The sequence below is a fragment of the Equus quagga genome, chromosome 2, assembly GCF_021613505.1.
Source record: "Equus quagga isolate Etosha38 chromosome 2, UCLA_HA_Equagga_1.0, whole genome shotgun sequence".
Classification (NCBI taxonomy): domain Eukaryota; kingdom Metazoa; phylum Chordata; class Mammalia; order Perissodactyla; family Equidae; genus Equus; species Equus quagga.
This window is the reverse complement of record NC_060268.1, coordinates 52,536,017-52,680,195: the sequence shown is the minus strand read 5'-3', so window position 1 is coordinate 52,680,195 and position 144,179 is coordinate 52,536,017. Positions and strand designations below refer to the sequence as shown.

The 144,179-nt window shown below is 40.8% G+C and overlaps 1 protein-coding gene across 3 annotated transcripts; it reads left to right on the top strand.

The window, feature by feature from the left end:
• The first annotated feature begins 35,129 nt into the window (after positions 1-35,129).
• Positions 35,130-126,505, top strand: ALDH1A2 (aldehyde dehydrogenase 1 family member A2). Of its 3 annotated transcripts, none has more exons than XM_046649985.1 (14): positions 35,130-35,723; positions 35,803-36,001; positions 73,130-73,234; positions 73,413-73,553; positions 76,438-76,567; positions 88,358-88,419; positions 90,422-90,550; positions 90,677-90,790; positions 112,797-112,899; positions 114,606-114,790; positions 116,199-116,363; positions 117,065-117,222; positions 117,546-117,620; positions 124,666-126,505. In XM_046649985.1, the coding sequence occupies exons 2-14, from the start codon at positions 35,885-35,887 to the stop codon at positions 124,736-124,738; spliced, it is 1,557 nt and encodes a 518-aa protein (XP_046505941.1). In that variant the 5' UTR covers positions 35,130-35,723; positions 35,803-35,884; the 3' UTR covers positions 124,739-126,505. The 3 variants fall into 3 exon arrangements, with proteins under 3 accessions (XP_046505941.1, XP_046505948.1, XP_046505958.1); XM_046649992.1 differs by having other exon boundaries at positions 35,379-35,512; XM_046650002.1 differs by lacking the exons at positions 35,130-35,723; positions 35,803-36,001 and adding an exon at positions 36,077-36,543.
• Positions 126,506-144,179: the final 17,674 nt, after the last annotated feature.

The following is a 144,179-nucleotide window of genomic DNA, read 5'->3' as shown; positions in this document are numbered from 1 at the left end:
TTTTTCTATGGAAAAAACATTCAGCTGGACAGCTAAGTACATAAATTGTCCCTTTGCCTTTCTGTTTAGTTTTGAACCTTGTATTTCTGGTAATGCTACTTGCATGGTGAATATTGGCAGGATTTATTTAGGCTTTGATTTATTTTGCACAGCACCTAGATAAGATGTCAGGGTGCCTTAGGAGTTTTTCAAAATTTCCTATTCAATTTTGCTGTGATTAATCTGAAGCCCTATTACAAGCATGGAGGAGGTTCGTTTTTTAAAGAATCTACTGATATATTAACTGTGGATCACTAATAAGAAAAAAGCAAATGAAACCAGTTTTTCAATTTAGGGAAAGAAATACAAAGCATTCAATTAGCCATCAACAAAAACTTGTTCAACAATATAGCCAAAAACCTAATTTTATTATCTTCCATTTTATATTTAATTCAGAGGATGAATTAATAAATAAAAATGTATTTCTTTAAAGTTATAGTCAATCTATTGCTTCCATTAGCAATCAGTCCAGTAACTCACACTTAAAGTCTTCTCAGTGCCTTCTAATTTGTCCCTAAACCTCAAGGGCTTACTTAATCCACAAAAGAGTCAGTTTACCTCCATACTCTCAGTAGAAAGAACAAATTCTATCACTCTTTTAGCCCTGTTGTTTCCATCATTATCAAGTAATGGCATCCATTCATTCATTCGATATTAAGTGAGCATTTACTATGTGCCAGGAACTAGACACTGCGGCACAGCAATGATCATAATAGAAAAGCGTTCTGCTCTGAAGGAGAACAGATTGTTAGGAGACATGAGCAGGTGACAAGACAAGTAAAGAAGCTATTGCAGATAGTTCTCCTCTCCTTCCCTTTCCTTCCTTCTTGTTTTCTCCCTTTTCATGGAAGGGAAAATGTCAGTCCTAAAGCCATTAGATGATGCCAGGCAAGATGTTGGAGCCTGATCAGGATAAGGAGGGCATCCAGGCAGGGCATAGGGTGGTAGCCTATGTGGGGTGAGGAAGGCATCTGTGAAGAAAGGTGACCTGGTGTAGGGTTTTCAAGCTCAAGCAGAGTGAGGAGTGTTTCGCCTAGGAAGGAGATCTAGCATGGGACCTGAGAGCTTGACTGGGTTGAGGAAGGCGTTGATGCAAAAGGGCATCCAGAACAAAGATTGGAGCCTGATCAAGCCAAGGATGGCACCCACATGGGGGTGGGGTGAGGGCAGCAACGGGAAGTTGGTTACATACAGGGGGATTGACCAAATAAGTAAGTAAATTAGAGATAATAAGAGATAGATTTTTCACTGATAGATGAAGTTACAAATTGGAAATGGCAGAAAACTAGAATGAACTTTGTGGTGTTAGATTGGAATTGGACATATTGGTAAAGATACACATGAAAATATAGATTTAAATGTATGTATATGCATGCACGTGTGTGTGTGTGTGTGTGTGTACACTTGAGTGTTCCCCCACTCAGTTCACTGAGAATGCCCTAGAGCAGCAACACCCCAGTACCAATGAGCACTTCTAGTGCCCAGATCTTGGTTTCTAAATACCATTCTCCACTAATAGGAACTAGGCTCCTTTAAGAAACAGCTGATTCCAGGGTTGGGACAGGGAAAGTACAAGAGGAAGAATAATTAAATAATTTGAGGTAAAGGACTTAAAGCAATGCCCAGAACATGGTAAGTCCTGGGTACCTACTAGCTATTTATTATTACCTTCTGCAGCCACACAGAGTATATAGTGTATAATCTTGATAATTCCCCTGTCAGAATTAAAGTAGCACTCAGGACAGCTGGCCTTCTAATGCATTCCTTTCTGAGACTTACTGCAGAGAAGGCCTGTGGAAGACAAGGAGGAATCTCCATTCCAAGGTACCATGCTAGGAAGTCACTACAGATTTTTGCATGGAGGTGAAGTCAGGAATTTATTATTATTGACTTGGACAATGTCTTAAACTCAATCATTTTGCTAATGGCTCCCTAATGCTGCCTAATTATTTTAAGAAGCCTATTACTAATAGATGCCAAATCTGGTTATTGTAGAAAGTATTCATTCTGGCTAAACGAATATGAGGTATGCAAAAGTGGTCCCCTTTGGGGACCTAAGAGAGAAGGATATCTTTGTGTGCAGACAAAAGAGAATCGTACCAGCCTTTTCAATAAAAAAAAGTGTCTAAACTTATTATTGGGCTCAACCTTTTCAGGTTGATGTGTGTTGAGAATTTTGATTAGCATTCTAATAAACTTTTTAAAAAATCAGTTTACTTCCAAAATATTCCTGCCAATTTTACAACTTTGAAAAATGCCTATTGTTCCAAGAAGAACTTGCCAGCACATGCTTTTGAGTCTCTCATACCATACTTTTGAATTATCTTAAAGAAGGTAAACCATTCACATTTCTAGCCCTCCACTTCAAGTCTTTGGCTTCTTCTTTAATTCTTGAGACTGAATAAACGAGTATGCCAGAATACCAATAGATCAGAGGATTAGGAGACACACAATACTTCTGGGAAAAAAACCCATCCATTTTAAATTTCAAATAAAGAAGAGTAGGTTCATGCCAATTTAATGCAGGCACAAATTCTTATTTTTGACCAAGATCCATGTTCTTACACCTTAGAGGAAATTCCACCTCTGACCCAAGAAACAAGTTTCTAAACTGTTTGCATCGATCCCCCTTAAGTAGCCACCCAAATATCATCAACATAGAGAGAGACAATTAATTGAATTGAGTAGAGCTTATGTCAAGGTCCCAAAACACTTAGATTTATAGCATAAATAAATAATAAAACAAATAGACAAACTCTTAAAATTGAACCATGTTTGGAGACTAAACTGAAGGCCGGCAATATCTCTCCAGCATGAACTCAAAGAGAAGAGGAATTGAACTAGGGATTGGAAAAATTAAAGTGCCTGCAGAGGATGGTGACCTGGAGAGGAGAAAGAGTTCAAGAAACTGCCCAGCTTTATTCTGGAGAAAAGAATGGAGTGGGACATGATAATTATCTTTGAATATTTAAAGGGTCTTGATGCGGAAGACAAAGTAGATGCATTTTGTACTGCTCCAAAGGCAGGACTAAGATCAAGGTGTGGAATTAATAAGGAGGCATAGTTAAGCTCATTTATTTGTCTATACCATGCCTGCTTGGGTATAATGACAAAGATATGTGACCCCACCCACTTTGGGAGACTGAGAGCTCTCTGCCTCTATCCTCCAGTGGGTGTGGAGGTAGCTTCATCCTCTTGTCCTCATCACTACTTCCCCCACTGGCACTGTGTGTGCTTTAAAGCCCTGTCTCCATGCTGCTGACACTGTTGTCAATTTAGGCACTTACTTGCCATCACTTCCTTGGGGACTCTGCTTCTCCTGACCTAGAGTAGAATTCTCCCCCAAGAGAGATTACAACTCTTTTGATCAATTTTACACTGTCAAATCTTTGAGTTACCTGAGGGCTCACTGCTGATTTACATCAGGAAAGCCAAAGTTTGACCTTTGCTTAATCCAGTACCATTTAAACTACGACTACTAGAAATTCCTCTACAATATCTAGTATTTTGGGGGGGGGGGGTGAGGAAGATTGGCCCTTCCTTTTTTTGTTAATAATTGCTTTATATATTTCGATGCTCCTATGTTGGTTGCATAGATATTTACAAGTGTTATATTTTCTTGTTGGATTGTTCCCTTTATCATTATGTAGTGCCCATCTTTGTGTCTTGTTACAGTTTTTGTTTTAAAGTTTATTTTGTCTGATATAAGTATTGCTACCCCCGCTTTCTTTTCTTTGCCATTTGCATGGAATATCTTTTCCCATGTTTTCACTTTCAGTTTGTGAGTGTCTTTAGGTCTGAAGTGTGTCTCTTGTATGCAGCATATACATGGGTCTTGTTTTTTTATCCAATTGGCCACCCTATGGCATTTGATCGGAGCATTTAGTCCATTGATGTTTAAAGTAGCTATTGATAAATATGTGTTTATTGCCATTTTGTCACTTTTTTTCCTGAGTGTTTCAGTAGTTCTTCTCTGTTCCTTTCTTTTTCTCTTGCTCTCTTCCCTTGTGGTTTGATGGCTTTCTTTAGTAATATGTTTGATTTCTTTTGTCTTACTTTTTTGCTTACTTATTATAGGTTTCTGATTTCTGATTACCATGAGGATCATATTTAATATTCTATGTATATAACAGTCTATATCGAGTTGATAGACTCTTTAGCTTGACTTCTTTCTAAAAGCTCTACTTTTTCACTCCCTTCCTCCCACATTTTATGTTTTTGAAACCATATATAGTCTCTTGTTTAGTGTGTGTCTATCCATTACCCTCTTATCACTGAAATAGGTGATTTTAGTACATTCGTCTTTAACCTTCATATTACCTTCACAGGTAGTTGATCTTCAACCTTTACTATATTTTTACCTTTACAAGTGATTTTATTGACTGTTTTTGGTTTTTTTCTTTTTGATAATTTTTTTAATCTCTATGTGTGGTCATCGCTTTCCCACTTAAATAAGTCCCTTCAGCATTTCTTGTAGAACTGGTTTCTTAGTGATAAACTCCTTTAATTTTTGCTCGTCTGGAAAGCTCTTTATCTCTCCTTCCATTCTGAATGACAACCTTGATGGATAGAGTATTCTCGGCTGTAGGTTTTTTCCTTCTGGCACTTTAAATACATTGTGCCATTCTTTTCTCGCCTGTGGGGTCTCGGCTGAGAAGTCTGCTGATAGCCTTATGGGCTTTCCTTTGTACGTCTCTTGCGGCCTTTCTCTTGCTGCTTTTAGGAATTTCTCTTTATCTTTAATTTTAGACATTTTAATTATAATGTGTCTTGGTGTGGGCCTCTTTGGACATATCTTGTTTGGAGCTCTCTGTGCTTCCTGTACTTGGATGTCAGTTTCCTTCCTTAGGTTAGGAAAATTTTCATCTATTATTTCTTCAAATAAATTTTCTGCTCCTTTTTCTCTCTCTTCTTCTTCTGGGACACCTACAATCCAAATGTTAGGATGCTTGATATTGTCCCAGAGTTCCCTTAGACTGTTCTCATTCTGTCTAATTCTTTTTTCTTTTTTCTGTTCAGCTTGGGTGATTTCCACTAGTCTTTCGTCTAGCTTGCTGATCCGTTCTGCATCCTCTACTCAGCTATTGAGTCCCTCTAGTGAATTTTTCATTTCCACTATTGTATTCTTCATTTCTGATTGGTTCTTTTTTATAGCACCAGGTCTTTGCTGATGAGCTCACTGTGTTCATCCAGTCTTCTCCCAATATCTGTAAGCATCCTTATGATATTTTGTTCAAACTCTTTGTTGAGTAAGTTGCTTGTTTCTGTTTCATTTAGTCCTTTTTCTGGGGTTTTATCCTGTTCCCTTGCTTAGAAAAAGTATTCCTTTGTCTCCTCATTATGCCTCTTTCTCTGTGCTTATTTCTATGTATTAGGTGAGTCTGCTATGTCTCCTGATCTTGGAGAAGTGGCCTTACATATGAGATGCCTTATGAGGCCCAGCAGTGTGCTTCCCTGTCATCACCAGCCCAAATGATCCAGGAGTGACCCTTTTGTGGGCTACTTGTGTCTTTCTGCTGTGGCACGGTTGCTCTTACTGCAGGTACCCAGGGAGTCTAGTCTTTCCTTCCCTGACCAGCTGTTTGTAAATCCGGTTTGGGGAGCCTCAGCACCATTGGCTACAAAGTCTATCAGGAGACTCCTATTGCAGTTTTCCTCTTAATTGGGTTGGTACCCAGTGTAGCTGGTTGCTAGGCTCAGGGGCTTACAGTTGCTATAGGCCTCAGGCCTACAAGGCTGTTGTCAGTTCTCTTAGGAGTGCAGCTGAGTGGGGCTGGCCCTAGGCACAGAAGGACTCAATTGTTTCAGGCTTTGGAAGGTGGGGCTGATCCTTTTTATGGCTATTTGTGAAGCACAGGTCTTCTGCCCACTGATAATCCTCACCCTCCACAGGACAACACACACCGTCAACACAATCCTGGTCCGTGCACACTTCTCAACCCCCTGGAGCACACCCCGATGCCGCACTGCAGATGCCCCCACCTCTCCACCAATGCCCCTCACAGTTCACCTGGTCCTCACACAGGCCCTGCCCCACAGAGGCAGACACACTTGGCTGCCTGTAAAGGATCAAGGCACCAAGTCAATTCAGGCTGAAAAGTAGCCTGAGGGCTTGATGTTAGGTGGGGCCGGTCCCTACAGTGGGCTGCCTGCCCTGGCTGAACTGGATTAAATCTGTGCTCCAGTGGGTGTGGCAGACCCCTGGGCTAAGAGGCCTAGGGACGAACCTCAATGGTGCCCACTAGGGTCTGTGTCAGCGCACCTGGACCAGATCAGAACAATGGCCCCTCACCAAAGTCTCAGTCTCCGGAGAGGTCCCTCCTCTCACCAAGATGCCCCCAGAGCCCACCAGGTGAGTCTTGTTTCACCAAAGGACTGTTGGCCTTCTCTCTGGTGATTTTAGGTTGCTGCAATGAGTGAGTTTGTGTGTGGGCCCTTTAAGACCCGGGACTTTTCAGTTTTTGGTCAATAGCTTTTCTGGGGGTATCCTAACTGCAGTTAATCGCCGGCAAAGCCAGACAGTAAGACCCCCGTCTCAGCTGGGCTGAGTCTGAAGGATGCTTATAGCAGTTTCACCCCCGCTCCGGACCTCACTCCTCCAGGAAGGGCTATATCCGGACCTCACTCCTCCAGGAAGGGCTATATACCTTAGGGTGGCTCCTGCCTGGTCAGCTGAGAAGCTCTGCTGCTCCCAAAGGTGGCTTTTTTCCTCTCCAGCAGGAATTTCTGTCTCTTCCGCCTTAGTCAGGAGCGTCCCTTGTTGTGGGGGTTCTTTTGATCCAGTTTTCAGTTTTCCATCCAGGGCAATTTTTCCAAAAATAGTTGTAACCTGTTTGTGTTCGTGGGAGGAGATGAGTTCAGAGTCTGCTTGCGCTGCCATCTTGATGAGATCTCCCAATATCTAGTATTTGAATGTCACCCTTTACAAATTTCTAGAGCTGACTCAGATTTATTTTTTGATGTTTATAGCCCATTGACCAATCACCATCAAGGATCTAGTCACCATCTTCCAGGAGCTCATTTTACTAATCTTTGTGTTCCTTTGGTCCAGCATAAAGCCAGGCTCTTAGGCTTACAAATGTTGAAGGAAGGAAGGAAAGAAGTCCATAAGCACATCTAATGTGCTAACAGGAAAAGAAGAAATGAAAGCTATTGTGGGTACTCACTTTTCATTGTTTTTCATTATTTCATGGTCCTATTTTTGCGGCAAATGCACTCAATCTTAAAGGTGCAAGCTTTTTTATGACAGAGAACTTCTAAGTTTCTCAAAAAGATAAATCACTAGACTGAAAAGGACACTTTGATGGAAATCCATAAAATGGTCACTCAGCGGTGAGGACTGGAGGTGAGGGTGTGTCATGAATCAGCTGGGGGAACAGAAAGATAGTCTAGCTTCTGCTTAGAGGAAGCACCCGGAGGAAGTGGGTGGCAGCACTTTTTCTTAACTCACCCTCCAAACAGAGGCCCTGGCCTGGTTAACTCTTGGCTGCCATAGCAAAGCTTTCTTCTGAAGTGCACCAGGCACCAGCTCTCTTCCTACCTTCCCCAGGCTGCTCTCTATTTAGAATAATAAAGAGAAGCTATGAAAATTTAAAAATCTTTATTCTTCTTTCTCTGGGCCTTGAACATTTGCTTCGGGACTTACATCAATTTCTGTCCAACATATCACATCTTAAAAGGTTGGACAAATAAAGGTGTCTTTAAGGAAAGGAAATAGAAAACAGTCAGAATAAAATTACCCAACGTATGAAAAGAACCACTTTACATAATAGGAGTAAATGTTCCCTCTTTTTTTTTAAGATTGGCACCTGAGCTAACAGCTGTTGTCAATCTTCTTTCTTCCCCTTCTTCTTCTTCTTCTCCCCAAAGCCCCCCAGTACATCATTATATTCTAGTTGTAGCTCCTCTGGTTTGCTACGTGGGACCACCTCAGCATGGCTTGATGAGCGGTGCCATGTGTGCACCCAGGATCTGAACCAGTGAAACCCCAGCCTCTGAAGCAGAGCATGCCAACTTAACCACCAGGCCAGGGGGCCGGCCTCCTGGAGCAAATGTTTCTTATGAAAAACATTTACTTCTTATTTTAAAAAAAGATAATTTTGGATTTATGATTTCAAGATGACACAAAACCAAAGAAGGAATTATCTGAGATCAAGAAAAAAATGTGTGGAGATGAAAACCAATTAAAAATTATAATGGAAGACTTCTGGGTAAACATGCAGATTGAAGCAAAATAACTGATTTTTCCTCCTCCAATTCCTCTGGAAATTAACTAACAGTAGAGAAAGGAGGGTCAAAGATTCATGAACAGCAACCAATCAAGAACAAGGAGGCAACCTTCAAGAAATGGCAATGAAGAAAACATGGAGATTGGAGTCTGAGGCAGTCCAGGACGGCCCCTAGCTGTTCCCCACCTTTTAGAGGCCTACTGAAGGGAGGCGGTAAACCCAGTCCTGAGGATTCTCATAAACACTCTCGAATTTTTTAGAAATATACTGTAGCAGCAAGTCAGCAGCCTTGGTAAAAGCTAAGCAAAAGCCTTAGAAGCAGATGTTCTGCGTTGTCACCATGGAACCTTAGCAGAGGCTGGAAGGACTGTAGGACTCGTCATCTTCCAGGGCATGTTGCTGCACTGGGGGAATCCGCTGGCTTCCACAGGAGTCATGCTCACCCCTGGCCAGGAGGATGGGCCTGATGAGGGAGGTATGTATTCATCTCCCCTGGCTGCTACAACCAATTACCACAAACTTTGTGGCTTAAAACAACACAAATTCATTATATTACCGTTATGGAGCTCAGAAGTCTAAAATGTGTCTTGGCTAAAATCAAGGTGTCTGCAGAACTGCATTCTGTTAAAAGATAAACTGAGGCATATTAAAATTTAAAAAATTTATTTGAGGGGGCTGGCCTCATGGCCGAGTTGTTAAGTTTGCGCGCTCCGCTGCAGGTGGCCCAGTGTTTTGTTGGTTCGAATCCTGGGCGCGGACATGGCACTGCTCATCAAACCACGCTGAGGCAGCGTCCCACATGCCACAACTAGAAGGACCCACAACGAAGAATATACAACTATGTACCGGGGGGCTTTGGGGAGGAAAAGGAAAAAAATAAAATCTTTAAAAAATGTATTTGAGCAAAAAGCTATTTGAATGGGCAGCTCCAAATCGGAAGTGGTTAGAAACACTTCAACAAAAGGAGCTAGGAAAAAACTTTATAGAAAAAAGGTGGAAGCAAAGTAAGGAAATTATTTGATTGCCTATAGCTTAAAACCTGGTTGGCTGTTTGTGATTGGTTGTCCTTAGGTTTCAATTTTTTAACCTTGGGGCATCTACAGGCTTAGATTTTGATTAGCTTATGTAGGCCACCAGGGCATTAGAGCCACCTCAGTCTAACGGCCTCCTGGTTGAATTAATTTCAGTTTCTTCTGGAGTCTCCAGTGGAGAATCTGTTTCCTTGTCTTTTCCAGCTTCTAGGCGCCCCCTGCAGTCCTTAGCTCCTGGCCCCTTCCTCCATCTTCAAAGCACGTCACCTCCAGTTCCTTTGCCTCATGTTTCCATGAAGGATTGTTTGCTTGAGGACCATCTCCCCATCTCCACACTCACTCCTTCCTGAATGAGAAAAGACATCTTACTGGTGAGTCTGGGAGAAAGAGCTATGTGGCAAATCCCCTTCTGGAGTCTCTTTCAGATCAGATTAAATATGGAACGGGGCCCCTTGGTCCATTTTCATGTGATGAGCTCAGGGGGATGGACCCTGTCCCAGAAAAGGGGAGGCCTTTAGTTGGGGACCATTCATGTCAGAGGGGACATATTAGGACATCTTTATGGCTGCAAATTCAAACCATATTCCTCAGTTCATCAAAAAGCTAAATTTTTAAAATTTCTGTCTATTAAACTCCTGTGTCTTATTTCTCAATTAGTTCTGGACATGGCCTCCTAAAATCTCTGGTTTTCAGCTTTGCTGGAAGTCTTAAATAATAGACAAGGACTGACACTACGAAGTCTAAAATATCACGTCCCAGTTGAGGCTTCTGGGGCCCCTGTAAGACACGTTAGGACTTCCATGTTTGAGGTTTAGTGTTTGAGGTCACATGGTTTTTACCTTTCGCAGCTTGAGGGAATTTATAGGTTGGCAAGTTTTTATAGCTGCATGGCTGTTTATAACTGGAGAGGGCCCGCACAGCCTTAATGAGCATCTGTCCTATGTGGTCTGTTATGGTGGACCTTGAAAGAATCTAGGTAGGCACAACTTTGGCCTAAACAGATTCGGTTTAGCTTCAGCCTGGCTGAAGCAAGGATTAAATTATTGGGAAATATGTCTTCTGGCCCCAGGGAAATTTTACCTCAAAATAGGCAGAGCTTCAAAACACAGGTGTTTTAGGAATTGATTTGCAGAACAATTTTAATTGCCTTTGCTTGGTTTATCGGCAAGGTTAGTAACCAAGGCCTTAAACTGTAAAGACAGCTAGGTCAGTTCTCCTTGAGCCACAAAGTCCTAATATGTGAGTTTCTTGCCAGGTCTAGGAAGGAATAGCCAGATAAGCCCCTTTGTGTTTGAGCTGTTACTAGGGCTCAGAGGAGTAGTGGTGGATGGGCCAGCCTCGTGGAATCACATAGTTTGTGCAGAGGCTCCCATTATTAGTGTATCAGAGCACCCATTGATCTACATCCTCACCAATACTTGGTACAGTCTTTTTCATTTTAACTGTTTTGATGGGTATGCAGTAGTTTCTAATTGTGGTCTTAGTCTGCATTTCCCTGATTATTAATGAGATTGTTCCTTTTCCATTACGTCCATTAGCTATTTGGATTTCCTCTTTTGTGAAGTATCTCTACAGGTCTTTAATCTAGTTTTTGTTGAGTGGCTATCTTTTCAAACTTATTTGTGTATTTCTTTATATATCTGAATATGAGCCCTTACCCAGTTATATAAGTTATAAGTAACTTTGTTCCATTCTATGGCTGCCAATGCATTTTCTTCATGGTGTCTCTTGATGAAAAATTCGTGACATTAATGTAGTCCCATTTATCGATCTTTACTTTATGGTTAATGTTTTTTTATTCCTGTTTAAGTAATCTTTCCCAACCTTAAAGTCATGAAGCTATGAAGATATTCTCCTATATTATCTTCTGAAAGTTTTATTGATTTATCTTATATATTTAAATCTGCAAGGCACCTGGAGTTGATTTTATGTGCAGTGTGAGATCTTTTTTGTCCCCTATGGATATCCATTTGACCCAGAAAAGTATCCTTTTCTTCCCTGCTTTGTCATAAACCAACTATCCATACACATGTCGGTCTGTATATGGAAAAACCATTCTCATTCATTGATCTATTTGTCTAGCCTTGCACCAAGCCCACAATGTCTTAATTACTGTCATTTAAAATAAGTCTTAATAACTGCTGGAATAAAAATTTAAACCATAAATTTCTTTTTAGGTCCAGTTTTAGCTTCATCCAAAAATGTTTAGTATGGCATATTTTTTGTTCTATTAGTTTCTAATTTCCATTATGATTTTTTTCTTTGATCTGTTAGTTGTCTATAGGTGTGTTTTAAATGTTGAAATGTAAGGAAATTTTGGAAAGCATCTTTTATGTTACTTACAGGAAATCAATTACACTGTGATCAAAAAACGTGATCTTCATGATATCTCCTATTTTAATTGGTTAAGCTTTAATGCGTATCTCCAAATAGCTTACTGATATTTCAGTCTGAGAGACTGAGTTATGAGAGAGTTGTCTTAAAAATCTCTCAGCATGATGGTGAGAGAAAAATCTCTCAGCATGATTTGACTATTTCTTCTTGTGGTTTTGTCAATTTTTACTTTATATACTTTGAGAACTTATTAGTGCATATAATTTTAGAAATGTTATTTTCCTAGTGAAATAAACTGTTGGTTATGTGCCTTTAGTCTAGTAATCATTTTTTTGCCTTGAAGCCTATTTTGCCTGATACTAATATCAGATAAAAACCAGGTCTCCTTTGGCAGTTGCCTGATCATTTTTAACTTTTTTTTAAATAATTGTTTATTATCTTTCAACAATTCCGGGAAAATTCTCAGTCATTATCTCTTCAAATTTTGCTTCTTCCCAATTTTCCATTATCACCTTCTGAAACTCAAATCAAGCATTTGTTAGTCCTTGGCATTCTAACCTCTATGTCTCTTTACCTCTTTCACATTTTCCATCTTTTTTTCTCTCTGTATTCTGGAAATTTTTCTTGAATCTATCTTCAAGTTCACTGGTTCTTTCCTGAACTATGTCTAACCTGAACTATGTCTAACTCTTATTATGTCAAATTTTGATTTTTTATTTTCAATTATTGTATTTTCTTTTCTAGAATTTTTACTTGACTCTTTTTTCAAGTCTGTGTGGTCATTCTTACAGTCTCTTATTTTTATTCAAGTGTCCTTTTTACTTCTTAAAACATGTTAAACATATGTATTTTATATTCTTTGGTAATTACAATATTGGAAGTCTTTATGGTTCTAACTTTGGTATGTATTGGTTTTGCTGGCTGTTCCTCATGATAACTTATTTTCTTGTGTTTTGTAATTTTAACTGTAAATTCATAAGTGGGAATTCTTTGAGACTCAGGCTAACGTTGTGATCCTTCAGAAAGGGCTTGTGCTTGCTTCTGCAGGTTCATGGGAGGGTTACCTTTCTGGAACCACTTTATTTTTATTTCACAGTGTATTTTATTTCACAATATAAATTATATTTATATTTTTATTTTTGAAACAATCTCACTTACAGAAAAGTTGCAAGGACTCTTCAAAGAACTTTTTTCCTGAACTATTTGAAAGGAAGTTTCAAAAGCGATGTTCCATCACTTACATTTATTCTACTATTCCCTTCACACAAGGACATTGTCCTACATAGACACAATACAACCACCACAATAAGGAAGTTAATATCGACATATTACTGCTATCTAATCCTCAGACCCCATTCAAGTTTCAGCCATTGTCCCAATAATGTATTTTATAACAAAAGAAGCCAGTCTAGAATTATGTGTTACATCTACTTATCATGCTTCTTTAGTCTCCTTCAGTTGAGAAGATTCTTTTCTATACTGTCTTGATCTTGACACTTTTAAACATTACACACCAATTATTTTGTAGAATGTCCCTCAATTTGGGTTTGTCTGACATTTCCTCACAATTCAATTGAGAAAGAACACAATAAATGAGGCAAGATTCTGGGACTGAGAATGGAAAGTGAGCTCAAGAACTCAGGTGGAGAGGCAAATCCTGGCCCAGAAGAATGGGTTTCTTCAGAAATAATTAATATTAATGAGAAGATTTTTAAAAATAAATGTTGAGGCTGAGTAGGGGGAAGTTGGAAGAGCTCATGTCCTACTGCCTCGTCCTTCACGGCCAAACTTCTTAAAAGACTGCTCCGTCTCCACTTCCTCCTCACCCACCCACTTCTGGTCCCACTATTTCAGAGAAGAAATTCCCTTTTTAAAGGTCACCAATGAACTTTTAATCATCAAATCCTATAGCCTTTTCTCAGTATTCATCCTGCTTGAACTTCCTGCAATAACTGATACTGTGGACCACTCCCTTTATCATTCTTTCTTCTTAAACAGCTATATTGATATATAATTCATACAGTTCACCCAGATAAAGTATATAATCAATGGCTTTTAATATATTCACAGAGTTGTGCATTATCATTACAATCAATTTTAGAACACTTCATCACCCCAGAAAGCAACCCCACTCTCCTTAGCTGTCATCCCACAATTTCTCCCACCTGCCCTCCAGCCCAGGCAATCACTAATCTACTTTCTGCCTCTATGGTTTTGTCTATTTTGGTATTTTATATAAATGGAATCATATATGTAGTCCTTTGTGACTAACTTCTTTCACGTTAGCATAGGTTCATTCATGTTGTAATGTGTATCAGTCCCTCATTCCTTTTTATGGTTGAGTAATTTTCCATTGTATAGGTATACCACATTTGTTTATCCATTTACTAATGGCTGGACATTTGTTTCAACTCTTTGGCTGTTGTGAATAATGCCTCTTCCCTTCATCTTAAATCTCTTCCTTCTTTTGGCTTTGACATTACCGTACATCATCTTACTTTAAGGGTTTTCTGTTACCTTCTGAATCAAAAAAGAGGGAAAGAAAGGAAACCGACCAGCCTGATAATCAGTAATCTCCATGGTATTGGTTTCCTTTTCTGTCTCTACCTCCTATCTCATCTCTTTAATGAGAGGCGAACCATATCCAGTGATTACAAGCCTCTGGATTTCTAGATGCTTTTTCCTTTATTCATTTCTGCCAAAGCCATCCTTCCTCATCCTTCAAGGACCAAAAAAATCCTACCAAATCTTCAAGCTTCTTCTCAAATGACATCAAAAACTTTTCCATAATCCTCCTAAACTACACTTTTAGTGCTTTGTTTCTGCCACTCTTAGGTTACATGTTTTACATCATAACTACTTTCGTATTCACTATCTTCCCTTACCAAACTTACTCCTTGAGGGCAGGAACTATGTCTTACCTTTGTATGTCTGTCACATCTCACATACTTGACATATTCAAAGTATGGGCTTGATAAATATTTGCTTGTGAAACTACTTGAGGGGAATCGTGAATTACTCAATATTTCAAAAGAATATCTAGGTAATTGGGGAAAGGCTATTTTGTGATTCTGAATTATCCAGAATCTAAAACCTCAGCTAACTTTAAATTTAAGGCATGACCACAGAAAGATGATTATTCTTTTCTGACTAATTTCTATCATATTCTTTTTGGGGCAATGAGTCATTGTTTTAAATGTACTTTGACTCAGTACTAACTAAATATCTATATACATAAATAGTGAATGACTTAAAAAAATAGTTGATTTACTAGACTTAGGGGTATCATAGTGTCCAAAAGCACTAGATTATAGCCTTTTATAAAAAAGCAAACAACAATGAACCAATACAGCCACATCCAATGGCAACAAAAGCTCACAAAGTTTTGAGGTAAACTGAATGGAACTACCAACAAGGTCATGATTATGTTTGAGTTTGTGGCAGAGAAAGATTTCTGAGACCGATTTTAAAGCAGTTAAAAATACATCGTTAGTCATCTTCAAAAGATTGCTATCTCTAGCACCACTTATAAAGTATTCTTGCCTATAAAATTTGTACACAAACCTAATCAGGCCTCTAGATCCAACCACCAGCATACAAGAAATGCAGGAGATGGTGGAACAAGTTGAATCCCAAGCGGAAACCATTCCATAACACAAACAACATGTTTTCTTGCTTGTTTTTTCCTTAACAAATCAATGGCATAAAGTAAAAAAAATACAAAGGATTGAGAACTACTTTACAATAAAAGAAACTTAAGAGCATAATAAATACTATATGTGGACCTTTTGGGGAGCCTTTTTCCAACAAATTGGCTATAAAAAGTACCTTTAAGATAATCAAGAACATTTGCATATTGACTGGGTTATAGATGATATTAAGGAATCACTTTTAATTCTGTTAAGTATAATAATGCTATGGGAGTAAGCTGGAGATGCCTCCTAAAGTATTTATGTGTGACATAACATAATGTCTAGGATTTATTTTAAAATATTTCAGAAAAAAAATTGTCAAGAGATAAATAAAATGAGTTTGACAAACGGTTGACACATGTTGAACAGCGGGTAATGGATATATTGGGGTTCTTTATAATTCTCTCTCTCCTTTTGCATATGTTTGACATTTTCCATAATAAAAAAGGTTTTCAAAAAATTGCTGATACAACAATTTTTGATTTAACCAAAATATGGCAGGTACTTTCTATGGGTCAGTGTGCTAGACATAACATTTTTTATAAGCTATACCTTACACAATTCTCAGTATAATCCTAAGAGGGGTATTCCTCTCACCATTTTGCACATCAGGAAGCAGAGCCTCAGAGAGATCAAAGAACTGAATTGTGCTCATGGAGTTGGTAAACAGTGGAATTAGAATGCAAAGCCAGATCCTATGATTCTGAATCCCAAACTCTTTCACAGCTATATCACATCTCTTTCATAATCTTGTCAATAATTTTGACATGATTTTAGCCAGATAAATTAAACTGATCATTCTCTTATGTTATGATGGGAAGACAGATCAGAAGAGAAGGATAGGAAAGCTTTCAGAGGTTCATTTCTTTCTGTAAGGTGATAAAATCTTAGAAAGAAATAAAAGATGAAGGAACCTGGAGTATTATGGATCCAAAGGGAAATCTATTTTAGGAGAGGGAGGATGAGAATGTGTGAAGTCAGTGACTTCTGGGGAAACATAGAGGAAAATCAGACAGGACAATTTTGAGAAAAATTGAGTTGCTGATGTTGAACTGTACTGATTCCACTCCCTGTTGCCCTGGTTACATGGCCTTCTCCTTATGTTAATGATATTTTAATGAGAAAAGCCACTTGCAATTGAGGTAAAACATTACTAGGGACCAAGCATCATGTTGTCTAGCTACCTCTGCCTTGGAGCAAGTCTAGGAAGGTGTTTTCCAAGATTTATGCAGCAGACAAAAGATTAGGTCACCGAAAGATGGACTTGGTTTCTAAGTAAAACTAAGAACCTACAGTGGCGAGCCTGAGAACGACTTGAGGTTGGCAGTTCTGTTGGATCTTCCAATAGTGCAGGCATGATCAACGTAACTAAGCTCAGTGTTTGTGGTTCCACCTTGCCCATCAGCTAAAAACAGGCCACTGCTGCATGGGAAGAAATTCCAGCACTGGAACTCTCTTCTGGTGTCCCACTCTTTGAATTAAGTCATCAACAACTGATAACAACTTCCTTTTGTTAACTTAGATCCTTAGTAACTAACAACCACGGTAGCCTGCTGCCTTAATTGCTTACCCTACTGTTTGCTGCTAAGGAGAGTCGAGACCCCAAAGGTCTTTCGACAGAAGGCTGAGTCACAGGATGATTAGAGTTATTTGATTAAGCCCATTGCAGGAGCTCGCTCCTTCACATAAACTTTCTGACACATCCCTGGGCTAACTGATACACAAGGTGTGAACCTAGCCTTTCCTTGCTCTGCCACCACATTCTTAGCTTCTCCCTCCACTCTCTCTCCTTTTCTTTCTGTTCAGATCTTCTATTTGACTGCCTTGAAACAGCCAAATTATAGCTATTTCTAAGTTAAATGATGAGAAACTTTTGAAGTAAGCCCACAGAAAACATTCTGATCAATCTTGTCATTTTCTAGCAGATCCACTTTCTGGGTCCCACCAGGTTCTATGTTGTGTATATGCAATGACAGGTCAATGACAGGTTGCACAGTGGGCCCTTAAGCGTGGTTTTACTTCTCAAGTACCTTCCCCTAGAATTTAGCAATCCAGCTAAAAGCCCAAGAGGATTCTACAAGCTATCTTGTTTCAACAAAGTGTCTACGAATGTCTCCTACTGCCAGGGACAATATCCTTGCCTTGGGAAATTGTGGTGATTTATATAACTCTTGTGAAGGACCACAGCTCCTACCCAGTAGACATGTTAACATACTCTAAATAGTCATGTGATGGGCTGACTTGTGTCCTGCACAAATTCATATGTTGAAGTCCTAATGCCTCCCTCCTCACAATATAACCATATTTGGAAATAGTGTCGTTAAACAGGTGATTAAGTTAAAATGAGGGCCTTAGGGTGAGCCCTAATGCCATCCAACTGGTGTCCTTATAAGAAGAGGAAACTTGGACACACAGAGAGATGCCAGGGATGTGTAGGCACAGAGAAAAAACCACATGAAGAAGCAAAAAGGGTGGTCATGTTCAAGCCAAGGAGACAGGCCTCAGGAGAAACCAAACCTACTGACACCTTGACCTTGGACTTCTAGTCTCCAGAACCGAGAGAAAACAAATTTCTGTTGTATAAGTCATCCAGTCTGTGGTATTTTGCTATGGCAGCCCTAGCAAACTAATCTAAGTCATCACTTATTGTGTCTAGTTACCATGATGATTGAAGAGACAGAGATTTTTCAAATACCAGACAATGGGAACCCATAAATCATGGCTGGAAAATTAGACTGTGAAAGAAAAAAAAAAGCCGTCTCTATACATATCCTGATGGACATATACACACAAACGCGCGCTATTAAATTACCGTACTAATTCCATCATAATTTATTGACTGCCTTTGGGTTCCTGGAATTGTGGTAGTAGTAGTAATAATAATAATGATGATGATGATGATGATGTCAAAAGCTTAAATAGCATTTACTATGTTCCAGGCAATATTCTAAGTATCTTATCTACATTAGCTCATTTAATCCTAGCAACAAACCCACAAGATAAACACTATTATTATCCACATTTCCAAGTTGATGAACTAAGGCACAGATAGGTTAAACAATTGCTCAAGGTCACAGAACCAGCAAACTGCAGAGTTAGGATCTGAATCCAAATAGTTGGCTCCAGAAACTGGATTTTTAAGGACCATAATTGCCTGTCAAGTTCTCACAACGTAGTAGAGAATGATTGAGATGCTGGGGTGGACGCTTGCACAGGGCTAGTGAGAACTTCCACCTATTTCAAGGCTTAGCAGCTAAGATTTGAACACTCACCCCACTATTTGAGTATGATCTGTCAGTTTTTCACCGTGTGGATAAAAACAAATTAAACAATTATAACCGACAACTGCAGTTTACCTTCAATTACCGCCGTTGTAAAGATATGGCCTAAATCCACCATACTTTCTGTGAAAAGAATTCTGAATTTGAAAGTCGACGTACCTAGCCACAAGGCCCTGCTTTGTCACTGTGAGCCATTTAATCTTGAGCATATCACTTAGATTCAGAAAAGTTTTCCTAACTATCAAATAGTGATAAAACACTACTTTGTGGACTTGAAGTGAGGACTGAGTAAGATAATGAATATGAAAGATCCTGGGGTCTGGCCCTATAGCCTAGTGGTTAAGTTTGGTGTGTTCCACTTCAGCGGTTCAGATTTGGTTTCTAGGCATGGACCTACACCACTTCTCAGCAGCCATGCTGTGGCAGAGACCCACATGCAAAACAGACAAAGACTGGCACAGATGTTAGCTCAGGGTGAATCTTCTTCAAGCAAAAAAGAGGAATATTGGCAACGGATGTTAGCTCAGAGCAAATCTTCCTCAACAAAAAAACAATCTTCCTAGGATGAATAAAAATGCATGACAGTGTATGTAATATCTTATTGCCAACCACTCTTAGGTAAATTTAGAGATCAGTCTAATATTTAGCAGGAAGAATAAAGCATAAATTAAGTTAAGGAAAAACTTTAATTTATTTTTGTTTTGGCCTGCATTGCTTTCTTAAATATCTCTTAGACTTTTACACAGTACAACCAAATATACTAGACAATTGGCAACAGAGTCTTGCTCTAAATGGTGAATGGTATCCTACAGTTAACACTATACAACCAAATCATTTGTATTAGTAAACACATCCATACTCCTTCAGTATTTACCATCATCTTTGGTATCAAAATGGCACACAATTGTATAAATTATGTAAGTCTCATGATTATCATTATTACACTCATTTACATTAAAAAGGCCACGACCTACCTTCCTACAGTTGAGACCCTCTTACCCTCCAACTTGTCTTCCCATGCCCCCTGTGAAACCCCAGGACTAAGGTTTCCTCTGAATCTGGATGCTAATGAGTAGAGGCAACAGAAACTCTAGGTTCTGATGCCATGATCTTCATACCTGGAGAGGAGGCAAGGAGAAGACACCAACAAGAAGTGTGCTGTTAGCCTCTAGAGAGGAACGAGACTCTGTAAGTCTAGGATCTGGATATAAGGGAGGAGAGGGGAAGGCTGGGGTAGGAGAGGGTGGGAGAGAATCAGCTCAAACATTTTGCTGTCCTTACTGACTCTCACCTTTTAGGTACATAAAAGTAAGAGAGTTCCTAAATCAAACTAAAATTAAGACAATTTTCCTAAAAAGTTAAAAACTTTTTCCTGCCCTACCATTCCCACTGGCCTGGATAACGTAATAGCCTCCCAGCTGTTCTCCTAGCCTCTAAGCCATCCTTCCCCCACCATCCTATTTCCATATTACCACCAGGGCTACCTTTCTAATTTGCAATTCTTATGCCACTTCTCTGATGAAAACAACTTCACTGGTTCCCCAGTGTTTTTAAGGTAAAATGCAATGCCTTGGCATGACTGTATTCATTATCTATTGCCATATAAAAAATTACCCCAAAACCTGGTTGTTTGAAACAACAAGAATCGTTTGTTGTCTCTCATGGTTACTATAGGTAGAAGTTCGGGCAGAAGACAGCAGGGGTGGTTTGTTACTTCTCTGTGATGTCTGGGGCTCTGTGAGAAAACTCACTGGCCAAAGTCATCTGAAGGCCTGTTCATCCCACGTCTGATGGCTGCTGCTGGCTGGGGCCTGGGTGGGGCCAGGGGCCAAAACATGCACATTTAGTCTCTCCATTGACCTGGCCTTCCTCACAACATGCTGACTTCCAAAGAAGAGGGTCCAGAGAGATGGGGAGGGAGGCAGGAGGAGAGGGAAAGAAAGAGGGAGGGGCGGAAACACACTGGGCAGAAGCCATGTTGTCTTTTATGACGTGCCCTTAAAAGTCACGCAGCATCACTCCTGCCACATCCTATTGGTCAAGAGGTTATAGAGGTAGCCCACGTTTAAGGAGAGGGAACAGAGATCTCACCTCTAGATGGAGAAATGTAAGATCCGGTGGGATGGGATGTATATTGGTGAGGTCATCTTTGAAAAATACAGTCTGCCACCTGACTTACCTGACCCTTCCCCTCCACCTGCCTTTTCAGCATCATTTTCTTCTACTCTTTGCCATTCACTCTATACTTTCCATACTGATCTTATGTTTTGTTTAGTTTTTTTCTTTGAACACAACAAACTTTTCTATGCCTCTGCACCCCTGTATATGCTGCTCCTTATGCTTGCAATCCTTCTCCCTGTTAACTCCCTCGTGAAAGCTTTCTCATGCTTTAAGTCCAAGTTCAAGTGTAGCGTCTCTGTAAAGCTTTCTTGCCCCAGTCCAAAGAAGGCTAACTATTCTCTTTCCTAGGCTCCTATATGTTTTGCATATCTCTGTCTTATAGTACTATCTGGTTGAATTTTTATCCTAATCAGACTGAGCAACTCAAAGGAAAGGACTAAGCCTTGCTCTTTTTTTCCTTTTCCCCACATTTTCTTTATTTTCTCCTGGATGCCAAATATTTAACACAGCGCTTAACACAAGGTCCCCACTCACTAAATGAGAGTTGAATGGCTGAACAAAACTTTAAGGCAACCTTTGAAAAACTATCATTTCAAGAGCAAGGTGATTCCCTTGACATTCTAATGCAAATACGTTTTCCATCTCTATTGTTACTTGAAATACTTTACTTTTTAAAGACTTATGTTTATAAATGAGAGAGAAAGAGGGAGAGAGAGAAAGCTGGCTAGTAGAAATGCCTGGTCAAAGCAAAACACTGCCTCAGTCAAAGTATGGATGATGACAACAAAGCCATTTCTATGTATCTAGGGAAGGAAAGGTAGAGAACAGGGCACACTGGTAGAATGGAGGGGTGAGGACACGAACAAGGTGGGGAAAGAAAGCAAAAATGGAAGGCTGTATGTATACCACATCTTCTTTATCTGTTCATGTATTGATGGGCACTTGGGTTGTTTCCAAGTCTTGGCTATTGTGCATAAAACTGCAATGAACATAGGGGTGCACATATTTTTTCAAATTAGTGTTTTCATATTTCTCTGGATAAATACCCAGAATTGGAGTAGCTGGATCACATGGTATTTCTACTTTTGATTTTTTGAGAAGTCTCCATACTGTTTTCCATAATGGCGCCATAAATGCACCAGTTTGCATTTCCATCAGCAGTGTATGAGGGTTCCCTTCTCTCCACATCCTCTCCAACAATTGTTATTTCTTGTCTTTTTAATAATAGCCATTCTGAAAGGTGTGAGGTGATGTCTCACTGTAGTTTTGATTTGCATTTCCCTAATTAGTGAGGCTAAACATCTTTTCATGTGCCTGTTGGCCATCTGTATATCTTCTTTGGAAAAATGTCTGTTCATATCCTCTGTCCATTTTTTGATCAGATTGTTCATTGTTTTTTGTTGAGATATATGAGTTCTTTATATATTTTGAAAATTAACTCCTTATCTGATATGATTTGCAAATATTTTCTCCCAGTTGGTGGGTTGTCTTTGTTTTGTTGATGGTTTCTTTGCCTTGCAGAAGATTTTTAGTCTGATTTTGTCCCATTGGTTTGCCTTTTCTTTTGTTCCCCTTGACTGAAGGGACATGGTATTCAAAAAGATACTGCTAAGACAGATGTCAAAGAGCATACTACCTACATTTTCTTCTAGGATTTTTATCTTTTCAGTTCTTACATTCCAGTCTTTAATCCACTCTGAGTTAATTTTTGTTATGGTGTAAGATAATGGTCTACTTTTATTCTTTTGCAAGTAAGTTTCCAGTTTTCCCAACACCATTTAGTTAAGGGATCTTCCTTTCTCCATTGTATGTTCTTGGCTCCTTTGTTGAAGATTAGCTGACATGTGGGTTTATATCTGGGCTCTCAAGTCCATTGCATTGATCTGTGTGTCTGTTTTTCGGTCAGTACCATGCTGTTTTGTTTACTATAGCTTTGTAGCATATTTTGGCTTCAGGGAGTGTAATACCTCCAGCTTTGTTCTTTTTTCTCAGGATCGCTTTGGCTATTCTTGGTCTTTTGTTGTTCCATATGAATTTTAGGATTCTTTGGTCTATTTCCATGAAAAATGTCATTGGGATTCTTATTGGGATTGCACTGAATCTGTAGATTGCTTTAGGTAATATGGACATTTTAACTATGTTTATTCTTCCAATCCTTGAGCATGGAGTATCTTTCCATTTCTTTATGTCGTCTTCAATTTTTTTCAGTAATGTCTTATAGTTTTCAGGGTGTGGTCTTTCACCTCCTTGGTTAAGTTTATTCCTAGGTGTTTTATTCTTTTTGACTAGTACTCAGCCCTAGAAAAGAAAGCGTGCCATTTACAACGACATGGATGGATCTTGAGGGTGTTATGCTAAGCAAAATAAGTCAGACAGAGAAAGACAAATACCATATGATTTCACTCATATGTGGAAGATAAACAAACAAACAAACACATCTATTAGGAGAACAGATTGGTGGTTACCAGAGGGGAAGGGGGTGGGGAGAGGGAGAAAGGGGTAAGGGGGTACATATGTAAGGTGACAGATGGAAACTAGACTTTTAGTGGTGAACACGATGCACTCTGTGCAGAAGTCAAAATACGATGTACACCTGAAATTTACACAATGTTATAAACCAATGTGACCTCAACCAAATAATTTTTTAAAAAGTAGAGGGGAGGAATGCTGTAGACACCAACAGCAAATTCTGCTGTGCTCAGAATTTTGCCCTCAGGCAAATCTTGCTTATCTTTAGCTGTCTCTGGATAGCTAGAAGCTGGGGGCAAAGTACTTCATGTTCTGCCTGATCCTGGTTCCTCAGCAGGAACACAGCCCAGGATTTCCCTCCCTTTCCTGCCCTCCCACTGCCTTCTCCAGCCCCTGCTGTCCAAGAGTCACTGCTGTTGTAGCCCCACAAGGTTGATGCAAGCCAGAGAGAGGCCCCTCCCTGCCAGGATCACACACTCCCAGGAGCCCCAAGGTGGACCCTAGATTGGGTTCTGGCATGGACAACTGGGGAGATTATCATGAGGTCTGCAGTCTCATTCACAGCTATCCTACTTTGCTGTCCCTTCCTTCTGGTCCCTGCCTTCATTTTTTGGACTTCTGCAACCAATATGTCTCTCTGGACCTGAGCTTCCTCATCTGTTGTAAAAGGTATCGGGTTCTACCACTGTTTCCCCAAACTACCTGAGCATAAGAAGGCTCTGGGAGAGCTCAAGTTAGTAAACACACAGACTCCTGGGCCCTTCCTTGGGAGACTGATCCAGCAGACCTGGGAAGAACCTTAGAATCTATCATATTCACAAGTGATGAGGGGAGTTTAGGAAAGCCTGGATTAGATGACTTCAAATTCCTTTCTTGGGTTGAATGGTCTACTTCTAAATTTTCTCTTCTCTCACGCATGGTTATATGATTAACCTTTCAAAGTCACAACTCTGATCAGTTATTCCATGTGAAGGAGTTTGGGCTTCATCCTATAGGCACTGGGAAGCCACTACGGAGAAGAGTAGCGTGACCCTATTTGAGATGTTGAAAGGCCACTCTATCGGCAGTGTAAACAGTGGTACAAGACTAAAAGCTATAAGGACAAAATTACATTCATGCACTGCATAACGTTTCGGTCAACAATGGATGGCACAAACGACAGTGTCCCATTAGATTAGTACCTAGGTGTGCAGTAGGTTATAGCATCTAAGTTTGTGTAAGTACACTCTATGATGTTTGCACAGTGACGAAATTGCCTAAAGACACATTTCTCAGAACATATTCCAGTTGTTAAGGGACGCATGACTGTATTACAAGAGTCCAGACATCCTCTTCTCCCATCAGTGGCTCAGAGAATTTCTGCTTCCCAAATCCCACAGGAACTGACCTGGTTATCACTTAACTTTAACTGAAATTCATTCTCATCAGTGTAGAACTTGGCAGAGTTATACATGCTATTCAAGAGATGGGGAGAACCAGGACCAGAGCAGTAGCATTAGAGGTGGACTGAAGGGAAAGGACGGGGGAATGACAGGGAGACGGAAGATACAGAACTTGGTGGGGAAAGGGTTAACACAGAGACCAGTCCATGCCTGGCAAACTATTGGAGGCAGTGGAGTGAGAGTGAATTCCTCTCTCTTTCTTAGCAGCACCTTCAGGCATCTCACAACCCTTTCCTTTCATCACCTCGCCTCCTCCTCCTATGGCCCTAGGAATTTCTCTCATATCTGGGAATCCTTCGATTCATGCATAAACCTTTTGGACCTTTTTCTTCTTTTGCTTGGCTATTTACAATGCTGAATGGCAATAACTTACACATCCCCCTTCTCTAGGACTTGCCACCATCTAACTCACATACTATCCCAGAGTAACAAGGTGAGAGAGTAAGAGACAGAGAGAATGCTGATTTACTCTGGCTCCCCATTCTACCAAATCAGATTCTTAGCTTATCATCTAGGCAATGTCCCAAGCAGTTCTCTATAGGTATGTTACAGGTTTTTTTTCTTTTCCAAAATTTGCTCCATCTTCCTGCCACGATCCTAGTCTTGCCCACGTGCCCTCCTGTCCTGTAGGTACAGCTCAAATATCACCCTCTGATTACCTTGGAGACATAGCCACTTCTCTTCTGACCTCCTTAGCACTGCACAGCTGTTAGAGAATGATGTCACCACTATGCTCCCTGCTGGCCTGAACGCAGAGCTCCTTGACGGGAGACAATGGTTTATGCACCTTTATAGTCCCCACTTCCTAACAGTGTTGTGGTTGTTTTTGTTGGATTATGAAGATGTAATGATCATATTTCACTTATACCACAACTTATTTAGCCCAACCACACCCTAATTCTTTTTCCACGGTTTTGAGAATAGCTTTGTAATATAAATAAAAAGTTAGACTTGTTTTCCTTCTGAAGTTAAAAAAAATAATGCAGATCTCCTAATAGAAACTTTGGCACTTTCTCATGAGGACAGACTCCAACTAGCATGGACATTTCCTATTGGGGGAAGGGGAAGTAGGGAACATTTCAGCGACTCAACACAGTGAGTAAGGGAAGAGTCAGGAATAGCATTTGGGTTTCCTGAATCCTGATCTAGCATCCTCTCCATATTGAAATAAGGAACACAAACAAAAACTATTACAAGATACAGAAAATCCCAACATTGACTCAACCTCTTAACAATACATGAAAACCACTTAAAAATGAAGAGCCAATGAACGTATTGAGTTCAAATTCAAACAATGTTTCTGGAACTACTTTACATACCTTTTCAGAGAAAATTTTAAAAATATGCAGAAGGATTATCATAAGACAGTCAACAAAAGCAAGCAGTGTAAACTCACTGAGTGTCTTTGGGAAGTGACCTGGAATCGGGACACAAAGAAACACCAATTTCTTAAGCCCATAGGGAAAAGCAGCTCCTTAGCTGGGGGCCCACCCCTAACATTTACGGGGTCCAGATAAAGAGGACAAATGGAGACCCAAACACCATACATTGACTATTTTACAATTTTAAACTAAACTTACAAATTCTTAAATAAAATGTTTTCTTCTGCTTTAACAAATAGACCTTCATGACAGCAGATTTTTTAAATATGTAAAGCTATACTTTTTATTTGACTGAAAGTCAGCAAACTATCAAGACTAGTGAATTTCATTATTATCATGTATGTCTAGTGTTCCATTGATGTGAGAACGACGTTTGGGTAAGTAATAAAATAAAGATGTGCATGACTCATAAATTACATATTTACTCCCCAAAATGCAGCTTTTGCCTTTCTTTTATCAAAATCACTATATTGTTATAACCAAGATTTTCACGTAATTTGGTAATATTGACAGTAATGATTTAAAGTTTCTTTTAAAAAGGAATTATGTTTGAAGTGTACAAAGCTGAACAGATTTCATCAGAAATGTGAGTTAAATAAAAATAGAAACAAAGTATTTCTCACAGATTTTTTCAAAAAAGTTTTTTTCTAAAATATTTAAAATTTTCTATTAAAGTTAAAAGGCAAAATAGAAATTAAATAATGAGTGTCAAACCTACAAATAAGATTATTCACTTTTTAAAAAATACAATTACATCTCATAAAATATTTTTATATCAATAAAACTATTAGAAATTCTAGAATTTAACGTCCAGCTAGTTGCCAAAGAATCAATTTCACACTTAATGCATGTTATGTGTGGAATTACATATGCACAAATTTTAGAGCACTATAAATTGTTTAATATTGCAAAATATTCCTTAGTTAATAGATAGAACTTTTAAGAATACCATGTTAATTTGTGACTACTTCAAAAACCATCAATTGGAACACAAAGAGAAGCAAGAAAATGGACACGGCGCTCTCGGGAAACAATACTTCCACTTTTGAAGAATCTACTGCATTCACACTGTCTGAGAAGAAGGATTTGATAAGTTAATTCATTTGTCTTTTCGCTCATCTCCATGCTTGCACTGCTCATATCGTCCCTGTGTGCTAATGATGACAGCCACTTAACACACTGATCTTCCAGCATTCAGATGTTGTCTTTTGTTTGCAGGACACAGGACAAGAGATGAGGAAGAGCAATTCCTTGGGGCCTGAATGGTGTGAGTGGTGACAGTGGACGTTTAGATTTACTGGGGCTGAGAGTCAGATCCTGAGTGACAGAGTTCCAAGATATTTTTTGTTAAATTTGCTCTTTGTGTATTTGCAACTGCAGGGCCCTCTGTAACACGAGTACCGGGGCAGACATCTCTCTTACTTGGGTAGTGCTTATACGTTTGCCTTCCAGTCCCCCTGCGCACGCCAGGTGCCTTTTCTCTCTCTCTCTCTTTTCCTGTGCTCCTTACTTCTACTGAGAACAGCCTGGGGAACATTTACACTGTGACTGTTTTTCAGCTACTGAAGAGGGTAAACCATCCTTTAAACCATTAAATCTTGTGGGCCTCAGTATATTTGCTGTCAATTATGAAGATTTTCTTTATGAGATCAAACTATGAATTCCTTGAGGTGTGACGAGACCTATGGTTTTCTTTTTCATACACCCAGGAGTCTAGCCAGTGCTAGGCACATAGAAGCATCAATATTAGACATAGGAACATGGCAGTAATTCATTTTTAGAATATTTGATAAATGTGCACTTGATAATCTAGCAAGAATATTGGGACTTTGCACTTGTATAATTAAAAATAAGAATGTGTTCTTTTAATAATCCAAGTGTCGACTTGAATGCAAGGAGAGTAAAATGAAAAAAAAAAAAAAGACTTTGAATGCCCCAGTAGGGCAGCATGCACATGTCCTGAATGAAATACTCTTAGCATCCCACTGCAGACAGACGTCTACAGTCACTTGCTCAGTTCTTGCTGGAATGTGAAAGCTATCACATGCTTTGGAAGTGATTTCTGATTATGTTCCTCACAGCCTTACCACCTGTAAAAATAGTTTTTCAAGTGAATTCTAGCTTTCACCCACCTTTCCTGAAACTCATGGCTTTTGCACAATCACTAAAAATGTCTATTTCTTCATAGCCAGAGAAATTAAAAGCCAGAATTTTAATAACTGAAAATATTGTGGAAATTCATTTTAGACCTCTGAATTGTCTAGATTCCAAATATAACTGACTACTGAAACAAAGTAATGCCTGGCTGTATCTTTAAATCTATAAATCACGTGAGTTTGGAATGATCCTAAAGAATATTATAGGAAGTTAAAGCGTTTTTTAATTTGTAACATTAATTTTCTCATTGAATTTCTTAAGCATTTTTTATGAAAAACTCAGGTTAGAAAAACTCAATAGACAGGTAGCTGTCTCTGGATGGCATACTGTCGTTCCTGTGTTGGCAAGCCCATAAAACTCCTTAAGTGCAGTACAGTACACAGAAATGTCAAAACTGAAAGTTCAGGCTGTTTTAGTTACATAACAGACTCTTTTCTCTTTTCACAGCAGAAAAGTTGGAGTCCTTTCGACTGGCAAGCAGATGTTGCCCCAGTGCTGCCTCCATATTCATTAGCCCATAATGAATCCATTAATTGAATATGTAAGTTTGGCTAATGAGATGTAAGACATTTCTTCAGAGTTAAAGGGTAATAATAAAAAATTTAAACTGCAACACCAGATCAAGCATTTAAGAGTTGATAAATGTGAACTGGAAAGTGCACAATTCCAATATAAATTAGTTAATTGCCTCTGTTAATTTAGGTGAAATACATTAGCAGAAAGGTCAATCCATTTGAGGCTTGATGTGTTTTTCAAATAGTAAATTGAAAATAGCAAATCAAAGAGCACCACAAAGAAGGAGGCACAGAATCCGCTTTTCCAATCTGGAGATGGCAGAATGGACTCAAGTAACCCCACAGAGTTAACCTTCTGTGGGTTGACCAGTGGTTCCCAAACCAGGCCGTGTCTTATGGACACCAGGAAGCTTTGTTAAAATATCAATGCCTTGGACCCTGCTTTAGACTAACTGAAATCTCTGGAGGTGGGACCAAGCATCCGTATTTTCAAAAGCTCCCTAAATTACTATAATTGGAACCTGGGTTGAAAACCATTGGACTATCCTATGAGTGTTTGAACCTCCAGTTAAGCAGGAGTAAATCGGCGACATCAATCTCCAGCAGGTACGTAAGCATAGAAACATGACCTAGTGTCGTACCTAATGCTCTCTTTTCTTCCTAAGTGGAGAAAAAATAAGCTACCCTTGGTCCCTCCTCTATTTTCTCTTCTGCTTAGGTCTGTACCAAAGCCTGCTATACTTGAGAACATTTAAGTCAGATTTGGGGAGTGGGAGGCAATCTCAGCTCCATGTATTTGCTTTAGGGAATTCCAATTTTACAAATAGTCAATTTACCGGATAACATTAGTTACCTTCACAGTAAAACATATCAAAGTTGGGCCATGTTTTGGAAAATGTTATCTTTAACTCTTGTGTCTTATGTGCCGCACAGCACATAGAAGAGTATAAGGCCCATGGAAAGCCCCAGCAAAAGCATTTGTGATTAGGTCAGTTCCTTTCTGACATCCTTTTTCCTTCTCCTTCTGCACTGCATATTCTGACTTCTTTCCTGTCTCATATGGCCCTTGTATAGCTTCACATATGCAATTACTGTCATTCTACACACTTCTTTTTTGTTCTTCATAGACTCTATGTCAATGCTTGGCTCATAATGTATCATCACTGAGTATTTGCTCAACGGAAGCCACTGATTGATAGAGGGAGAAAAAAAGAATCCAGGGTTAGCAACAGCAGCCAAGGAGTCACAGATGCTCGCACCGGAGAATATGCAGGCCTGAAGCAAGACACCCCTCCTCTGTAGTTTGAGGCTGCATGTCCAAATTAAATGCCTGCATCCTGGATCTCACTGCCTCCCATTTTTGCTCTGTGCTTTTCACAGATTGAACTGTGTGGTCGAGAAGAAGGAGGCTAGCATTCCGCCTTTGTTGTCAAGATATATAAAGTGTTCCTCATTATCTTTTCAGTGGCTCATTCCAGCATGGAGAAGAGGGAAACAATGACTGTCCCTTCAACCTCGTTTTCTAGTGAACATGAATATGGATCCCTGTTCCAAATATCACCAAAGTTCCTGTGAGAATTCCTATGCCCCAAGACCCTTTGGGTGAATGACTGCATAAGGGCAGAAGGGCTTGGGGAAGAAGCTTATGTTTAAGAATGGGAGAGTCTTAAAGTAAGTAGCAACAGTTAAGAGCTACTGTAGATGTGAAGAGTTTTAAAAGTAAAAAGAAAAATGCAAACTAAGGAACAGGAAAGGAAAATAAAAAAGCAAACTTAACTCAGTTACATGCCAAGCACTTCTCTGGGCAAGAAGAAAATATAAATTCTGGAGCTTGCCTATTAGCAACTCTTCTTTGCCCATCGCAATAAAAATGGTTGCTTCTCATCTGAGACACACCCACGTGACTTGCCCTGGGGTACTGCATGCTCTGACTGACTGCATGAGCCCCACTGCAGGGTTCTTAAGTCGTTTACTTTCTGTGGTTAACTTGGCTAATGAACACTATGATTCTTTTCCTAAAAGTCAAAAGGTCTTTTAATGAAAATCTATCTCCTAAGCTAACTAAACTCTAAAATTTGCCTGCATTCTGAGATTTTTTTCCTCCAAACTAATTCAAATTAAAACTGTAATGTCTCCAAAGATTTCTCAGCAGCAGCAGCTAAAATAGCTTGAATCTAAGCTGTTGCTTTTTAATGATACTCACTTGCACATACGTGCCATCCACTGCAGAGGGAGCTAATGCCTTTTTCCTCGGGCTGGTCGGAAAAGGCTGCATAGCTGGGATTTTAATTTCTCCCTCTGCCTGTTAAGTGTGATTATTGATAGAGTTCTGAGGTCCTCTCCAGACCTAGATTGAAGCATCTAAAACATAGATGAGGTGGAACTGGGCTTTACAACAAAGACAAATCTAGTTTCCACTTTTAAAATAGTCTCTTAAGATTCCCAAAATGTGGAGGACCTATTTTAAAAGGAAATAATTATGTTTTGTATCAAAACATGACTTTTGGAGTCATAACCAATTAGGAATCTACTCCCTGCAGCCATAAATACCCCTTTTCATAGAATACAGTGACCAGAGGCCACATTGGGGCATGAGGCACTTCACATGGAGAGAATTTTTACAGTTAATAAATGCCATAATCTCAGCCTCTTTTCTTCTAGATGTTGGAAGGAAAAGAATAATTAAATGAGCGTTTAGATCCCAAATAAAAAGTTATTATTCATGTTAAGTAAAAATATAAGTGAATTTATTTTCTAGATGTTTTCATAATGGGTCCAAAATACTTCATTAAGCATTTCTGGATAAAATTATATAAGCCTCTTTATAACCTTTTGTTAATAAATTAAATACCATTTCTCTGTAAATACACCTTGCATTAAGCTTTGCTGTTAGAGTTTTCAGGAAACATTTCAAATCAAGTAGCTGAGCACATCCCACTGGAGACAGATGATATCGTTAGGAAACACATCTCTGCAATAAGCACCGAGATCATTCTGCATACAACCCAAGGGCCCTAATTTTTCAAATATTTCAAACAGTGTGCCCCTTTCAAATCATTAGACTTAAGGACATTTAAGGAACTGATTCAATTAACCCAGAAGATAGAAATGCTATAATGTGTGATTTATTTTTGCAGATAAATTAAAATGCAAGTGTATCTGTTAGAAGAGGTAGGCTGTCATCATGGTTAGTAATGGGAACAGGAAGGCAATTAGGCAGGGCCACCTGAGGCTGAAATAGCCCCTGAACATGGAAGCTTGAACTTCAAGCCGGACACTGTTATTGTCAAACCCAAAAGTGTTCCTTTTGTGGGAATCTGTGTTTCCCTCATTGATTTCTAAAGCATGTTTCTCAATTTAACAAACACTTTCCCTCTTTAACTGAAAACTAAAAAGAAGCCTACCTGGCTATGATTTCATAACTTAAAATCAAATTTCACATGAAGCTGATGGCTTAAAATTACAACTTTGCATTCTATTATTTAGGTGAGGAAATATGAGGCAAGAATTTATTTTTCTCCTCCACAACTCCAGGATATTGGCTCCACCAGGCCTAATAAATTGTTTTCACAAGGAACTACAGCATGCTGTAGCTTACGTTCCCTTGTGCGAGGGGTTTTAAACAAGATGTATCCTAAACAATAAATAATTACAGATGGGGGATGGTGCAGCAGGAAACATTATAAGGGTGGGAAGAAATGCTTCTTAACTGAATCAGGGAAAAGACTGAAATTCAAAAGGTTAGAAATCTGACAGCGGTTGTGGGGAAGACTGTCACTTTTACCATCATGAAATGAGAAGATAATAAAACAAGATAATAAAAGGAAGAGAAGAGGAGGAATGAAAAAGAATGTGAGAAGAGATGTTAAGACAGCCTCAAAAGTAAGTAATAGCAGGGGCTGGCCCGGTGGCCGAGTGGTTAAGTTCGCGTGCTCCGCTGCAGGCGGCCCAGTGTTTCGTCAGTTCGAATCCTGGGCGCAGACATGGCACTGCTCATCAAACCACGCTGAGGCAGCGTCCCACATGCCACAACTAGAAGAACCCACAACGAAGAATACACAACTATGTACTGGGGGGCTTTGGGGAGAAAAAGGAAAAAATAAAATCTTTAAAAAAAAAAAAAAGTAAGTAATAGCAGAGTAGCCCTATGAGCAGAAACCAAGAAGATGCCCATTAAAGAACTAGTTAAAATTCACTGTTCTTTTCTGCTAGCTCTCGTCCCTCATCTTGAATGAAAGAGCTTTGACAAAAAACGGCTGCAATCATGAGCTGAAGATGGGGGAAAATTTTTTTTTCAGAGGATGATTCCATCAAGAAACAAATTCTTAGAAATCCATGAATAGAAAAGTTTATGGTAAGAGATGAAGCAAGGGAAACCTAAAGTCAGGAAAAGAAAATGTTGGAAGTAGTCAACAGTGCCATAGGGAATATGCTTCGTCTTTTGCTCAAATCACTTAACAAAAATTCTTATGAAATAGTTACTATGTGCTTCAAGCTGTTTTAGGAATTGAGGAAGGCACGAGGGAAATAGAAGACGTGGTCGCCATGCTGATGACTTTCCTGTCTAATTGGAGAGGAACTCTTACACAAAAGAAGCCATAAGGGAACAATTCGAACCAGTATGCTGTCTGTCACTGTACTAGGCCTCTTGGTTATGTTTATGAGAAGACTCCAAAAGATCCTCTCTTTCCTGCTTGAGAAGAAGGTAATGTATTTGCTCTGCCTCACTGTGCAACAAATGCTAACAACCGAGCATATTGTTCCTTCCTCGGGAGAGATTTTCCAGCCATGGTGACAGAACTTGGGTTAGCAAGCAAGAGGTGGGTCAGGGTGAATAGGCCCGTCTTACGCTTTGAGAAGAACGTAAATCAATGGTTTCTAGTTTGTGATAGTCTTTCTCGGCAATATTCATTCATCAGTTCAATTTATACGGATTTCCCTTTTCTCTTCCTCAGAAGCTTTTGATGGCTTCCCAGTGTCTCAGGAATTAAGGTCATTACCACCTTGAGTCAACTGCCTTGTCAGCCTATGTGTTCCTCCTCCAGTCACACTGATGTCCCCTATAGAGTATTCTCACATCTCTGTGCTTTGCTTTTGTGGACTCTCCTGCCTACACTGTCCTTCCCTCCCTTGTTGAAGCCTCGCCTTTCCTTAAAAGGCCCAACTCCAAAGTCACCTTCCCCAGTGAGCTCTTCTTTGATGGAGCACCCAGATCACGTAGCTGATGCTCTTTTGTAACCCTCCCCACAGCCTCTCACAGTCAGGGATCTGTCTCTCTCTGTGGGCGAGCGTTTCAAGCTCACTGACAGCAAGGGCTGTCCCTCTTGTTTGTAACCCAGCCTCTAGCATGGAGCCTTGCACTGGAAGGGGCCCAAAACACTTTCGAGGAATTGTTCCACGAGCATCATTGACTTCCCTTGCTGCTACCTTACCCTTCTCTCCCTAATAAACTCCAAGACCTTACTTTTCTATTCCTCAACTGTATCTCTAATTCACTAAGGCTTTAATAAAAGTGTGTCTCATAAACACATACTGTTACTAAAGCACAAGTTTGGGCCATAGAGATCCCCTGTGACTCAAAATTCCCCAACCACCGAAGCTAAGGTCCATAGTTTCTTCACTTAGGGAACCTTGAGTGAAACAATTCACTCAAGGAACCTTGGCTAGATACTTTGGGTTCTGAGAGGCCGCAAGTTATTGCTATAGCCCTAATGCTAAAATGAAAGATTTTTGTCTGTTCCTACTGTTGTTTAGCATGAAAGCCCTGAGGATTAAGCGGTTTTAGTTACTGTTAAGTATCTAAGGCAAGATCTTTTCTGGCTCACCCTTAATATCCAAAGAAACGGGGTTCTAAGGGGTCTGAAGACAGTGTTTAAGATGAGAATCAGTAGGCCCCTGTCAGGTTTACACCAGGAGTGAGGAGGGGAAATGACCTATAATGGTGTTTTCATCTGGACCTCAGATTTAGCCCACTGAGCCCAAAGCCCATTCTGGGATGGGGGTCCCTGGGTTCTTGATGACCTTCTATATGCTCACCTCTAGAGTCCCACAGACTAGAAGGCGGCTTCTTGGAGCTACAGAAACACTTAAATTAGGGAGTGTAGATGCGGAAGCTCAACCCTAAAGGGGCAGTTAAGTGAGGAGGTCAATGTCTGACAGGATGGTAGCTGTTAACGTGAAGAACAACAGAAAAGCAAAACAAGTGTATCCACGTGTATTTTGGGGCGACGAAGGTAAGGGCTGGAAGGAGGGATCGAGCGGAAAGACTGGAGGGGCCAGTGAAACGTGCAGCTCCGAGGCGTACATGAGGACCAGGTCCACAGGCTCCGGACGGGCCGTCCCGGCCGGCAGAGGGCAGCAGCTGGGCGGGAGAAGCCTGGCGAGGGCTGCCCGGCGTCGACCGGCTCGCGGGGATACTCACTCCGTGTGGGGCGAGGGACTCGCACTCATCACTACCCGTCCCCGACCCTGCGGCCACCGCGCCCCTCGGGCCCCGTTACGGGGAGTGGCTGGGTGAGGGGGCGGGGCTCGCTGCGGAGGGCCTGGCCCTCTGCCCCGGGAAGGAGAGCGGAGGGGGCCCCCACCCCGAGTCCCCGGGAACGAGAGGGACGGGGTTTGGCGGGCCCCAGTACGCGGCTGGGAGGGGATCTCCGCGCTCGCTGCAGCATCGCCCGCCCCATCCTCGGCTGGACCCCTGGGCGCCCCGGGAGCCGTCCTCCAGGCCTCAGGCTTCTCCGCCGACACCCTGGCTGCTCGGGTTCCCGGCCAATCCCCGGCAGTTCGGCTTCCCAGGCCACGACTTGCGCCCGACAGCGGCCAAGGTGCGCCCCCGCCGACGCTTTCTGGAGTCGGGTCCAGCTCGCCGAGTCCCGCGCGGCAGCTTGGCGCTCGGGCCGTCGAGGACAGCCGCGGCGTGGACGTGGGCTGGTCCCCGGGGCGCCGGGCGCACTTGACCGTGGGCGCCGAGCATCCGGGCGGCGCGGCGCGGGAGGCGAGCTTTATGTAAATCGGGGCTGCGCCCGGGCGTCCTAGGTAGGATGGACCAGCCCCCCGCGCCTCGGCCCTCACGTCCAATAAGAAAAGCCCCAGCTTGACACCTGCCTATATACAGGCGAGCGCGCCCCCCGCCCGCGGACCGCGCGCACAGCCCGCACAGCCCACGCCGCGGGCCAGCGAGACCTCGGCCCGCCACCATGACTTCCAGTAAGATCGAGATGCCCGGCGAGGTGAAGGCCGACCCCGCTGCCCTCATGGCGTCCCTGCACCTTTTGCCGTCGCCCACGCCCAACCTCGAAATCAAGTACACGAAGGTAAGGGACAGCCGTCCACAGAGACTTTCTAGAACCTTCCTTCCTTCCTCTCCGTCATCTGTTAGGGGGCGAGGGAGGCGGGATGGAGTCGGGGGCCGGGGTCTCCTGGGCCCGTCTGTCATCCCCGCGCAGCCGAGGGACGCCCCGTCCTTGGGGCTGAGGCTTGTGAAGTCCTGCCCGGGTCTGGGGACACCTCGGGGACTCGCCCCCACCTGAAGCTGAAGCGCCGCGCCGAGGGCTCGCCGTCAACGGCTCCTTCCCCGAACCGCATCTGCCGCCGCCTTCTGAGTCTGTTCTCCGGGTCCCCACTGCGGCGGGGAAGGTGTCGGCGCCGCGTGGACTCCTCGAATGGAGAAGCAGGGGACCATGCAGTCGGGCTGTCGCTTCTTCCCGGCCCTCCGCCTTCGGGGGCCGCTCGGGGCTCGTCCCGCCCGGGTCCTCGCAGCCGGCACGGTGCGGAGCGGCTTTCCCGAAGGAATTGTCAAGGACGCAGCGCTGTGGCCGCCCTCGCAGATTTCCTGGAAACCTGGCTGCGGAGCACGGTAGATCCCATGTCAGCGTTTCATTCGGATTTTGTGGGCAGTGGCAGTTTTCCTGGAAAACTCGCAAACTCTTTAAATTTTGTGCAAATGAACGGGTTCGCCTTTGAACGGAAAAAAATTATTGTTTATAACGAACCCTGACATCTTGGGTTTGCCAGCAGGAATTTCTTTTCGTTGTTGGACCAAGGAAAAAAAGAATATGCGTTCGCCCCCTTAATGTAAATTGAATTTACTTTCTTTCTACAAATACGACATCGGAAAAATTTATTGATCACACACGGGGGCATTATAATGATATAGCATTTTCGTGGGGGAGAGGTAGATGGGGTTTAAAGTCGTGTTTCTTGGAGTTCATTTTACAATTCTCTTGTTTGATTTTCTATTCCTTTCAGTTGATTTTTATCTTAAACTTCTCCCGATTGACTTAAACACATACTGCGCACGTACAATATGGTTAAAGTTGTTTTCCATCATACTTATTACAAGATAAACTAAATTTTGTCGAGGAGTAAATTGTTTGGTTCTGGCTTAATGGTTGAAAGAGAAATTTTTTAAAACCCCACGTCAGAATATTGAGATTTTACTTGCATTGAGTTTTAGGATACAAATCAGGGTGATTCGTGTTTTGATTGCCGATTTAGGTGGATTTGGTGTACCTGTTAGCTTTTTTAGATGGTGTGACAAATTTTTGAAAGCCGTTTTAATGAGAAGTCGTTAGTGGTTACAGCCGTTTAGGCATTGTTTGCATAATAATTGTGGCAATGTGTTGCACACCGGGTTTAGGAACAAGCTGGGAAAGCATGCAGCATAAAAGTTTTGTTTTATGAGGGTCTCTAAGCTCTTCAGGCTCTCTTTTAAGGTCTTAAGATGCAAGATCCGCGAGGGAGAGAGGACCTAACCGTAGGCACTGGCATTGGGAAAGTCTAATTTTAATCTTACTTTTGATTTGATTTTCCTCCCAGCCCTGGAAAGTTGTTTTCCGCATGTAGTAGGTATCTCGGAATTTAATTTGGAAGCTCTTCCAGTTCTCTTTTCTCTAAACACCCCCCTCTCTTTTTTCCCTCTTGTTCTCCCCCAGTAGGAAAGACAACTGATTTATAGCTAATTGAAGCCTTTAATGTGGGCTCTTTTAGCTCTGGGGGACTTTTATCCAGTATCCACTTTCCCACTTATTACAAAGAAAAACAATCAGAAATGAAATAATGGATTGTAACTTGATTCTTTAATTTGTGGGGAGGAGGCTCCTTATTTTTGGTTTGACAAACAACCCTCATAAACACTGAGTAATGCTGATCTAAAGGCAAGCTCTTTGCGCGAAACCTTGTAAAGTCAGGTATCTGAGAACGTTCGCGGCAGCTCTACCCCTCGGCTCTTTAGGGAGACTTCTAAATTCTCCGGGACAAGCGTCGTGGGCAAGCAGCTTCTTTAACACGAACAGCAGAAGCTGCTCTTTTGGTAGCCGAGGGTAATGGGTAATGATTTTTTACTTAAAAGGAAAATAAGATTAATGGAGAGGTTTTTAAGAAAATTCGCTTATGATCAGAAGTGAGGGAAATTATATCAGCAATTTTAAGCAGAAGAATGAACGAGGTAGAATAGACAGTCCTTTAGAACAGTGATACCACATTCATTAGGAATTTTTTAAAGGGTGATGGCTAAAAATAAAATTATTATGTTGGAGAGCTTGTCGAATGTCTGGGAAACAAATATAATATTTGTGTCAGAAAATGGTACCAGATGTAGACGGATCCTTCATCGTTTTTGTCTTGTTAAACGAATACATCTTTAGTGAAGGATGCTATGATAGGATCTTTGAATATGATTTTGGGACCAACTTAAAGTCACAACTTATGTGTAAATGGTCATATTATGAGACTTTCAAGTAGCACGCGTTTAGAAAACTTTGCACTTGTGATCTTGTAGTTTTCTGTATTTTTCACCATTCTCTTTCTTCTTCTAAAAATATTTTACATTTTTTATAAAAGGGGAATGGGGGAGAGCGTTAGAAATAAAAGTTACTGCCTTTGTCTGTCAAAGGTTCAGTGAAAATGCTCCAGAACTAAAGTTCAATCCCCAAGGATGCTAAAAGGGCGAAACTTGAGGTTCTGTATCGACTTTCAGGCAGTTAGACTTAGTTTTAAAAATAAGCCTACCTCTCTGAAGTTCCAATACCCATTTTAGACTAATGATCAATGACAATACCGTCTTTGGAATATGTTATTTTTATTTCCCTAATACAGCAAGCTAGACACCAAGATTTAAAGATGGCTCTATATTAAGGAATATGTTTGGGAAAAAAAAAAGACTGAGTTAGTCAAGAAAGAGTGATAACTCAACCAACATGAAGTAGCAAGGGGATCACTCTGGAGTGAGAGAATGTGTACTCTCCTTGCTTGTATCCTAAGGACACTGCTTAACAGCTAGCATAGGAGTCTGATTGCTTTTAGTTATGCTTTTATGAATTAAAGATTTTCTGAGTTGCTTCTGTTTGATCAGTCTGGTTTTTAGAATTTTGTATAGCTGAATATATTACAGGAGTACACACGTTGTAAAGTCAAGTCTAGCACTTTACCGATTGCCCTTAACTGCAGGGGAGATCTCTGCCAGATTCCCAGAAGGTCTTTCCTATTGGAAACTTTCCTATCCCACCCCTACCTTCTCTATTGTCTCAATCATCAATTCTGGCTCTACTAGTCCCTGCTTCCCCCGACCTCCCCACTACACACACACACACAAACACACACACACATTGTGCAGTCTCTCTGTTGATCACTTTTTCAGTGAGAGTTTATGCCCATAACCTACTGTAACACAAAGAGTTAAGTTTCCCTCCAGCATCTGATACTGTGGGTAGCCAGGACAGAGGGAAGAAGGGGACATTTAGGGAGTACTGACTTACTAAACCAGAAGAGAAAAAATAAAAGACAGTAAACTGAAAATTAGAGCTAACGTGCGTTGGGTAACTACTATTTATTTTATTTGTTCATTTAACAACCTTTTATTGAACATCTGCTGTGTTCTGGGGTCAATTTTGATTCGGTTTAAAAGATATTTGGATGGCCATGTTCCTAACAACGGTGCTTGCCACTATGCTAGCTGGGCTGTGGAAGCGTCCGCCTTCTGGCAGCTTAGGGTCTCATTAGAAAGACTGAGTGCCAAAAATTGGTTGTCAGCGTGGCGGCAGTTCAGTTGATCAATGTAATAATTACAGTAATGGTAATAATACTTATAATGCTGCTTACATTGTTTATATGGCCTAATGGTTTACCTAGCCCTTGCATATATATCTTATTTGATCCTTGCAAAACCTTTTAAAGGAGAGAGAGTAGAAAGAAGTAGTAATTGATAAGGAAGACCTTGGTCTTGACTTTTAAAAAATTGATAGAACTTTCCTCACCATACGCTTTGTTTTTTCTAACAGTTACATACTTTTTTTCTTTTTGAGAGAGAGAAAGAATTTAAATCTTTATTTTTTGTGTTGCTTCTGTTGCACACATGGAGAGAATATGAACTGGTCTACTCCTCTTAAGAAGGAGCTACCTTGTGGCTTTTGATTATCTGACATTAAATTACTGTTTTTGATGTTTCTATGAGGGTTTTTTTTTAGGTCTGGGGCAAGATTCTTGCCTGTCTCAGGGATCATTTCTTAAAAGATGATGTGGATCTAGTGGCTTCCAACCCTCTAATCAAGATTGTCTGTCTTGATCATAAATTGTTAATCAAACTTCATGTTGATAGTGGACCTCAGGCTTTCAAAGAATGCTTTTTCATAATCGTACAGCTTTTTGATGTTTGTGTCATCTCCATATAGCCCAGGGAAGCTAAACAACCTCATCGTGGCACTTAAATTAGATCATTCTCCTGGGGTCCTGCCCCGATGCCTCCTACTATACGGGCTTACGTTACCATATGGAATCATCGTTTGCTGAGGCACTTCTGTCCTTTATTTCCAGAAAATGAGGAGTGATAGTCTCTCTAGTTGGGGGTAGAATATTCTCTCTGAAGAGCCTGTTCTGTGAGGTCTGATTTACTTTAAGCCAGGCGTGCATATAAGTTCTCGCTGCATTAGACAAGCATGATGATCAAACCATGACCAAACCAAAAACATCTCAAATACCAATAGACACAGTTTTCTCTCAAGGCTTTCTCAGTTGGATGATGGAATACAAATACTGATGTATCCTTTTGTCTTTTTAATTATCTTAGTGACAGCTTGCAGGGGTCAGCGAACTACGGACTGTCTGCCTGATTTTGTAAATAAAGTTTTATTGGAACACAGCCACACCTATTCAATTACATATTGTCTGCGGCTGCTTTTGGACTACAATGGCAGAATCAGGTAGTTGCAACAGAGACCATATGGCCTACATTTTAGAGAAAGTTTACAAGCCCTTCACTTAGAAAAATAAAGTCTTGGGGTTAAAATAGGCCGTTGTTCAAATCTTGGTCAGATGTGTACTTATTAGCTGTGTGGGCAGTTAACATTTATTTATCACATGGTTATGGAGATGCAATAGTAAACAAGGTATGGATGGGGTCTCCTCCCAAGGAGTTTCTTCACTGAGTGCCAACTTCAACATCCATCAAAATTGAGATACTTGTTGTCAGGATTAAATGAGCAAGTTTCTGGAAGCAAGTGGCATATAATGACAATAGCCAAGGGCTAATTCTATTTCATATTGGTAAAGTGATGATTGCGTTCCAAATTAATGGAGACCCATTTTAAGAACGATCAGAACTGTATGATCAATAAAGTTTTACAAAATAGGCTGTTGTTTACTATTTTACTTATCCATAAGAATTTAATATTCCAGGTAACTATGGAATCCTTATATGTTTTCACTGGATTTTCATCAAATGGGATTCCTTGAGGTTTCCCTACCAAGATCTTATCTTTACTAAAAAGTCATTAAATCAGACAATTTCCCAGCGAGTATTTTAGTAATCATATTAGATGTCTGACACATGCCAAAATTCAGCATTAATATGCCTCAGTATACCCACTTGGCTGGGCCTAAATGTCAGATTGCAAGCTGCCATTTCTGATATTTTAAGTATTTTGGACAAAGATGTTGCTAAGTCATCGGTAGGTAAATCTGGGAAGTATGGCAGCATATGAGGACATTCTCAGAAGAGAGATACCTTTTGAAAGTGGGAAGCTGTCTTAGTTTATATAGTTTAAAACTGAAAAGACATTCACTGGTCCTGAGTGCCCCATTTGGGGGCACTTCACCTTCCAGAAAGTAAAAGCCCCTTGCAGTGACTATTTTGAAAGCCCTCCTAACATTTCTTTAATTTCTTTATTCACTGTGACCAGTCATTTCAACTCCAGTCATTTCCCCTCAAACACTAAATCTATTGCACATGGAAGTGATTGCCATAATGTCACCTTGGTTAATTTTTAATTGTTTTTTCAGACATATCTTTGAGCTCTATTCCATTTTACCTTTCAGATATATATTATCCAAAGTTGGAATTTCTCATCTCTGGCATTTCTCTATTGCTTGTTTGTCTGCCTTTCACATGGAGTTATGTTTAAATGGTTTCCCTTCAAAATCTTAACTCTTAATGAGTTTATTTACAGCAAGTGTCTGTTGTGTCACATGATTTCAACACTTTTCAGGCTTTGAAAATTCCAGTTGGAATAATTATTGGGTGCTTTCTCCATCTAGACTTTTGCTGGGCTGGCAACAAAACTTCCCTGGGGCTAAACAGGGGGTTTATTGACCTCTGGAGAATGTGGTTAAAGATTAGAATGTCTGTGAGTGAACATTCTAATTTGTATCGTAGAAGGAAGCTTTCCTTTTACTCCAGTTCAGCTCTGTTACCTCCAGAAGTGGTTATCTGCTCTGTTTCCTTTCCTCATCACAGTCTGACCTTTGGAGAGCCCAAGTAGCAGTTTCTTTCTCCCCAGACCTCTGGAAAGATAAAACGATTGCCCAGTTGAAACTGGAAACACCTGTCTCTTATTTAGAAAGAATTTAGGATATCATGGATACCAAAACACTTTCCAATCTTGAAAAAATTCAAAATAATTAAAGATTATAATTTTATACATTTTTTCATGCATAATTGTCATTCATCTAGTCTAAACCTTCTGATTTCAAGTCTGATGACTCTTAGAGTTTTTTGCCCCAGGTCATTCCTAGGTATCTTTTAAAGGTTAAACTCAGTCAAAAGTGGTATAAGTTGTGTGGCTCTTTCCACAGGTAGGATGGAACCTATCACCAGGTAAGTGGATCTGGTGAAATATTGTGGGTTTCGTAAGCCCACTAACAGGCAAAAATAACCTACTTCCTTGCTCCCCCACCAATACACACCCCAAATCTGTGGGCTGAGGTGTGTGTAATGATGGAGGATTTAGGGTGGCAAGAAGAGGGGAAATGAGAAGACCTCACCTGGGAAGACAACATTATGAAATGTCTATACAGATCTACAGAGGGTAACTTATAGTTTTAATTCCCTGGGTGTGAAAATTGGACTTCCTCACTGAATGCTTTTTGGGAGGAGATCAGGAATCAGTATGAGACTGTTTTCGTTAAATTCTCCAGCAAACGTGAAACCAGTGAATACTGCCTCATCTATATTTAGAATCTGATACCCAATCTACCAATATAACTTGATTTTCACAGGAAAGGTTATCTAATTGTGTTATCGCAGGGTCATTTTTATTTTTAACTGCAGCCAGATCTGCCCTTTTGCTTCCCTGAATTTATTCATTTGTTTATTCATTTGACATTTATTAGAGCCTCTTGTGTACAAAGCACTGTTAGTCACTGTCTGGCATGAAGAGATGCATAGATGTGGGCCCTGCCCTGAAAGGCTGGAGAGGGTTCCCGCTTGGGTGCAGACGTGCACACGGTGGTGTGGTGGTGGTGTGTGGTAGAAGATGCTAAATGCCTGAGGTGAATGTGCTAAAGCGCTGTAGGATTCAGAAGGTGAAGAGATGTTTCAGGCTCAGCAGGTCAAAACACACTGTATTGTTAGACACACTAGACAGGAAATGAAATGTTTCAATCATACAGAAGAGTGTAGACAATAACACAATAAAAATGAGTATACCCATAACCAGATTTGTTAGTCTTAACATTTTGTGATATTTGCTTCTAATTTTTTCAAAGAAATCCATTGAAGCTCTCCCTTTGAACTCCCATTCCCCGCTCTTTCTCCCCCTTCCTCAGAGGCTTTTATCTTTTTCACAGGTGTATGTATGCATACCTGGATATGTATTCATAGACAATATATGCTTTATGAATGTTTTCTGTTTTGCATGATAAATCTTTTTATATAAATGGTACCATGATGGTATATCCTTTAATTTGCTTTGTTTGCTTAGCGTAATATTTTCAAGATTGACTCATGTCGTTAGATATACCTGCAGTTCACTCATTGTAATTGTTACATGCTATTCCATTCTTTGAACATATCACAATTTTTAATTCATTCTACTATTGACATTTAAGATACTTCCAGCATTTTGCTATTACAATAATGCTGCATAAAACATTCCTGAGCATATTTCCTATGTGCCTGGGTGAGAGACCTTCTAAGATATAGACTTAGAAGTGATACTGCTGGCTCATGGCGTATATGGGGCTACAACTTAACCAGCGATTGCCAAATCTCTGTCCGACATAGTTAGACGAGTTTCCACGGCCACCAGCAGTATGTCGGAGTCCTCACCTGTATTTGGAGTTCTCGTACTTAGTAAATTTCGCCAACCTGATGAGTGTGAAATGTTATCTCATTGCTGTTTTGATTTGCGTTTCATTGATTTCTTGTGAGCTTGGGCATCTTTTCATATGTCTATTGGCCATTTGGTTTTCTTCCTTTGTGAATTGGCTAGTATATCATTTGCTCATTTCTGTTTGTGTATGTGTGATTTTTACTGATTTGTAGCAATTTTTGTATATTCAGGATTATAATCCTGTGACAGTTATACACCATGAGAACATTTTCTTCCCCCTTGTGCTTTTTCTTCCTTCTCCTTCTTTTTTTGGTATAGTTGTCATATAGTTTTAAATGCCAATGGAGAAGAATTTTTCTTTTTTTTCCCTTTGTTTCATGCTTTTTGGTGTCTTGTTTAAGAAATCCATTCTTATTCCAGGTTTTTCAAGATATGCTTCTGTATAATCTTCTGAAAGTTTATTTTTATTATTAAAGATTTTACTTTTTGTGTTTGTGTCTTAATCCACCTGCAGTCGGTATTTGTTTATGTATAAGGACACAGATAAATCTTAAGGACAGGTGATGTAACTTAGAGGAAAGGCAACCAATATCAATGTGTAAAGAATTTTTCAAAGTTGTACTCTATGTGATTTGACCAGAATGTTTGGCTTTTCTCTTTTCTCCATAATAGGACAATATCAGAAGCTAGTCCTTCGTTGGTGGATGATTTTAGTACATGTTTATGTCCTTAAACTAAGAACAATAGTGCATGCCATAAACCTGCCTTTACGGGGTCATTGTACAAAACTCCAGGATAACGTGATCATTGTAACTTTTTCATGTCAAGACTGATTTCCCTACCTTTCTTACATTACTGCAACAGAATACGTGCTCAAACGTTAGCACGTGTGGTTTCTTCCTTTCTCTCACTCACACACACACCTCCGACTCATTTTTGAAGGGCCATCACCTGGTAAATAGATGAATTCTTCACTGTGTGCTGTTTTGTGTATAGGACTGGAGAAAAACTGGAGAGGTGACAGTTAAATAACGTGAAAAAGAATTTCTAATAGAAAGAACTTTCTCTTGAATAGCTAGTTCAGTACTGTGTTTTGTCTTGTTAGTTTAAAGAATTTAAATTAGTCCTGAGCACCAGGCTTCAAAATAACATTACTTTGTATTTTGTTAATGTTTTAACTTACTGTGTTTTAAACTGAAAGCTGGTGTTATACATTTACCTTTATCTTTGGGTTTCACAAGTTATTCGATCCATACGCATGTGCCTCTAATTCTAAGGAAGCTACTGAGGAAGAACTATTCTCCAACCTTAAAACGTAATCTAGCCTTCTGTGTTTATTACTCACGCAATACCTAACAGGGCTGGCCCCACACGTATTTTTTTAGGATGAACGTATGTTCTCTGAACAGCCATGTTGCTCGTTTGCACTACTCCTAAATGGTACAATTTTTGCCTTGTGTTACGTTTTACTGTGTAACTCCCTCCTCCTAAACTGTACCAGATTATAAACCCTTTTTCATCTTGGTGTTTCTGAAGCATCCAACTCAGTGTCTCACAATGTAAATGCTTAGGAAATGTTTGTTGAATGAATACTTGTTATATTTTATAATTAATAGCTACTAATAGCTACTCCCTTTATTAATAATACTACAATTTCCAAAGTGCTTTTCACATATAATTACATTTAATCACTGTGACAGTCCTACGGTGTGGATATTATATTAATATCCCCCATTTTATAAGCAAGAAAATCAAGCGTGTTCAAGTTAAGTAATTTTTCCGGGCTCAGTAGTTGGTAGGTGGCAATTTCAGGACTTGAATGATCGTCTTCCTTCCCCGCTTATGACAACAAGAACAAGCATAAGAAGCACAGCAAAGACAGTCAAATTGGAACAATTTGCCTGAAGCTCTGCTGTGTTTTACAGGATAATCCCAAACCCAGTTTTCTGACTACAAATCCCGAGCTGAATTCTAGTTGGTATTGTCGTGGCTACCATTAGCAACAATTTCAACCTGCCGTAAAGATGAGAGTATGCATTCAAACCAAAAAAAAAAGAAACGAAAAGAGAAGGTATTGACGTGCTCGCCCCTTTAGGTATGAGTGACCTGGGTAGGTGTGATTCTTTAGACGACGGTAAAGAACTGTGTTTCTGGATTCTCACTGGTTGGGTAGTCACACAGGGCCCTTAATAACACCTGTTTTTTTTTTTTTTTTCATTCAAAAAGTACTTTCTTTGTTATAGTTATTGAGATTCATTTGGGAGTGAGGATGGATGAGATTGTTGAAAGCAAGTCTGTTTCACCTTCTTTCTAATGCCTCCTCTCCCTCTTCAGGCCATCGTCTTGTGTAACTTGACTGTGACCTGTGTGGGAGAGACACTTGCTAGAAAGAGTTGGGTGGATGTATTGCACCTTGCCTTTTATGAGCAATCATTTCTCAGTAAGGCTTTATTAACTACTGTTAGATCCGTTTCTTACGTGTAAGCTCAGTGGGGATGCGGAGTAGAGAATTAGAGAGTGTTCCCCAGAAATTCGTGCACTATCCAAACTTTAATAGAGTTTCAGTGACAGAGGGTGGTGGTGGTTGGGGAGCACGATTAATGTTTCATTGTAAATGGCTCAAAAATCCTATCTCAAGAAACTGCTAACAAGTGATCCCCTTTAAGCCAGATCTTATAGTCTCCAGATTTCTCTGTCTTCACTTTTAGGCAGAACACATTTCTCTTTCTCCTCTGCTTCCCAGTCAGACTTACCCCTTCTTGTCACCTTTTCCGTCTCCTTTTTAATTGTTACGCACTTGTGCTTCTCTTCTGCTTCCCTAAGTATTTCTCTCAGGACAGGCCCTGATGAGCCCCATTTCTTGGTTAGACTCATTTACCTGTTTTCCTAAAATCGTTAGTTATGCCTGGGAACCTTTGTAGTCAGCTTTTCCAGCTGTTGGCCTAAATGGCCCTTAGGGAGACCAGAAGCAATGAACCTGGAATAACCACATTTGACTTCCGCGAGCCCTCTTGAGAATTTAGTAATTACTTAATGGATTGAATTGGTGACATACACTGTTCCAGATAACAGCCTGGGTTGCATTAAATTAACCTTCACAAATGGGTATTTATTGGTGTACTTTTAAAAGACTACATGTGTTGGCTGTAATTGCTCTTCCGTGTTTCTCCACGCTGCTAGGTATTTGTACTGGGTGAAAAATTTCTCAGATTAGAGCCTGGGTGGTAGTTCTAGCCATTTAGTGATGTGTGTCATTGTGTTCAGCACATTGAGCATAAATCCTGTCTTGTAAACAGCAGGGAGACTAATGAGGTTTGCCCACATTCTGGTATCATTACCAGGAATTCCAGCAGAGAAAAAGAGAAGGCTTCGAAACGAAGTACACAAGACAGAGGGATTTTTGGAACTCTTGATCTGAATTAAGGAGAGAGATTTCTGCTGAACATTTAGTACAGACGTATGTACAGATATGGGTACATAAACTCCAATTAGCTAAAAAAGAAACCAAACATTTGCTTTTAATGACTACTTGCACAGTCACTAACTTAGCTCTACAGAGAGCTAATGAGGGGCTTATTTATGAGTGTCTCTAATTGTGAGTGGTATAAAGGGGACAGCTATTGAAATAGCGCAGCTGTTAAAATGATAGCATGCTTTTTACTTTCTTGGAACTCTTCAACATTTCAGCCAACTAAAATTTCAGACCAATTTTAGTCTTAGAATTTTTGGAGGGATGCTGCTGTTATTTTTATAGTGAAAAATGACTTCTGAACACACCAGATCTCTTGCAAGAGGCCTTTCAAATGTGGTTTTTTAGGTTTATTTCAAATCTGTGTTTTTATTATTACTGTTAAATAACTTACGTGTTTTATAATGTCCCATCAGGGATACAAGTGTTGTTTAGCGCCTAGACTAGTTTTCTTCCTGGATTTGAGTTTTTGTGAAAGCTGGTATCATGGCAGCCTTGACACAAAGTGTGGTGCACACATCGTTGTGTTTGAATAAATGAGTGAATGAATTAATACTAGAAAATAAAATTATCTGGTTCCATTTGCAGAGTTACTAGGAGACAAAATGCCAGGACTAGAAACTGAATTCCAGGGCATAGTGTTTTGAAATGAGTAGCTTTCTTCCTTTGAAGAAAGCACGCGCGTGCACACACACACACACACACACACAGTCTTTAGGATGGAAAACTCCCCTCTTCCGTTCCTTCCCACTCACTTACCTCTTCTGAAATGTAAACCCCTAAGGGTGCATTGTAGAGTAGTGAACAAGGCTGTGGTCTGGGCATTAGAAGACCAGTGTTCCGGTCCCAGTTCTGCCACTGATGTGTGCTCATGTAACAGTTCCTTGTACGTGTAGGCACACAAAAAATGTTCATTGAATTAATGAACGAACAAATTGCTTGATCACTCATTGAGTACTTCCTTCTGTATTAGGCTCTGGGGATATGAAAATGCCTTGTGATACTGGGTAAGTTACTTAAATTCCTAGACGTCGGTTTTAGTACTTCTAAAATGACAGTGTGGAATGAGATGCTTGTTTATTAATCCACTTACTTACGAAAAGGACTGGCTTAGAAGTGCTATGAGATTTCTTTACCCCGCCCTGACTCTTCAGAACGCTTTAATTTCCTGGGCCCAAACCTGGCATTATGAGGCTCAGAAGAAAAATGCTGAACTTGTTCACACGTCTAGTTGTTGTCTTTCTGGGACCCAAAATTTTCACTCAAAACAATCTTGTTTAAAATATTTTCCCAAGGATGTCCTTATAATTACAGAGAGTAGTCGACAGAAATCTGTGTTAATGATTCTCCTTATATAAGTGAGTGATTTGCAGTGTCATAAAGATCCACTGGAAATCAAAATTTTTGTTCACTGAAGACTTACAGGACTAGAAATTAAAGCAATAACTCCCAAGAGAAATAGCCCTTTAAATCTTAGAGAAAATGGATTTTAATACTTGGTAATGGTGGTAGAAAGAAAAGGTTTGTTGGCACTTTTCCTCCAAACCATTTCAGCTGCTTTTCTGTCGGCCTAAGCTCGTGAAAACCATGGTGGGTCGGGTGAACTCTGTGGAGAGGGAACTTGTCAGGAGCTTAGGGCTTTTCACTTGAGTCTAATAGAGACTTAGCACTTTGCAGGTCAGTGCCACTGCTATTTGTCTCTGACCTAAGAGATCTGCAGTTCTTCACATCAAAACCACATCTTGCTGAGCAGAGATCAAACGCAGGAAGGTAAGGATTCTGCCAGTGATTTATCATGCCAGGGAGAGTGATCAGGCCAGATGGGGCCACTGCAAATGAAGTTGACATTCTGGCAGTTTCTCATATAGGTCTCACATGTAGTTATGGCTAGTTTTTCTTGTAGAGGAATTCCGGGTCAAGTGGCAGCTTTCAGTGGCATTTCTTAGCAAGACTTACCTCCAACATGAGGTTTGTTTCAAAATCAAGTCCTAGCAAGATTTTTCTAATGTTTTATTTAACTGGCAAATGGGAATTTCTTGACCAAATATTTGAAGGTTAATTTGAACTTTTCATTTGATGTCTCCTTTCCTCATTTTTCCTTTTCCAGGAAGGTGCCTATTAAAAAAAAGAAAAGAAAAAGAAAAATTAAGATGCTTTGAGGTCTAGAAAAAACCTTTCCTCCTAAATATTAGATACAACTTTAAGGTAATGAAATTGACTATAAACTGTGCACACTTAGGCTTGTTAGTTCAGCTTCACATTCATTAACTCAGAGACTTTAGGAATGAATTCCTGCAAATATTACCATCCAGTGCTGGGCTGGGGGAATGCATCCCATAGACCTTTTTGCATATTTGTGATCACCAAGAACAAAGAGGGAGAATTTAATCATTTAAGTATAAAATAGGTATAATTATGTTTGAAAGTATTTGCTAAGATTTGAGTCAACGGCAAGAATTTTAATTGAAAGAAAAAATTCAATAATCCCTCTCTTCATTTAACCATGTATGTCAACAGATACATGAAAATGATTGTGCTGCATAAAATTCAACTTGCTTTTTGTTTACACTCACAAGCGAATGTTGAGTCTCCCGTGGAGAAATCACTCATTGGTTGGTTCAAAGGCCTCTTCAACCTTAGGCTACGCACTGTTCCTGGCCCTCTGCCCAGGATGTTTGCCTTGTATCCTCAGTGGAAGATGATATTGATGTTTAAATGTAGTAGTTCATGCCATTAACTTCTAATTCAATGGAAGATACCAGTTGTCCCTTTTGTGTTTTGCTTTTTCTTAATGAGGAAAATTACCATAAACAGAATGGACTTGGTGGTTAGAACCAGGTCTCATCCTGTAGTCAAAGTTCACTTGATTCCCTGAGGTATCAGTTTATCTGTTCATAAACTGGGAATTACTATCCTGACTGATGAAGTACTTCAGTTCTGCAAGGAGCAAGTTTAAGTTATAACAATGAAATGGAATTTCTCCTAGTATTCACTTGGCATCCTTGGAATGTGTACAATATCCATGAAAACCTGATAAGATTACCAGATAAAATATAGTGCATCTAGTTAAATTTGAATTTTAGGTAAATAATGAATACTTTTTAAATATAAGTGTGTCCCATGATTTGCCAGTGATTTGGGACATACTTATACTGAAATTTAACTCATTGTTTTTCTGTAATTCATATTGAACTGGGCATCCTGTATTTTTACTTGCTAAAACTGGCAGTCCTAACCCGTTATGCACATGGTTTGTGATTTTTATCTGTGACCAGCAAATAAACATAATTTTAATGTAAAATTAATTGGCAATAAAATCAAAGACCAAAGGAATCCTTTAAAATTATTGCACTCAAATACTGAAGAAGAGTGAAGTAGACAGACTTTCTTTTTTAACCCTAGCAAATACTATGAATAAATAAGGCAACTAGGCCCATTGCAAAGACAGCTTAATCTCCTAAATGAATCGCTCCAGCCTTTTAATTCAAAATCATACAAACAAAAACATTGAGATAAGCTGGGTGCTTTTTCAAATGGGGACCCCTGTGGCTTTGAAAATAAACACTTCAGCCTCCTTCCCCCCACCCCCAACACCCACGCTCACACTCGCTAGCCTTTCTGATGTCTTCTATTTGCAAATGAACAGGCTGAATTCTGAGAAAGTCAGAATACTAATTGAACCTAGGGAAGATAGGCAAAGGAACATTTGTTTCCAAGCAGAAGACAAAAAGAAACATGTTATGACTTGCTTTCTCAAGACTGACAGGAGGATGGTAAAGCCCTTCCCAGTTTCCTCTTCTCAGAGCACATTCCCACCCGCCTGCTAAGACCCTCTCAGGGCCAGGCAGCCCTAGTAAGTTTGAACCAGCCGGCCTTAGCCTGTCTCTGTGGCAGACTCAGAAAACAGTAGCAATCAGAAATTCTGGGAGACCAGTTAATGCGTTGGATAGCCTTCACTATCTTTACCTTCTTCCAGCTTCCTTTTCCCCTTTGTGTCTCTGATGGTTTGGCAAAGGGGTCTTAGTTACTAGCAATAGAAAAGAATAAGTGAATGAAGAAACAAACACACACAGAACAAGGAGTGACTAGCTTCTTAAGAGCACTGATAAATTGCTTTAAATTGATTGTTTACATTCAGTTGAATCAGAATCAACTAAAAGTTTGAATGCATGCTATGCCAGGCTTTTCAATAATCCAGTACTTTATTTAATTCTTACAACCTCTGGATGGGGAGGTTTTATTGTCTTATTATACAGATGAGAAAAATCGAGCCATAGAAAGTTTAAATGACACACCTAAGTCACGCCATCTAGTAATCTTTATGCACATAGGAATTCCACCCATTAAGAAATCATGTGAGAACAGTGGGGAGGCAGAACTTGATCTTCGGACACCTTTGTCTATTTTTGTGGTTAAAGAAAACCAAAAAGACCTCCGTGCGATTCAGCTTCGGTGCTAGTCCCACCTGGTGGTAGAGCTAAGGGAGACGGGGAAAATTAGGCAGTGTAGGTCTGTGGTGGACACATCCTGCCATAACCTCTGGAATTCTGAATCCAATGAAATACTAGGACTGCCCTAATCTGTATCTCAGGTCCCTGGAATTACCCCCAAGCCCTTGAATCTGAGTGATCCACGCAACCTTATTCTGGGAAAGAGACGAGCAGCTCCCCCTCACTGGCCCCAGTTCATTTGGATCCAACCTTGTCCCCACAAGGCTAGCCAAACTGAACTGTCCTCTGGGGAACGTGACTAATGACCTTTTGTCTCTGTACTCTCATCAGTGTCCTTTCACTTTCAGAAAGAGACCTTGAGGATAGATGGTTATGTGAGAAGCTGGGTAGATCTTTGCTACCTAATGACTAATGTCCTAACTTATTTCTGTTTACAACAGTAACACAATTTGTGTAATCATTGAATGTTTGTGTGATGTGTTAGGCATGCAACATTTATTTTCAAATACTCTGGCACGATCACTTTAGATTAACATTTTAAAGCTGTTAGAAAACGTTGCCTCTAGTTTCTCCTTTCTTTTGGCTTGTGCCCTCTGCAGACTTTGAAAGTCTAGTTTGCAGTTTTTCTGGGTGAAAGCTTTCCTTGTTTCTGCTTTTCAACCTAGGATTCAGGATAAGTGGGGTTCAGAGCATACAGCGTGGGCCCATTATTTAAAACTTTTAATTGATTTAAAATTAGAATTGATAAATTAGTCCTTGTCAAAGCAAGCTTTGTAAGACCACACTTTTTGCCAGTAAAAGATGACACCTATTGAACAAAGGCCATGTCTCTATAATATCAAAACATTGACTTTAAAGTGAAAAATGCAATCAATCATCTAGGTGTTTTCCTATACAATACCATTTGGGTGTTTTTTCACTTTTTAGGCAGATGTTTTGGCGTGAAGCCAAGCAAAGAATGGAAGTCAACAGAACCACTTTTGCTCTAGCTACCTAGATATTTCAACAGGAAGGTTCTCCCCCATAAATGATTTGAACACTTGCTTCATTATTTTACTTTAGATAGGAAGCCTCTTAATTGGAAGTAAAAGAAGATGGGGATTTTTTGCATTAAAGTTAAAAATACCTTTATTACCTTCGATTGTAATATTCAAAGACTGCCAGCTTTGCAGAGTAGCATACTGAGGTGCTCATCGATAGAATTGTTTCTAACAATAGAACTGCAATTTTACATGGTTGAATGATAGCGCCGTCTGTTGTTTGTTGTGTATAAATCTCTTTAAAGTATATCAAGTAGCAACAGTGGCGCGATCACGTAAAAGGAGATAACTAACATATGACAAATGCTCAAACTCTTTCTTTGTGCTGCTTAATTAAAAGTAATTGAACTTTTTCCTATAAATAGATCAGTCTGGTTATCGATTTGCTATCTGGTACTCTTCTTTGATGAACCAAAGGCAGTTTAGTGGCAGGCTGAGTAAAAGGCAACTCTCCAAGGCACAGTCCACTGCAGGGTTTCATACAAATCGTTTGAAGCATTTACTATTAAAAAAACAAAACATTTTATTACTGAAATAAAACATGGCAGCTTTATGTCAAAGATTCATTGAAGATAGGAAATTATTTACACCTAACTCCTATTAATGCCTGCTGCTTTGAGAATTCCTCAGGGTTTAGATTCCTCAATTAGAAAGTTCCTGGCGGCCTCTCTGTATTGTCATGGCCACTTTGCTGTGGGCTGAAAAGCAGTAAGTCTCGTTTGTCCTGGGTCATCTTCCTGCTCCGGAAGTGGCCAAGTGACGTGGCTTGGCTTGCATGGCGAAGCTTCACTGTTTTGTCATCTTTATCTAAGTAACTGCTGAGATTTAGAAAACAACTTAAAGCAACTTTTAGATGAATCGGATCCCTGTTGACAGCCAGTCTGAATTCCTTGTTCCATTTTCACTTCTTTCCCCAGTAACATAATTTGTTATATCTTTGAAACACTGCATGTTAGGATGTACAGGAAACCAAATGAAGCCAGGAGACCTTTCTTCAAGGAACTTAGAAAGGGGAGAAACTTCCATTTTAGCCAGCTAAGCCTTAGCCACATTCACATTTTATCTCACTTAATTGTACAACAGCTCTGCAAGGTAGATAAGCCTTATTTCTGTTTTTACAGAGAAGGAAACAAAGCTCAAAGAGTTTGAGAGTCTATTTAAGATCGGTCAGGATTACGCAAGTGGTAAAAGGCAGACTGGTATTTGAATGGAGATCTTTCAACTCTGGTACCTCTCTTCTAGTTTGGTCTATAAGGAAGATACAGGAATACATGCAAGATTAATCATCTCCATCCTTGATGAATTTCCTTATTTCTCTACTTTGTTTTATATACATACACACAGACTTCATAACCATTAACCATCATGATTGACTAAATTAAGCAACTTCAGTCCCTATACTTGTCTTGGGGAGAACGGACTTGCGAGTTACTTTGTTATCCTGATAGTCTCTTTTGAAAGAAAGAAAATTGCATAAGCCAGCCCAATCACCTTGAATTGGCTTTCAAGAAGTCCACCTTTATGATCTTTACTGTTTTAACCCAGAAACACAAGCATGTACTCCATTCATATTTCAGACCACCTCTCTTGGACGCGCTGAGACGTGTGTTCCTTTCAGGTTTGGGAAGGGACACTTCTGTTTGGCAGAAAGCCTTCATTGCAGTGGAGTATTGTTCCTGTTAGCATTCTTAAAGGCATTCCACCAAGAAGAGAATAAAATTTCTGAGATGGGGAAATATATGACACTTCCTTCCCAGGTGCTCAGAATCTAGGAAGCTATGAAATATTTACGGAAGGAAATTGTTCTTACAGATCTTTTTGAAATGCCTTTGTGGAGTGTCTCTAATAATATGCCATTATGAATTTTCATTTTAATTCTTTTAGCTGGGAGAAGTACCTGTGAGCCAAACAGCTGTGACTGTTTTATAAAGACTTTGGCATGTGATGCCCTTTTCTTAGCCTTGGATACCTGGATTCTATAGAGAAAGGAACATATGAAAAAAGAATCACTTTGATGCAGTGAAATTGTAACCAGCTCCTAATTCAGTCAAGGTTGGCCATTCCATCTTCCTCTGCTCATCCAAAACCAACCATCCTGTGAGAAGTCATTAGGTAGGGATTGGTTTTGAAGCCCCCTTGCTGGATATTCAGATATAGCCCTGTGGTTGTTAGAGTGCAAAAATGTTCTTTGCTAAGCCTAGGAAGACAGTTTCCTATCTGAGGATCACAATAGTCTGACTGCTGTCTGTCCTCTGGCAGAAGTTTTTACTTCTGCACCTGGGGAGACTGCAGAAAATGTCCCAGGACTTCATCCCTAAGCAGAGTCACATTAGGAATATAAATCACCACCGTTTCCCTGACACATTTTGCTTTCAAGAAAGGAAATGAAAAATTATTTTGCTGTCACTTGTGTGGATTTGCTGAAGAAAAATGGGACTCAAGCAAGATTCCTCATGCTGAATAATTTTTGAAGAGACATTGTGAAAGAGATGTAGTGAATATTGCTCAGATTCCCCGGTCACCCATCAAATCGGCTTTCTAAAGAAACATCAACAAAAGTTAAATTTAGAAAAAGCACCACAATGGGAATTGGAAAATAGGGATTTCAGTCTCAACTCTGCCGCTAATGGGATGTGTGACCTCCGGCAAGTCATTGGACTTCTTCTGATACATTTTGGGGGGGAAGGCGGGCAGTTCCCAGTTGTTCTTGGTGATGACTTTGAATAGGTTTTAAAATGCTTGTTGTAGGACTCTTTTCCACCTAAATTTCACTTTGTCAGGCGTTCCAGGTTTCAGATCACTCAAGAGAACTCCACTGTTATGGGCCAGTGCCCCAGAGAAAAGTGGTCCTTTTTGAACCACCTTCATTCTAAAGGGTTTTAAAGGGTTTTAGCAACATACTGTGGTCCTGCAGTCTTTTTAGGTGAGTAAATAACTCCATCGTCTTGGCGGTGTCTGTCTGGTATATTGGTTGTGTGTTCAAGCTGCACATATTTGGAAAAGGAGGCAGTCACTTTTGAACCCAGAGGATGGACCCTGCTGTGGGCACGGAGATGTGTTATTCAAAAGATTATGAAACCAACCTGCGCTTAGGGAAGGAACAAGACAAACCTACAGTGTCACAGGACTTCTGGTAAACTTTCATATTGAGCGCCCACTGGTGGCCACATGTGTTCTTTATCCAGTACCTCAGATGTACAGAGTTCTAGGAGTAGGAAGTCCTTAGGGTTGCCATCTTCCATTCAATTGGTAGTAGCTTTCTAAAGTGCCATGTTGGAAGGTATTCAGAAGTTTAACCAAAAGTGTCATAAGCAATTATCAATGTCTGTCAAGGGGGCTGGACAGAAGATTTGTATCACAGGTGCCATAGTCTAGCCTGTCTTTGGTCACCAGGTCTGGTACTGTCATGGATAAACTGAGGGCTGAGGAAACCGGGAGACTTGCTGGACATTTAGTGTGAAACCAAGACCAGAACACAAGCACTTCACCACCTCTTCATTTTTCTGCTGTAGAAGAAAATAAGACTGTTAAAGTGGTTACCCCATGTAAATAAGCCCCCAGGCATAGTCAACATAAATAGTAAATTGTCAAGTGGCCACACTGCGTAAGTGCTAGTGGTCGAATGAGGAGACTGCAATTCCAGTTTGCCGTTCCAGGCTTCAGATCACTTAAGAGAACTCCAGTGTTATGGTCCAGTGCCCCAGAGAAAAGTGGTTCATTTTGAACCACCTTCATTCCAAAGGTTTTAGCAAGGTACTGTGGTCCTGCAGTCTTTTTAGGTAAATCAGTGACTCCATTGTCTTGGTGGTCAGGTGTCTATCCAAAACCAGGTTCTGGATGAAAACAGGTTGTCTTAACCTCAATTCAGACAAGAAAGAGTAGGAAGCATACAGTATTCGTGGGATGGTATTCAATGCAGATTGAGGGCCCAGCTTCTCTCGATAGATGAAAATCGTTCTAGAATTCCAAGAACTTTGACTCCTGAAATTCAGAACGTACATTGTTTTGCTTTTTGTTGGAAGAAAGTATTTGCTTCTTATGTAATAAAAATACATATCAGACATTTATTGAACAACTGCTACTTCACTTTTTCCTTTTCTGGGTACTAGAGATGCAGAAATAAAGAAGGTGTAGTGACATCGCATGTGTCCTTATGGAGCAAACGATCCAGTGGGGGACATAGGTAAACTGTTAGCGGACAGTATAGCATGTAGGCAGAAGTCAGGTCAGAGGTCCAGCAGTTAGCTCTGTCTGACAGGATTTGGGAAGGCTTTACTAAGAGGTTGTATTTGAACTCAGTTTTGAAGGATGACTAAGATTCTACTGTTTTGTCAGCTGAATAAGGGAGGGAAGCACAGCATGTTCAAAGATCTTTATTAAAGTTCCTAGCATATTATAAATTGGTGTGGTTTTAGGATAGTGGGGGAAAGGGAGGAGGAAATATGGTGTTGTTTTGTCTCTGTGTGTTTTTCGTTTACATAAATGGTATTGTGCTCTGGACGTTGTTCTGGCTTAGAAACTTGGTGAGGAGTGGCCAGCGGTGAGACTAGAAAGGTTGATTGGGACCAGATTATGAAGGAACCTATCTCTTGGGAAGAAACATGTTTAATTAATCATTGTGACAGTGCAAATGGCACTTCAAGGTTATGCAGCAGTGAACGAAATTGAGCGAGGGCACTAGTCTCTTACACATGCCAGTATCGAGGACTGCGAGGTAAAGGTAGGTTCTGAGTCCCAGCTTTACTCCATTCCTAGCGGTGGGCAAGTTTCTTCACATCTCAGAGCTTCAACTTGCTCGTCTATAAACAAGGATAATAATGGGGCCCAGCTTATATAATAATTTTGGGGATTAAATGAGTTTTTACATGTAAAGTGTCTGAAATAGTGCTTCGAACATAGTAAGCACTCAGATGTTAACTTTTATTATTCCCCCGACTGATTTCATTTTTAATTCTGACTTTACAGTAAATGTCCTAATTATATTCTTTCTATTGCCTTTGGCCTAACTGAACACAGATCTTTAATTTAAAGTTGTAGTTTAGCGGAGAAGAGCGGAGAAAACCAGTAACGTTGAGAGGAATGGAAGCGCTCTGTACTTAGCTGCAGGAGACTAGGTCTAAATTTTTGCCCCACAAATTATTTGCCGTCTAAACCTGCCCTTGTAACATAGACCTTAGCCTGTTCATCTGGAAGGACAATACCTACATCACAGATTTCTTATATGGATTAAATGAAATAGTGAAAATGCTCAGTATGTGAGGGGCACCAAATAATGTTAATAATCTAAATTATTTATCGAATGCGTGTCGTCCACGTACTTAGGATTAAAACAAATTCCTGTCCCTGGATCATGTCCCTGCAGGTTGTTTAGTGTTCGTGGTGTAGCAGAACCCGTGTCGATGAGCTCTGAGGGACTTACTCTTCCAACAGTGCTGTCTTTCCAGCTGTGGGCTCAGAGCCAGTGCTTTCTTTGATGAAACCTGAGTCCTCTCCTCAGAAGGACGTTCTTTTGGCTTCTGTCAGGCATGGCGGGTTCTTCGGTTAGATTTCTCGGAGGCACGCTAATTACCTGTCTAGTGTTTTATGAAATAAGGACATAAAATGTATTATCTTTGGAGCATATTCACAGTAGGTATTCAACAAGTATTCTTGAGTGTTGTTACCGCATCATATTATGGGAGCTGGTACTGTGTTGGTCTTCCCCCCTGCAGTGCTGAATACTTGTTTCAAGGGCAATGGCTGATTCTTACTTATTTCTGTATCCCCCAGTGCCTAGCATAGTGCCTGACATGTAGTAGGTCGTAATAAATGATTCTGAATAAAGGAAGAATTAATAACTTCAAGGGAGATAGAACAAAGATGCCAACTGCCTCCCCTTTCACATGTAACTCTCCTCCCTTTCTCTTCTCTTCCCTCTCTCTTTTCAGCTCCGCCCTTCCCCCCAATAATCAGTGTTGTGAGTCACTTACTAGCCTTAATTCGCCTTTTTAGAAGATAATATTTCTTTCATTTCCTCTCTTCACAAAAATGAAAGGTGACATGTCTTCATTATAAAGAAATGGCCTCAGCAACTTCTGGAAAAACTCTAGTGGTTAATCAGTTACTTTTAATTTAAATATATATGCTTAATGCTGAATTACATTGTAAAACTCCCAGGCTGATTTATGGTCTCAGTCCGCCTTAATTAACATCGATTCGAGGGGGATAGTAAATGGGAATGGCCTTCACAATTGAGGCTGAACAATGAACTCTCTGGGTGTTGTCCAATTTGTAACATGATTTACATGGAAGCGAGCCCTGCCTTTCCCGGGGTTATCCTTTTTTCATCTGGTGTTTAGGACGGGTTATATATAATCCATAGATAGGAACATTTGCTGTCAAATACTTTTGCTGATTTAGAGCTAGGCCACAAAATGGTCACTATTAATAAAGAAGGAGAAAAAAACCTAATCTGAGGCTTTGCAGGGATTCCAGGTTCTTGCTATGTGTCATCGCTTGTCCAGTCTGTGGCGTTTTTACGAAGTGGCCATAATGAAAGTCAGATTAAATGCACAGGATATATACATTTAATCAACAGCCATTGGAGTCTGTGGCGCTGGAAGAGTTATAAGAGCCCCGTGAATGCAAATTTATTGCAAAAGAATTCAAGGGGTGGGGGAATGAATGTCTGCTGAATGGTACTACCTGACACAGGACACCGAAAAACTTTCCAGAGTGAGTGATTTAAGTGTAAGGTTTGGCTTGTAAAGCTGCCAGCTGCTTGGTTTCAAAACTTGAAACATTTCCAAAACATTGGATGAGGCACTTTATATGTGCACTAGAGTAAATACTCTGGTTTTACTGCCAATTTAAATGTGCTCAGTTTACAGTAATGAGCTTGTATAGGCATTACCTTGTTTATAGAAAGTGGAACAGGAAGAAATGAACATTAACCATTACCAGTAGCAATTCCCATTGCCTTCCACCACAACACTGAGGGCAAGTATAGTTTCTTCCAGTTTGGGAATATGTCACAACTGATGTTGGGGTGTACTTGCCTTTCATGCCGTGTTCAACAGAGAAACAAATGCTGTAATTCAACATGCCTCTGATAAGGCTCCTCAGACCAGTTGACTGTTTCTTACTATTTTTCCTAAAGCAGATGTCAACAGCATTCTCAGATATGGGGATATGGGACAGGTTGGTGCCCTGATTACACATAATTGAATTTGTTTTAGCCAAGTCTGTTTTCTACAAGTCAGTCAGTCATGAGAGTCAGTTATTTTCTCTTAAAAAATTATTTAGGTGTGTTTTGATGCCCTACATGGAAGCAGTGGCCTTTGTCTTTGGGATGGCTGGCACGGGAACCCCTTTACCCCTCTTGTACTCCTAGGAGCATATACTGCAGACATATAGATATATTTAGCCTGAAAGACATATTTGCTCAGCCTGGAAAAGAAAGAAAATGAAAAATCTAAGGATACACTAGCAAGCACAATACTTAGAATAAGCACTCAGTAAAAACTGTTAAAGGAGATAAAAAAGGAAGAGAAGAAGGGAAGGGAGGGTGTTAATAGGAAGAGACCATGGAAACCCCTATCCTTAGAGACGTATCCTCATGACTTCAGCTGTGTTTAGACTGGACTTTTCAAAACAAAAAAGTCCCTACCAATTGCCAGGGACTCCTTCTCTTTATTTCTGCGTTTCTTTGCATGGCTTCTGAGAAACTTTTGGCCCAAGCACACATATTACAAATATTAGGATTATGCTACCCAAGGAATACCACATTTCCCCTGCAGTGTAATTCCTTCTCCATTGGGTGGGATACCAGCAAAATGCAGAAATTGACCAAAACCCCAGGCATGGTAGATGTCTTCAAATACCGGGATTCTGATGACACAAGCATGTGGCTATCAGATTGTTCTCATGCCGTAAGCGCTGTAGGTTTCCAGGCTGGCCTTGCTTTAACGCTTTTTCTAACAGTATTTTCATGGTGACAAAAAAGAAAAGAAAGCTGGTTATTCAGCATTGAATAGTTCAAAATATTGCATACCCAAACTTTCGTGGGAGATGTTTCACCTCTTTCTGTTTTTCCTGTCACACCCTCTCCTTTTCCCTCTGTCTCCACCGCCCTTCATCCTTGGGTCCCTTCTCAGTTCATTGTTTCTCAATATAAAATCTATATGGCTTATTTTTCTCCATTTCTTCTATTTTAGCAGAACTATATTTAGAAAAAATAATTGTTTTCTATCAGTATTTTTCAATGTTCATTTTCCTTATCTTTTAAAAGTTTCCTTTTTCTCTTTCCTCTTTAGTATTTTTCACTTCTTTTAATGACTGCTCTTCCTAAATGTGATTAAATTATAACATTTTAAAAATTCCTTTCTCATCTCTTCCTTCTTTTCATGACTCTGTTTGACGTGGCTTTATGAGTTTCTGCGCTGTTTACTCTGACTCTGGATTTCTGTGATTTGGGGGCCTTGCTTGCGGTGCCTCGTCTGAAGACAGTGCTGTGGCAGAGGCCGGGGCTGAGGGGCCAGGGGTCACTCGACCACTGGAGCTGCTGATAGGGCCCAGGGACTCTTAGGAGGGAAGGAGAGAAGCTAAACTTCGATTTCTTCCTTCTCTGTCACGTTCCTTAAACCAGATTATCAGATACTCTTCAGAGAGGAGCTGAAGGCAAGCAAGAGGGGCTGATCAGGCCAGCTGCATCATTTTATTAGGGGTAGGGTTTCCTTCTTCTACCTTATCCATTCCGTACCCCGGGTCATACTTCCTCATTATTTCTTGTTTCCCTGAAGGCTTCTTCTAACCTGTCAGCCCACACTGATCTCTCTTTCTCCGAAGCCAATTCCTGCAATGTTTATCTCCACCATTCATCTGGGCACTAAATCATAGAGTGTCTTATGTTATTTAACTTTCCTGAAAGTAATCTTGTCTTTGAAACATGGTTATAAGCTCCAGGACAGCAGAGTACATGTCTTCTGTGGATTTTCAGTAATACTTACAAACAACTCCATGTTTAGAGTAGGCCTTTAATAAGCTGTTTGTAGTTTTTTCTGTGAAATCAAATTTCTGCTCAGCCATTCCTTTCCCTCTTAGTGCCAACTCACACTATTTTTGTTCTATCAAAGCTGGTTCACAGACGAGTATTGGGAGAGGGTTTACCAGGTCCCTCAATTTTATGAAGCAGTTGCATTGTGACTGAGCCATAGCCCTTCTTTAGACTCTTTTTTAGATTATTATTTTTAAACTTACATCATTTAAGTAGTTAATAGTTGCTGCCTAGGATTTCCACTTCTGGCATTAAAGTAAACTGTACATTCTAAAGGCTCCTTCGGTCACAATGCAACTAGATCTTGTATGAATTTAATGTGTGTGTATAAATATATGTATTTAAATACATTTTCCAATGATTTGTTGATAGTTTATTGATCTTGTATCCTGGGACTTCGCTAAATTATACTTGTAGCAGGTTTTAAAAAATTGATTTCTTAGGAATTTCTACATAGACAATCATTTCATCTGAGAATAAAGATAAATATTACTTATTTTATTTTCAACCTTTTTGCTTTCATTTGTTTTTCATGCTTTGTTACCTGGCGTAATATCAAATGTTATTACAATATTAAATAGAAATAATGAGAGCAGCTATCCTTCTATACACTATTTTTAATGTATTGATTAATTAAAAGGGTGGTGATCTGAAAATGAATCAATGGGCTGAAGGAAAATGAAAAAGCTCTGTTTTCTCTAGAAGCAAATTCATTACCAGCTAGAAATACTAAAGTAAACCTCCATCAAACAGCAGCAGGATACACACTTTTCTCAAGTTCACATGGAACATTCACCAACGTAGACCACGGTCTGGGCCATAAAAACCCTTTAACAAGTTTAGAAGGGTAGAAATCCTACAAAAAATATACTCCCACCCCACAGTGGAATTAAACGATAATAACAGAAAGATAGCTGGAAAATCCCCAAATATTTGAAGATTAAACAACACATTTTTTAAAAAACATATGGATAAAAGAATAAGTCTCAAGAGGAATTAAAAATATTTTGAACTAAATGAAAATATAACATCAAAATTTGTGGGATGCAGTGAAAGTATTTAGAGGGAAATTTATAGCATTGAATACATATAATAGAAAATAAGAAATAGTCTAAGCTTTTACCTTAGGAAACTAGAAAAAGAAGTGCAATATAGACTTCGAAGAGAAGAAAAATAATTTAAAATATAGCAGAAATCAATGAAATTGAAAACAAGAAAATAATAGACAAAGTCAATGAAATCATACCCTGGTTCTTTGAAAAGATCAATAAAATTGATAAACATCTAGCTTGGCTAACAAAGAGAAAAAGAGAGAAAGCACAAATTACTAATATCGGAAATGAAAGAGGTGCCATCATAGACATTAAAAGGATAATAAAAGAATATTCTGAATGACTCTATGCCCACAAATTTGATAACTAATGGGTCAATTTTTTAAAAGACTCAATCTACAAAAACTCACACAAGAAGAAAGAGATAACTTGACTAGCCCTCTATTTATTAAAGAAATTGAATGTGTAGCTGAATAAAGCTTCTCACAAAGACAACTCCAGGGTCAGATGACTTTACTGGTGAATTCTACCCAATATTTAAGAAAAAAATAATGCTACTTCTACACAAACTCTTCCAGAAAATTGAAGAGGAGAGAATACTTCCCAACCCATTCTTTGAGACCTGCATTACCCTCATACCAAAACCAAAGATAATAGAAAAAATTTATATGGAAAACCTTAAAATCCCAACACCTACCAAATTGGCACCCACCCCTCAGATATTCATCACTTTTTGTCTTCCCTTCTGTAGTTCTTTTGAAAAGCAGTTATCCTGACCCAAGACTTGGCCCCTAAATGGCCTTGAACTATACTGCATGGCCTTCTTCTTCCTGGTTCCAGACGTTTGGACCCAAGGGCAATAATTTAATTTACGTCTGGAGACTGGCTTCCAAAGATACTCTTCTCAGGAGGTTGACCTAAGAGACGCAAAAGGAAGGAATAGTTGATGGTGGGAGCTGAGGCTGGAGACCTAATATTGACTGTACTAGGTAGGCCTGTATCTGTTTCAGAAACCGAACCGGTAATTAATAACCTTCCAAAAGAAAAAAGCACCCGTCCACATGGTTTCAGTGGTGACTTTTACCAACCATACCAATTCTCTGCAATTTCTTCCAGAAAGTAAAAGCAGAAGGAACACTTCCTAACTCATTTTATGAGGCCAGTATTACTCTGATACCAAAACCAGATAAAGATATTATAGGAAAGGAAAACTATAAACCAGTCTCTCTCATTAACATAAATGCAGAAATTCTCAAAAATATCAGCAAGTAAAATCCAACAATGTATAAAAAGTATTATACATCACAACCAAATAGGATTTATTCCGGGTATACAAGACTGGTTCAACATTCAAAAAGCAATTGTTGCCATCTGTCATATCATCAGGCTAATGAAGAGAAACCATATGATAGTATCTACACATACAGAAATGGCATTTGACAAAATTCAACACTGATTTATGATAAAAACTCTCAGTATCGTAGGAGTAGAGGGCAACTTCCTCAACTTGATGGAGAACATGTCTGCATAAAACCTATAGCTAACATCATACTTAATGGTGAGAGACTAGATGCTTTCCCTCTATCACTGGAAAAAGGCAAGATGTTACCTTTCCCTCTCCTATTCAGCGTAGTACTGGAAGTCCTAGCTAATGCAATAAGAAAGTAAAAGGAAATAAAAGGTATAATAGACTGTCTTTGTTCGTGGATGACACAATTATCTATGTAGAAAGTCCCTAGGAATTGACTAGGAAAAAAACCCACAAAACCAAAAAACCCTCCTGGAACTAATAAGCGATTATAGCAAGGTTGCCAGATACAGGTTAATGTATAAAAGTCATTTGCTTTTCTTTATGCCAGCAATGAACAATTGGAATTTGAAATAAAAAACACAATACCATTTATATTATCACACCAAAAAAAGAGAAATACTTAGATATAAAAATAACAAAATATGTACAAGATCTTTATGAGGAAACCTATAAAACTCTGATGAAATTAATCATGGGATATCTAGAGAAATAGATATTCCATGGACAGAAAGACTCAATATTGTTAAGATGTCAATTCTTTCCAACTTGATGTATAGATTCAATGCACTTCTAGTAAAAATCCTGATAACTTATTTTGTAGATATCAACAAACTAAGTCTAAGGTTTATATGGAAAAGCAAAGACCCAGAAGAGCCAACAATATTGAAGGAGAAGAACAAAGTTGTAGGACCAACAGTTTCCAACTTCAACTTACTGTGAAACTATGGTAATCAAGACACTGTACTTTGGCAAAAGAACAAGTAGATCAGTGGAATAGAATAGAGAACCTAGAAATAAACCCACACAAGTGTAGTCAACTGATCTTTGACAAAGGAACAAGGCGATATCTTTGAGAAAGGATAGTTTTTCAGCAAGTGGTGCTGGAACAACTAGACAAGCACATACAAAAGATGAATCAAGAAACTGACCTTACGCCTTTCACAAAAAGTAGCTCCAAGTGGATCACAGACCTAAATGTAAAATGGAAAACTACAAGACTCCTGGAAGATAACACAGGAGAAAATATAGATGACCTTGGGTTTGGCAGTGAGCGTTTACAACACCAAAGGCATGATCCATGAAAGGAAAAATTGATATATTGGACTTTCTTAAAAAAAAAAAAATCTCCTGACCTGTGAAAGATACTGTGAAAGAGAATGAAAAGACAAGCCACAAACTGGGAGAAAATATTTGCAAAACACATATCCAGTGAAGGCCTCGTGTCCAAAATATACAGAGAACTCTTTAAATTCAACACTAAGAAAACAGTTCATTTGAACAGTGGGCAAAAGGTCTAAGACATCTCACCAGAGAAGATATACAGACAGCAAATAGGCACATGAAGAAATTCTCAACATCATATGTCTTAAGGGAAATTCAAACTAAAATGAGATGCGACTACATACTTATTAGAATGGCCAAAATCCAAATAATTGACAACACCAAATGCTGACGAGGATGTGGAGCAACAGGAGCTTTTGTTCGTTGCTGGTGGGAATGCAAAATGGTCCACTCACTTTGGAAGACATTTTGGCCGTTTCTTACAGTGCTAAGAGTAGTCTTACTGTGTGATCCAGCCGTCGCTCTCCAAGGCATTTACCCAAATGAGTTAAAAATTTATGTTCACACAAAAACCTGCACACAACTGTTAATAGCAACTTTATCCATAATTCCCCAAAACTAGAAGCAGCCAAGATGTCCTTTAAAAGGAGAAAGAATAAACGAACTGTGGTGCATCTATGCAATAGAATATTTTTCAGCATTTAAAAAATGAGCTAACAAGCTGTGAAAAAACATGGAGGAACCTTAAATGCAAATTGCTGAGTGAAAGAAGCCAGTCTAAAGGGGCTGCTTACTGTATAATTCAAACTATATGACATTTTGGAAAAGGCAAAATGATGAAGACAGTAAAAATATCAGTGTTTGTCAGGGATTTAGGGGGAAGAGGGAGGGATAAGCAGGTGGAGCACAGGATTCTTGGGGCAGTGAAGAAACTATTCCATGTTGTACTGTAATGGTGGATACACGACATTATGCATTTTTCAAAACCCATAGAACTGTACAACACAAAGAATGATGCCTAATGTAAACTGTGAGCTTTAGTTAATAATAATATATCAATACTGGTCCATCAGTTTTAACAAATGTACCACACTAATGCAAGATATTAGAAGAAACCGAGGAGGGGAATGGGGGTACGTGAGACCTCCATGTACTGTCTGCTCAGTTTTCTGTACACCTGGAACTGTTCTACAAATTAAAGTATTAATTTTTAAAACCAAAACAAAACGACCAGGCAGATTTGAAAAAGAACAGAGGAGAACTTTTAGAAATAAAAATATAAACATTGAAATTAGAAGATTAGATCCGGGTAAAGAAAACTGGATGATAGATCTGAAGGAATTACGCATTGAAAGCACATAGAGAAAAGGAGATGAATGGAAACAACGTAAATGTCCTTGAATAGAGGACTTATTGAATAAATTAAGCTCCCCACATGCATGCACACACATCTACATACCTGTATACATATGCACAGATGTACACGTTAGAATACAAAGAAACCGTTAAAAATGCCTATAGCATATTGTTAAGTTTTTAAAAGGCAAATTGTAAAGCTCATGTAGATTTGATCTGGTTTTGTAAAATTATATACATACATTTATGTGGGCCTAGAGAGATGTCCAGAAGGATGGTCATGAATATGTGAACTTTAGTTATCTATGGATGATGAAATTTGAGGCAACTTTTTACTTTCTACTTTGTGCTTTCTTGTATAGTTTGTTTGGAAGAGTGTATTCCACATTTACAAAAATAATAAAGCTAATTTTACATAAAATATTTTTTAAAAAGGAGTTGGAAAATATGAGTGGTTAAAAGACGTTGAGGATGGACTAAAAAGGCATAACACTTAGAGTTCCAGAAGGAGAGAATAGAAAGAATGATATTCAAGGAAATGACAGTAATGATTAAGAATATTCCAGAACTTATAAGAGACAAAAATTCACAGACCCTGTAAGCACAATGTTTAACTATCAAGATAAATAAAAAACAAGTTTATGCTTAGACATACTGTGATGAAACTTAAGAACACCAGGACAAAAACATGATCTGAAAAGCAACCAGAAAGAAAGGCAAGTCATCAACAAAGAAATTATAATCAGAGACTTACAGCAGACTTCTTATAGACACCATTGCAAGATAGAAAATATTGGAATAATAGCCTCGAAGTATAGTGGGAGAATAATTGTCTACCTAGAATTGTGTAACCTTCTGGGGGTACCTTTTGAGAAGGAGAAGGAACGATAAAAATACATTTGGAATTGAGACTTTACCCCAAATCAATCTTTACTAAATGGGATTCTAAGGAATCTTGAAATCTTGAAAATAAAAATCAAAAAAATCTTCTTAAATATAAGAAGTCATTTTCTGTATAAAATAATTTTATAACAAATAAGCCCTTGTAGAAGAGCAATTAGATTTAGTATTTGAAGGCCCTTATAATTAGGAGGAATGTTGAGAGAGAGATATATAACTTTAGACTTCAAGCTGTTAAATATGCATGATAAAATATCATAGATAACCAATGGAAGAATGGAAATGTAGTGTACAACTTCTAAATCAATAAAAGGGGGAAATTGAATTGTAAAATGAGCAACAACAACAAATATTAATCAACTAAAGAGAGAGAGAGAGACAAAAAAGGAGAAAATAGGAAGTAAAATAAAGTAAGCCAAATAAGCATCAAGTCCAAATATTACACGATATATAATATAATGCAAAATATAATCACAATAAATACTGAAGTATTAAACTTGCCAGTTAAAAGACAGAGATTTTCATTTTGAATAAAATGTAGCCATACATCGTTTAAAGAGACACATCAAAAAAATAAAGATACAGTTAAGAGTAAAAGGATGGGAAAAGATATATCAGGAAAATGCTAAATAGCAGCTTAGGTAGCTTTACTAATGTTAAACAAAATAGGCTTTAAAACGCAAAGCTTTGTTAGTAATGAAGAGGGTCACTTCATAGTGATAAATGGTTCTCTTTTACCAGAGAATCAAGAGTTACATACTTACATTCACTAATAAAATAATCTAAAATTTATAAAGATAAAAATGATGGGGCTAAGGGGATATATTGAAAAGCCTGCCACTAAAGTGGGATATTTCAACACAGCTTTCTAATTATTGGTAGGACAAGCAGATAAAATGTTAATAAAGATCAGTTTGTCCCATTAGTGGTGATGTTAACTTTGGTCACCTGACTAAGGTGCTCTCTGCCAAGTTTCTTCAACATAAAGTCACTCTGTTTCCCTTTGTAATTAATAAGCAGCTTGAGAGGAGATACTTTAAGACATAAACGTTTAATTTTTCATTATTTTGTCCACTAATTTTACCATCCATTGATGAAGCAGTGATTACTGTGCTGTTTGGCAACTGATGATTATCTAATTCCATCATTTCTTTACAGCTCTTAGTTGGAATTCTATTGCAAAGAAGAGCCTTTTCTTATCCCTCATTTATTTATTTATTCATTAAAAAATTTATATCACTATGGACTCTTGGATGCCTTTCTCACCCTATGGGTAATAATTCATTACCATCATTATTTATTTTGTTGCTTAAATTACTTCACTATTGGCCATTGGGAGCCCCTTTGTGTTGGCTCCTGTGTCTTTTTGATATGTCCTCATCAGTTTTTGAGCATGATTTCTGGCATCACAATATTCCAGGATCATCTTGCGCTTTCCCTGCTAATGCCCCGAAATAAACTATTTTGCCCAGGAGCCCCGGTCAGAGAAGAACACTTCACACCGCATTCAAAACTTGTGAAATTGCCCAGAGAAGCTGAAAATCCTCAAGTATTGTGGGGGTGTTTGCTATCCCGTGTACCAACAAAGTTGTCAGTACAAGTTTTTTAATGTTGTATTATAAGGCTAAGTCTACACAAATATTAACATAGTAAAATGTCAAATATTTTAACCTTGGGAATACAAGGAAAAATAGTCATCACATTTACCATCTGGGTCCAATGGACTTTTTATATTTTTGAAAGTTTAAGTTATTTTATGAAAGATTTATGGAAGTCAGAACAGAGTGAAAACAACAAAATAAGAATTTAAACATGGCAAACCAAGTTTTTCTTCCATATTTTCCTGGTTTTGGAGATGCATGTACCTGAAAAGGGCAATGACCTTTGAATGCAACTATCTGCTTATCAGCCATCATGGATGAAACTGGAAAAACTGGAAATATTCCTGTCATAAATACTGATTCCAGGTTTTAAACACGTCTTTAATAGGCCTTAGCTTATTGTTGCTTCTGGTTCTTCTCGCGTGTGCTTTATCATGATGTAACACTGGTGAAAAGTTTGAAGGCTCATATGTTTGTAGAAAAGAGGATGGCCATTTTTTTGTTCCATAATTACAAAAGCATTTTCATTTTGGTTTCTTAAGTATAAATTAGATTTATCGATTCAGTGAACTTTTTTATTTCTGCATAATATCTGTCCTTCCAATCACCTTGGTATATACACCTACCTTCAGCATGTGTCCATTTATGAATCATATCAAGTAGATTTCTGCCCACAAATATCGTAAAAGATAAAAGGATTGTCACATGTCCTTTTAGCAAAACAGGATGTCTGGGTTCTTGTTGCAAAATATCAAATGATTAAGTCCTTCCTATTGAATGACTAACTGGGTTAGAAGATGATATTTTCTTTTTGTTTTATAAATATTTTGTTTGCTGTTTGAGTCTTGAGTTTGAGAAAATTTATTTATCCTAAAGACTCATAGTCCGAGATTTTGCTTATCCAGTCATTTCACCCTTATCTGTAGGGTCTCTAGTGTTTCTGTCTCGTTGCCTTCATCTTCTGACTCATCTAATGGTTGTGAAATGTCTCTCTCGGTTAATTTTCTTCTCTTGCTTATTATGGACAGAAATGAAAAATTGTGAATTCTTAACTGTGTTCAGTGAAACCTAAAAAGGATATGACAAAGATGGTGCTTTAGACATCTTTTATACCTTTTTGAAAGATGATGCATTACTTTGGACAACACAATAAAAAAACTGAAGGATGATTAAATAGTGATGATGTATTTATTCATTTCTGGGCAGTTCCGTAGCTTTTTTTGTTTCCTTATTATTTTAGGGGTTTTTTTTTAGTGTAGTTGGAAATAATTGATGAGTAATGATGAAATTATTCCTAGAATGATGAAATAGCAAAATGTTTCAAGATATAGGATAAGATCAGTAAGATCCCATAATATATCTCCAATTTATAAAATGATTAATGGACCTAAATGATGATAGTAGGAGAATGAATTTTGTCTAATTAAAAAATAAGTAATTTTTCTCTTTGATCTTTGAAAAACCTCTAAGAAACAATAAAAGTCATGAACTACTAATCCTTAAAAATAGAACTGCTCAACAAAGAAGCTTAAAAACTAAAATTGGATCCTCATGATATTCCAGAGGTTAAGAAGTTTGATTCAATCAAACAGTGAATAAAAGGACTAAGTTACATTGGCACGACCCTTTCTTCCTTAAACCTGATAATACGCTAGAAGTGAATCCATAATGAAAGTAACCTCTGAGCTTTTTTCTTTTGTTCCATTGGAGATTATGTTGTGCTTTTTCAAAGGAGTATGCAAATAAGATGAGCTGTGAACTGTTGGGAAATTTGTTAATTGGAGTGAAAAGAGAAGTAGATCAGGAGTCCAAGAACTACAGCTCTAATTCAGGCTTGGACGTTAACTAATTGTGTTTCTTGGGCCAAGCAGTCCTGGAAACCATTCTCTGGTGGAAAGAGCAGTAGATTTTGAATCAGAGCCATGATGAGAACCAGCTTCTTCAGACTCTTGACCCCGTGGCCTCTCGGTTTTCTCTTCTTTACTAGAGAAGTAGAGATAATAAAATCCTGCCATTGGGGTTGTGAGTATGCAGTGAGCTGCTAGAGACTGAAAGACCCTAGAGGGCTGGAGCTCTCAGCCGTCTTTGCCTCTCCTGTGTCTAGAGGTATCTAAGTATTTACTGGATAATTGGATACATTATGTTTGTATAAATTGTATATTAAAAACTGTAAAATGTTATACAATTACAAGGTCACTGTATTTGTGCTCAATACATTTGTATTAAGTGCTTATACAGATTTAAGGGTTTTTTTTCCCTTTATCTTAAAAAGCCTTCAGGAAAAGGAGACTCTAGTTTAATCAGTGCCTCCTTCAACACAGGATCATTGTTTTGTCAAATAAGGGAAAAAGCAAAGCTTTAGAGTAATCTAGAACTTAATATATAAAATTGTAGATCTATGCTCATTTAGCCTCATCTGTGATTGTTAAAATGGCAGGCAATATCAAATCAGTGTGTCCTTGTGTTTGTTCTAAATTGTGACTGACTGGCTCATAAGTTCATTGTCATGCCATATATTTTAGAGAGTAAAATATCTTTTTGTATTCTTTGAGCTTTCATAGTCCAAAAAATATTAGTTTAGTTTTCTGTCTTAATATCAATAAAAATTTCTTTGCCTATATTTTCCCTTCTCCTTTAACTCATTTCTTACAAATTTTCTGAGAAATTGACTTGAATAAATTCTTAAACCATTACTCTCTTTGCCATTTTAGTATAATCTCCACTTCCTGTGTAAGGAAATCAAATCTCTTAAGAAATCCTAGAGAGACTAATTTGGAAGTTACAGGCATTTTCCCTTTGCTGAGCCTTGTAGCCTACCCAGCAAAGGGAGAGACGTCAAACTTGGATTTACACATGTAACTTATTTAACTCACCAGTTAAATAAGAGTCATTGCTCAGTTCAGGATCTGACTGTAAATCAGACGAACGCTTATTCCAGCACTTTCAGGTTTCCCTGTGAAGTCACTCATGCCTCTGACAGAGAAACTAGGATCTAAGGTGTGATGACTGTCAGTTTGATCCACGAATTACCCCTTGTGGATATTGACTGGAGCTTGGGCTATCGATAAATATTTTCTCAGCCTCAGTGGTTTGTAAGTATGTGAGACTCTGTCCTTCCGTGCTTGTTTGACGCTCTCACTGGTTGACAGGTTCACAGGTAAGGGCTATTATTAATCTTTGGATGACATTGAGGTAAAGATATCATAGAGGAAATTCCTGAATTAAGGGTGAGACTGGACTGCATATCATTGAAGCATCTCTCGTAACTCTTTCAATTCTATGCGTTAGTTATACACCAGCAAACATATAGAACAAGTGTTGCTACCATGGTACTTCCGTAAGACTTCGCCATTGACTGGCTTCTTATCACCTGTCTCACCCATTCTGTTGTCTACTCCCTTAGATTTTTATTAACAACGAGTGGCAGAACTCAGAGAGTGGGAGAGTGTTCCCTGTCTATAATCCAGCCACAGGAGAACAGGTGTGTGAAGTTCAAGAAGCAGACAAGGTATGTCCTTCTTAGAAGAAGATTCCCCATGAAATAACTACCTTCAGACAACAGAGCACCAAACTTATGCTCTCTAGACACCACTGATGTTCACTCGTCACCTTTTTCGTGAAGTAGATGGTTCTTCCTTTGTTTGGAGTGTTCTCTCTCTTCACTTGTGCCTCTTCCTCTCCAACAGGCAGATATAGACAAAGCAGTGCAGGCAGCCCGCCTGGCTTTCTCTCTTGGGTCAGTGTGGAGAAGGATGGATGCTTCAGAAAGAGGACGTCTATTGGATAAGCTTGCAGACTTGGTGGAACGAGACAGGGCAGTTCTTGCAGTAAGTAGCCTAAGAAAACATTGTCTTTACCCCAAATTTACCATTCCACTGAGATTTAGATTCCAGAGTCTTTCTGAAAATAGGATGCGAAGTAGACCTGGGGGACAAACTAAAGAGTATGTAATGCATATGAAATAGATGTTTGGCTTTCGGAATCAGATGGGGAAGTGGAGGACCATCTGAGTGTCTCTCACTGAATTTTTTGAAGAGCAAAACTATAGCTTCCCATGACTAGTAAGGACCTTCCTGCCTTCCGTCCCTGCTCTCAACAAACAAAACAAAACAAAAACAGCTAAGCAGTGGGAGAGTCACCACACTGCTTGCAAAAAACAAATACCAAATGATTCAGTTGAGAATCAAATAGGACTGGCTTTGCCCTCCCCGGAGTTAACCCCTCTCAACTAAAGAGAGCCCTTCAGAAGCAGAGGCATGATGGGGACCTCTCATACACTTTTGCTCTCTTTGTTCTTCCGTCACATTCTAGAACCAACAGAAAGGAGAAATAGCAGCTTTCTTTCACTAAAACAATCATTTTCTCACATAAGGAATTTCCCCTCTCCTAGTGGTTTGTGGTGGTTGTTATTTTTGCTGTTTTTAAAATAAAAGTCAATTTCTTAGAGAATACACATTTTTTTGAAACTGGAAGCATTTTGGAATATCTGTGCTGTACAACAGGGATCTCCGCCTGGATGACCCACAATTGATCAGTTAATATTTAGGGCATCCTAGTTAGACAATGCCCTGTTCAGACAGGTCTTTCAAACCATGAGCACCATATCCTACTCTCCCTGTGGGAAGGCAGGCCACTATTGGGCTTGCTTCGGGAGAGGGACACGCTAGTGCCTTCCTCAGTGTCCCTTCTGCCAGGGCTCTTCCTCCTACCATCCCCCTCAGGGATCTGTTCATACTATGGGAAGAAAAATGAATCCTTTATGGAGATGGTTTGGAACTCTAGCTATAGGTAACACTCATTTGTCTATAAAAACATTTTATAATCTCATTCTTCAAGGAGTACTGTTCCAATCAAGTGTCTATGCATATTGTGAAAAAGGTGTTTCCTGATGAAGTAACTCCTTGGAGATTCACAGGACACTGAGCATATTAAAGATTCTCAAAAGCCCTACTCAGTGTTTCTCAAACTTATTTGAGCCTCAACACTATTCTTTTGGCTAACCTATCAATATTGAGCAAAACTGAATTCTTTGGAACAACTTGGGGAATGCTGGTCTATATCCTTGTCTCTTCACTAGATTATGATTTCTTTGAGAGTGAAAATTGTATTTTACTTCCTTCTTTTTGTAATCCTAGCACAGTTGCTGACACATAAATGGTCAGTGGGGGGCACATTGATGGTCTATAATTGTCTGTTTAATTGAGTTAAATCTACACAGTATTTGTAGATGAACGGTATGTACCAGATGATGATACAGTTCATTTCTGCAGTTATATTTTCATGTCATAAAATTCAAATGCCGTCCTTTTTCTGACGTATGTCTCACTGATCAAGTCCGTTTTCCCATCACACTTAAATGAGATTCCTACTTGTAAACACTACCAAGCCATGAGAGGAATGAGTTTTAATAAGAGGTAGCCTCTGGAATATAAGGGAGCTCCTGACCAGAAAACTGCAGTTAGTGCTGCATCCAAGTACACACAATTGAAAATGACCCAGGCCTGGCAACTCTCAGGTGTATTCAGCTGTGTCAGTAGCTCATAGGGACCATTTAGGTGGCCCAGATTCTGGTTGTTGACTCTACTTCACTCTATGCTGTGTAGACCTTGGCTCTATGCCAGCTGCGTGGAGAATGTAATGCCCATCTCATGGACATATAAATATTCTAGAAAGTACTGGGAAATAATTTGAGTCCCTTTAAGAAATGTGAGCCAATGTACAGAGATAAGTAACATGATATTTTAAAATGAATTTCATCTTATGTACATAGTAAGTATCCAGTTGCACTGTAAATAATACTGTTTTCATGTCATTGAATGGAGAATATTTCAGTTTTAGTTTTGTATCACTCCATTAATTTTCACACCAATATGTATTATAAAACGTCCTTACAGAGGACATAAGACTACAAACATAGGTTTTTGTTTATTTCATTTGTTAAACTTGTAACACCTTTAATATTTTTCAAGTCAAAATACTCTTTTCTCATTTCAGTGTATTCATTTGTAATTCTTTTTGTTACAGCTTTAACCAGTTTAGGAACATGTCATTACAATAATAACATTCGTAATCAAAACTGCTTAATACCTCTGTTTTTATTAAATAGACCAGTTACTTTACTCTTAATAGATAATGGTTGTTAACATAAATATTTGCAAAACACCAGCCCTTAAGTTGTTAAATTATGAGCTTCCCTCGAGGAGACCTTGTTTATTTGGTGGTAATAAATAAGCTCGCTGTGCGCCATGGATATTCCGTTTCTCAGCAGGGGTCTTGGCAGCTGTGGAGAGCGTTTTATATTCTCATCAGTTGCATAAAGGCCCATGTCCCTGCTCCTCTTTATGGATTCGGATTACTGATGTAGACTCCAAAAAATCCCCGTGCAGCTCTGATCATTAATACAACAGAAGCTAGTTTGACAAGCAGAACATTTCTTTATCATTAGTTGAAGAAATGCTGTGTTTATGGATTTGGATAGTGGTTCCTGGAAACCCAGAGGCGCAAGAACATGCACATGTATATTCATTGTGGTTTTTACTGGAAATGAAACTAAACTGGCAGAACCAAAAATCTTTTTATTTGGGAAATCAAAATTGACCAGGTATGCATCACTATTCATATTCACTCGTATTCTCTCTCTTCCAGTTTTCTTCTGCTCCAGAAATTATTTAGTGTATCACTGGAAAGTTCTCTCCATTTCTTTCCCTGCAGACCATGGAATCCCTAAATGGTGGCAAACCGTTCCTGCAAGCTTTTTACGTGGATTTGCAGGGGGTCATCAAAACCCTTCGGTATTATGCAGGCTGGGCTGATAAAATTCACGGGATGACCATTCCTGTAGGTATGTGAAATTTGAGTACGTTGAAAAGAGAAACATGAGGTTCCACCATAAACACACTTTCACCACCAAACACAAACAGCAGTCACATAGGATCCAGATCTGAGCACACTTAGAGCAGCTTGAACCGAACAAAGAACCAAACAAATTCCGTCACTAACTCTGACGACGTCCCTATTTCTGTACGTAGACAGTTTGCACATAAGTGCAGGGGCAAGCCACTTACATCAATACATCAATCAGCTAAGGAACAGTATGTGTTTGTCAGCTGCTAAGTGCTTAGCACTGTGCTTGGTTAGGTTCTGGGGGTGTGGAGAGGCATTGGGCAACTGGGAGTGGGGAAGTCAGGGAAAATTCCAAGAAGATTAAGACTTGGTCCTCGCCCTCCTGAAACATAAGATCTACTTGTTTGCAAGGAAATTCTATAAAATGTTAACAATTGTTGTCTCTTAGTGGTGAAGTTATGGATGATATATTTCTGTTTTTATATTTCCTGTTTTTATTGTTAGTGCCATCAAGTCAATTCTGACTCCTAGCGACCCCGTGTACAGCAGAGTGGGACCCTGCCCGGTCTTTTCACATCATCCTCTCACCTTCCAGCGCTGTATCAGACAATACTCCACTGCTGTTCATAGGGTTTTTGTGGCCAATTTCTTTGGAAGTGGGTGGCCAGGTCCTTCTTCCTAGTCTGTCTAGTCTGGAAGCTCTGCTAAAACTGTCCACCATGGGTGACCTGCTGGTATTTGAAATACTGGGGACATAGCTTTCAGCATCACAGCAGCACGCAGCCGCCACAGTATGACAACCGACAGACGGGTGGTGTAGTGTCCTGATAGGGAAACAGACCCAGGCTGCAACAGTGAGCGTGCCCAATCATGACCTCTAGACCACTAGGGCTGGCTGTGTTTCCTGTCACGACCATGAATTACTTGCACAATCTGCAATAACTACAACCATCCTTACACATTTTTTTTCCTTTTTTTTTTAAGATCCAGGTTAGGAGATAACACTGACAACACAAAACAAAGATCCCTACAGGAGAGTCACAGTCAGGTGCTAAGTCACGTGGCGTGGCCTGTCAGTGCTGCAGTGCTTTAAAGGAGAGAGAAAGTATCCAAATTCCATCAGTCAATGGAAAGGTCTTGCTCTGAGCATGAATACTAGTGATAGCTAATACCAAATTGAGTGCTTCCGCAGCATCTCCAAAGGGAAAGTATATTGTAACATCCTCATTGACAGAGGAGGAAACTGAGGCGTAGAGAAGTTAAATAGTTTTCCTAATTCACACAGCGAAGAGTTGCAGAGCTGAAATTTTGACATTAGAGCTTGGTGAATTACTTCAGTAAAGGATCCATTTGAGATACAGGGAGGAAGAGATGGCATGACTGAAAGGGACCGACAGAAAGAGATTTGAGGATGTCAGGAGTAGTGAATAGATATAAGGAAAGAAATACGTGTTTATCGAGCGGCTCCCAGATGCTGCTAAGTACCATGCCAGGTACTCTACCTGTGTTCTCCAGAAAACAGCCTGCTCTCTATGTGCATCCCAGGAAGAGTGGAAGGGATGCTGGCACTTTGGAGCGCCCTGTTAGGGCCTTCCTAGGCTGGGGAGTATTGATTTACCAGAAAAGCGCATGGTTGGCTGACAGTGCAGATGACTTAGAGCAGTGCTTCTCAAAGTTTAATGTGCACATCTATCCCCTGGGATCTTCTTCAAGTGCAGTTTCTGATCGAACAGGTCTGGGGCGGGGCCTGAGATTCTGCATTCCTAACCAGCTGCCAAGTGATGCCTATGCTGCTGGTTCTCTGCCTTGAGTAGTGAGGATACAGAGCCCAGCAGCACCCAGGTGGCTGTTGTGATGCCCCATTTAGGCCTGGGGCAGAAAGGGAAGAAGTCACAATGAGAGTGGAGAAGGGACAGAGAAGAGATTTCAAAGGACTGTTTTCAAATGATCTCCATGAGTGATGGCAACATGTGGAACATTAGTCTTTAGATAATGGGTTTCCGATTATAGGTACTCTTCCCCAGCATCCAGAGGGTTCCCTTGTTCAGCAGGCTCAGAAGGATGGAGAAGATTACTTTTAGGGGATGCCAGAATCTTAGTTCAGTCCTGGCTCTAAGGATATTACAGAACCACGCTTCTCTAGCATCACTTGCAGGATTTGGGAATGACCTAAGTGAGGCCAAGTCACTATTTGGTGAGAGCATACCTGTTGGAGGGCCTAGGAATTGAAACTTCATCAAAAACAGAACATATATATGGTGATGGACAAAAGTTAGACTGTCGGTGGTGAGCACGAAGCAGTGTTTACAGAAACTGATAAATAATAATGTGCACCTGAAATTACACAATGTTATAGACCATTATGACCTCAATAAAATAATTGGGAAAGAGAAAACAGGACGTATGTCAGCCTTCTTAGGTTGGCCTCTCCTATTTCAATGCAAAAAGATAAATTAGCAATATCAAAGGCCCTAGTTTTTTTGCTCCCCCCTCCCCACCTACTATTTCACTATTAAAACAGCAAATATGTTTCAGCCCTTTAAATTTATCTTTTCAAATGATTTGCAGATATCTTAGAAGTAAGGTGACAAGGAAGGTTATACACATAAATCTCAATTTGTCCTACCAATGTCTTAGGTTTTTTTTCTTCTTTAGGAGACAGGACCCTGGTTAGATAGATTTGGTGGAGTCAATGATAATGTTTGATGCTTTACTCTAACTTTGTCTGACAATAGAAGTGATTGGTCCATAAACTCCACTGTTTTCATCTGATGCTCTTCAGAGATCCTGAGGATGTTGACCTAGGAGTTAGAAATAAGGGCTTAGAAAAGGCTTTCACAGTAGCCTCTCCCGTCTTTACTCATCAACTGGTGTTCAGCCTGTGAAGGGAAAAAAGTGAGGAATTCTCTTAAATGCTAAGTAAATTTTTGTCTCCCTGATTTTTCTTGGAGTGCGTTTAGAGGGATACCAGGATGAGGGACTCTCCGGGGAGTCAGGTCTGTAGGCAGACCTCCTAGGAGGCCGGGGCTTTGGCATGTAAGGGCTCTTGCTGTGGTCCCTCAAGTGGATGAGGAGAGGATGGAGGCAAATGTGAACTTGGCAGCTTTCCTTTCTGTTCCTTGGGCTTGCCTGTGGGCTACTGAAAAGTCAGCTCACAGCCCCTTTGGCTAGCTCAGTGTTCAGTGAAGCTAGTTGGACTAAACCAGGGGGGCTGTCCAGGAAGATCAGGGAAATGGGGTGTCATTATTATTCGCTTATTTATTCTCAAATTTGTTCAGTCAATTCTTTTGTGTTTATATGTCATTTGTAACCCCATAATTTAACATCGGTTTGATTTTGTCTCTGCATTCTTGGCTTTTTCCAGTGAAATCTGGAATGTGAGAAGGCTGTTAGCCTTTAAGCATGAGGTCGTTACTGTGTTACGTGCATTTCCCTGTGAAACCCCCTAATTTTGAGTTTGGAACTATAAAGGAATATTGCATGTTATATTTGCATAGCACTTGAGAATGTAGAATGTTTTTTCACATACAGAATCTATGTGATTCTGTGAGAAAGATTGGATTTTAAAGGGTCTTGTACCCATTTTACAGGTAAGAAAATGAGACAGCGAGCAAGGGTTTAATGTGAACAAGGTCACGTGTCTAGTAAGTGGCAGGCCTGAGATTCAAACTCAAGTCTTTTTCTGGCTAAGCCGCTATCTAGACCCTCTTCTTATAGAGACCAGTTTAGCAGGGCAGGAAGAGGAAGAGACCAATCTCCCCAGTGATGTCTTTAACCCTCTGCAGATTTTTAGATTAATGCACAGTTGAGTCTCGTTATTCATGGTCGTTACATTCTGTAAAGTTGGCATGGACACTGAGTTACTGAATACTGAACCATAGCCCTTAGAGGAAGTACACAGTTCTGTCTGATCACCCATGAAAATAAAATTGAAATTTTTTTTTAATATAAGATTGCTTTGTCATATTGAATTATACTCCCTGGTTCATCCAGCTTAGCTTCTCCGACACTAAAGGGTAAGAACCAAAAAGCATGGGAAGAATTATGCTGTTATCTTTTCCACTCCTTCCCATTTAGGAAGGCCGGGCAATCTACCTTATGATGGGAAGAGCTCTCCCTTCACCTCCTCTGCCAGGCAGCAACTTCAGCCTCTCAGTCATTCCCTCATTCCTTCATACATTCATTCATTCTACAGATATTTTTTTTTTTTGAGTACCTGCTATGTTTAAGGTCCTGTGTTAAGCACTGGGGATACCAAGGTGAGTAAGTAAGATGCTCATAGAATAGGAAGGAAAACAAGTAGATAAGCAATTGCAGTGTAGTGTGGCTTATTCAAATATGATAGCATGACAGTCAATGGGACTCCGTAAGAGAAGCATCTCACCCCGTACTAAGGCTTCTTGGAGAAGGAAGTGGGATGTACACGATGATACCTGAAGGGCAGGTAAGTAAGATGGAGACAGGGCCATCACAGGTGGTGGTAATAGCCTGTGCAAAGCATGGAGGGAAGACAGTACAGTGCGGTAGTGGATCTGAAAAGATAGCCAGATATAGAGGACAGTGGGGCTCTGGGCCTGGGTAAACCATGCTACAAGTTTTATTCCATAGCAATGGTGAGTCACCGAATTATTTTAAATAGATGAGTGCCTTGATCAAAAATTCATTTTAGAAAGAGCACTTTGGGGGCCAGCCCCATGGCCGAGTGGTTAAAGTTCCACGTGCTCTGCTTTGACGGCCCAGGTTCGCAGGTTCGGATCCTGGGTGCAGACCTACTCCGCTCATCAGCCATGCTGTGGAGGCATCCCACATATAAAGTAGAGGAAGATTGGCACAGATGTTAGCTCACAGCTCATCTTCCTTAAGCACAAAAAAAGAGGAGGATTGGCAATGGATGTTAGCTTAGGCTGAATCTTGCTCACAAAAAAACGAGATACAAAAGGGTGGAAAGAGCACTTTGATTACATAATGGATAATCAGTTGGAGAGAGCAAATATTCTGCATTTTTTCCCTCCCCCTGAAGGGTGGCCTTCCTGTAGAATATTTGGGAAGAGGAGAAAAGGGTTTTGGCATGACCACTGTTGAGCCATCCGCTGGACAGCTGTTTCTCCCTCTGAATTGAGAGCTTCTCCCATCCCTCTCCGTCACGTCCCACTCAAGGCCCACACTTGGATGTTACTGCAGGTCATGCAGTATCACTTTGATTCACAAGGGTCTCAGTGTCGTTCCCTTTATAACACTGTCTGTCATTTCCTGCCATGGTATCAGTGGAGCCGTTCTTTCTGACCGTAAATCCTGTGCTTTGACCCTTCTCCTGTGGCAACTCCTAATTATGATGATAAATAATAATCATTACTATGATTTATTGAACACTTTCTTTGTGCCCATTATATATCTCTAATCTCATAGCAGCCCTGAAGGGGAAGTATTCTTTTCTCCATATAGATTATTTTTAACCTATATCAAAATCTTCTGCTCCTCTCCTCACCAGAAACTCCTTGTGATGGAGGCAGGATCAAAGCTTGTTTTTAATTTACTGAGGGAGAAATGGGGGTTAATTGACTTTCATTACTTGTGATTTTTCTCTGTAACAAGTGTTGATTGTATTGATTTTGTGATACATAAGCAGAGAAAATGTAGTTCATGCTTTAAGCTGAATTCTGCCATAAAAATGGCTTTATGATACATTAGCATATAGGAAAGGTTAAAAAAACTACCCAGGTCATATGTAATTATTTTATTCACTTCACCCCCTTCCAGTTTACCTGTTAAGCTAAAGAACAGGCTCAAAATGTGCAGACCTTGACTCAGATCCTGAAGATTTGCCTTCAGCAGCTTGGTCTAGTTTAGTGTTGTCAACAGAGATCTCGGATGGTGAGATCTTGTGCGCTCAGAAGGAGAGTCAGGAGCTGTTCGCTCTGCCCGCCTAAGAAGAACCTGGGGTGTTAGAGGGAGCTGAAGGGGTGGTGACAGGAGGTCGTAAAGTCGGCTTCACATGTAACCTCATTGAGAAGTTCACCCTGAAAAAGTCATCAGGAGTCCCGAACACCAAGCTCCTCATTTTTCAGACTAAGAAACTGAGGTCCAGAGAAGGAAAGTAACTTTTTTTCAAGACCACATAATGGAGTAGTGGTAGAGCTGAGATACTTCATGACAGACTCAGGAACAAGTGGTCTAACTGGTGAGGAGCCGGCTACCAGCAGATTCCTGAGAGGAAGAGTGTTAGCATAACTGTGTACTAACGTAAAGTCTCTGTTTGTGTCGGCGTTTATAGAGTTTATCATTATAGCTGTGAAATGTTCAGTGAGGTCTGTTCAGTGTCAGAATACATAGGAATCTGCTAGGGTACATAATGGAATAGTTCAGTGTAGTTGGTCTAATTGTTTAATACTGCGGTCATCAGAAGGGTTACTAGCTCCCCAAAAGTTAGTTCTGTACACAGATTAGAGATTGGAAGGTGACCTTCCATTTACAGAATTGTGTTACAGATTTTTATGCTATTAAATAAACTCATTTTAGTGTTACCAGGTATATAAATTTTGCTGTGGTTCCTGAAGCACTCGGTATTGTAATTGGGAGCTATTTCTTGAGGTCCATATTGGATACATTTCTCCTCAGTTTCTGGCACATTTCAGATTTTTGTGATCTTATTGATTGTACGTATCTCGTAATCATGCTCAATCTAGTTTATGTATAGACTGTGCCAAGGCTAGATATTCTTATGAGAATAAAATTTCTATCAAAAATTTTTTTCAAGCAACTATAAAATCTGCTTTAAGAAATATGTTTACCCTGAAGGAATAATCCAAATAATTAAATTGTTCTAATTAACTAAATACCTGCTGTCTCTCCTGTGTAATTTGATGAACCCCATCCAAGAACATAGAACAGTGGTTCGACATTTCACAGATATAGAAGAGGCTTATTCTAGTACTCACTTCTAGGGAAAAATTGACTTTCTTAGTATAATTCTAGAAATGGCTCAATCTGCACATATTCAATAAAATTTGCTCCATAGTTCAACCAAATTCATAATCTAATAAAGTATTTAATTTTATAAAGATTTTTACATTCTCCACAAGGTGGAAACACTCAGGTATAAAAACACATGAGAAAAGTTGTCTCTGGCTGTGCCTTAAACTCTTTTTAAGAGCAGTATCTACTACTCTGTATTTTTTCCTTTTTTGAATGAATGGAAGAGAGGCTGAGAGATAGTCTTACACGTGATTTTGTATTTCTGTTTTGGTTCTCATCTCTTCTTTAGTTTTCTCCACCATATGTAATGTTCTAACTCGTTGGCTCAGAACGTGGTATTCAGGACGTTTCTCTGGTATCCTCATCACGTGCGTCCTTCCTTGCTGAGGCTGAGCTCTCTCTGTAATGCCTCACATTTGCTAAGAAGACCTAAAATCATCATAGCCTGTAAAGGAGTATCCGTGTTTGGGTGGAGATTTTCTTCTATATCAAGCGGATATGCTTTATAGCGTAAAGCTAGAGAAATGAAGGGACAACCTTTTAAGTCATCTTGCCTTATTTAGAGAGCATTATTAACATAAAAGATGGGGAAATGGGCTGTAGTTTTTCTTCTAGGCAGAGAAGAGTACTCATTATATATCATCTTAGGTTTACAAGAGAGAGAGAAATAACACTCTGTCACCCTTCTCGTAGACTCTGCCTGGATGAGAGAGGAGAGAGGCCCTCAGTCCTGGGCTCCTCCACCCAAAGGGAGAGAGTGTTGCTCGGCACTGTTCCCCTTAGAACTTAGGATACCAGAGTTTGTGTGAGTTCTTTGTGTCCACATACCACGTCCTCAAAGAGTCATCTTCACCCTTCACAAAGGAGTTGTCATTTTCCCCCAATTTGCACTCCTTCTTGACATTACACTCTGATTCTGTGGTTTGTGATATCCAGCTAAATCCAGCACCTTATTCACAAGAGTCTTTAATTTGTTCCTATGGGTAATGAACTTGAAGTCTGGGGACCCCGATTCAAGTCCAGGAGCCACAGCTTAACCAGTTATATCACTTTGGACTTAACCTCTCAGTTCCATGTTTTCTCTGTTTATAGAATGTTGATAATAACAGTTGCCCTATCTTTTTTCATAGAGTTGTTTTGAGTGTGAAATGAGATAAGAATGCGAAAATATTTTGTAAGTTTCCATAGAAATGTATGTTTTTGTACTTACTTCACTATTTTAAAAGTATTAACAACATTGATCAGTTTCTCCTACACTTCAAGCTCCTTTCTGGCAAATTAGTAGTTATCTGAGAGGCAAAAAATAAACACACAGAAATATAGACAGCAACTGTAGGTCATCATGATCCTGCAGACTTCCCCGTACCCTCTTGGTTCCTCTGAACCTCTCTGCTCGGAGTGTGGTCTGTGGACCAGAAGCAGCGGCATCACCCGGGAGCTTGTCGAAATGCAGACTCAGGTCCACCCCTGACTTACTGATTCAGAATCTGCATTTTAACAAGATCGCCAGGTGCATATTGAGAAGTGCAATATGGCATACCATATGGCGCTGGGAGCATCCAAGACGATTCTATCCGGTAAAGTAGTGAACATTTTTTATTTTAATTATGAGGTTTGAATATTAGAAGAAAATATTGCTAGCTCATGACACCTGTTATTTCATAGATTTTCCTTAAGGTGAGGCTAACAAGTAGCATTTACATATTTTTAAAAGATCAGTTGATTTAACAAATTATTAAGTAAGTAATAGAGTGATACTTGGATATGGAAAAAATTATGACGGTGGCTCTTGAGTGACTGGCTTTTGGGTAACCTTAGTCTAGAAGTGTGGTGGGACTTGGAGCAGAGTCCTAGTAGGTGTGAAGGACCACAGAGGTGCCTTTAGGCCTCACCAAGGGGACACGTAGAAGGTACAGCATTGTGTTTGCCGGGCACCTCAAGTCAGGCTAGGAGTGTCCAGAATCATCTTCCACTAACCAGACGAGAATGCAGACAGAACTCAAGGTCTAGGGCCCTTTCTTTATCTCTTTCACTCTTTGGGGAAGAGTTCAAGCACCAAATACCCTTCATTTCTTTATTTACTACTTAAAGGAACTGTAGAGATAGAAGATCCTTCAGTCCCGTCCTTTATGTCAGCCTTTACCTAATTGTCAGATCTGTGAATCGTTTATCTAAGAAAGTTTTCGTTCCTCATAACTCAGTTTCTCTTGGGACACAATTATGGAGTCAAGTTCAATTCTTCATGAGGTCACCTTTTTAAGATTTTGCCGACATTTTTTCCTTCTCTCATTTCTTCAGTAACTTTCAAAACTATGTAGGTAATACAACTAAATTCTTCAAAATTTGGAATGTAGAGAAGGGAAATGCTTTATGAATTATTATGCTGTGCTTGTGCAAGTGCCCTGTGTGTTTTCTCAGAACCATTCTAGTTTCCCACACATGCTGCTAAAATAAACACCTGTGTTCTTCTTCAGTTCGTATTCCCATATTTTTCTCAGCCCTTTTGCATTCCATGTAGACATTACACTCTGATTCTGTGGTCTGGGATTATCCACGTGAATCCGTCACCATAGCCGAATTACACAGTGTAGTTGGGGAGGAATTCCTTGCAAAGAAATTCTCTCACCTGTTATCAGTGTCATTACTCTTCATGAAAAACCTTTCCATAAAGAAGAGCCTGACATTACATTCATATCTTCTGAAAAAAAACCCATGAAACATTAATTGGTGTTAATGTTTAAAAAAAAAACATTCCCAGAGATTTATAAATTGAAGAAGGGTAGTAACTTACACTATTGTAGAGAGTCATATCTGTGAAGATTCTTGAATTGTCCGCATACAAAGCTAACATAGTTAATTTTATTTTTAAAATATTACTCAGACTTTTTATTGTCATCCTGTGGACAGTCTCCACTTTTTGGCTCTTTTTTTTGTTGTAATGGAGATATAATTTCCTTCCTACATTGCTGAGCACTACCTGCTTTGTAATTTCTTCCATTTAAAGTAACATGCATAAAACAAAATGAAGAGACAAGCAGCAGATTAGGCAAAAACTTTGCAAATACACATGACAAAGGCCTCATTTCCTCAATATACCTAGAGTTCTTCCAATGACTGAAAAGATGAATAACCCAATAGAAAAATGGCAAAGGATATAAACCTGAAGAAAAACATTGAAAATGGCCAGTAAACATGAAAAGATACTCAGTGCATGTATCATTAAACACAAATCAAAACAAGTTGCCATTTTTCACCCGTCAGGTTAACTGAAATTAAAATGTTTGCAAAACCCTGGTGTTAAAGGGTAGGGAAAAATAGCATGTTATTGGAATTATGAATTGTGTAATGTTTCTGAAGGGCGATTTGGTGGTATTTATCAAAATCTGAAATGTACATGAACTTTAACCAGGAAAGTCCACAGATATGCAAAGATATATAAAATGATAGTGTTGCAGCAATATTTATAATAGCCTAAACTGAATGCAATCTCTATGCCCCTCACGACAGTTTACGGTAGTACCGTTATTTATTCAGCCAGTGGAATAACACGCAGCCGTTCAAAAGATGTTAGGTTTATATGAAAGAAAAAAGTGGGAAAAAACCCAAACACAGAAAAAGGAGGAAGAGGGAATAAAAGGATGCTTCATATACTTATATGTGAAAAAAACTTTTTTGAAAAGATTTACCAGCAACACCTGTTAATTCTGGGAAGAGGTCTGGGAAAGAGAGAGACCTTTAATTATTTAAAAATGTGTAATTCTGAATTTAATTAAAACAATTCTGTGTGCTAAATATTAGTGATTGAGGTGTGTTGAAGGACAATGGTAAACAATCACACCATTTCTCTTCCCCCAGCCGGCACCCTCCACCTGCGCCCCCTCCATCCCTACCCCTGATGGTGATGCTGTTCACCAGTGCTAACTGGGGGTCTTCGCTTCCCCTGAGAGAGAAACACATCAGAGAAGTGTCCAAAAGGCTGGAGGTGGAGGGAAAAACAGAGACTTTGCCCAGTACCAGACATGAAAAGGCATATGCCAAAAACGTGCCTTTCCTTGGTTATTTCAATTAGCCATTTAAAATAATTCAGATAAACGTCGTGGCATTTTCCTAAAGAAGCATTTGGTCTGGCCTTCCCGGGTGCTTATTCCAATTGCCTGTTGCCCCTGTAAGGAACACGAGGTTGTCAAGCCGTCCTCATTTCCACTGCGAGTTTGCGGTGGAGGCTCTGGGTTCTTGATGGAGTTTTTGAAGTGGGCTTTTGCCTTCTTGCAATAGGCCTAGATGGGCCTTGCCCCTCAGCCCCAGGAAGTGCATTTGGACGCCTGGATTGTCGTGGAATAGACCTTTTCTCCTCCTCACCTTTTCCGGTTGCCTAGCGCTTTAAATTTACCCAATAGCATTTTACTTAGTTTTTCTTTTAATACTTCGGAAGGTTATCTAAAATTTTGAAGTACCTCAGTTTTTAAATCAGATAACTGTTCTACATGCATCGTTTTAATATTTAATATAAAATTTAGTATTTACTATTTGCCAGTTTCCAGCTCCCCCCCGACATGGTTCACGCAAGGACTTCTTCCAGTGTCCTCTCGTGTCCTTTTACCTTTGAGGTCCTCTTGTCAGTACTCTGCCCGGGTGTCTGGGAGCCATATCTGGAGATGCCCTATGCCAGGTAGTGACCCTTCCACCAGCATTCACGCACAGTTGAGTAGGATGATTTTTCAACTTTATTTCTGTTTTTTGCTGCCACATGAGTTCTCCCTCTGCATTTTTGTTCTAATCTGAGCTCCCTGGGAGTGACCATGCTCATTTCTTTCAGATGGAGACTATTTTACCTTTACAAGACATGAACCCATTGGAGTGTGTGGACAGATCATCCCGGTGAGTGTATCTCCTCGCGCTTCGTATTTATTTTCATTTGAACCAGTTCTCTTAAAGATACATAAAACACAGACCTCAGTGATGTGTGTTTTCCATTACTGGGGGAAAAAAACTGAGCTCATGTTGTTGACATATCTTTAACAGCCTCCCTGCAAATGCTTATTTGAACAGGTTAATAGGGTTTCAGCTCTGTTACCAGGAGTTGAGTTCTCAAGTCGTGGAATTCTCATGATTAAAATAAGCAAAGCAAAGCCCAGTGTATTAATAACCTGCCCTCGGTTATGGATGTCCATTCTGCTTATGGAAAATTAATGCTTTGTTATATTTGCTTGTTTATTTTTTAAAACTGTGACTCACCATCTTTCCAGGCATATTGTTTTATATGGTCTTTTAATCCCATTCTTTCCCACTGTTTCTTTTCACAAGAATCTAGATAGAAGACTCTACAGAAGACACAGCAGTACAATTAACGTCACGGTCATAATTGAAACCATGCCGGGCTGTTGTGTGTCTTGTAAAGGGAAATAGATGTAGTGCGTAGTGTTTGGATTGGAACATTAAACATTGTCTTTTTTCTTTCTCTCTCATACACAGCCTTGGCTCTGTACAGAACATCGAAGCTTCCAGCAGTACTAGCTAAATCGTTCTGGCAAGGATTTCAGGGGAGGCTCAAATTAAACTCTTACAGTATAGACAAGTTTTCTCTTTGCAAAATATGGGAGAATAATTCAAGATAATCTTTGTCTTTTGGGGCCCAAGATTTTTGAGATGTAGTACTGTTTTCTTTAATGATCTACAAGTTCCAGGTTACCGTGAAATTTATTAGAGAATGAAAAGGGAAAATGAGAGGTTTGGTTTAAGTTCTTCTGCTCCTAAACCACCCAGGAAAATCCCACTTGGATCAGAGCAGGGTTAAGGTCTGTTGCCCTAATTGCAGGACCTCGAACCTGCTCTTCTTGCCCTTCCCAGATCTCGGAGCTACAGCCTTTGCTGAGAGGACAAGAGCCGCTTGTCAGCCAGCTCCGGCTCAATTACCACACTCCCAAGATTTATATACTGTAGATGGAATTAAAACATCACTGTGGACTCCCAAGTTTATAAACAACTAAGGGGAAAAGAAATTGGGTGTTTGGTGAAGGCAAGACACTTGTATATTTTTGCAAGCTTGCCAGGGCCAGTGAGAATCTTTCAAGGATGGCAGCTGAGATGCTTCAGGCAGAAACACATTGTGGTCAGGGGCTGAAGCCAGGGGCCAAGATTTCTGTTTTCTTTCTTAATGAAATTATCAACGACACCTGATAGTACTGAGGCTCATGCCTGCGCTTATGACAATATGAGCTTAATATCCTTTTAAAATCAGTGGAAGCCTTTTTAGGCCCCCAATTGAGATACTCATATATGCTTTTTAGTCTCCATTAGTTTATTTTGTGGTCGAAGGGAGACAAACTAAAATGTTTGCATACTCATCAGTAGATTTACTTTATTTTTTTGATCATCTGTTTGGTGACAATACATGTATGCCAAGAAGTGATGCTGCCTTGAAATTCACGTTGATTCAAATATAATGCACAGCTGGAGTTTGCTCTTCCAGTTCTTCCACACTGAAGAGCTGTCAAACCAGCCTGAAATCTCTGGTGTAAAAATCACAAATGCAAGTAAAAGGTTTCAGACGCAAGACCTTAGTGAAACCAAAGTCTGATTTTGAAAACATATCAAGTAACAACAATGAAAAACCAAAACTAAGAAAAAACAAAGACTCCCTTTTCCCCGTGAGGTTTCTTTTGGTGGGTAGTTGGAATATAGAATTTGCTCAAGAGAAAAGAGGAGAGATTTTCAGATCAGTCCTATTCTGTTCTTAATGAAGTAATTAAAAAATCTGAACATCTATACTTTGTGGTGGGACGAGATGTATGTTGAGGACTGGCCTGAGAAGTCACAGCTTGAAAACAAAGTTGTGGAGGAATATTTTTCCGTCTGTCAACCTTGAGTTTTTCCCTTTCAGTGGAACTTCCCCCTGCTGATGTTTGCCTGGAAAATCGCCCCAGCTCTGTGCTGTGGCAACACAGTAGTTGTTAAACCAGCGGAGCAGACACCACTCAGCGCGCTCTACATGGGAGCCCTCATCAAGGAGGTAAGAGAAGCCGACCGCAGGAGCGGCTCCCGCTGCCCTTACAGTTGGGGCCTACCGGAGCATATCTGATTTAACGTGCTTCATCAGCTTTCACAAGCCGTGTTTCCTCCAATTCTGTTTTGTTAGGCTGGCTTTCCACCGGGAGTCATCAATATTTTGCCAGGATACGGGCCAACAGCGGGGGCAGCAATAGCTTCTCACATCGGCATAGACAAGATTGCGTTCACAGGGTCCACTGAGGTAGGTACCTGAGAAACCATGGGTGGGGGGCAGCCCTGCAAATGAGTAGAAGGTTTAAAAGAAAACTGAAAATATCAGCTGGAGGCTGGATCCCAAAAGAGCAGTGAGTATCCAAGCTCCCTGGGGGCAGCATTGATGTCACGGCTAGAACACTGGTGAAAGTCAAAGTGAAGGCATGCATTGACCATTGGATGCCACAGATCTCCGAGCGCTTTTGTAGTGCCGTCTGTGTAAAATCTGTCCCAGAAAAACAAACAAAACTCTATATATTTTGAAATGAAAGGAACGCATATTAGAGGCAAACACAAACAAACAAATAAACTCTCCCAGAAGAGACTGTCCCAGAAGCTGGGGTTCTGAATACTTTCTTGAGTCAAGAACAATAATGGCAGAAGCAAGTTAAGAAGCTGGAAATCTAAACTAATCTCTGGTTAAAATGAGGTTCAAATAGAAACACAGCTTTCCCTTCTCTTTGTTTCACTGGATCCTGTCATTGCAATGGGCAGATAATTACGCCCGTGAGCCATAGGGGATAATACAGAGGAGGGGTCAGCAAACTTTTTCTGTAAAAGGCCAGATAGTAAATACTTTAGACTTGACAGGCAGTACAGCCCCTGTGTCAGCTGCTCAACTGTGCCCTTATAGCATGAAGTAGCTGTAGGTAATGTATAAGCTGAGCATGGCTACAGGCCTACAGAACTTTATGGGTAGTGAAATTTGAATTTCATATAATTTTTACACATCACAAAATATTAATCTTCTTTTGATTTTTTTCCAACCATTTAAAAATACAAAGCTGTTCTTAGCTTGCAGGCCATACTAAAATAGGCAACAGGCTAAATTTGACCCCTGGGCTGTTGTTTACTGACCCTGATATAGAGTCACAAGTCTGCTTAGAGAGGTTTCTTATAAAATGTTACTCCTCACTGTCTTGGATTCAGGTAACAGATGATAAAACAGAGGATCTGATTTATTGTTTCAAGTAGAACTTGAAGATGTCGTCACTATTGAGCAAGGGATGTTTGCAGCTCGAGAACAGTGCTACCTACTAGACATATTATGAGAGAAATATTTGTAGTTGAAAATTTGCTATTAGCCACATTAAAAAAATTTTTAAAAAACAAGTGAAGTTAATTTTAATAATATGTTTTATTTAATCTGGTATTTCCAAAATATTATCATTTCAACTTATGATCAAGATAAAAATCATTATCACTGTATTTTGCATTCTCTTTTCAATGTGAGGTCTTTGAAATCTGGTGTATATTTTACGTTTATAACCTGTCTCAGTTCAGACTAGCCACTTCCAAGTGCTCTGTAGCCATGTGTGGCTGGTGAATACCGTATTGGACAGCGCAGGTCTAGGGACTGGGTTATATCAGCTGATACAGTTCATGATACTTGGTTAAACTGTCTTATGTTAAAAATTTTCTTAATAGATTCAGTAATAAACCTGAGTGTTAATTTATAGTTAGAGATTATTGAGTTTTGATGTTTGTCAGGAGCTAATCATGTTTGTTTCAAAACCTTTTATTCTAATTGTATTTGTTATAGTAATTTTGTGATTTTAATGAAATCTGTGAGCCAAAATGTGAGTTTGGAAGGGAATTATTGTTTCTATTTAAACTAAGTCTAAAGATTTGCTAAGGGCTAGATGCTAAGGAAAACTGTGGTCAACTAGGAGTGGGCAAGACCATTGTAAAAGATTGGGGAAAAATATAAATCTAGATAGAATGTGTACTGGATTGTTTTGCAAATGTTTTTAAGTCTTCACTCCACTTTAAAGAAACTGAAACTAGAAATCTTAAACAATATTTTAGGAGTATGCTTTAATCAGAAAGGACAAGTGGACCCATAATTAAAGAATAAAGTCCTTGGTTCTATTGCCAAAGACTGGAAAATGAATGTATATATATTTTTTATTAAAATGAAATACTTAAATTATCTTTCCCTGCTTTAGCCTCTTTTTCAGTTAACCAACCAGTGGTCCTGGTTGAGTTGGTTAAGAGGCTTCTACTGTATGATTTTTTTTAATAAAATTGAGATCATGATATATAAAATGAGATATAACACCTAGTATGTCAGTACCTGTAGAGCTTCGTTCTTTCCGCTAGCTGAGTAGAATGCTCTTGCATCAAGGTATTGTAGTTTAATTAGACTTACTAAGGTACACGTCACATTTGTTTTTCCTTTTTTCCTTATTATACAGACTACTGCAATAAAAGTCCTTGGGGATCCAAGACGAATTTTGTATATATACAAATATATTATATATGTATAAGATATTCTGTTGGATACATTTTAGAAGTGGAATTGCAAGATAAAGAGATGTATGTTTTAACTTGCTTATTACTAAGAATATGTTAGAGGGATGGTTTCATTTATAAGATCTCTTTATGTATTAAGTGTGTTAATCTTCTGGTCCTTGTAGAATTTGCAGATATTCCAAGTTTGTTCTTTGGTTTTAAAGTTTTTTTAAGTAGAGTTATTTGCCATGCACAAGTTTAAATTTGTATGTGGTCATATCTTTCAGTCTTTGTCTTAATGGCTTTGGGTTTCCTGTCATCTTTAGAGAAACCCCTTCAAGATTATGCAAATGATCCTTAACATTTTCTATCAGTACCTTTATAATTTTGTTTTTGTCTAAATCTTTAATCTGGTTGGAGTTTATTTTCACGTGTAATGAAAGGTGAGACCTAAGTTTACTTTTTTATAAATTACTTCAACACCATTTATTAAACAGTCTATCTCTTTGCAACTCACTTGAACACAACATTAAGATTATAGGATAAATTTTCATATGTACATGTTTCTGTTTTATTTTATTTTATCACAATTTTATTTGTCTGGTCTTTCCCTAGTACCAGATTGCTTTAATTACTAGGTTTAAAAGATGTGTTGCAATATGGTAGGCAGGATACCCTCTTATTTGGTTTTTCAAAACCTTTTGACACTTCTTGACCGTTCTTTCAGGTAAAGTTTCAAATCGGTTTTCTAAGTGCCTTACCTTCCTCCCAAAAACGCTCACTGGAATTTTGATTGTCCGTATTAAATTGAGGGTAGGGGCTTTCTCCAAAAGACTGACTCCTCATCTAGTAACATGGTATAAATCTCTTTGTTTATTTGTCCTGTAATGTTCATCACTGAAGTCATCATACAGGTCTTAGGCATTTCTTGATAAATTAGTTTTTAGGCATTTAACTTTTTCTTCCAAGGATATTTCAGTCTAAAACCTGAGCACCTCATTTCTTTAAAGTCACAATATCATGTATGGGAAAGTTATATTCAATGGATGACCTGCTCTTCCAGGCCAGACAAGAAGTGGTATAGTGAGTCAGCAAGAACATAAACACTTGTTTCTAGGTTGCTTGGGTTCAAATCTCTCTTTGGCCATTTAAAAATTTTTTTAAACTTTTTAAAAGACTATTGAAGTATAATTTACGTACAATAAAATGCACCCATTTAAGTACCAAATGTACACACTCATATAGCCATCACCCAAATCAAGATAGACTATTTCCACACTGTAGAAAGATTACTCATGCCTCTTTGTGGCTAACACACTTGGCCCCAGGCAGGCATTGACTTTTTATTAATTTTGCCTATTCTAGAACTTCATGTAAATGGAATAATACATTATGTACTCCCCTGTGTTGGTTGTCGTTCAATATTTAATGAATTATTGATATAGTTGTGTTTAAATCTCCCATCTTAATTTTTGTTTTCTTCTTGTCCCATTTGGGTTTTTGTTCCTTTTTTCCTCTTTTCTTCCTTCTTTTGCATGAATTGAGTACTCCGTTTTATCTTTTATTTTGGATTATTAGTTATACCTCTTTTTTAAGTGGATGCTTTAGTAATTACAATATACATCTTAATCACAGTCTGCCATTAAATGCTATTATGTTACTTCATACAAATGTCATAACTGTACAACAGAATTCTTCCTTTTTTCATCCTGTCCTTTATGCTGTTGTTGTCCTATAATTTACTTTTACATGTGTTATATACCCATAGTACATTGCTACTCTTTTAAAAACTCAACTTTTTGAAAAATTTTCAAAATGAGAGAACAAAATTATTTTACATTTACTTACATACTTGCCATTTCCGGCCCTCTTCTTTTTCTGGTCTGGGCCCAAGTTTCTTTCTGATATCATTTCCTTCTGTGTAAAGATCTTTATTTAAAATTTTATGTAGTTCAGGTCTGTTAGTGACAAATTCTTTCAGCTTTTTGTTTGTCTGAAAATGTCTTTATTTTGTTTTCATTTTTTATAACTTTTTTCTGAATATAGAATTCTGATTTCAGAGTTTTTCTTTTGTTTTATTTTACCTTCAACACATTAAAGATGTCATTCTGCTTTCTTCTGACTTGCACTGTTTCTGATGAGACGTTAGTAGTCACTCTTATCTTTGTTTTGCTGTGCATAATGATTTTTCTTCGGCTGCTTTTAAGATAGTTTCTTTTTACTGCTTTTTAACAATTTAATTATGATGTGCTTCTGTGTAGTTTTCTTACTAATTGAGGTTTAGTGAAAATTCTTGGATCTATGAATTTATAGTTGGATTTATGAGTTTATAGTTTTCATCAAATTTGGAAAACCTTGACCATTGCTTTCTTCAAATACGTCTATCTTTTTGCTTTTTTTATTTCTGTTCATTTTTGAAAGCATGCTGAATATTGTGGCCATTACGTTACTGAACACGTGGATTTTGTTGTCTTTCTTTAAGAGTGCTGGGCTTTTTTTTCCTGACAGGCAGTTAAGTCGACTGCAGTACAACTTGACTCTTTTGGCACTGAGTTTTAAGCTTTGTTAGGACTAGTTTATCTTTTACTAAGATACTAAAGTGTACTAAGATTACTAAATTCAGATCGTTCTGGAGTTTCTATTGAATGCTGTCAGTGTTCATGTTGAACACTCTTTCCACTCTGGCTGGTCAGAACTCCAATATCCCACAGCCCTGTGTGAGCTCTGGGAATTATTCAGCATACGGATTACCTGGTCTTTGTTCTTTATCCATTCTCGTGGAGTCTCAGCCTACATATTCCCAGCTTAGCATTCAGCCAAAGACTCAAGAGGACCCCGTGCAGGTTTCTGGACCTCCTCCCCTGGCCCGATACTAAGCCCCTCACATTTTAGTCGCTTCAGCCTCTATGAACTCTAATCTATTCCATCAATTCAGCGAAACCATGTTCTACGTTGGTCTCCCCATCTCATGCTGAAGTCTAGGAAGTCTTGGCAGAAAGATCTTCCTTTATTTCTTTCTCTTATCTCTAGAATCACAATCTCTTACTGCCCCACGTTCAGCTTGAAGAAAGCAGTTTCATGTACTTTTCTAGTTGTTTATAGTGGGAAGGCAAGTATAGTGCCAGTTACTCCATTATGACCAGAAGCAGAAGCCTCTGTGGCATCTTTTGATTAATTTTGATGTTCTTTGATTTCTTCCTTTAGGTTTCAGGCAGATCACTTATCCTCATAGTTTATCATTGCCTCCAATTGTATGTATTGTAGTCAATGAGGTTACAAATTTATTACTTCGCTTGATATAACTAAAGTCTTAAGAATACAACCCTAAAGACATTTGGCTTCGGGAAAGTCCTTGGTTTGTTTGGTATAGAATATTTAAAAAGTACTTTAGTCCCATAAATAGCTTATTTTTAATCTCTTTGGGTGAATTGATTGGCTTATCAGTTTAGTGTTGATTTTTTTAGCTTTGGCTTCAGAAGATGACAGTTTCTGGTCACATAAGCAGATTTTGTGGGGAGGAGTGGCATTCTCTTTGGAGTCTGTCCCCTAGGCATTCTCCTCACTACTGCAAGAAGTATCTGATGTGTAGTCAACATGCATTATAAGTATTTTTTAGCTACACGAAGAAGGAAAGATTGAATTTGAGAAATGAAAACTTAATCTCAGACCTAAAAGGTGATATATTAACGGAACACTTTCCTTCTTTAAAATGCCACCAAAGGATTAGAGTTTAATATCTTTTATTTTGTAGCTATACAATTATGGACTAGTCACTTAATTCTGTACAAAATTGTTTTAATAATAGTAAGCACACATATTTCTCAAGGTTGTGAGAATTAAATGCAGTATGAGTTTTGTAAAGTGTAAGCAGTAACCAAATGTTAGTTTGTGATGCGACATCAGCATCCCAAGAAGGGAAAGATCTCTGGGAGTTGAATGGTCTGTCAGGTCATCAAGAGAAAGGGAAATCTGATATAACTCTTGTAGGATATGGTTAAATAGAGTGAATTGGGAAGAAGAAGCCGTATTGGTCAACAGCTGGAGGCTGGAGAGTACAGAAAGTCTTAGTGGAGTAGAGTGGGGATCGGGGAGAAACGTTAGGAGGCAGATGAACTAGAAAGTAACATTCTGCAAATCAAGCCATTGAAAAGAATTCTCAGTTAAAAAATTGAGGCCAAAGTTTAGAAGACCTTCTAGAAAAGACATTACATGAAAACTGTACACCAGTATCCTTTATGAATGTAGACACAAAAATCCTCAACAAAATACTAGCAAACAGAATCCAGTGACATATAAAAAGGATTATACACTATGATCAATTGGGATTTATCCCAGGAATGCAAGGTTGGTTTAATATCCAAGAATCAATCAATGTAATAATCTATATTGATAGAATAAAGGACAAAACCACACAATCATCTCCATAGAGACAGAAAAATTATTTCACAAAAATCTAAGACCACACAGAAACTTGTCAGAAATGTGATTCCTAATTGCCAAAAAGTGCAAATAACCGAAATGTCCATCAAATGAGGAGTTGTTAAACAGAATGTGGTATCTCCATATCCATACAAGGCAATATTCAACCATGAAAAGGAATGAAGTATTGATACATGCTACAACATGGTCGAACCTTAAAGACATTATGCTAGATGAAAGAAATCAGTCAAAAAAGGCCACATATTATATGATCCTATTTATAGGAAATGTCCAGAATAGGCAAATCTATAGATAGAAAATAGATTAGTGGTTGCCAGAGGCTGGAAGAAGGGGAGAATGGGGAATGACTGCTAATGGATATGGAGGGTTTTTGGGGGATGATGAAATGTTCTGGAATTAGATAGTAGTAATCATTGTGATGGTTACACAACTCTCTGAATATGCTAAAAACCATTGAAATGTACACTTCGAAGGAGGATTTTATGGTGTATGAACTATATCTCAATAAAGCTGTTAAAATGGATGATTTTTTAAAAGTATTTAAGATTTTAAATTGTAGATATTAATAGCCAACATTGATAGAGCACTTACTGTGTGCCAGGTACCTGCTAAATGCTTTGCATATATCATCTCACTATGTCTTCACAACAATTCTAGGAGATACCCAGGTGAGCAAAGGGTGACTGGGAGAGGTTAGATTACCTGCCCGTGGTCACATGCTAGTAAGTTGTAGGTCTGAGAGTCATACCCAGAGCCTATACTCCAAACCACAGTCTTACGCTGCCTCCCTGGCTGAGGAACTGTACACCATCCCATTGGAGGAGGGAGACATTAAAAATCCAGAAGGACATATCAAAGGGGATACTTAGGAAGGTTAATTTCTACGTAGAGCATGTTTTGTTCAAAGCACGGTTGAAAGTGTCTAATTCTAAAGGGCTATAGACACTGTTCTAAGTCAGTTGTTTCCCTTTTCTTCTAAAATTACTTTAAAATTCATCTTTAGCCTCTTTACATCTCATTTGGTACAATATAGAGCTTCCCTCTGACACCCTCTGAAATAGAACTTAAAGTTTTAAACCCAAGATGTCTTAACTCAATTCCACAAATATTTGTCAAGCACTTATTAAATGTCAAGTACTATGCTAGACCATAGAGAACTTGTGTGATTCCATCTAACCCAGGTGATAATCTGTGAACACGTGTTGAGAGTGTTCACAGTGTGGTGTGTATGGGAGTATGGAGGAAGAGAAGAATAATTCTGCACCATTATACTTAAAAATTTCCTGATGTTGAAGATGCTTCTAAGATCAAGGCTGGAACTAAAATTCTCTTGTTCAACATAGTTTTCACATGTATCTGTGCACTAAGCAGAAATATCGTTGGTTCAGGATATTTAAATTTAAATCAAAAACTACTTCATTCAAAGATAATATTTAAGAAAAAGATAATTCTACATTTTAATTCCACAGTTGTTAATATTTACAACTGGGAAGAATGGAGGCCTATCTTTCTTTTCTCTTTGGAGAAAATGAAATTGTAGTGGTATGGGAACCAGAGTACAAAAAGGACTTGGAGGAAAGGAACCCCAGATGTGGGGACCCTTGTGAGAAACGTGTTGCTTGATATTGGCATATAGTCAACAAATACTGGTATCATTTAATTCTCAGAATCATTTCCCGTGCCTGATCTTAAGGCCCAGCACTTTCAAAAAACTTAATACTTATTTTGCTGGACTGTAAAATGGGAGATTAGGTTTCACTGTTGCCTCTCAATAGCCAGTGCCTTTTCATTTTTTGTCATTTCAGGCAGCTCTACTTTTAACAGGCATCCGGAGCTGTAGATTTTAAACTAGTTCAGTGTGTGTCTGTCCTTTAGAGTCTCTTCTGGAAGTGAAAAGTGTTATAGAGATGGAAAACAGCACCACCACCAAAAACCAGCCCTAAGGACCTAAATCATGACAGATGGTACAAGTTGAGGAGTTAGTGAGTGTCTGATTTCCTTGTGCCCTGAGCTCTTGGTAGAGTGAGATGTTCAACGAGTGCCAAACACATAATTCCAGTGTTCTAATGAAAGTACTTAATATTTAAGGGATGCAAAAGTGTGTAAAAGTTAGGTCAAATGTTAGGTTTTCCCCTATACCTATTTCACATAAATCATATTCCTAATCCTCAGGTTGTATTACTCTCACCTACATTCAGGCCGAGTAATTTGCATCTACAAAACTATCCAGTGGCTGCTCGTAAGCAAAGGCAGTAACCGAGTTGAACAGTTAATAATCAGTCCGATCAATCTCATGATCAACGAACACCTCCTCCTAGAATTTTACATTAGTTTAGGAAATTTAGAGCTTTAATGCAGTTCAGCTTGAGTTAATTTCTTTCAATCCTTTATTTAGAGTCTCTTAAAGGAAAATAAAGTATCCTCATCACTTTGCTAAAATGAAAGCTTGAAAGAACGCTGTGTCACAACACATACGTTGCCTCTCTGAAAAAACTAGAGGAAATCTTCACTTTTTCAATAAGAAATTCCAAACACAGTCTCCAAATCATACTAAAAGCAATCAAAATTGAGTGAGATACTTCAGACCCATCTCAGAAAACTAGGCATAATTTAAACCTCTATAATGGTGGTGTGGATTCGTTCATGGTACGTGTTATTATTTAACCTCTCCAGCCCTCAGATTTCCTGTCTGTGGATAAGGGATGATTGTACCTAAAGGATGGACTGTGAGGATGGAATAAGCTAGTATATCTAAAGTGTTAGCACAGGGCCTGGTTCTTAGTGAAGTGTCAGTAGATATTAGCTATCATTGTTTTCTGTTTCTTTTTACTTGAAATTCATGGAATAATTTATGCTTGGGAAAGTGTGGTATAGTAGAAGGGAGCAAAATTCAACCAATCGCAGCTCTCCTCCTGTGTGACCTTTGGCAATTTATTTCGTCTTTCTGATCTCTCATTTCTTCATCTGTTAAGAGGCCCTGTGAATACCTGCTTATAGGTTTATTTGTAGATTAATTAAGATCATGTATTTGAAAGGCCTGGTCCTATTGTTTGGCACATTGTAAGAACTCAGTAAATATTAGTTGAACCTGAAACTTCCATTTGCAAATAATGTGTCTGTGGAAAACTAATTCCTGCTCTCCTCTGGCAGTTTTACTTTTCTTTTGTTTGTTTTATGGCTTTTATAAATATTTTACAGATATTTTTGTCTTCTAATAAATGTTTATTTTTTCTGTTTTTTGCTGTTCTATTTCACTTTTTTTTGGAAGATCGCCTGGGTGCTTGCTTGGATAAACTGATTCTGAATCCTTTTTCTTTTTAAGTGAAATAGTGTCCTTGATTTAGAAAGTAGTGCTGGAAGAGAACATTTGGTACCTATTAAGGAGCTCACTTAGGACTCGGCTATGGCCTAGAGCAGGGCCACTCCTTTAACCTCAGTTTGCTAGAACTGAATTCTGGTGTAGGAGGAATTTCTTTGCAGCAAAATGTAATCTAGTTGCCATTGTTTTTCAGTAGTTCTTCAAAGACTCCCTCACTGGCAGTGATGGGGGCATGGAGCTGGTGGGTGGAGAGAGGGGCTATTTAGATGCAGATTCCTGGGCACCACCCAGGATCTTCTAAAGTAGAACATTTGGAAATGGGGTCCAGGAATTCTCATTTTGATAAGCTTTTGTAATGATTCTTATGTTTATTAACATTCAAGAACCACTAGTTTACCCAGAATTTAACTAGTTGGGTTGTATTCCAGAACATGTTCCCAGGCCCATTTAAGAAAAAAACTACAGCTCTGAGTTGATGACTTTGATCATCTTGGAACTGAGATTCCTCTTTCGTCCAGTAAGCATTTTAATTCCTCACTGTGTGCCAGGCACTGGTAAATTTGCCCTTAAGTCACTCCTTATTTTCCAAATGAAGGAACCCTGGGTCCACCCAGCTTACAGAATGTAGAACTAATTCGTGGTGAAATTACCTGAGTTCTTCATGAATGTATTCCTCTCTCTCCTCTCTATTTCTTCTGTGTTCCAGGACTGTTCACCAGAGGGTTTCATAGGTCTAGCACAGCTCCAATGCCATCGCACTGCACCATTATGCCCCCAGGGCGATTATACCCCATCTGCATAGGTTATTCTAGGGAGACCAGAGAATCTAACTGATGAATTCACAGAATTCCGATGGTCAGATTTTATTCATAAGCAGTTTTTGTTGATTTAGCTCTTATCTGCATTGAAGCACTATTCCTAAAGGAAGATCCGAGGTTCATTTCAGTCATAACTGTCGGTTTCTGAACACGGAAATTAACCACCATCCCCACTCCAACTCCCTTCGTCCCCTGTAAGACCATCAGTATAAAATCTTTTTCACCTGTAGTAACCTAATTGATCTATTTAATTTTTTATTTATCGATATGAAAGTAATTGAATGAGTCAACACAATATTTCATTTAGAATATTTCCCTGAAATAGCTCACTTATAATTATTAACCTCTCTTTGGAGCTCCAGACTTCCATTTCTAACTGCGGAGTGGACATCTCTGCCTGGATGTCCCAGCTCCTTAAGGTAACAGACCAGCTGACTCATGACCTGGCCCCAGGACCGTCCCCTGCTCTCTAGTCTTACTAAGCTGCGTGCACACCCCCAGATACTATGTGCCTTTCACAGTTCTGTGACTTTGCACATGCCATCTCTCCGCTGGAAATGACCTCCCTTCCCTTATCCACCCAGTGAGTCCTTATCTCAGTGATTTTCTTCTACCTTCTGTGCAGAGAAATGAGAACTGGTCAACTTCTATAATGAATATGATGTTTTATTCTTATTTAGATTTATAATCTCAAATGTTGCCTCCTTTTAGATCCAAACGTCGTATCATCTTTTCTTGGCCTCTGATCTATTCTTTATTTTCACCACCTTTTCCTTAACTTTAAGTTTCTTTTTTTCTCTTCACTTATTCTCTTTCTCTTTCAGGCTCTAATTATTTTAAAATTTAATTAATTTATTGCTAATGCATTTGACTTTAATTAAAACCATTAAATGATATTTTAGTCAGGTAGATTCAATATAATTTCCCTACCAACAGTCTACAAAGGACAACAAAGAGATGTATGGCATAATTGCTCTAATAAAGTAACTATGTTTTTGGTTAATGTATCTTTGTTAACAGCTTTATTGAGGTATAATTGATATACAATAAATTTCACATATTGAAAGTGTGCAAGTTGATAGCTCTTGACATATTATCCACCTGTGAAACCATCACCACAGCTCAGATAGTAAATACATCCATCACCCTTCTAAGTTTCCTCCTGTCCCTTTGTAATCTCTCCCTCTTTCCCTCCACCCCCAGCCCCACCCCCACATTCCCAGGCACTGATCTGCTTTTAGCTACTGTAGATTGTTTACACTTTCTAGAATTTTGTGTAAATAGAAACATACAGTATATACTCTTCTGTCTGGCTATTTTTACTCAGTACAATTATTTTGAAATTCATCCATGTTGTTGTATACATCAGTAATTCATCCTTTTGTTGCTGAGTAGTAGTCCGTTTTATGGCTATATCACAATTTGTTTATCCATTCACCTGTGATGGATGTTTAGGTTGTTTCCAGTCAGGGACTACTACAAATAAAAGTTCCCATGAACATTTCCCATGAAAATTTTTGTATGGATATGTATTTCCTTTTCTCTTGTGTAAGTTCCTAGGAATAGAATGGCTGGATCATATGGTAGGTTAGAAAGTGCCAAACTGTTTTCCAAAGTGGTTGTACCATCTTATATTCCTCCCAGCAATGTTTAAGACTTCCACCTCCTTCACATCTTCACCAGCATTTGGTATGGTCACTCTTGTTAATTTTAGCTCTTCTAATAGGTGTATAGTGTTATCTCAGTATAGTGTTAGTTTCCACTTCTCTACTGTTGAGCATCTTTTCATTTGCATATTTTCTACTGTGTATCTTCTTTGGTGAAGTGTCTTTTAATCTTTGCTCATTTTGGGGGGGGTTGTTTGTTTTCTAATTGTTGAAATTTTTTTTTGCATATTCTGAATACAAGTCCTTGGTGCTTTGGAAATATTTTCTCCTAGTCTGTGGCTTATCTTTTCATTCTCTTAACAGTGTCTTTTGAAAAGCTGAAGTTCTTAATTTTGATGCTGTCCAATTTATCATTTTTTTAGTTTTCTGGATGAGGCTTTTGGTGCCATGCCTAAGAAATCTGTGTCTAACTTAACATAGCAAAGATTTTCTCCTATGTTTCCTTCTAGAAATTTTACAGTTTTGTGTTTAATGTTTAGGCCTATGATCTATTTTGACTTAATTTTTGTGTATGTTGCAAGGTAAGGATCTAAGTTTTTTGTTTTCAATATAGATGGCAATAGTTCCAGCACAATTTCTTGAAAAGATTGTTCTTTTTCTACTGAATTGCCTTCATGCCCTTCTCAAGCATCACTTGGCCATATTTGTGTGGGTCTATTTCTGGACTGTGTTTTGTCCCACTGATCTGCGTGTCTGTCCCTTCACCAATACCACACTATGTTAATTACTGTAGCTTTATAAACTATAACATGGGAAATTATTTATTTTCACAGGAAGAACATTAAAAACTAAATATGTAATCTTCGATGATACAGATATTCCAGTGGGGAACTGAGAGAGAAAGAAAGGAGAACTTGGGAAAGAGAATGAGGTAGATAGTGGCCCTGTGAAGGGTTTGCTCTTAGGAACACTCGTGGCAGTGAGGTAGCGTATTGCAGTGTGCCCAGAGCAAGCGTCAGCTTAATTTTTCTGACAAAGTCTACATTTGCTATTTCCTTCTCTCTAGAGAGGCTTACATTCACTTGGAATGGAACCAATCCTGTGGCCTGCAGAGTATCTCCCAGTTTCTTCTCTGGAATGATGTCATTGGCAGACAATAGAGAACTGAGGGAGAAGCATTTGTCTAGATTATGAAAGCCAACTTGTAATTCTCCATATTAATGGCGGCAGGTGGAGAATTTTCACAGGCAAATCAAATGATCACGTAATCTCCAAACCCCTTTTCAGCTTGTTTTCAGCAATTGTTTTTACTTCTTTATCCATCTTTCCTTTTTTAACTTTGTGGACTACTTGGGAAATTGTATAGATTCTTCCAGAGGGAACAAGTCACTTAAATGTGTATTTGAACGTGGCTCCTGTTGTGATTACCTTGGGGAGAGGGAACCTATTGGTGCATGACAAAACGCCTGGAACAGTCAACAACAAGAAGCTTATTTGAGATGGCTGCTTTCCATTTTACTTTAGCAAAAGGTCTTTAAAAAGCAAACAAAGTTACTCAGATTAAAGATAGGATTAATTTCTCCTTATGCAGCTAAATACATAAGCAATGCATGTAAATATTGAATAAGTGGATATGAAAGGGTTCTTATAAACACAGAGTCAATAAACAACCTCAGTAAAGTACAGGAAAACAGTTCGCATTTTGCTTGGTATGGTGTTTTCTTTATTCAGTTAGATTAACAAACCATGATTTCATCATTAGTCAACAAGATAGTAGAGAGACCATCAAAGCAAACTACGGGAGAGTCCACATTGATTCGTGCCAAACAAATGTTTGTAGCTAACAGCTGTATTATCACTGATTCTCATTTACGCAGCCGGGGTTCTCCTTTCATTTCCTAAGTGAGATGAATGTCGTGTTGCTTGATACAGGCACCCTCTCTGCTGCTTGAGTCATGAATCGGGTCAGCTGTCTCCTCTGTGCAGCCTCACCCCTCTGTGTAGGTGGGGGAAGTGGCCTGCTACAGTTTTAGCTATTTTTTAAAACAGCTAATGGGCCTCTTTCTAAGGTTGTATGAGTCTGTTAGTGAACCATCTAGCATTTGGATCAAAAATACCAGTTGGATGTGTCAAAACCTTTGGAAGTACAGGTTTTAAATTATTAGCTTTCTTCCTTTTCTTCTTTCTACTTAAATCAGAACTTGAGTGCCAGAGAATAAAAGAAAGCGTGCTGTAGTCTCTGCCTGCCAGAGAGAGTCCTTGAGTTCCTCTGCAGTAGGTTTCTCTGCTCAGAGCTGAGGCTGAGTGTGAATAGGCCCTGAGATGCCCACCCCTTCCGTGCACCTAGTTAGTGGGATGGTAGTACCTTTGGCTTGAATACTCCAGGCTTCTTCCTATCACAGCAGACCAAAAACTCAAAATCTTGACTTTTTTATTAATCTAAACTAGAAAGGGAGAGTCTTAAGTAACCAAAGGGATAGCTAAGTCTACAAGGCAGTCAATCTAGAATATCTGTTAGTTGGGGATTGTGCGTTCAGCTGTCAGAATTCTACTCATAGCAGAGGGGACCTAATCCCCAGAACATCTGGAGAAGAGAAACAGGAACCACAGAGAGAAGCTAGAGCGGAGCAAGAAAAGCACTAGGCTTGATATGAGCATTCTCAGTCCAGTCCTGGCTCTGCCACGCAGTGGGTGCCTGTCAGCAAATGGTCTCTTGACCAATCTGAGTTGTTTCTATTTTTCAGCTATAAAATGGGGCAATAATTCTTGCCTCACAGAATTGTAATGAAGATTAATGTTTGTGGGAACAACCAGCACAGAATATGCTCAATAAACAATAATGTTAAACAATTGGAAAATAGAACCAGCGATGAAAGGTTAGAGACAAGTAAGAGAGAAATGCCCTTAAAGATTCTTTAATCTCATGGTTCCTAACCCTAGCAGCACATTAGAATATTCTTGGGAACTTTTTAGAAATATCCATGCCTGTGTGCCCCCCTTCCAGACTAAAATAATCAGAATCTCTGGAGGTAGAGCCCAGATGTAGAAAAAGATTTTAAGTGCCCCAGGAACTCCAACGTGCAGCCAGTGTTAGAATCATGAAGCCATCCTCTTCGTTAAAGATGAGTATATTTAAGCCAAAGCTAAGAGGGAAGCCCAAGATCATTCTGCTAGTTGTGGCAAAGCTAAGCCTTGGACGTAGGCATCCTGTGTTCCATTCTCTCACCTGTCTCCCCAAAGACCTCCCGTTCTCTGAATTCCAGAGACCACTAGAGCTGTCCTGTTCTGGCCCATTGACTCAACAGATGTTATTGAAAATCTTCTGTGTACACACACACGTATATAAAGGTAGAGTTCGTCTGTTCGCAAATTCAATCTGGTGGAGAAGACAGCTAATAAAGCAGAACAGTGAGAAAGTTATGTGGGATCAGAGGAGCAGGACCGCCAAACCCTGTGGGGAGGGTGGGTCTGGAAAGCTGGCTTCTCAGAGGAGGTGGTGGAGGCAGTTCTGGCAAAATGAGTTTATCGAGTAAGCAGGGGGAGGAAAGCCATTTCAGGCAGATGAAACAGCTTATCCAAAGACGCTGGGGCCTGTACCAGGAAGGGCAAGTGGTTTCGTGTGGCTGCAGCGGTGGGTGTGCGGTGGTGGAATGGTGACGAAGAGCCGGAAACACCGCATTAGCAGTTCTACTGGTTTTCGTAATCTGAACCTCACAAGTGAAGTTTTGAAATTGCTGTTATCACTTAAGTTAGAGGAACTGCTTAAATGCCTTGGTCCTGTTACTTTCTGGTAGAAATCTGAACAGATTGATTTGGGCTGTTATTTCAGAAAGACAAAAAATATTCAATTATACATATTTTTGGCATTTCTATTCCCATCATAGTTGGGATCAGTAAGCACAACAATGAAAATTAAGAAACGAGAGGAGAGAAGAATCATAGAGTCAGTCTGTTTGGAGTTTAAGAAATGAAAATATAGGGGCCAGCCTGGTGATGCAGCCGTTAAGTTCGCACGTTCCGCTTCTCGGTAGCCCAGGGATCGCCAGTTTGGATCCCAGGTGCAGACTTGGCACCGCTTGGCAAGCCATGCTGTGGTAGGCGTCCCACATATAAAGCAGAGGAAGATGGGCACAGATGTTAGCTCAGGGCCAGTCTTCCTCAGCAGAAAGAGGAGGACTGGCAGTAGGTAGCTCAGGGCTAGTCTTCCTCAAAAAAAAAAAAGACAAGAAATGAAAGTATATTGCAAAAAGCAGGCGTCTTCAGCCAGTTTATTGAGATCTCTACTAGAGATCTGTCTATTTTAAACAAAGTTGGCACATCTCTGAGAAAGAATCCACCCTAATATGTGTAATTAGCTAGTCAAGAAAAAGAAATATCTCTGAGAGAGAACCCATCCTAATGTGGGTAATTAACTGATTAATAAAAAGAAAAATTTTACCCAACTTTAGAAACTCTGTTCAGGGAGCAACAGCCTTGAATAAAAAAGGTGTGGAAAGCCTTCTGTCTTCCTTTTTGTCCTGTGTCACGAATCGTTTTCCAAGCAAAGCGCCGAGTTGCACCTCCTACCCTGCGGCATTGCCGTGAACATGATTCTGGACATTGTGCCTCTTCCAGGGCTACTCCTGATATCAATCTTGAAGCCTATTCAAAACAAGGATGGGAGTCAGAGTTGATCCGTGCCAACATTCCTGCTGAGAATTAGCCCAGTTCCATTATGTGTGGGGGAGCCCCAGTTACCCGCCCTTGCCTGTTTGGGGTACACGGATACAGCTGAGAGACTGCAGGGAGTGCAAAGTTAAGAAACCACATGATAGGAACACTATCTCCAACTCTTTCATAATGAGCTCTGTGTGGGAAACTAAAAAAGATCAGGGTTTTCTACCATTCAGCACAGCTGTGGTGCTGCTTTGAAAAGCTACTTCTGCTCTGTAAGGCAAGAAGAATTCAAAAGAATTGCGGACAGACTCTCAGAATGAGCAGGGGCTCAAGGAGTTCTGTGTGTCTTTTTAATCTCTTCCAACTACCTGGAGTACGAAGGGACAGATTAACTGCTTCCCTTGTGCCTTCATTCATCAGAGGAAGAAACCAAGGCGCAAAGAGGGGAAGTGGCTTTCCCAAATTGAAGGGAAGTTAGGAGCCAAGCCAGAATTTGTAGTACCTGCGTCTCCTGACTCCTATGGGCCGAACTGTAGTCCATAAACCTCAGTATGGTTATCATTAGCCAGGTTGTCAGAGACAGGACAGGAGGTGTAATAAGGGTATATTGTGAAATCGTTTCTGATTGGAAAAAAAAGATAATGATGAACTCAAACTTTGGTGATTTTGTGACTTTGTCCTATTTAATCTATATTCACATACAGCATTTAGCTTCTCATACTGTATGCTTATCTATTTTATCTTACAGATTGCCTATTCCATCAGAATAGGGCTTGGTTTTATGAAGTTCATCTCTATTGACTTGACTTTTAAGCACTCAGAAGAACTGTGCCTCCTTGCAGCCTCATTTATCTCACCCAGCACGTCCACCTCCTGAGCATGTGTGAAGGCATTCTGTGTGACCATGTAGCACAAGTCCCCAAGGACCCTCCTTACTACTGTTCCATCTAAGATGGCCGGTGAACACCAGGCCTTTGTTTGATGTCTGCATTTTGCTCTTTCTTACACTTTCTAACCCCATAGCTTTTAGTTTTGCAAACCTTTGCATGGGATTTGTAATATTTTAGGTTGGTTTGCAGACAACCTACCATGTTTGGTAAGCAGACACGGAGTGAGTTCTCGCTTGAACTCTTCGTTTTAAACATTATTCCTCCCTCTGAAGAATCTCCTGCTGTGGAGTTGCCTCTCTTCTCCTTCCCCTCACCTCCTTTCCCCTCGTGGTAATAACAATGGGGAGTGCCTCCTGTTTGGGGTCACTTAACCTCGCTCCACTCACAGACGGAATTCATGAATAGTAATGTGTTCTCCAAAGAGAGTCCAACCTGGAAACTGAGAGTGTCGTGGGCAGGTCTATGACACCTGATCCCGTAATTAGTGAAGGTTGCTGCATCCTCGCCCTATTTTATGGGGAAGGCCCAGAGTAGTCTGACTCAGGGTTATAACAAAGTACTGCAGAACCATAATTTCATCTGTTCAGATCTAAAATTGTCAGATCCAGATTTTTCCCTAAGTGGACTGCAAAACTGCACTGCCAGCTTTACGTGGGAGTCCTCTCAGCTGTGGATTCCTTGTCAGTGAGAGACTGTGCCCAACATTGCAGCTGGCACGTAGAAGGAGAACCAGGAAGATGTGTTGAAGGAAGGAGATTGGTAAAAACTGGGATTTTTCAAGTATCCTGTCCTGAGGCCACTCCAGATGGAAGTGGTCCTCCAGTGGCCTGACTCATCCAGTTCTTTCTTGAGGCTGGGCTGTAACTTGACCTTCTTCCAAAGATGAAGAGGAAAGGCACTATTCATCTGAGATTTGCCTTCAGTGTTTAGCACAAGTTTGGCTTCTAAGGAAAGGCTGGCAAAGCATTGATACAAGAAAATTATTCCTAGGTATTTTTCTATGATGACCATACGTTGAGCAAAATTTTTGTATAGTTACTGTAGCCATGAGAATAATCACTGGACAACATTCCTAGGGGCAAAAAATATCGACTCATAGAGTGATTTGATGAATGGCAGAGAGTAAGACTAACAGAAATGTGATGCCAGCTGGGCCAGCACTCTTTACCAGCCCCAAACATTTATTCTTACTGTGTGGAAAATCTATGATTTCTCCTTGCTTTTGCTTGTTTTTAAAGTGTCAATCTGAAGGCAGAATGTGACTGATGATTTGTGATCATCATTTGTGTCTACAAAAGGGTGATATTCCTACTCACTTTGAAATCCATTTGGAATTCAAGGACAAGGTTTTGGAGGTGTGCTGTACACGTTGGGTGCTTGGTAAATACAGAAAGGAAGGCAGAATGCTGGAGGAGGGGATGGAAGGAGAGGGAGTGAGCCCACACTTGGGCCCTGGAGTCAGCCTGCATAGCGTCCAACAGCTTCTGCCAGTAACCTGCGAACATCCATTGACTTCTAACTCTTGAGTTTGCTCATCTTTAAAATGAGGTAGTACCTACTTTGTAGAGTTTTTGAGAGGCCTAAATGAGTGAATGGGTGTAAATGTCTGACACAAACCCACTCAGTAAAGCTTAGTTTTTAATGCAACTAATAATATTCATAACTTCCAGTGATTATCTTCTTTGAGAAAGCTCTTGTCTGTTTGTCTTCCTGGACTTTACAATGAGTCTCCACCAATTAACAGGGCAAAAGAGCCGAGCACACTAAAATGCCTCAGAGGAACAGGCAATCACAGGCCGTAGCCTTCTCACGGACCCCCATGGTGCTCTTTCCCCCTCCTGCCCTTGGGTGCAGGTTTCTCGTCTCATTAGGGGTCTCAGGCTTTGGTCATAATTCTCACCTGACTGCTGGTCTCTTGCCAGAACAGAGGACCAGGTTCTCCTTTCCTTCCTGTACATGGATTTACTTCTTGAAGGAGAGGGAACATGTTGCCTGAGGATGGGGCCTTCACTAACCTGCCTTCCTAGGGAGTTTATCTCGAGGTAGAAGGGAGACAAGCTGCAAGGCAGAGAAGGGGCAGTCTGGCTGATGCGCTGATGTTAGGGCCAGATGTTAGTGCTTCTTATCTGCTCGGTAAGTAACATTGTTCTGTAAACTAAGAGACTCTAATTTTACCTTTTTCAGAGACATTGCTGTTTTTTCCCCAAGGTTAGGTTTCCTCAGATTGAGAGTTATGTTTCCTAAATTTTTTTGCCATGAGATAGAGTAATAATAAAAACACAAAGGCATTTAATCCAGCTAATGAGTAGAATTGGAGACTAGGGGGCAGTCAGAGAGTTTCCCCAGGGTTTTCCTGAAGCAGTCGACACATGTAGACAGTTTGGCAGATGAGGAGACCTGCTGTGGAAGGTCTAGTTAGTACCTCTCTTACAGTCACCTCCATGTCCCTCACTGAACATGGAAGAAGAGGGGCCTAGCTTCTCATGCACATGGTTAGCACATGTGGGTGCTTACTGTGCGCCAGGCTGGGGTCTAAGGGCCGTATATCTGAAATCACTTCATCCTCAGGACAACTAAATTCTGAGGTGGATACTATTTTTAGCTCCATTTACAGAGGAGGGGACCCAGGCCCAGCAAAGCTAAATAAATTTCCCAAGGTCGGATAGTTGCTAAGTGGCAGAATCAGTAAACAACTCAGGCTCCAGGGCCTTTTCTCTTAACCGCAACTCTTCACTGCTTGGGCAGTAATTGGTCCTACTTTGAGGATCTCAACAAGGGACCAGAGGAGTCAAATGTAAATTTAGCATTTCTCTTCTCCAGGCTTTTAAAATACTTAATTTTCAGTACGATTCCAGGCACAAGTAGCATTTTGCATCTCAACAAGAGCAGACTGCCTATATGGACGATATGGTGACTCTGCATTTTCCATCAAGTGACCTCTGCCCTCCAGGAGAGCAGCACTCTGCTCCAGGTCAGGTCATCCGGAAGGAGTCAGTGAGCTGGAGTTTGGCAATGCAGGTTGTTCATTAGGGATCTCTGCTGAAGGGGAGCGGACACAAGGGGAAGTCCAACTGCACTGCAGCCCTGATGGCTTCACCCAACCACATGCGGCATGGTGGAGCATCTATGGTCTCCCTGAGTTGTCCTGTGGTGGGCTGAAAGGGCAGGGCCTTTATCCCCCTGCCACCTACAATCAGTGGATGTGGGACTTCCAGGGGAGGGTATCCCCTTGAGCAAGGGAGCTCATTGTAGCTGAGGCAGACTCTGAAGGAGCTGACAGCATTCCTAGTCTCTGAGGCAGTACATTCTTCCTTGGATGGGGGCTCTAGGTGATGTATCCCGGTTTCCACTTTGATGCTTTCAACTTCAGTGGAAATAGGAGTCTACACAACGATAAACTCTTTCTCCAAACTCAGCCTATCGTTTGCTTGGATTCTGGATAAACGGGCAGTATGCAAATCAAGACAGATCCTGAGCTTTCTGGAATCCTTTTACTACAGTCCTAGGCAGAGGCAAAGGCATAACATCGAGCTTATATATATATATATATATTTGGACCATGTGATTAAAGTCATACCTGGCATTTTTGGAGATAAATGAGGAATGTGCGTTGCACTCATCATGTCTTTCAAGTGGAGCCAGTTGGCTTTTTTCTAGAGGCCAGAGTCCAAAGCTAAAAGCAACAATGCGGTGATGGAAAATCTCTAGTTACATTCTGTTTGCCACTTGTCTTCAGGGAAATCTTTCAGAGATTCATATTTGAGATTTAACCCCCTTTTCCTTGCTGCTTCCATCATGAACTAAAGCAATCATCTAACTCACTTTAGTGTGGACATTACACTGTATCCCAGCTGACTTATATCTTATGCACACAAGTTGACCACAGGAGCTGTTCCTGTGTCACCCAGTGGTGGGTTTGTCTTGCAGGATCCATTACTGCTGCATCCCGCTGTTGCCCGCAGCTGGCTTTGGCCACTGACTATCTCATTGGCTAGGTGTGTGAAATGTCTCTCTGTTTCCTTTCTTTCAGGTTGGAAAGCTTATCCAAGAAGCTGCTGGAAGAAGTAATTTGAAGCGAGTAACTCTGGAACTTGGAGGGAAAAGTCCCAATATTATTTTTGCAGATGCTGATTGTAAGTCAACCTCACATCTCATACATGTCCAGGCACATTGCTCTTCAGTGCTCTCTTTCGTGTCTCCACTTCTGATAGGACGCTAAGAAAAAGATCTTTGAAGCTAAGGGCATTCAAGAAGAAGAATCTGAACCCTTCCTTCTAAGGAGAAAATAGTTTAATATTGGGAAAGAGCACTTATCAATTGACAACTGAATACAGTTTGTTTTCTAGACACTAATAAGCCATTTGACTCAGTGATTTTGTAGAACAGGATAGAAGAGATGAAGGCTTGGTCATTGCCAAATGGTAGAAAGACCAATGGTCTAAGCCTCTGTCAGAACACCTGAAACACGAGCTCTCTGCCTAGATTCAAGAAATCTGCAAGTTCTCACATGTAGCTTTGGAGATCACTAAAAAAATTCTAGTTCGCTAACCCTGCCAGCGTTTTCCCAGACCCACAATCCTTTCTCTGTTTAGTCATCCCAAACCCCTTCTGTTGCTCCCTTGCCTTTCAGTCAAGATGACAGCACACTATTCTCAGTTCTGTATGAACAGACCTGAGTTGGAGGTGATTGCGCTTGGCAGTAGGACTTTCTGGAGGCTTGGAGCAGTACCGAGGAAACCATGTCTCCAGGCAGGATGCTGTCTAGCCCACTGCGCACAGGTGTGGTCTTTCTGTTTTGAAAACTTTGCAGGGAACGAAATGCCCAAATCTCTCTCAGTCATCTTTTTTCTTCTTCACATCCTGCCAAGCAAAGCTGCTTCCCCAATTTCACCACTGGAGAGGTGAGAAAACAGAAAGCAGATTGCCTGAATTTCAGCCCCAGCTTGAAATTTTCAGAGTTCAGCTTCAGCTTTATACTAGTTGTCAAGGGGATCGGAATTCTTCTACCTGAATTCCTCTTGAGGAGTAGACAGTCCATTGACATGTCATTGATTGATTGACTCAATCATTATTAATATTTAACAACTAGCATACACTGGATTTATTAATACTCTCTTGAAGTATAAGATAAAAGAGATGAAAGTGAAAGAGTTGTCATATGCTATTGTCCAACTCCATGTAAATATAGAGGAAATTTAATGTCTTCAAAGAAGTGTCATTGCGTTACAGTTTAATTCACCAAAATACTAATTAAACATACAGCTGCAAGGTCCTACAGGTCAGGGTTTGCAAATTGGCAGTCCAAATACAGGATCTAGCTATGTTTACCTGTCTAAATAGTACACAGTGCTTAAAAAACAAAAACTACACGTTATAAATACTGATTTCTGTTTTTTCTTAAAATTGCAACTCGGGCAACCACGGGCTTATCTTCATGCATGGCCGCAGCCAGATGTAGTGGCTTTCCTTCCGAGTCTCCCTCACATTGTTTTCCTACCTGGTAGATTCATACTGTTACATTATCTGCTGAGCCCCTTTGAATATTGGGGTTTGAGACTCCCGTTAGAGATGACTTGGTCCACTCCCTCTTTTTACAGAAGACAGGGACTCACGGAAGTGAAGATGTCCAAGTTAACATAGCAAGTAACGTGAGGGTCTAGTTAGAATCAGAACTAAATTGCATTCTCGGTCCAGGGCTCTTCACCCTGCTACTCACTATTAGGCTCTGTGATGAGCATGACATTACACTTGGGGCTTTGGAGAGCGGAGGGAGGTGGCTCCGTAGACAGGCCCTCTGCAGGTGAAGCAGTGTTGAGAACATGGCTGTTTCCTCTCGTAGTGGATTATGCCGTGGAGCAGGCTCACCAGGGCGTGTTCTTCAACCAAGGCCAGTGCTGCACCGCGGGGTCTCGCATCTTTGTGGAGGAGTCCATCTACGAGGAGTTTGTGAGAAGAAGCGTGGAGCGGGCCAAGAGGCGCATAGTGGGGAGTCCCTTTGACCCCACCACTGAGCAGGGACCCCAGGTAGAGAAATCATAAACATTCCCTTTCTTTACTTAATTTCTGGTGAGCATGACACTCTAGTGAGACCCAACAAAGTACCATCTTCGTTTTTCTGTTGCCTCATTACTCTTCTGCTTTATCTTCATGGCTGGAAGTGTGGCCAGTGAGGCATTGCTTATTTCTTATGCTTCTCTTTCCATTTCTAAATTTCATCTCTGAGAAACTAAGGACTTAGGGTTGCTTTAAGGATACCTTGAACTTTGGGATAAATTGGAGTCTCTCAGCTCTAAGGAAAGACCCAGGCATGACAAGGTGGATCTTGACACTAGAACCCAGCCCCAACCACTGGACCTCAAGACATCCCCATAGATGCAGCAGTCAAGGACAGTGGGTATCTCTTATTCCCGGAAGTCATTTATCCTTTTACCACCTGCCAAGGATTCTCTCCACCAACCTGACCTACTTTGGGGATATCGCTTGTAGCTTGTAAATGTGTAGGAAATGACGGGCTGTCTGCTTTCCGCTCTGCGTGCGTTCTCTCTTGCTCTGAATGCTTCATGTACTGTGGCGGACTGGTGAGGGCCTGCACAGTCCCGCAGGATGTCCTCTTAGCTCTGCAGGTTCTCCACAATCATCCAGGCATATTTCCAGATGGAATTCTGGTTTCAAACGGTAGATAGAATCTGAGAATTTTTAAGGGAATATGTGGACCAGATCTCATCTGGGCCACCAGAGTGTGGGTTTTCCTGATAAGAAACAACATCTCCTTGGTTTTGAGGCCATTTGAGAGAAGATCGATGTTCTAGCTGAGCAATTCAAACTCAGGTGAATGTAGGTTTTTATATTATTTACCGTAATAATTGAGTGATAACTCTATAACTTTGGGGAGCAAGACTGACCTTATTTTGTGATCTAGGAAGCTAGCCTTTACTCTTTAACTGGATCCTTTGCTCTAAAGGTGTAGTAGTAGTTCCATTAAAAATATACCCCAATAGGACCTGATGTGTAGCAAATGTAAAGAGGCTGTATGTTAGCTCATCTGTTGTTTTCATCTTTTTAGTGTCAGTACAAATTGCTAAAGTATTCATTTGGTTATAGAGCTCAATTTTCCCCCTTGTAAGCAGTGAATAGCCAGTTAGCCAGTGTCTGTATCGTTTAGAAACATTGCCTGAATCTTCACCTGGTACTTCTGATTCGGCAGTAATCATCAGAGGAGTCCGTTTAGTGGAATTCTCAATATATTGGGTTGAACCATTCAAAATTCCCATTTTTGTAGATCAGAAATGGTTAAATAACAGCAGTTCCATATGATTTGACTAGGTGTAATAAAGTCTTGAAAAAAATCACAAATGAGAGATTCTTGAGAATATGCTTATTTCCATTTTTATGGAAGATTTTGCTTGGAGTCATTAGGTAATTTCTTCTGTAGATTGATAAGAAACAATACAACAAGATCCTGGAACTCATCCAGAGTGGTGTGGCCGAGGGTGCCAAGCTGGAATGTGGAGGCAAAGGGCTGGGCCGGAAGGGGTTTTTCATCGAGCCCACGGTGTTTTCCAACGTCACTGATGACATGCGGATTGCAAAGGAAGAGGTATCGAATACGGACTTCTAACAAAAGCCACATCTTTCCTGGGATGGTTTCCAGAGCATTTCCAGCGAACGATATTAGAGTTTAATTCTTTGTATTTTATATACATTATATAATAGCAATAAACATGGCTATGAAAATCCCAGTTTCAGGAAAAAAGTTAAACAAAAAGGCATGCAAGCTAGATGGAGGCCAGGTGACATGCTGTATGACTGCAGTTGTTATTAGCCAACAGAACACTAGTAATAGCCAATCATCGGTCTCAGTAATGCACTGGGAGCACTTCAGTTCCCCCAAATGGGAACACTTCACTTCCCCCAAATGTGAGTCACAAGGGTGTTAACCAGGAAAAAGATAACATCCAATCATCATGTTTATGTGAGAGAAAGACCAGTTGCAGATAAGCCAGCCATCTAGAGCGGTAGTTCTCGGTTCCGGAGCCATGCCTGCGGCTCATGGAGAACCAACACACAGTGGAATCAAGGGAGGCCAGGGAGGGTGGGGATGTGGTGGTGTTAAATAAACTCTAGGGGTAGACTCTTATGTAATCTTATTCTGGGAAAATGTGGGATATTTTACAGTTTTGTGTTACTAAACTTAAATGGCGTTTAAATAACGAAGGCAGAGTAACTTTGCTTTGAAATGTAGAAAGCAGGTGAAGGCATGGCAGAGCAGTCATGTTGGGTCAACCTATTTCATTGCAGATCTTTGGCCCCGTTCAGGAAATTCTGAGGTTTAAGACTATGGATGAAGTTATTGAAAGAGCCAATAACTCAGACTTTGGACTCGTAGCAGCTGTCTTTACTAATGACATCAACAAGGCCCTCACGGTGTCTTCTGCAATGCAGGCTGGGACGGTTTGGTAAGATCAGAGTCAGTCTCGTTGTTCTGGCCATAACACCTTCTGCTGGTGGTGGAGGGGTCTTGTAATTCCCCGGAGCCTGGGTGAAATAAATGCACGTCTTTTGAAAATTGGGGGAAGACCGAAGGCAACCAGACTTCACCAGAGAAGGGATGCCCTCCTCACTGGCTAGATCAGGAAATCAAAGTAAATCTTAAGCTGTAAATTTTTCATCTGGAAAAAAGGAACTAAAAAATAAAACTTTTAAAAGAAATATCACGTCAGTGGGATTATTTCTGTGCAAGCAGAATTCATACTAACAGTACTATGTTTTGTTTTTTTAGGATCAATTGTTACAATGCCTTAAACGCCCAGAGCCCCTTTGGGGGATTCAAGATGTCTGGAAATGGGAGAGAAATGTAAGTGTTCAAAGCTGCTGGTGCCTGCAGAGAAGTAGGGATTGTGAATATCAGCGTAGAGGAAAATAGTTTAATTCTCTTACTGTCATCCATTCATTAAACAAACATTCTGTTGAACACATACTATTGTAAGCTGAGCACCGTACTACATGTTACAGAAATGAATAAAACACAGCTCCCTTAACTTAAGTGGGAATGGAGAAGAATTAATGTGCCAGTAATTCCATATAATAAAGGCTATTATAGAAGCACGTCAAACATCGTGTAAGTACAGAGGAAACTCAATTAATTTTGCCTAATGGGGTCAGAGAAGACGTCACAGAGGAAATAACATTTCATTTTTTAGGAGCAGGCATTCCAGGCAGAGGGAACAGCAAGAACAAAGACACGAAGGCATGACAAATGCGGAATCATCAGGGAACAAAACCGAGTTTGGTGTGTTTACAACAAAGGTCACCAACTGCCAATCCAGGGACAAATCTGCAGAAATGTTTTGTTTTGCCCCACAGCATTTAAAAATCTTTACCTGCTGTTCAAAAATGAGGAGGCTTTACATAAATTCTGGATTTCTTCCTTATTTTCATTCCCCCATAGCAAAATTGCCACAGCTGTGAGCACTGCAGTTCGCCATATTTCCCACCACTCCTGTTGCTTCTGGGGGCTGAATATTGGTTGTCAGTCATTTTATACACATGGAATTCACTCACTCACGTCACCTGCTCGTAGGTTCTTTGAAGCTGGGAATACAGGGTTAGGGCACAGGATGAATGGGGGGACCTGCTGAAGATACAGTAGAAAGGTTGGCTTACACCCAATCTCAGAGGGTTTTAAAGGACGTTCTATGGGAGCTGAGTAGATAGCAAAATTTTTAAGGCCAAGATTCTCGGCATATAGAAGATGTTTTGACAGCGATTACAGAAAGAAGACCCCTGAGAAGGATTTTGCAATAACAGTAATAGATATCATTAATTAAATGCCTGCCCTGTGTCTGACTTTATGCTAACTTCTTTCCTAACATTGATTTGGTTGATTTTCACAATGATTCTATGGGGTAGATATGCGTGTCTTTGTATTACAGATGGTTCAGATGAGGAACTAAGGCTTCGAGTGGTTAAGTAGCTGGCCCAAGTCATACAGCCAATAAGTGGCAGATCTGAGATTTGAAGCTAGGTCTCAGTGGCTCCAAATGCAGTTAGTTCCCACAATATCCAGCCAAGGAATCCCGGGCGCCAGGCCCAAGGACTCTTCAGGCACAGGATCAGAGCTAGGCTGAGTCCTCCTGCGATGCTGAGGACCTGAAAAGTGGACCTGTAACAGAGAAAACTCGACTCAAGAGGGATTTTACTTGCAGTTGTCATATATAAATGGATTTTTTCAGTGGCATTCTGAGGATGAATGGTAGCCAGGGTCTTCTGAGGTGACATAACCCCCCTTCGAAAAAAATTTTTTTCCTTCATTTTGAAAGGAGCTAGATTCATGTTTTCTGAATCCTGTGACTCACAAGAGGGAACATCTCTGCCCATTACCTCTGCCATTACTGAATGTTTCCTTTTTTGAGCAAATGCTTAGTTCACAATCAATCCACTACCAAGTATTGAGCATATGCTATATGGTAAGCCTGATGCTTGGTCTGTGGGGGAAGATGCAGCTCATTGAGGGGCTTAAAATTTTGTGGATAAATGAAATACACAACATTGAAAGAATCAGAAGAATTCCAGAAAAGACTATGAAGTGATAGAGGAGTTCAGGGATGGGAGAGATCATTGGGAGCTGGAGAAGTCTGGAAAACCTTTAGATATGATCTAATAGAGGGGTTTGAATTGGTCTTTAAAGGAGAGGAAGCTTTGGGTAGATGGAGAGAGGGGAATATTTTTTGCAGGCAAAGCAAGGTAGCAGCGGGGAAAGAGGGAGTAAAGGCATTGTGGGAGAAATAAGTATGGTGTTTGGGGGAAAGTGCAGTGAGCCCATAAGACTAGCTCCGAGGATATTCATGCTTCAGATACTTTAGCTGGTAATTTCTAGCCCCAGCCATTAAACCATAAAGCCAGGTATAGCTTTGAGGCTAAAAGCAGAGCTTCTAGAATCACACTGCTCAGATAGATATCCTGCCTACCACTTAATACCTGTACAACTTTGGACAAATTGCTTAATCTCAGTAAGTCTCAGTTTCCTCATCTACAAAATGGGGATAATTATAGTACCTACCCCCAGAGGGTTGCTGTGAGGATTAAGTGTTAGGATTAAGTACTACGCCAAACATCCAGCAGAGGGTCTGGCAAACTTTCAGAAAATCTTAGCTGCTAGCATCATATTGATGAAGTAGGTGAGTGTCATAGAGGTGATCCTCTCTTTTCTTAACAAACATATTACTTTGGAAGTGTGGCAGAATTTTTCCTCATTTCCAGCTAGTATCACCAGCTTACGTCCTGTCTCTGGCACTGCCAGGGAGAAACTGCTTTTGCTTGCACCCTTGCTTCTGGCTTTCCGTCCCTCTCGCTTGCTTTACAGCCAGAGCCCATAACCAATCTGGACCCTGTTTGCCCAGTTGTTAGCATTCCTTCAGCTTTTGTAACGTCTTCACGTCCTCCAGGTATCTCTTCTTAACTTGCATGGGGCCTTAACTCTCTGCTTCCACTTTTCAAGATGCCTTCAACTTATTTCATTTCTTGCCCCTGTGTTTGTGCTCTCCCAGTCTCTGAACTGTCGGGGCAGTCACTGGTTCTGGGAATGCTGCTCGCCTTGACTGTTGTTACAGATCATTAACAGGGTGAATCATGGGCATAAAATATACTTGTAATGAATAATCGCTGGTCAATGGCTCCTAATCCCAGGCTGGGCCTGGACCCTCATCAGAGGCAGGCGTCCTGCCAGCACTCAGGCTTGTGACATTGTCCAGATCCAGTCTTTTCCTATCGGAAGCGTTCCCCCTTTCTAGAAATATGGTCCAGGAGACAGTTTGCTGGGTCAGAACCACACAGAACAGTGACCAAGAGACTGAAGAACAGCCTCTCTCAACTCGTCTCATAGGCTCTGTAGTGATGGCCTTCCTGGTACGGTTAACAAATAATTAGGAAACAGTGCTCTCTGATGAGACTCACTTCATCTTGTCTAAATTGTATGGTTCCTTGTCCTTACTTGCCTCCCAAACGTGTTATCTTCCTTAAATGACCTAGAGTGGTAGGAAACGCTTCAAATAAAAGCACCTCTCCTGTCCTGGTCCCCACTCTTCCTTCTCATTTAACACAGTCCCAGAAACTCCACATAACCCTCCATCCGGGCCGAATCGTTCTTCGCATGGCCTGCAACTCCATGCAGCTTTGGTCCCTGACATCTCTGCCCACCTCTAAGAGGAACAGAGATGGGAAGTAGGACTTTCTGGAATGAGACTACAGGGAGTGCTGGCGGAGCCCCTCAGCTCGCCCCCACAGAGAGCTGTGGAGAGGGCTGCCCTCTGCAGGTCACCTGAGGGGCCGGCCTCTGACTCCTAGGTTTGAGACTGGCCGGAGTCTGTCAGTGCTGCCTGTCCAGCTGATTCTGTCTGTTTCCCTCTCCTGTGCTTTTCCTTACTTCCTCATTTAAGCTCCCCTGAGACAAGGAGTCGTAGAGCTCAAGCTATAAAATATGTGTCACAAACCGAGGGGATGACAAGAAAGCCGTGAACCGCAGCATTTTAAAAACTAAAGACACAGGCTTTGAAGATGAGAAGCATTGTTAGGATACTCTAAATAAGGGCTTCCCAAGTTTGCGTCTGTGTGCACACGTGCATGTGTGTGCAGAAAGTCACCTGCCATCTGGGGGAAGGGGCTTGCTAAGCAAGCCTGTCTAGGGACCCACCCTCAGAGATTCTGATTTAGTAGATCTGGGCCAGGGCCCAGGATCTGCATTTTTAACAAGCTTCTGGAATGATTCTGATGCAGGTGGTCTGGAGACCCTGCTCTGAGAAATGCTGCTGTAAGCCAAAGAAATGGGCAGGGAAATATACACCGTAAACCAAAATCCCTGTTTGTTTTATGTGTGAGTCTGACTGATTTCCTAAAACAGCTGGCTGAGAGACACGGAAATCTAAGATCTCACCTCACCTGTAGGCATGCCAAGTTTACTTCAAATTAGGGAATACAACCGCGTCTGCCTGAGGAGCAGGAGTGCAGGCTTCTGCATGTGCCGCTGCCCTGATCCATTGTCAGGCTCTGCGGGTGACTGTGTGGAGAGGTCGGGACGTGTCGATAACACCACGTCTGCGTTCCGTGCAGTAGTGGAGCTCCTCCGTAACTGCGGAACTGTGTGTGCACAGAACTGAACTGGAGTAAGTAGAATTTAAGGCGATTTGAGAGACAGACTCTGGAATGAGATGGTGAAATAACCCAAGACGCTGAACTTCCGGGCTTTCGGAGACCTTACAGCCGCAAAGGGTGGGCAGGTAACCAGCTGTGTCACAATCTCCTGGGTCCCCCTCAGACTTACTAACGCAGAATCTTTGGAGGAGGAGGGTCAGGAATCTATGGTTGAAGCAAGCTCATGACTAATACTTATATTTGCTGACATTCAGGATACTGCCTGAGAGATGACTGGTCACCAAGAGCATGAGGGTGACTCGGCCGGAGTCACACAGCCAGTTAATGGCAGAGCCGAGTTGGCACTCCTGTCTGCTGAGCCCCAGCTCCAATGTACTTTTTATGGCAGATTTGAGTCCGGAGCAGGCTGTGTATGGACCATGGTGGCAAGTGGCTGCCTGGGACCCAGGAGAGGAGCACCTCCAGTCCAGCAGGATTTTCCATTGCCTCACACACCCAAAGAGTACTAGGATCCGACAGTCACATTCGAAAGCAGCCATCTCGTGAGACTTCTGACTGTGGACTTCCTTCCATTTCTCACAACCCAGTTATAGATTTGAGCGGGAGGAAAGTGGTTCGGGGTCTGCCCCAAGTGCGTGCACAAGCCAGGAAACCAGAAGGGAGTAACTTCACTTCAAACAGGAGCCAGATGATGTCCGTGATGAAGAGACATTTTCTGAATTGCCTAAGGGCAGGAAAAAGTTCAGAAAGAGCCAGAGCTGAGCTGGTAATAAAGAGACTGGGAGCCTGGATGGGGCTAATGAGGGGACCATTTACTGAGGGGGGCATTTCCAAGTTTCTTCTTCTCATTCCTGTGAGCAAGATGGCCAGTGCCGATGAGAGAACAGCACGCTTGCCCCAGGTGCTCCTTGGCTGCCCGCTGATGTCCCTGGGCCGTGTCAACTCACGTGCCCTTGGTGCTCAGAGGAGCTGCTGGCGAAGTGATTGGAACCTTGTGTAGGGCCATGGGGATTCCTAGAAGGAAGCAGAAGGAGTCATTTACAGCAGATCTCCACTATAAAGCCCAGTTACAGTAACTTTGTGCTTTTTATATGTGACTGTTTTTAAAGACAGCCTTTCCTAATCCTTTCTTATTTGAATGTATCTCCAAGTGTTCTTTTGTTCTTTTCTGACAGAGATGGCAGATCTGTTAACTGGGTAGAACTGGGGAAGGGGTTGGCAAGAAGTGCGCCGGCCCTCCGTTCCTCCCTTCCTCCCACAGTGATCAAGTGCCTTCCTCGAGCCTGATGCCGTAGGCCACACTCTAGGTTTGGTAGAGGGCAGCCAGCCAGATCAGTAAGATACAGATTCGTGGGGGGGACAGATCCTCAAGCAGCCCCTCGCTGTGTGACAGCACTGTGATGGAGGCGGGTGCCAAGCGCTCTCAGAGCACAGAGGAAGGGTGGAGAGCTCCTGCTGAGAGTGCCAGGAAAAGCTTCACAGAGGAGTGACTTTAAAAAGATTAGAAGGGAAAAATCTCAAGTATGTTAAAGAAAAGAATTAGGAGAACATGCTTGATTTTGCAGTGAAATAGAGAAAAGAAACCAAAGGCAATTAAAATGAGGTAAAAATGAGCTGGGACTGGAGAAGTGAAGAAAGGAACGTGGTAGCAACGAGGCTTTGCCACACCCCAGCATCCTTAATACGGTGGTTGGAAAACGCCTCGCAGAGTGTCTGAGGGCTGGGCAGGGCTGTGCCTCCGGTGGCCACCTAGACAGACAAGTGACCCAGCTCCCACCGCCGCCCTCTCAGGCCCAGCCACCTGCAAGCTCCTCAGAGGCTGGGACCGATTACTTAGTTTCTCCTTCACCCAACCCTGCGTGGTGCTGCCCCATACTAATAACTCAGTAGATGCTTGTTTATCAAGTGAATGGTGTTCCTTGGTCCGTGACCAACATCCCAGAGGGCTCTGTGAGCCAGGAGGGGAAGTGAGGAAAGAAGAGTCTTGGGGGACAGCTCCCTACCACTTCCCAGTTCTTTTATAGTCAGTTATTTTGATTTCCTGACTGTTTCCCCTGGCTCTGGGGGCATCTGTGGACAGTGCTTATTCAGGATTATATGTTTAAGGCATTGCAGGTGATTTGTGTTCCTCTGTGGTAGGCCTTTGGGTATTCATTTCCATTTATTAACTCTAAGGACCAATGAGAAGGAATTTAGAATACCACCCGAGAGGCCCCTAGCCTGGCAATTTTGTAGTTTTCTCCCAGTTACCCATGGACTAGATCTCTAGGAGAGCAGACACATCCTGGGGGTCCCGTGACAGGCATGTGGGGTCTGAAGAGCAAGGCACACATAGTCCTGAAGAGCCAGTGCTGCCTTGGGGAGAAACTGGCCCAGGCGTTCAGAGACCTGGGGCCTGGTCCTGCTGCTGCCCCCAGGGCCCACCAGGGGCCCAACCTGGTCTCTGTAACTGCTGGCGCAAGCTAACCCCCAGGTCTGTTTCTCTGAGTAGGTGAGAATCATTGCCTTTCTAGGCTATACTGTGAAGATGAATCATCATTTACCTTTAAGAAACAGTGATTGCTCATGAAATGACAGCTTTCCCAGCTCCTCAGAGGATGGCTGGGCTGTCCATCCATTAGGAATTTTTACAAGAAAATCCCCGGGTCTGCTGTCAGTAGGTGGTCAACTGCACCTTCCCAGGACTCTTATCATCGCTCAGCTTGGGCTGCTTGAGCCTCTGGTATCTGATTCTACCCATCTCTTTTTTCCAGGGGAGAATTTGGTTTGCGAGAGTACTCCGAAGTGAAGACTGTGACAGTAAAGATCCCCCAGAAGAACTCTTAAGATGACCAAGAAGGAAGGTGAAGGCCAGCCTGCACGCTCTCCCTCTCTGCTTTCCCTGTGGGGCCCAGCTCTCAGGAATTCAAAGCTGATACTCGGTCCTTATTTAAAGATTTAAATGATAATATGTAGGCCAGGCCAGTCACTGCATAACTAGAGCAAACCAGTTGGCACTCTGTGAGGGATCACCTAATGATACCAAATATGGGGAGAGCGGGATGAAGGTAAGAGATAGTTGGGCACATCCACTGTCTCCTTCCGCAGTGAGGGGCAGAAGGAGGGAGCTGTATTCGCTGATGCCTTTTGTCACAAAACTTTCCTCCTGAGGGAAGGTGGCCTTTCCGTTGTCTTCATTTCCCCCTTCCGGCTCTCCTTGCTGACCCCTCTCCCGCTCCTCCAAGGAGATCTCAGTTGAGCTCATTTGGGGCAGATGTTTGGGCCGGGAACAATTTTCCAAGGTTTTGCAGCCAAATTACTATTTCATGTTATCCATTTCTTCAAAGCAAAACATGAAATGGTTTTAGTTAGAGCCAGACCAGACTGAAAATGCCAGGAGCTGGTACCCTGCAGATGGACTAGGAAGTGAGAACTTGGGATAGTCCTGACCCAATCTGGTTGCCTTACATCCGTAAATAACATGAGTGAAAGATCAGGAAGATGAGATCTGGAGACCATCATGTGTAGTTCACAGCTTCTGAGCTTGTTGCATGGTTTTGGGGTGGGAGGTTGTGCGCGTGCAGGCACATGTGTGCCCAGAAACACATTTAATTCCTTCTGGGTTATTCTGGAATAAGGCAGGGGGTGCATTGTTTTTCATAGATTGATAAAATCTTTTCCAAAGCTAATCTTTAAAATCAACCAAAAAACGATCTGAGTAGGCTCAAGAATTTGGAAAAAGGTAATGTTGGGTGCCTTGCAGAAATAATTCCGTTTTCAGCACCGGCTGACACTTCTTACTGAGTGAACAGACTCTGCAGCTGGAATCTGTAGCTTCCCCTGCTCCGGCCCCCACTGCACCAACTCCTGCTGTGCCCCGTGCTGTGGTGCGCCTTGGGCCCGTCATGCCCTAAATCCCTGGGCAGTAACCTGGGAACCCTGGCCGAGCCTGGAGGTTGCCTTTTCCATTCGCAGAGTTCCGGTGTGCCACGATTGCCGTGCTCCACCAGAGCTGCTCCATCATGCCTGTGGCTCAGCCACTCACCATTCTTGCCTCTCGGCTTCCAAGCTGGAGGTGTGCGGCAGCCGGTCTTTTTCCTCCCAGCCACACACTCCTCTTCTGCTTTCCGGTGAATCCACCAGTTCGATGTGGGCAGTGTCGGCTTCCTTTCCTTCTTTCCTCTTTCCGGCCGCCAAATCCAGTCCAGTCTCTGACCTAGATGAAGATCATTTATTTAAAAGTACCAAACATAATCTAGAGGTCATGGAATATGGGCAACATACGCAGCCTTCTCTATTTAACAGCCTTCTGCTTTCTGGCCATACCGGTCTTCTATTATAACCCCTGTCTAGTCAGGAGGCTTTAAAGAAATCTCTACTTGCTGTTATTGACAAACGACAGTGCATTCAGTGGCCCGATGCCTTGAGAGATGCCACGTTTCTGAGTTCTTCCATGTGAATGTCATGCTCTCCTCCTATAGCGTGTGTCCAAGTGAAAATATCCATTAACCAGCTAGTTACCTTTACACTGCAATATAGAATGTGAAAATGAAGATTTATTTCTTTTAATTTACTTAAAAAGAAACCTCTGTGCTAGCAATAAAGCATTTATATTGTGTACTCCTTGGGATTATTTGGCTGTGTTTGTAAGTCTTTGTGTCATCCTAGGTACATTTGGGACCTCCTCTCAGCTGCTGGGTTTTTCAGCTGTGTTGCTCTCTGGTTACTGACCAGAAGTCTGGGAGGGTATTTTTACAGAGTGCAGGAAGGTAAACAAGACCCTTATTTTCTGGCACTCTTTAAAACCCATGTATGCGTACAGTTTTGTGTGGCAAACAATATAGCTATGTATGAAATATATGAAGTGAAAATTTTCATTGAAAGTAGCCTCCACAAAAGCTGAAACGTTAAAGGAGTTTTTAAGGCCTTGTTCTCACAAACATGAACTACGCAACGAGAGCTCACACTGCTGATGGCATTTAGCAGCAGCTTTATTTTTATTTACCAAAGTGAAATGAAGTCAAAAGCTGACAACCTGATGCAGTATTTTTGCAGCTGGAGCAAGGCAGCTGTAATGGTGACTGTACTACCAGCTAGAGCTTGTTTGCTCTCTCTTGGTTCTCAGGGTTGATCTTTTGGGGAGTGGTTTCTACCCTTTAGACCTGCACCTCCCCTGCTTCCAACCCTTGGAATCTCCACCCAAGTCCCGGTCAAGTGAGACAAAAACAAAAACGGATGACCTAGCCCCAGAGGAAATCAGACGTGGGGAGTGGCGTGTTGCTCTGGACTCAGAGTCATTGCTCTGACTGCTGATTTCTTGTCCCTCAGGGGAACAGATTGAGCATGGGAGAGTGCAGTCCCCAGGGCACTGCGTTGAACTGTGAAATATAAGATGTGGGCTCCCTGCAAATCTACCTCATGTTCATTACTTTGAGCCAAGAGGAAGAACACGACACCATGAGAACGAGATAGGCATGGAGTAATTATTTAAAAGTTCTCTGGAAGACGCCACTGTAGAGCTTATAAATAGCAGGAATTCGAAATAAGATAGGCGTAATTTGATGGTTCTTCAAAGCATAAAGTTCCTCAAACCTTATCTCTTTGTGATCTCAACATAAAGACAAATGATGGCGTTACAAATATCATTACAGAAACTAACACAGAGATGCTCATCGATCATTTGTCATCAGTACTGCATATTTATGGGTTTTTTTCTTACTGTTAACCCCTGAGATCTCCATTGTACCCTTTCCTCTAAAACAATCTCAGTGCATTCATATTGATGATCTCATTCTTTTTCCTGATATTTTAGACAAGAATATTGTGATGTAGGGACTAAAGGACAGAAACAGTGACTTTACTGGACTGTGTAGTAGAATAGGAAGGCATCCAAGAGAAGAGGACAATCAAAGAGGGGAGTTAGTAGAAGCAGGTTTTGAACTGGGCTTGAGGAAGGAATGTAATTTGAATAGACATGCGAGCAAGAAGAAGGCATTCCTGGTAAAAGAGTAACCTGCCGGGGCACAGAGGTGCGGCCAAGGCAAGCTTATGTGATGGTAAGGAGATAGACTGGCAAGTGCAGGCCCCATGTGCTGGCCAGATTGCAGAGGGTCTTGGGGGTGAGCCAGTGTTCCATGTTACTGTCATAGGATATAGGGAGTCTCTAGTAGGTTTTGAGCTGGAGAGTGATGAGGCAATGGTTAGAGCATACTGAATCTGGAGCAGAGTGGATGGGAGGAGAAACAGACTGATTATGAGATGAGGCTGGTGTGATACTGGCTTGGGTCATGGGGATGGAGAGGAAGGAAACAAATCAGTGGTGAAGTGAGCAGAAGTTGAATGAATGTGAAAGAATGAAAAGTAAATGAGTAGGATTTCCAGCCTGGTTGAGTAAGGAAATGGCAGTGCCACTGCCACAGAAGTTGCAACATGGAACAAGGTTTTGGGGAAAGATCTTGACTTCAGGCTTTGGACATGTAAATTTTGGAGTGATGACAAGATATCCAGACAGAAATCTCCAGCAGGCAATTGGAGAGGGGATCGGAACCAGGCTCAGGTGACTGGACCATGGGATGAACATAAAAGGGAGGGCTCTATGTACAGAAAATGCAAGAATAAAACAACACCAGGGCCACGGAGAAGGAGCCGAGCAGAAGGAACGGAGGCTGTAGTCGGAGACATAGGAGGAAATCAGGCCGGAGGTAGATACTCACAGAAGCCCAGGGAAGAGACTTCAAGGAGGCAGGCAGCAGGAAGGTTGAGAGGACAAGGATGGTTTGAGGAGCCCCTGCCTTAGGGGATTTTGAATTTCTCTTTTCACTTATGAAGTTAAGACTGGGGGTGTCTCTTAGCTGAGGGAGATGATAAGCAGCCACTGCGGCGCATGCACTGTATGCCCAGAGCAGGGAGGACTTTCACAGAGCTGCACGGTGCTCAGCAACAGCCTTCACAATCCTCATGCCTCTCCTGAGCCGCCCTGCAGGCTCGTCACCAGTCAGCCAGTGTTTACGTGGCACCTGCTCTGCGCTGCTCCAGTCCCCTGCCCGCCTCAGAGGCCCATGGAAAGAGAGGACAAGCGCTCACAATGGAGACATGCCACGTTAAGTTGGAAGAAACTAGAGCTGGATGAGCTGGCGGAGGGCGGGAGGAGGAAACTCGCCTTGGGATAAGTGATAAAGAGCCAGCAGAATTTGGAAAGGTGTGAAGAGGAGGGATAGCGAGACTGTGGGAAAAAGTCTCCACACAGAGGTTGTTGGTGCCACGTTGGCCGCATTCTTGGCAGAGAGAGGGGTTCTGCTGCAGCCAGAACGGAAATGCTCGTCGCCAGGTATATGTATTTATATAGTCATTTATTTCTGTAGTTTTTTTCTTTGACTGACATCCCAGAAATATTTAAAGTCAATCACAAGAATGCTTAAAATGTAACAGGAATAGTAAAAATGACAAAATCACATGAATTAAAAGTGGGAGTTTCAAAAAAAGAAAACAAAGATGGGAAATTAATGCAGCCACAATGAGGCTGGAAAATACACATTCCGCAAAGTCCTGTCACTCTTCTTAGGGGTCGCTGTTGTCTGATGAGAGAAGAGCTGACCCTGCAGACTGGTGATCCTAAGAAGCTAAGCTCCCTTCCTCGCTCCCCTCTCCTTCCCTCCCTCCACAGATGTCCAGCCGCCGGCACAGGTGCTGGGATACAGAGGGAGGCAGGCCTGGCTCCCACCCCTGTGAGGCTCACAGTCTAATATGGTAACTCACAGCCAAGGGTCAGTGGCCTTCTTTGCCCTCTCACTGTAGCTCCTTGCCAGGCCCATACTTGCACTTTATGGAAGGATAATATAGAACCTTTCCCATGTCCTCTTGGTTGGTAATCCAGAGTGACAACTTGCCCACAGAAATAGCTAACAAAGTGGCAGAGTGAAGCTGTTACACCAGAGGGCCAGAAAAGTGATCAGAAGTCCTCACTTGGAGTCCTTTAGCAGCCATTTACAAGTTGTGTAAGTTTTACAAGTTGTGTGAGTAAGTGACTGGGTAAGTCACTTAACTTCTGTGTGGCCCCGCTTCCTCCTCTGTGGGATCCCGATGATCGTTCCTGCCCTGCCCACCTCACAGAGTGGGGTGAGGATTGAACCTCATGGATGCCGTATTTCTTCAGTTGGTCTGAGACATCGTGCTGCACCCACACGACTCTGAACAACTACAAAAAGCAAAAACAAAAGGACCCTCTGTTGCTTTGCTGATCAGTCTGCAGGACACGAGAACACGTCCTTGCTCACCCAGCTCTGAGGCCATCCTGTAGACCCTCACTCTAGGGTGGGTTTCCTGTGAGTTTCCGGGGAGGCCTCCTGGCCTGGTGGGGGACCGCGTCTGAATTCCTCAAGCCAGCTAGGAGCGAGGGAGATGAATGCAGCTGCGACTGTGCCCCAAGTTTTGGTGTGTATTCAGCACAGTGTTCAGACCCTCTGTAGGGTGATTACAAGACACGCAGGCTCTGGCTGGGCTGTCTGTGCCACCCCGAGTGTCCCACACGACTGCTCCTCAGCAGACACCGGCCGGGAGCGAGAGCATGGGAAAGTCCAGTCTGCAACGGCGTGAAGCCCTCTCCTAAGCAAGCACATTGTCGAATTCTCACTTGGTTATTGGCTAGATTAAAAGGAAGCTCAGCTGGCCATTTAGCCTTTGATGTGAAACTACTTGGATAATGTTTCCGTGAGCCATTTATCTCTGTAGCAAGGAGGAACCTGAAACCAGCATGGCCTGGGCCGCAGTCCTGCTGGGGCATGAGCGCCTCTTAACAGTTTCAAGGTCCTTTGGCCTTGCTTTTTTGGTTTGTTCCTCAAGAGCAGGTCCTTGTCCTGCTTCTCCTTCTCATGAAGTAGATGTTATTCATCAAGTGGGCTTGAGTTGCCTGATTTCTTTTACAGCATGGTTCCCCCAGTCTGTTTTCAAAGATGTACAGCTTGTTTCCTATTTTATATTCTGAGTGGGAAAAAAAGTACACCAACCCAAGCACTCCTGAGCTGCACAGAACAGCGACCCCTCCAGTCCCTACCCCAACTGAAGCCAAACTCGGGAACTCCAGGACCCTGGGAAGACCTCTCTTTTTCCAATTCCAGGCAGATACGTCCACTTTACGGCAGGAGAATGTAGGACCTTTCCCAGTTCCTCTGGGCTGGTAATGCAGAGTGAGAGCTCGAGACTCCCACGGGGGGAGCCGAGTGGCGCTGAAGAGCCCGTAGTGCTTCAGGAGCCTGCCAGAGCTTGGCGCTCCCAAAGGAAGGGTCTGTTTCTTAAACTTCTGAGATCCCGGTCTCCATTTCCCAAGTTAGGTTCATTCATAAACAACACAGGATTCGTGTAAAATTGAATAAATTCCAGATGCCACTTGTTAATACAATTAGCTCATGCTCCCTAGTGGCCCTCAGGGAGGTGTAATGCCCACGAAACTCTCAGAGTCTGCGGCAACGTCCACTCCCAGCCCCTAATTGTGTGTGCTGGAAGGAATGCTGTGCCCTACCGAGGGAGTGGGGACAGCAGCTTGTCAGACAAAGGTTGGGGACCAGGAGTGTGTGTGTGTATATGTGTGTAGAGTTATTTACCCACCACGTCTAGTCTATTAAGTTCAGATCTGACACACTCTAATTCCATAAAGAGAAGCCTGTTAGTAACATAAAGAGCTTCTCCGATGGACAAAGGAGCAGAATTCTAAAGCGTTCCACTGCTCACTAGCTGTGTGCCCTTAGAAAATTAGTTTGCTGTCCAAACCCTTAGTTTCCTCACTTGGAAGATGGGGTGATAAAATTACCTACCTCACCGTTGTCAGGAGAGTGGAACAAGAAGATGTGTGCCAAGTGCTTAACAGTTCCCATTGTAAGAGCTAAAAAAAAGTGGTAGCAATTAATAAAAATGCAGAAATAAATCTGTCTTCCCTAGTACTATAGTCCCGTGGAGGATGTGTGTCTCACATTCCCTTGGGGTTGGTCAAGCACAGCTATGGCTTTGGGTTCCTGTGCAGAAGCGAGGCAGGAGGACACCTGCTGTATGGTGGCCCGAGGTGTCAGGATTGAAATCAGGAACTTTGGTGAATGCTGCAAGATTGGCAGGATAATGGTCATTTAAAATCACATGTCTGTGCCCTGTCAGTTCTGCTCCACCTGCCCAGTCACTGAGATCTAGAAATTTCCTTACACAGAAGATGTTGTCCTGGCTCATATTTGTCTAAAACAGGTAGCAAGGAGGGGGGAATTGGTGAGGAAGGCAAATATTCACTTAGAAGAGGGTTTTGCCACCTGTGCTGAATAAATGTCAGCTGTGTTGAGGTGGTTGTTATTATTGTCGTTATTCTTGTTACCCAGCTCCAGGAACACAGTGGCTTTTCTGCTTGGGTCGGGGGAGGGAATCACTTGTCTGTTTGAATATTTAAATTGAAGCACAGCTGAGAGTCTCAGGAAGGGGATGGTAACACCTCTGGAAGAGTCACATTCTGGAAAGGCACCTCGTCTCCCCAAAGCTGCAAGCTCTTGGCCCTTTCAGGGTAACGGGGGCTGCTCTGGCCAAGATGTTGAAAACAGGAATCCTCTCCGAAGCAGGGACCCACGTAAAATCAGCTAGGGTAAAGGAAAGCAGAGCGCAAAACTGAGAAACGCCCAGAACATGTTCCTCTGCTGCCTGTTTGTTATGTTTCATTCCCACAAGAAACTGTGATTCTTACAAAGGAGTTACAAGGCTGACCCGCAAGAAGAACTGATAACCTTAAAAGACCTAGGGAAAATAACACCAGCCTGGAAACTCACTCAATCTCGAGGTCTCTGCTTGGGGCATGATGACCCAGGATTCTGATTTGGCCTTTATTTCTTTTCCCTCTCAAAGATAACAAATAAATTAATGCGAAAAGCCACATCCATATTGGAAACACTTGTCTTTTTTTTTCCGCTTACCCTCAGCGATATCAAGGGCTTTGTAATAAATAAGCTTGTCAGGAATTTTTTTCAGGAAACTAAACCACAATTTTCATCTTGTCTATTCAACACATTGTTCAGAAATGTTTTGATAACCTTTAAAGCCCTACTCTAGGAGAGAGGTTCCCATACCCTCCAATTAAATTCTTTCCTATTTTGAAGGTCATTAAGACTTTAGGAGATGTGCTTATAGATGGGTTGGAGTCACACATCCGTCTCCTCAGCTGAGGAGGCGAGAAGGTCCAGGCTAGTGAGGAAAATGTTCCACAGGGCCACCAAACAGTGCTGGGCCAGGCCCTCCCTCCTTGGGAAGGAGAGCCTGGGGCTATTGGACACAGCTGCCCACTAGGGAGGGCTCACCAGTGGGTGGATGCCAGGGACTGCACAGACCTAAAACAGTGAGGGTGGAGGACCCACTCCATGGGAAGGCTGTGAAAAACTCTGAAGGAGGGAGTTATTCTTCACTTCCCCAACCCGCCAGATATGGTCCTCCCACCCTATCAAAACTTGGGCATAGCAGGGACTGGAACAGATATGTATACACCCATGTTCATAGCAGCATTATTCACAATAAAGATGGAAGCAATCCAGGTGTCCATCAGTGGATGAATGGATAAACAAAATGCGGTCTATACATACAATGGAATGTTATTCAGCCTTAAAAAGGAATTCTGACACATGTTACATGGACGAACCTTGAAGACATTGTGCTAAATGAAATAAACCAGAAACAAAAGGACAAATATTGCATGATTCCACTTATATGAGGTCCCTAGAGTAGTCAAATCCATAAGGACAGAAAGTAGAATAGTGGTTGCCAGAGTCAGGGGAGGGAGAAATGGGAAGTTAGTGTTTAATGAGTTCAGAGTTTCAGTTGGGGAGGATGGGAAAGTTCTGGAGATGGATGGTGGTGATGGTTGCACAATAATGAATGTACTTCATGCCTCAGAACCGTACACATAAAAAAGGGTACATTTTATGTTATGCATATTTTATCACAAGAAAAAAAACTCGCTCATAAAAAGATTTGATAAGTCCATAGATATTCAGGGGTATGTGGCTGATCAGGCTTAGGGTGTTGCCTCTCTCAAGGACACTTGCATTTTAGCAGGAGAAAAGCCTTAAATCAAGGCTCCTTGTCCCAGCTGGTACAGGGAGACTCACAAGGGAATGAAAATAGAGCATCTCTTCTTGACTCTCCCTTTCTCGGACACATACCTGGCTTTCTTCCCTCTGCAGGAGCAGAAATCACTGGAGATCAAGTGTGTCCATGCTGACACACAGCTTCCCGTGCTGGGGCCTCTCCAATCCTAACAGGCTATTTTCTATCTTTAACTTTCGTTTGGTTTCCATTTCTTTTAGTGAATTCCAAGCTAGTCTTCTTTCTTGTGATCGAGACTGAATTTGCACTGAATGGTCCCCTTTGCCACCCACCTAATCTGGAAATGGCTAAAACCATGTTACTGGTGCTCAGAGCTGCAAAATATTGTGTTCCTGGAAACTGTTTCCAGAAGGACAAGTATATCTTCCAATGCCTACCACTGACAATGTAGATTTAAACAGAAAAGAAATATTTAGACAGGGATTATATAATAGAATTTTGAGTTAAAGGGGACGTTTGAGATTATTCAATGTAATGCCTTCATTTTACGAATGTAGAAAATGAGCCAAAAAGAAAAGCGACTTCACACAGTAAACCTTTCAAGCCAGGTCTTGGGACTTAAGTCCACTGATTTTTCTCCTCTGCCTCCTGGGATGGAATTTGGGAAAATTGTTATACTGAATCCCTCGTATTACTTTACAGAAAGTAAAACAAGTCATTAATTGCAAATGTTTCCAGAAGGGTTCACGTAGTGTTTTTTAATAGAGCACATTAGCCCATTAGTACCCACTAAACACATCATCACTCAGTTTACCAGATTAGCTTGAAGAAAGCTGGGTTTGAAGGGCAAGGGATCTGAGAAAGAAAAGTCTTTCTTGTGCAGAGAAGTGGAATTGAGAGGAAAAGATGCTGGAGGTCGCAGTGGGGTGAGGGTGAGTGCTGTCATGGTTTGGAGATCTGGGCGCTGGAAACCAAGATTTTTACTTGCTGTTCTGTTTCTAAGCAATGGTGTGACTTGGTGCCATCCCTGCCCCCCTCAGAGCCCAATTTTCTTATCTGTAAAATAAGGGTCTTGCATGGAGAGGGAAGAGACATCCTTGAACTGGCATCGGAGTCACTTTAGAGAATTGGTTTAAAACACTGCCCCATTTCCTCCCTGGTTTTTTGATTCAGCCGGACTGGAAATTCATATTTGTGGTTCATCTTGTTTTAAGTGGGAGTTTTTTTTACTTATTTTTGAATAGCTGCCTTAGGTTCAAAACTCAAAAGCCAAAAAAATAGAGTATTTGCATATTTGAAGATTTCCTTCCAATGCCTTGTCCTTCGTCCCCCAGCCCTCTTTCCAGGAGCGATTTCTTGGTATCTTTGCAAGGATGTCATCGACATTGTTGACATGTAGCCCAGGTCATTGTGGTGCAGCTGGTTGCAGGACAGGCATTCGAGACTCTCCTTATCCTGCAGACGAGGGAACTGAAGCTTCGAGTTGTTAAAACATCACGCCTCACAAGTGTTTGGCAACTGACAGCGGCTCTGACACACAGTGCTCTCAGTTCTCTGCTTGGTGTATGCTAAGACCCAGCCTGTGTGTGCTGTTGTCTTCCCGAAGGCCACTGCTCCCTGAGATTGGAGGGCTATGGTGTGTCCATCCCCAGCACCCCTCTCCTCTCCTGCGGATGGGAGAGCTGACTTCTGCCCCTGGCATGGGACCCTGCCAGGAAGGGTTTCTCCTGAGCTCAGAGCCAAACACCCAGCAGTGGTTTCAGGATTGCTGGATGAGTGACTGTGTGGACCCATAGGCGCTGCTTCAGAAGGAAGCTCGGCAAGGCAAAAACGTGCCTCTCCCCAGGCCCCTGGGAAGATACAACTCCGTCATGGGTACTGCCTCTCGCCCTCCTCTCTCTGTCCTTTGCGGCATCACCAATTTAAATGCGGGGATTGTTTCCCAAAGTTGACTGATTTCCTATCTGAAAAACCTTCCCAGAAAAGGAGCTGGAAATTCTAGAGAATAAATAGCCTTCGTTTCCAATATTTGAGTCAGCACTGGACTTAAAGATCTTCTAGTACTGGTCTTAGCAACCTTCATTTCCACATACCCCCACCCTTACCTAATAAATAACACAGTGAAGCTTCACCAAGGGTCTGTTTTTGGACAAATTATCTTTTCAACACTTGGATCAGTTTACTTCATAGCTTGGTTGTTTCCTGTTCCTCAGCATGCAATCGGCTTGCCTCGGAGCTGGCTGTGAGTATGGGCTTTGTGTGGGAGCATACGAAGAATTCCTTTGCATTGCTTAAAATCCAAGGTTCCTCACTCTAGAGCTCCCATGGGGTCAACCCCATGTTTTGGGAGGGCCCTTGTTTAGCAGTCCAGGCACCTTGGTTCTGGTCCCAGCTGTGTGCTGACTCCACGCCCTAGGGGCCAGCTTTCCCCTCTCCATATGCTGGTGCCTGTCATTCATGCAGTATCTTCACATTGCATTGTTCCACTTCAGTCTCGCCATGACCCTGAGTGAGAGGTGTGATGAATCCCATGCCATTGATGGCAATGAAATTTGAGGGGAACACGGAAGTCACAGCGCAGGAACTAGAGTCTAGTCTTCTTCCAGGCGTTGGGGTGGAGCATCAGTAGAGATGGTGGGACCCCAACCCCCAGCTTCTGCCCAACCACACATCTCCATTACCACTCCTCACTCTCCACTCATCTCCTCCAACCCCAACTCACCCACTTGTTATTGTTCCCACTCTCCTGGCACCTGCTCCCTCTGCCCAGAAACCAGCCCCACTTCCCCGACTTCCCCTTTTCCTCTGTCGTTCCTTTATACTGTCAGCAGGATGATCGGCCCATACTCAGTATTGGCTCTGTGCCAGGTGCTGGGAATACCGAGTGAGTGAGAGTGTTGGTTGTCTGGAGCTCACAGTCTAATGTGGGAGACAGAGAAATCAATAAAGCACTCTAGTATCATAGGTGCTGTACCAGGAAGAGGACAAGTGACAATGTGAAAGCAAAGGAAGGAAGTGATCGATTTTGGTAGGGGAGGAGGGGCTGGGCGAGTCTGGGGGGAAACTCTATAGACAAGGTGACATTTGGGTTTTTAAATACTTCCCTGCTTCTAAAAAGGATTTTAGAAAGACAAATATAGGGCGGGGATCAGAGAGTGAGAACATTATGGTTTATTATGTAGCCTGCTACATATCAAGCACTTTTTACTTGCCTGGTGGCACATAGCTGGAAGATTCAGAGGCATGTCCAAAGCCTAGAGTCTTACTTAGTTTCACACTGACTCCCTCTCACACAGTGGCTTCTAGGAAAAAAAAAAAAAGTGTAGATATAAGCAAGAAAGAAAACGCAAAGTACCTGGAATCAACCTAAAAGGGAAAATATCTGTCCATCAAGGAGGTGTAGATCCTGGCTGTGCATCAGCACAGCAGTGCGGTGCCAGCAAAGCCTGGAAGACTGATTCAGGAAGGCAGGGGAGGGGAGCAGGAATCAATGGCCAGGACGTGTGAACACCTGGTGCCCGGTGTGTGGAAAGGCTCGGTCATGTAGCTTTTACTGTCATTGCCCTCCTTCCTACAATGGGTCAGCAAAAATCATCCCGGGGTGGAGGTAGGAAGGCCCACACTTAGCCCAACATCATTCTACAGGTAAGGAAACAGGTCACAGAGATTCATGGCTTGTCCAAGTGGCACAGTTAGCAAGCTGTCCAGTCCAGATTCTGGTTCCCGAGTCTTCATGCTCTAATGACACAAAATCAAATTCTCCAAGGCATAAAATCACGCAGACTTGGCTTCATTTCTGTGCCCATAAAACATTAATGTCTCTTTCTTTACACACACCTTACAAGACCTCCTTAGGAAAAGTACAACTCCAATAAAAGCCTAACTCATGGCATGAATATTTTGCTTGAAGGCAGAGGCAAAGGGAACGCTGGTTATAGTGATTCTCCTGTTCCCAATCAATACTCCAAGGAAATACAGCAGTCCCTCTTATCCACAGGGATACACTCCAAGACCCCCAGTGGATGGCTGAAACTGCAGGTAGTACCGAACCCTATATATACTACGGGTAGATATATATACCCATATATATGTATACCATCTACATATACTATGTTTTTTCTTGTACATACATGCCTATGATAAAGTTTAATTTATAAATTAGGCATAGTAAGAGATTAACAACAGTAACTAATAACAAAATACTGTCATAAAAGTTATAGTAGATCTCAGCAACCTCAGCATGTGATTTTTTTTCTTTCCTTATTAAGTCGAGAACTTTCACCTTTCACTTAAAGGAAGCACTTTATGGCTTCTCTTTGGCATATCCGAATTGCCAGCATCACTACTCTTGCACTTTGGGGCCATTATTAAGTAAAATAATGGTTGCTTGAACACAAGCACTGTGATACCATGCCGGTGACGATATGATAACCAAGACAGTTACTAAGTGACTATCCATACACAGCGTGGATACTCTGAATAGGGGGATGGTTCACCTCCCAGGCGGGATAGAGCCGATGGCTTGAGATTTCCTCACACTACACAGAATAGCATGCCATTTAAAACTTATGAATTGTTTACTTCTGGAATTTTCCATTGAATATATTCGGACTGCGGTTGACCATGGGTACCTGACACCCGGAAAGTGAAACTGCGGAGAAGGGAGAATTACTGTAAATCACTAACAACTGATGTTTGTATTTCAAAGCACTTTCATGTATCATCTCATTTGGTCCCCAAGACTCCATGAGACGGGTATCATCATTATCCCCAGATTACAGAGGAGGAAACTGAGACTCAGAGAGTGTAAGTAGTTTGCTCAAGAGTTTTAAAGAGGATTTAAGTTTCTACTAAATTAAATGGCAACTTCAAAATTAATTTAAAAAATAAGCAATGGAAAACATTTGGAATATTGTTTTGTTTTTGCAGAGTTGGGATAGAGACAGGTTAAAACATCATCTATGAGAACGTGTATCTGTGGACATATTCTTGAACAGAACCATTTTCAAATATCTTGCCTTATTGACAGAGTATGCATGCTGATGTTTGTTTCAGAAATTATAATTACCATCCCTATGGAAAAATGCTTTCATTCAAGATATATTAAAGGTCAAAAGTATCATTATGAAACAGTGATCATAATTTCTGTTATACTTTTATCCTGGTTTTGGGTTGCAAATAAATATAACTTGATAAATAGAGCCAAGTAAGCTTTTAAGAAAGTTTCAAAAAACTCAATCCAAACACGTGGTGCACTATGTGAGGGGCTCCCCTTTGTGGGATGCCATCTGTAGATAGGTCCAGAAGTAGCGGGGGTGATACAGAAATATTAAAGAAAAATACTGCTCATTGCGTGCGGAAAAATGCCTCTGGGAACAAAGATGCTCAGCTCTCAAATGCAGGGCTTGTATCTGCGGAGAAGTGTTGGTTGATCGCATTCCGTCCTGGCAGAGCCACTGTCCATCTGAAAGTTTGCGTGAATAGAGCCAGGTACTTACCTCTCTCTAACCCACAAAGTTAATCAAGGGAGGCTTATTGGAGTTGGACAGGTGTGTCCAAGGAGGCATAAAGTATGATATAAATGAGAGAAGAAGGGGCTCGGGAAACAAAGGAGAAGTTTCTGAGCCGTAAGTTCCTTTGTCTTGGAGAAAAAAGGCTGCCTGGGCTTCCCTGAGTAAGGCCTGGGCCTGGGAGGAGAGTCCTGAGGGAGAAAAGGAACCCTGTCTCCTGGGAAGGAGGGACTGCACAGGCTGGAGAGTATTTTAATGCACTTTTACCTTTGGGTGGACAAGTGGTGAAGTGCAAAATGCAAATGGTGCAACAAAGAAATGCAAATGGGATGCCTGTTTGCCCAGTGGAGCCCAGGATGTGGCTCTGAAGGTGATGGATGGAGCGGGCTCCTCAGCTCAGCCAGCTTTCAGATTCAGACACCCACTGCTCCTGGACTTTGGGTGATCAAATTCTCACAATAGCATCTGAACATTTTTTGTTGTTCTGGTACGGACTTACCATCTTTTAAATGCAGCTGGCGGGGGAGGTGTTAGTGGCCTATCTTCTTTTCACAGAGTCTGGTTGAGCACACTCATCAGTACACAGGATTTGTGTGTGTGAGGAAGATGGGCCCTCAATTAACATCTGTTGCCGATCTTCCTCTCTTTTTATTTTTCCTCCCCGAAGCCCCAGTGTATAGTTGTATATCCTAGTTGCATGTCATTCTAGTTCTTCTATGTGAGATGCCACCATAGCATGCTTTGATGAGCAGTGCTAGTTCTGTGCCCAGGATCCAAACCAGCAAAGTGGAGCATGCAAACTTAGTCACTCAGCCATGGAGCCGGCCCCCAGTACACAGGATTTACTTTCAACATCTTTCCCCCAACTTCAGAGCTTGGTGATGAGGCCAGTGGATGTCAGGGCATATCTCTTTGTTTGCCAAAAGATTTTTAAAAAATCTCCACCATAAGAAACAACTTAGATAAATTTGTGATGATAACCAGTGAGTGACACCAACAAGAATTAGTACTTTAAAAGCTTGTTCATGAAATGCATTCTCTTTGGGGCCCATGGAGAACCCACACCTTGTTCTCATGGTTTGGACCCCAATACCAGGATAATGTCTGCCCTCAAAGCAGCCATCACAGATAAATTGCTAAGAAAGAAAAGGAAAGAATATAGTACCAATGGCCTTGAGGAAAAATTGTGCTTATGCAGCCACTGAAGGAATCTCAATTTCTTAAGGAAATAGGAAATACACTGTTAGCAGAATGCCTGCCAAATTAGGAGCAAAAGTTAAGCATGCCCAGAAAGGAAACTCGGATGTCAAGGTTTCCTGTTAGTGGTAGACTATACTACAAATGGGCCCGATAGAGATGAAGTGGAGAGGATGTGAGGGGGGCCCCCAGCTCCTAACATGTGGTATGTGGCTCATTCAATGTATATTAGGCTTGAGATATCTGGGACTGGGAGTAAACTATAAGAAAGAAAGAGAAAAAGTGAAGGAAGGAAGGAAAGTAGAAAGCAGGCAATGAGCGAGGGAGGAAGAAGGAAGGAAGAAATGAGAAAGACGTTGAGGGCATGCACTTTGTTGCAGCTGCTCCATGTGGGAGTCCACAGGGTCTCCTCAGCACCATAAGCTGTTCTCTGCTGCAGAAAGAAGTGGTCTGATCAGATGGACAAGTTGAGCACAAGCAGGCGACCAGACAGAGGGAACGAATCCCAGAGACACTGTTCTTGACATCTGCCGAAGAAAAGGTGGAACGTGTGCTGGCCATTCAGATCCTTCCCTGGCCTCCAACATGCACAGGGAAAGGGCTTCTCTTAAAATTGTCCATTTTTTGGCAGTGGAGAGAAACTGGAGACCCTGAAAACAGAAAGATGCAATGACAGAGTTAATTGTGAGGATTAAGGAAACACAGGTAAGTGGTACAGGTGTTTGCTTTGGTTGAGGGTCTTAACCCCTGGTCCTACAGTTAACCATTCACAGTTGCAAAAAGAGGACCACAGCCCGGTGTGTCCTCACAGTCCCAGGTGTCAGAGCCAGCAGGGCCACTGACATCTCTATGGCATGAGACAGGACACAACACTCAGGTTTTGATGCCGAATCTGTAAACACAGAATTGGATAAGGGCCTTGGTAAAGTTCATTTCACCTCGGAGAACCAGTAAGTCTAGGATTCATCTCTATTTAATTCTACTTATAATAAATATCTGAGCTAAGGGCGAGACATTTAAAATTTGTTGAGGTTTTGAAATAATCCCCACTAGTGGTGCAAATCTCCTGAACACTCAGATTCATGGCAGTTTTGTCTGCTATTGCACAGTTAATTGTTTTTCCTTTGGAGAAATTCATTTTATAACAAGAAATCAAGGAACAAAAAAAAAAAAAGTGGAAAAACAAATCTCTACCTATCTATCCAACCTATAACTAGGAGAAAGATGAAGATGAAGTTTCAGCTGTTTTTTCCAAACTTAAGTTACTTTCTTTGCCTAGATAGGAATAAGATGTTCATTTGGAGTGATTTTTTTAAAACTGTTTTTTCCCATTTTTGTGGATGAAATAACTTAAATATTTAAAATATTCTCAAAAATCTATTACACATATCTGATGGCAAAGAAGGAAGTCTAAAATGCTTAATGAGTCATACTAAAGGCAACGACTTGAAGTATGGTGGTTACCTGCTGCCTTGGACACAGGCCATCTCCCAATAACTTGCTATATTTCTTCTTGATCCAGCTTTCAAAATAAAAGGGTCCAGCCATTACTGGGTGTTCCAAGGTGACGGCACCCTCATTCGCCCTTGAGGAGCTTCCCAGTGAGTTTATCCATCCATCAGGCCTCTGACCTACAGCTTGGAGAAAAGGCTGAGGTGTCTGGTTTCTGCTGACCTCGGGGAGAAGGCTCTTGCTTTTAGATGCACAGGGCCAGCTCTGTACCAGATGAAGAGGACAGTCTAGCCTGGTCCTTCCCACCCTGATCTGAGAAAAACTTCAGGATTCGTGAGAGCAGAGGCTGCCGATGAGTGGTTTTACTTAGGCCATTGTGCATCTCTTGCACCATAGAATAACTCCAGAGTAATCTGTGACAAGTCACTTACATATGAAGCAGCTGTTGACTGTCCATGAACACCGAACTCTGGCTCTCTGAGGGCACACACATTTTTATTTAGCCTGTGGCTCTGATCATAGAACACCAGCATGCAGGGCATTGCCACACACATTTTAGGTCCCTGGGCAGAGCTGCCACTTAAAGAATGATGAAGGTGCTACCCTAAGTTATACCCATGAAAGGTGAGGGATGGGATGGGGGTGGACTCAAACCCATCTTTGCATCAAAATCAGTTGGGGCTTTGCTAAAATACAGGTTTCCAGGCACACCAAGACACACCAAATCAGTATCTATCTGGGTGGGGTCTGGGAACAGCACTTTTGAAAATCTCCTTTCAAGATCCATATACCGCCGGCCCTATATTAATCCTTGGGCTGGTGTTTGGAAACCACGGAACTAGACAACCATTCCCAGTATAGTAATTTCCCAGAAAATAAATTGGTTTCATCTAGAACTCTGGCTAAGCCCAAGAAATATTTCTGACTTGAGAGAGGCTCTCTGTGGAAGTTATTCATTTTAACTTGGCTGAAGTTGTTGCTGTTGCTTTTAACCATACACGACTTAGTTCTCATTTGTAATCAGACGAGTAAAAATTAAAAGTTAACTCTAGTCTATTTTTAGGTTATTATATATGCTGGCTGATGAGGAAAATTCAGAATAGATATATAGAATATATATTCTAGAATATATATTCAGAATGTATATATATTATAAATTATATATTGGTCAACTGGAACAGTTAAAATGTCTATGACATTTCAGCTTTGGGATTGTACAACTTATACAGTGTCTCTCCAACACAGCTGTGGCTAACCCACTGAACTGGAATAGGTTTTCTTGAAAAAATACTGGAAACGTGCCTCTGCTTGCAAAGTTTATATTATTTCTTTTAGATGGAAAGAATAGCTCTGAATCTTGCTCCTTTGGATAACATGATGTTGTCAATGACATTCCAATCCTTTTCGCTAAACCAATGAGAAGAGCAGAATGCAGGAGCTGTGGGCGTTCATTTCTCTAGATTAATTTGCTGGCAAAGATTTTGTTCAAACTTTGCACTGAACCAAAATCTTTTCCAAGACTCTTCAGAGTTCAGTGAAATTGTTTGTTTGAATAAAAACTGCAAATTGAAAAAACCATTTTTTTGCTTGTTTGCTCTAAGATATTTTACACACCATGCTCTTGTCCAACTTGAGAAGAATCAGTGGTAGACATACCACATCAGGAGGCATGAATACAGTCTCTCCAGTTGTTGGAAAACTCATGGAAGCCTGTAGGAGATCACAGCCAGTGAACTGAGCAAAGAGAAGAGAAAGAGTCATCTGGTATACAAGCCCAACCCCAAACTTAGAGGTTGACTCATCCTTTCAGACAACCTCTCTCAGGTGTCTTCTATGTAGCACCAAGATTGGGGATGTACGGAGACTAACACACAGTTCCCACAGTCAAGAAACCTTGAGGGAGAACGACAGGTATTAAATAATTATAATACTATTGGATAATTCAAATACAGTGCAATTAGAATATACAGGACAGGGGCCAGGCTGGTGGCACAGCGGTTAAGCACACACATTCTGCTTCGGCAGCCTGGGGTTCGCTGGTTCAGATCTTGGGTGTGGACATGGCACTGCTT

Bases quoted from the DNA above. Each gene is read 5' to 3' on its own strand.
- ALDH1A2 (XM_046649985.1), top strand. From the start codon at position 35,885: ATGACTTCCAGTAAGATCGAGATGCCCGGCGAGGTGAAGGCCGACCCC. The intron at 116,364-117,064 runs GTATCGAATACG...ATTTCATTGCAG, and splicing joins TGCGGATTGCAAAGGAAGAG to ATCTTTGGCCCCGTTCAGGA. The intron at 117,223-117,545 runs GTAAGATCAGAG...TTGTTTTTTTAG, and splicing joins ATGCAGGCTGGGACGGTTTG to GATCAATTGTTACAATGCCT.